The 106,134-nt window shown below is 49.8% G+C and overlaps 8 protein-coding genes and 1 long non-coding RNA gene across 16 annotated transcripts in view; 2 read left to right on the top strand and 7 right to left on the bottom strand.

The window, feature by feature from the left end:
- Positions 1-15,468: 15,468 nt before the first annotated feature.
- On the top strand, positions 15,469-17,907 carry SPSB2 (splA/ryanodine receptor domain and SOCS box containing 2). The gene is made up of 3 exons (XM_043561869.1): positions 15,469-15,601; positions 15,859-16,614; positions 17,509-17,907. The coding sequence occupies exons 2-3, from the start codon at positions 15,951-15,953 to the stop codon at positions 17,634-17,636; spliced, it is 792 nt and encodes a 263-aa protein (XP_043417804.1). The 5' UTR covers positions 15,469-15,601; positions 15,859-15,950; the 3' UTR covers positions 17,637-17,907.
- A 108-nt stretch (positions 17,908-18,015) lies between these two features.
- Positions 18,016-21,618, bottom strand: TPI1 (triosephosphate isomerase 1). Its single transcript, XM_043561864.1, is given in 8 exon segments — positions 18,016-18,623; positions 18,714-18,801; positions 19,260-19,345; positions 19,649-19,781; positions 19,856-19,940; positions 20,056-20,179; positions 21,379-21,465; positions 21,468-21,618. Coding segments are annotated over 8 exon segments (858 nt in total). The 5' UTR covers positions 21,604-21,618; the 3' UTR covers positions 18,016-18,504.
- Positions 21,619-22,370: 752 nt separating this feature from the next.
- USP5 (ubiquitin specific peptidase 5) lies at positions 22,371-35,537 on the bottom strand. 4 transcript variants are annotated; one of them, XM_043561855.1, is made up of 20 exons: positions 35,328-35,537; positions 32,441-32,566; positions 32,111-32,177; positions 31,783-31,916; positions 31,482-31,627; positions 31,057-31,241; positions 30,491-30,585; positions 29,634-29,827; positions 28,824-28,907; positions 28,476-28,563; positions 28,221-28,346; positions 27,564-27,717; positions 27,064-27,238; positions 26,351-26,439; positions 25,534-25,725; positions 24,861-25,004; positions 24,638-24,783; positions 24,264-24,417; positions 23,889-23,973; positions 22,371-23,024 (listed from the first exon to the last, which is right to left on the bottom strand). In XM_043561855.1, exons 1-20 carry the CDS (start codon positions 35,535-35,537, stop codon positions 22,931-22,933), a joined length of 2,688 nt encoding a protein of 895 aa, XP_043417790.1. In that variant the 3' UTR covers positions 22,371-22,930. The 4 variants fall into 4 exon arrangements, with proteins under 4 accessions (XP_043417790.1, XP_043417792.1, XP_043417791.1 ...); XM_043561857.1 differs by having other exon boundaries at positions 25,603-25,725; XM_043561856.1 differs by having other exon boundaries at positions 28,836-28,907.
- Positions 35,538-35,594: 57 nt separating this feature from the next.
- Positions 35,595-38,439, top strand: CDCA3 (cell division cycle associated 3). Of its 4 annotated transcripts, none has more exons than XM_043561867.1 (6): positions 35,595-35,706; positions 36,601-36,776; positions 37,030-37,159; positions 37,428-37,721; positions 37,844-37,947; positions 38,084-38,439. In XM_043561867.1, the coding sequence occupies exons 2-6, from the start codon at positions 36,657-36,659 to the stop codon at positions 38,240-38,242; spliced, it is 807 nt and encodes a 268-aa protein (XP_043417802.1). In that variant the 5' UTR covers positions 35,595-35,706; positions 36,601-36,656; the 3' UTR covers positions 38,243-38,439. The 4 variants fall into 4 exon arrangements, with proteins under 4 accessions (XP_043417802.1, XP_043417800.1, XP_043417803.1 ...); XM_043561865.1 differs by lacking the exon at positions 35,595-35,706 and adding an exon at positions 36,266-36,390; XM_043561866.1 differs by lacking the exon at positions 35,595-35,706 and adding an exon at positions 36,297-36,390 and having other exon boundaries at positions 36,481-36,776.
- A 1,251-nt stretch (positions 38,440-39,690) lies between these two features.
- On the bottom strand, positions 39,691-46,476 carry GNB3 (G protein subunit beta 3). 2 transcript variants are annotated; one of them, XM_043561863.1, is made up of 10 exons: positions 45,366-46,476; positions 45,039-45,125; positions 44,710-44,748; positions 43,380-43,486; positions 43,233-43,296; positions 42,947-43,109; positions 42,772-42,838; positions 42,478-42,679; positions 41,189-41,405; positions 39,691-40,309 (listed from the first exon to the last, which is right to left on the bottom strand). In XM_043561863.1, exons 2-10 carry the CDS (start codon positions 45,093-45,095, stop codon positions 40,203-40,205), a joined length of 1,023 nt encoding a protein of 340 aa, XP_043417798.1. In that variant the 5' UTR covers positions 45,096-45,125; positions 45,366-46,476; the 3' UTR covers positions 39,691-40,202. The 2 variants fall into 2 exon arrangements, with proteins under 2 accessions (XP_043417798.1, XP_043417797.1); XM_043561862.1 differs by having other exon boundaries at positions 44,710-45,125.
- A 105-nt stretch (positions 46,477-46,581) lies between these two features.
- On the bottom strand, positions 46,582-58,263 carry P3H3 (prolyl 3-hydroxylase 3). The gene is made up of 15 exons (XM_043561859.1): positions 57,393-58,263; positions 56,314-56,466; positions 55,792-55,993; positions 55,586-55,717; positions 54,963-55,099; positions 54,521-54,610; positions 52,573-52,625; positions 52,392-52,459; positions 52,156-52,280; positions 49,180-49,281; positions 48,684-48,834; positions 48,344-48,461; positions 48,186-48,261; positions 47,255-47,395; positions 46,582-47,115 (listed from the first exon to the last, which is right to left on the bottom strand). Exons 1-15 carry the CDS (start codon positions 57,882-57,884, stop codon positions 46,945-46,947), a joined length of 2,211 nt encoding a protein of 736 aa, XP_043417794.1. The 5' UTR covers positions 57,885-58,263; the 3' UTR covers positions 46,582-46,944.
- Positions 58,264-58,793: 530 nt separating this feature from the next.
- GPR162 (G protein-coupled receptor 162) lies at positions 58,794-64,800 on the bottom strand. Its single transcript, XM_043561860.1, has 5 exons — positions 64,670-64,800; positions 61,762-63,093; positions 60,872-61,061; positions 60,075-60,232; positions 58,794-59,560 (listed from the first exon to the last, which is right to left on the bottom strand). The coding sequence occupies exons 2-5, from the start codon at positions 62,626-62,628 to the stop codon at positions 59,009-59,011; spliced, it is 1,767 nt and encodes a 588-aa protein (XP_043417795.1). The 5' UTR covers positions 62,629-63,093; positions 64,670-64,800; the 3' UTR covers positions 58,794-59,008.
- Positions 64,801-65,772: 972 nt separating this feature from the next.
- Positions 65,773-72,326, bottom strand: CD4 (CD4 molecule). Its single transcript, XM_043564239.1, has 7 exons — positions 72,116-72,326; positions 71,409-71,711; positions 69,718-70,053; positions 68,785-68,985; positions 68,099-68,223; positions 67,698-67,765; positions 65,773-67,326 (listed from the first exon to the last, which is right to left on the bottom strand). Exons 1-7 carry the CDS (start codon positions 72,324-72,326, stop codon positions 67,296-67,298), a joined length of 1,275 nt encoding a protein of 424 aa, XP_043420174.1. The 3' UTR covers positions 65,773-67,295.
- A 30,649-nt stretch (positions 72,327-102,975) lies between these two features.
- LOC122472386 overlaps positions 102,976-106,134 on the bottom strand; it is a 7,226-nt gene continuing 4,067 nt past the window's right edge. Inside the window, exons 2-3 of the long non-coding RNA XR_006294420.1 lie at positions 103,613-103,716; positions 102,976-103,488 (exon numbers count right to left, since the gene is read on the bottom strand). This is a non-coding gene — a long non-coding RNA (uncharacterized LOC122472386). The remainder of the gene's footprint in view (positions 103,489-103,612; positions 103,717-106,134) is intronic.

Below are 106,134 nucleotides of genomic sequence, written 5' to 3'. Positions count from 1 at the left end.
TTCTGTCTCTAGACTTGCCTATTTTGCACATTTTATATAAATGAAATCCTATAACACGTGGGCCTTTGTGACTACCTTCTTTCACCTTAGCATCATGTTTTCAAGGTTCATATGTTGTAGCATGCATCAGTACTTTGTCCCTTTTGACACTTGAGCAATATTCCATTGTATGGTTTATACCACATTTTATTTTTTCATTCATCACTTGATGGATATTTGGGTTGTTTCCATTCTTTGGCTATTACGAATAATGCTACTAAGAACAGTCATGTACATATTTTTGTGTGGCCATATGTTTTCATTTCTCTTTTAATATCAATACAAAATTAATTAATATCAATACAAAAATAACACTTTTCGTATCAAAATACTGAATTCTATATTACAATGAATGGATTCCAAAGGAGGCCATTATTCTTTGCCACATGGAGATTTCATTCTAAAATACTTACAGTATCAACCTAGTCATTCATTTATTCAGCTACATATATCGAGTGCTTGCTATGTACTAAACATTTACTAAGAGCCTAATACAATCCCCCTAATAAAATATTATATGCGAATTCCCAGAAGGAAACAATTTTCATTTGAAAAAATCTATTACAAATACAACCTGACCTCAGACATTTCAACTTAGTTTATTGGCAATTTTTTCCTAACCAGTGGAACCGTAAGGAGTAGAATCGCCAGATCCTATGGTAACTCTAAGCTTTTAAGGAACTGCCAAACTGTTTTCCAAAATGGCTGCACTAGTTTACATTTCCGCCAGCAGCATATGAGAGTTCTAATTTTGACACATTGTGGCCAACATTTGTTATTATCTGTGGTTTTGATTATAGCCATCCTAGCAGATGTGAAGTAGTATTTTATTGTGGCTTTGATTTTCATTTCCCGGATGGTAAAGATGTTGAGCATTTTTTTAATGTGTTTTTTAGCCATCTGTATATCTTCTTTGGAGAACTGTCTATTCAGACTGTTTATTTTTTTTAACTGCGTTTTTGTCTTCTCATTATTGAGCTAACTAACAGAACTTTTATATTACTGGGAGCAACATTGTGCCCAGTTAAAAAATATGTCTCAGCCTCCACTGCTGACAGGTCAATGATATATTAGTGAAAGTCATCGGGTGAAACATCTAGAAAGCCCCTTTTTCCTCCTTCCTTTCCTCTTACTGTCTAAAACAGGACTGTGATGGCTGGAGTTGTAGCAACTACATGGGACCATCAGAGAACCCCAAGATTATAAGTCCCATGCTGAGATGCCAGAACAAATGTAGAGAGCAGCTTAAAAAACACAAAATCTCATGAAGCTGTTATACCAACCCTGAACTGCCTCTCCAGACTTATTTTATAAAAGAGAGAACCCACTAGGTCTGGGGGGAATCTATGTTGTAGCCAAATGCAATTCTTAACTGATTATAACGCAAACTTAGTACATTAAAATGACAGTCATTATTTCAGTTTCTGTGGATCAGGAATCTAAGAGTGGCTTAGTTGGTTTTCATCCAACTGTTAGCCGGGCCTACAGTCATTCTGAAGGCTTGACTGAAGCCAGAAGGTTTGCCTCCAAGAACGCTCACTGATATGGCTGTTGGCAAGATACTTCCTTGCCATATGGGCTTCTCCATAGGGCCGCCTGAGTGTCTTCACAATATGGCAGCTGCCTTCCTCCAGAGCAAGTGATCCAAGAGAGAAAGAGACCAAGATGGAAGCCACTGAGCCTTCTGTGACTTAGTCACCAAAGTCACATATGACCACTTCCAATTTATTCTATTCTTTATGAGCTAGTCGTTAAATCCAGCCCACCCAAGTGGAGGGGAATTAGGCTTCACCTGTTAAATGGAGAAGTATCACAGAATTTGTGGACATATTTTAAAACCATACACAGATATATTAACTTTGTTTTTTACATCCTGAAAATATTTTCCTGGGTGTCCTATCACTTGGTTTATAGAGTGTCATCTTACAGTAATTTGACATTTGTATGTAGTCTTTACTGTCCATCTCTTCAATAAGGCTTCTGAATTGTGTGTCTGCTTTAGAAAACCCTAGGGGCACCTGGGTGGCTCGGCTGGTTGAGCATCTCACTTCGGCTCAGGTCATGATCTCATAGCTCGTGAGTTCGAGCCCCGCTTTGGGCTCTGTGATGACAGCTCAGAGCCTGGAGCCTGCTTCAGATTCTGTGTCTCCGTCTCTCTCTGCCCCTAACCCATTTGCATTCTGTCTCGTCTCTCTCAAAAATAAACAAACATTAAAAAAATTAAAAAAAAAAGAAAACCCTTTCTCCACCCCAAGGTTATGAAAATATTCTCCTGATATTTACATTTTTAAGTCCTTAATTCATCTGCAATAATTTTTGTGTATAGTGTGAGGTAGGGATCTAACATTTTGCCAAAGGTGGAGCCAATTTTCTCAGCATCATTTGTTGAATAATCCCATCTTTACTGATTTGAAAACCATCTTTATCATATATATATATATATATATATGTGTGTGTGTGTGTGTGTGTGTGTGTGTGATGTTATATTGTGTATATAATGGGTATACATTATATTGTTTATATAGTGTGTATATATATACACATATGCATATGCATACATACATATATACGTATGTATATGCATGTATATGTGTATATATACATATATGTGTGTATATATACATATGTATATATGTATATACATATGTATATATGTATACACACACAATATATATTGTGTACAGTATATTGTTTCCAGACTGTTATTTTCCACTGATCTATATCTATCTCTTTCACTATTTCTGCTCTAGTACCACACTGTCATAACTATTGATATTTCTCTATATGTCATGTATCCTGCTACCTTATTAATTCTAATAAAATACCGTGTCTATTGAACAGAGAGAAGTGGAGGAATAATAAATTTTCAGATGTTAAGTTCTTAAAATAGAAAATACAGATTTTATATGTATATATATAAACTATACATAGTTTATCATACACCATATATATGTGTATGTGTGTGTGTGTGTGTGTGTGTGTGTGTGTATATGAGGGCCTGGAGCAAGGAGGTAGGATGAAGAGGAAAATTTAACAGTACTCAACAACTAATGGACACAGGGTAGGGAGAAGAGGACTACAGGGTTCCTGAGAAAATAGTATTGACATTGAAAGGAATACAGAGATCTGAATTTGGAGCTGTGGAATGTGATCAGTTTCTTTGGGACTTACTGAGATTGAAATGATAGTTGAACATCCACATGAAGATGTCCACAGGCCACTAAAGACAGAGCTAAAGCTGAGCTCAAAATTGGCTCATCTTTCCATTTCACTATGTCTTCCAGGACCCAGTCCACATACTGTCTTTTTTTTTTTTTTTAAGTTCATTTATTTATTTTTCGGCGGTGGGGGGGACAAGCAGGGGAGGGGCAGAGAGAGAGGGGGCAGATGATTTGAAGAGGGCTCTGTGCTGTTAGCAGAGATGTGGGGCTCAAACTCACGAGCAGGGAGATCATGACCTGAGCCGAAGTTGGACGCTTAACTGACTGAGCCACCGGGGGTGCCCCTGCAGTCCTGCCTTCTATGACTTAGTCTTCCCATAGTCATGTGATGGCTGCAGGTAGCAATCAAGGACCCGAGTGAAGCCATTCACATTCTGCCAGATTTCCTTACTGCTGCTTTCTCTTAAGAGTAAGGAACCCTCTTTTCCAGAAGCCCCCACTACCCCTGGATTTATTTTTATGTGAAATAACAAATGTCTTTATGAAATGTCCTTTAATACCATTTGGTCAGACTTTCTGTGACTCAGTGGAAAGCATCTTGATACACTTCTCCTTGCGAACTACTGACACAGAGAAGACTTTCTCTGTATCTGTACCAGTCATAGCTTAAAGTACTTCAGCAAAATAGTGTTGTGTGTGGGGTGTGTGTGTGTGTGTGTGTTTCACATTTTTCAGATTCAAATTATACTCTAGAGACTAAGTAACACCTATAGTTATGATGTGTGGTGTGTTGGTAAATGTCTAACAACAGCTGCTCCAGGGATAACAAAAAGCCTTAATTTTTAGCATTTGCCAATTTCTCTGGTGTAAACACTCCCACCATGGCTGACTTCACAAGGTAAATAACTTCAAGAGCATACACAACAGTAACATTGTTAGGGGCTGAATTTGCTCCCTCATCCATATTTTGAAGTCCTAACTCCCAGTACCTCTGAATGTGACTATGTTTGGAAATAGGCCCTGTAAAGTGATGGTGACATTAAAATGAGACCTTTATTGGGCGCCTGGGTGGCTCAGTCGGTTAAGCATCCAACTTTGGCTCAGGTCATGATCTCAGAGCCTGGAGCCTGCTTCGGATTCTGTGTCTCCCTCTCTCTCTTGGCCCTTCCCCTGCTCATGCTCTGTCTCTCTCTCTCAAAAATAAATTAATTAATTAATTAAAAAAATAAAAAATAAAATGAGACCTTTAGGGTGGGCCCAAATCCAATCTGAACGCTGTCGGTTTAAGAAGATGAAATTTGGGCACAGAGAAAAAGACTGTATGAGGACACGAGAAAGCACCTTTTCTGCAAGAAAGGCCTCAGAAGAAACCAAACCTACTGACACCTTGCTCTTGGATTTCTGGCTCCAAAGACTTGTACCTTTTAACCTTTTTAAAGAAAAATTCAATTTATTTAGGGGTGCCTGGATGGTTTCGTCGGTAGAGCATGCCACTCTTCATCTTGGGGCTGTGAGTTTGAGCCCTCCATTGGGTGTGGAGATTACTTAAAAACTAAAATCTCGGGGCGCCTGGGTGGCTCAGTCGGTTAAGCGGCCGACTTTGGCTCAGGTCATGACCTCGCAGTCCGAGAGTTCGAGCCCCGTGTCGGGCTCTGTGCTGACAGCTCAGAGCCCGGAGCCTGTTTCAAATTCTGTGTCTCCCTCTCTCTCTGACCCTCCCCTGTTCATGCTCTGTCTCTCCCTATCTCAAAAATAAATAAAACGTTAAAAAAAATTTTTTTTTAAAAACTAAAATCTCAAAAAAATAATAAAATAAAACATAATTTATTTAAATTTGTGTCTACGCACTTTTTAAAAACATAATGGCAGCCTTTACCAACTGGCTTAGCTTACGGAATTCATGGAAAAACCATCGGCTGTCACAAGCCCCTACAACCGAGTTTCGGCACACCAGCGCATATCCCGCTGAGTTCCAAATTTCTATTTCCAACCAAGAACTCTTTACTCAGTGCCAGGCTGACATAGCTAACCTCCTACTTCTCCATTTATGTAACTCACAGACATCTCCAACCAAACACATCCCCCGAACAAATCCTGTATCTTTCCCCCTACCTCTGCTTTTCTTCAGCGCTCCTTATATCACCATTCAGATGTTCAAAGCAGGAACCTCGGGGTCATCCTGGTCATTATTTTCACCTTCGGTGACACTTTTCCCCACTGGCCTCCCAGTGAACGTATCACAGAGTGTGCGATCCAGTCTACCTCCAAATGTATCTTGAATACATCTACTTCTCTCCAGCTGCTGTGACACCTCTCTGACCTTCACTTTTGGGCCCAAGCCACACTTGGACCACATAGCCCTCGCTTCAGTTCTTCCCACCACGAAGCCCCTTCCTCCGTCAGGGCTTTCACTTCTACTCTTTTCTTCTGTGTGGAACTTTTCACCAGCTCCTGCTCATCGTCCAGGCCTCAGAAAGGTCTTTCCTGATCTGGAATCCAAAGTAGGATCCCCTCTTACAGTTCCCTGCCTTTCCTGGATAGCAGTAAACACAGTTTGCCTTAATCATCAGGTTTGCGCCAGTCTAGATGTCATCAAGGACTTCTAAGTTGGCTTCTTCCAACTCCGGCAGACCTTGAGTTTCACTCTGCATCCTGCTGCCTGGCACAGTGCATGCCACATAAAAAGTGCTTAATAAATACTGGCTGAATCAGTTTTTTAAAAGTTGTTTTTGTCTTGGGGAGGGGCGGGAGGGGGTTTGAGAGAGAGAGAGAGCACGTGCATGCACATGCGCAAGTCGGGGAGGAGCAGAGAGAGAGGTAGAGAAATCCAAGCAGGCTCCATGCTGTCAGCACAGAGACTGATGGGGGCTCAATCTCACCAAATGGGAGATCAGGACCTGTGCTGAAATCAAGAGTCATACCCTTAACCCACTAAGCCACCCTGACTGAATGAATATTAAATGTGCTTTTAAAAAGTAATCAAGGACAGGGGCGCCTGGGTGGTTCAGTCTGGTAAGCATCCTACTTCAGCTCAGGTCACGATCTCACAGTTTGTGGGTTGGAGCCCCGTGTCAGGCTCTGTGCTGACAGCTCAGAGCCTGGAGCCTGCTTTGGATTCTGTGTCTCCCTCTCTCTCTGCCCCTCCCCTGCTCATGCTCTCTTTCTCTCTCTCTCAAAATAAGTACACATTAAAAACGTTTTTTTTTGTTTTTTGGGTTTTTTTTTTTAAAGTAATCAAGGACAGGGGCGCCTGGGTAGCTCAGTCGGGTAAGCATCCAACTTCAACTCAGGTCATGATCTCACAGTTTGTGGGTCCGAGCCCCACATTGGGCTCTGTGCTGACAGATTAGAGCCTGGTGCCTGCTTTGGATTCTGTCTCTCCCTCTCCGTCTGACCCTCTCCAACTCTCATTCTGTGTCTCTCTCTCTCTCAAAAATAAAATAAACATTAAAGAAAAGTAATCAAGGACACCCTTCCCTCAGTTTGGATTTGCACCTAGAGTTGAAACATCCTTTATCTCCTCAAGGCTTCCACTTTTGAGAATCAGTGAGGAGGAATGAACCAAGGACAAGCCTGGGAGACACCCAATTAGGATTCACTAGGAGGAGCACCGGGGTGGCTCAGTCGGTTAAGCGTCCAACTTCAGCTCAGGTCATGATCTCGTGGTTTGTGGGCCGGAGCCCTGCTTCGGGCTCTGTGCTGACAGCTCAGAGCCTGGAGCCTGCCTTGGATTCTGTGTCTCCCTCTTTCTCTGCCCCTTCCCACTTGCAGTCTGTCTCTCTCAAAAATAAATAAACATTAAAAAAGAAAAAGAAAAAAGGATTCACTGGAAGGAGTAGAGGCGCTGAAGGATATAAAGGTGGAAGGAAAATTAGAAAAAGTCAGTATTTTTTAAATTAGCACGCATAAACAAAAGGGTATATTTGGCAAGCAAGACATTTGATGACTGCCTAATCTTGGTGAGGTTTGCAGAGCTGAAGAGGTTGTGGTTATTATAATAGGTGTGCTCCTTTATACTAGTTTCTAACATAACCTGTGTGTCTCCTACTTCTGATCTCCCTCTTCCAAGGTGAACAAAAAGATTCTCTCCTGTGGAGGGCCCCTAGACGTTACTTACTACCCTGAAGGAAGAGAGATGGAGATGCAAAGGAAAATTTTTTGAGGGATGGAGGAAGTGGGCCCTTTACTTGTAAAGATGTAAGCCTCGAATTGGAAACTGGCAGAAGCACCGGTCCCTTCCACTCGCCTCTGGAGCCCTGGACTGGAGCCACCCCTCAGCGGCCGGCTTAAGAGGCCCTAGCCTTTCAAGCTTCAGGCCCTCGCTTCCGCCCTGGGGCCTTTGTTCCGGCGCAGAACGTTCCAGACGCTCCGGAAGGCGGGTGGCGGGGGCGGGAGCTGCAGTGCCGGGGCGGGCGCTAGCTTGAGGGCTCCTACCTCCGTCGGGGCAGGCTGGTGGGACGCGAGGAGCGCCCGGCAACGGGTCCGGCCGCTGGGGGGCGTGCGAGCCCTCGCTCTGGCGGCCCGCCCACGTGACCGCCCACGTGACCGCCGGCGGGCCGGGAGTCAGCGCCCCGCCCTCCGCCGCGGTTACGAAACGAGCGCCCGGGGCGGCAGCGGAGGGCAGGGCGGGGCGGGGCGTCTCGCCCCGGCTTACAGGTTTTCTGCGGTCGCCATTTCGTCGCCGCCCTGGTGTTTTGCGAGTGGCTTCCCGTTTTTAAATCCTTGACGCTGTCGTTTACCAGCCCTGTAGTCTTGGGCGGGTCGCTTAACCTCTCCGAGCCGCGGTTTCCGAATCTGTAAAAATTGGGGTATCTTCAGTGTGAGGACTTAATGAGATAGGATGGGGTTTTGATCATAGACGCACTTAACGCGAACTTCTTAAATAGGGGGCAGAAGGTTGCCCGCCACCGTTCCGCGCCAGTGTCAGATGGGAGACTAGGACATGTTCTCTTTGGCTCCAGTTCTCGGCCTCTCCGTGCCTGTATCTTAGGAGGCTGACTGCGACTCCAGTGTTTCGTTGTTAGAACTAGACTCCAGAACAGATGCCTCTTTTCCATATAACACGACCCATGTGAAGGCAATCCAACCATTTTACCAAGGGGTGGTTATGTCCACCTCCGAGCTGGCACATAAATAGAACCTCAAGAAATTCACTTGAGCGGTCAAGATTCAACAAATTTGTGAAGCCAGGTAGTAGGTCTTCAAGTTCTTGCGTAACTGCTATAGCGACACCAAAGTAAGTGTGATGAACCTTTAATGAAGACTCAAAGAGCACAAATTTATTCCTGGAAGAAAGGAACCAAATATATGAGCCTAACAATGGCAATACGTGGCAAAAACAAAAAACAAAAAAACACCAAAAAACAAAAACGGGGGGGGGGGGGGGCTCTTGGTCTCAAGGCCTAGTTCAACCTCCTGCCAGAGAAGAAGCTTCAGATGGAAGGATTTCAAAACCAGGCAAGGATGGCCTAACGTTCAGAAACCACTTCATCTTTTAAAACCAGCAAACCGTTAGTGAGGCTGTGTCTGTGTAGAACAGAGAGTAAAAGCCACCCAGAGCTACTAAAAACAATTGCTGGCCAAATGGCTATCTTTTAGAATATAAGGAGGTTGGTATCTTGGGGGTGGGGTGGGGGGATGCCCAACTGCTTTTATATTTCCAAACTGGAAACACAAGGCCCTGGATTGAAAATCATTAATGGCCTTGTGACCACCATTCTCCTCCTCTGTCATGGTGGCAGTGCAGCCCTTTCTTTAATAAAACCAGACGTGTTCTACAGGGATACAGATCCAGTGCCCTAAAACCCAAAGCAAAACCAAACAAGAAGCTTGTACTCCAGCAATCACATGCAAACCGCTAGGTGACCGCAGCACTTTCCACAGCTGGGATTTACAGTTCTACGTTCTACAAGCCAAGTAAGACCTCATAGAGGAAGACCTTGGCATATCATCTGATGTACCACACTCTTTATGAACGTGCTCCTAGAGTCATCGAAGACTACCTTTCCCAACATCACCGCTGTCCATCAGTTTGCTGACCTAAGCATGATTTTTCAGTCACATCCACGAGGCTGAGATTCCAGACTCTGACTCTCAGAGCCATGAATGCTGACCCTAATCTAAATGTGGTAAGGTTGGAAGAGTTGGACATTCTTCAGTCTTGCCGGTTACAACACTTCTATTGAACAGTCATGGCAACAATCAAGCTTAAAACAGGCCATGCGTGTTGGGAAGAATGTGTTTAGGATTTTAAGGGTTTTCTATTGACAGGGAAGTGAAACACACTGGAGTGCCTGGGTGACTCAGTCGGTTAAGTGTCTGACTCTTGATTTCCATTCAGGTCGTGATTGCACGGTTGTGGACCAAGCCCCACATCGAGCTGTAAACTGATCATGGAGCCTGCTTGGGATTCATTCTCTCTCTCTCTCTTTCTCTCTCTCTCTCTAAACATTTAAAATTTTAAAAGGGGCACCTGGGTGGCTCAACTGGTTAAGCATATGACTCTTGATTTCGGCTCAGGTCATGATCTCATGGTCATAGGTTCTAGCCCTGCATTGGACTCCCTGCTGACAGTGTGGAGCCTGCTTGGGATTCTCTCTCCCTCCCTCTCTGCCTTTCCCCTGCTTGCTCTCTCTGTCTCTCAAAATAAATGAACTTAAAAAAAAAAGTGAAACACATTGTTAAAATGGCCTAACAAGTGGGTCATGTTGGCTTTGTGAAAGAAATTGAAGGGGTGCCAGGGTGGCTCAGTCGGTTGAGTGGCCACCTTTGGCTCAGGTCATGATCTCTCAGTTCATGGGTTCAAGCCCTGCATCAGGCTCTGTGCTGACAGCTCAGAGCCTGGACTCTGCTTTGGATTCTGTGTCTCCCTCTCTCTCTGCTGCTCCCCCACTTGCACTCTGTCTCTCTCTCAAAAAATGAATAAACATTAAGAAAAAATTTTTATTTTTTATTTATTTTTTTATTTTTTTTAAAGATTTTTTTTTCAATGTTTATTTATTTTTGGGACAGAGAGAGACAGAGCATGAACGGGGGAGGGGCAGAGAGAGAGGGAGACACAGAATCGGAAACAGGCTCCAGGCTCTGAGCCATCAGCCCAGAGCCTGACGCGGGGCTCGAACTCAGGGACCGCGAGATCGTGACCTGGCTGAAGTCGGACGCTTAACCGACTGCGCCACCCAGGCGCCCCAAGAAAAAATTTTTAAAAGAAATTTAAGAACTTTTTTTATTAAAAATTTTTTTGAAGTTTATTTTGAGAGAGAGACAAACAGAGAGCACAGGGGAGGGGCAGAGAGAGAGGGAGAGAACCCCAAGGAGGCTCCACGCTAGAACCAGACACGGGGCTTGCACTCACAAACTGAGACAAGAGATCATGATCTGAGCTGAAATCAGGAGTCAGATGCTTAACCAACTGAGCCACCCAGTCATCGGTGAAGAACTTCTTGAGAGCCACTGAGAAACGCTAAGAAAAAGCTTGAGGAACTGATAAAATCATCCCAGAAGACAAAAATATGATGAACAGGAAGGGATGACCAGATCAAATCATAAGTAGATTGAAGTTGCTGCAAAAATGCTGAAATACCTGACTGATTTAATTTCTGAATAAAATCTCTATGGAGGGAAACTGGAAAATCACATGTGGTTAACATTATATTCCTTATAACTCAGCAATTCTGCATGTAAGTATGCACTCAACAAAACTGAGTGCCTAGGTCCACTAAAAACTTATACAATACTGTACATAGTAGCTTTATAATAGCTAACAACTGGAAACAAATGGCCATCGAAGGTAGAATAAATTGTGGTATGTCCATAAGATGGATTAATGTATAACAATGAAAATAATGAGTTACCATTTCATGCAACAAGGTAGATGACTCAGTCATCATGCTGAGAAAAATAAGTCAGACACAAAAGAATAGACTATACCATATATATAATATACGGTATCATATGAAATTGAACAGGCAAAACAAATCTATACTGATAGAGGTCAAATAAGAGTTACCTTTACAGGTGCAGTGTCAAGGAAAAGGCAAGAAGGAGCCTTCTGGGATGCTAGAAATGTTCTTGATCCTTTTGATGACAGTCATTCAGCATACATAAAAATTCATTGAATTTAAGATTACATATCTGGGGCATCTGGATGACTCAGTCAGTTAAGCTCAGGTCATGATCTCATGGTTCGTGAGTTCGAGCCCCTGCATCAGGCTCTGTGCTGACAGCTCAGAGCCTGGCACCTGCTTCAGATTCTGTGTCTCCCTCTCTCTCTGCCCCACCCCTGCTTGCACTCATCTCTCTCTGTCTCTCAAAAATGAATAAACTTTACCCAAGGGATACAGGAGTGCTGATGCATAGGGGCACTTGTACCCCAATGTTTATAGCAGCACTCTCAACAATAGCCAAATTATGGAAAGAGCCTAAATGTCCATCAACTGACGAATGGATAAAGAAATTGTGGTTTATATACACAATGGAATACTACATGGTGATGAGAAAGAATGAAATATGGCCTTTTGTAGCAACGTGGATGGAACTGGAGAGTGTTGTGCTAAGTGAAATAAGCCATACAGAGAAAGACAGATACCATATGTTTTCACTCTTATGTGGATCCTGAGAAACTTAACAGAAGTCCATGGGGGAGGGGAAGGGAAAAAAAAAAGAGGTTAGACAGGGAGAGAGCCAAAGCATAAGAGACTCTTAAAAACTGAGAACAAACTGAGGGTTGATGGGGGGTGGGAGGGAGGGGAGGGTGGGTGATGGGTATTGAGGAGGGCACCTTTTGGGATGAGCACTGGGTGTTGTATGGAAACCAATTTGACAATAAATTTCATATTAAAAAAAATGAATAAATGTTAAAAAAATTTTTAAGGGGCGCCTGGGTGGCGCAGTCGGTTAAGCGTCCGACTTCAGCCAGGTCACGATCTTGTGGTCCGTGAGTTCGAGCCCCGCGTCAGGCTCTGGGCTGATGGCTCAGAGCCTGGAGCCTGTTTCCGATTCTGTGTCTCCCTCTCTCTCTGCCCTTCCCCCGTTCATGCTCTGTCTCTCTCTGTCCCAAAAATAAATAAACGTTGAAAAAAATTTTTTTTTAAATTACATATGCTACATTTCAATAAAAAGTAAAGATAAAATGTAGCATTATGTAATATTTGAGCTATTATCAATACATTTGAGGGGGGCCTGGTGGCTCAGTTGGTTGAGCGACCCAGTCTTGATTTTGGCTCAGGTCATGATCCCAGGGCTGTGGGTTGAGCCCAACCTCAGGCTTGGTGCTGAGTGTGGAGCCTGCTTGAGATTTTTCTCTCTCCTTCTGTCCCTCTCCCCCACTTGTGCTCTCTCATTAAAACACACACACACACACACACACACACACCCCAAATGTTTGAGCAGTTCAAGATTCTGGGGTGACAACTGGTGAATACCATGTATTAAACAACGAGCAGCTGAGCAGGTGCACTTCTGAACCTGAACTAGACTCATCATGACCGAGGCTTGCTCTTTGTCCCCTAAGCCTTCAACCACGCAGTTATCACACAGCTCCTGCACTAACATTTATCATAGGCCATTATCCATGGTCATGATGTCATTATTTTTGTCATCACACTGGCAAGATTATCTAGGTTAGGTGGATGACAGGTATTCAGGATCACATCTTTCCTTTTAATATGTTTTCTTCTTTGTCTTCAATTAAAATTATACAATTTTATTCATACATCATTGTAGAATACTGCCACATACTGTGTTTTACACAAAACTAACATACACTGTATCTAATAGATGGGGTAGGTAAGGGATTTTCAAGGGTAATTTTGACGACGAGACATGATTGTCACCCTATCTCTCCCAACTCTCTATCCCCCCAAAATGTGAAGCTTGTAGCACAACAGCACCTGACCTACAGAAAATGCCAAGTCAGCCTCTTCAACCTAGACTCCCACCTCCCACATGTGCTCTCTCACCAAAGTTGCTAATGACCAAAAATTCTTGTGAGTGATCAAGCTTGCATTTTCTGCTCACTGTGTCCTCCTTAACCCTCTTCTCTCTCTACACACTGTCTCTGGGTCCCCTCACTGATTCTCCACAGTTCAGCCTCTGGCTGAAGGCTGCATCACCTCCCAAATTTATATCTCCCGCCCAGGCCTCTTACTACCCTTCAGACCTACAGTTTTCACATGTGTTCTGAATGGTTCTATCTGGTTGTGGCTCAGGTCGGGCACCTCAAAAACATGTCCTAAAGTGCATTCATCTTCCCCCCACCCCCCTGCCCCGTTCCAATTGCTTTTCTTTCTGCATTAGCGGTACCACTTTCTAACAGTCTTCCAGGCTACAAACCTCCCTTTCTTTCGCCTCAGAATTTATCAGCCACCAAATCTTGCAGTTTCATCAGTGTTTCTTGAATTATTTTCTTCATTTCTACTGCCTTATTTCAGGCTCTTGCCACTTGTCACCTGGGCTGCTGTAACCGGTCTCTTTGCTTCTCATCGTATTTCCCTTGACGCCTCCTCTACATTTGCTATGCCAGGGTGGTTTTTCTAATGATTTTTTTTTTTAAATAATCTCTACACCCCATGTGGAGCTTGACCCGAGCCCGAGATTAAGTGTCTCATAGTCTACTGACTGAGCGAGCCAGGCACTCCCAGGAGGGCTTTTCTAAAACGAGTATCTGACCATATTCCTCTCCTGCTTCCCTCCTATGTGTCTCCCCATTACTGGCCTGTCCAACAAGAGAACGTTTGCATTCTTTAGCTTGATCTACAAGGTCACTGTCATCCGGCACTGACTTTTCTAGGCTTGTCTCTCCTGCTTCCTTTCTAGTTGCAGGGACACCAAAGGCTTCCCATCTACTGCTTCTGGCTTTTTTCATGCTGACCCCTGTGTCTGGAGAATGTCTTCTCCATGCAGCACCCCAAACCTAGCCCCCATCCTGCAGAACCACCTCTCAAGCCAATTCCTAGTCATTCTTTAAGATTCAGCCCAGTGTTAACTTCCTCCAGGACACTTGCCTAACTGCTTGATCCTTGGTTAGGAGTTCCATCCTTTTGAGTCCCATAATACTTTCTTTGTATCTCCATAATTTCATCTACTACATGATAAACTGTTTTATAAATGTCCCTGTAACCTCCTTGGGATTCACTGCTGCATCTTCAGTGCTTAGCACAAATGATTAAATTTGAACCAGAAGCTCCTCTGAGTTTACATATATATAACCTCACTGAATCCTCACAATGTCCTTTGCAGTAGATACCAACAGTATCTCCAACTTACAGAGGAAGAAACAGGCACTGGGGAGGTTAAGTAATTTGCCCAAGGTCATGTGCATACTGGGTTTCAGGTATTCACCCCCAGTTAGCCTGGCTCCACATTTGGCATCTGTCATCACTATATTACATTGCCTTTCTATAGAGTGGACACTCAGTAAGTGTTAACAATAATAGTTATGCTTAGTGATTGCATGAATACGCACCAGGCTCTGTGCTAAGTGCTTTACCTGGACTATTTCAACTCCACAACGACCCTATGAGGTGACTACTATCATTATTCCCATTTTACATAAGAAAAAACAGGTTTAGAGAAGTTTGGCAACCTCCGCAAGGTCATAGAGCTAATGAGTGACATAGCTTCACTCACAACCAGTCTTAACCACTATGTTCCACCATTTGAGACCCAACAGCTCAGGAATGGATTGACATCCAAGATGAAGACTAGACCTAGGACACCTACCTCTGAAAACATAGTTCAAAGACTCAGGCATAAAACAGACTCCCTTACAAGTGGGGCAGAAAGCGACCGGCCCAGAAACAGTGACCCAGAATCAAAAGGACATAGAAATAGATGCCAGCACAACGAAAGCCCCTCCTTGACCCCATGCCCCTCATCTCTAGGGGCTCAGGAGTTGAGCGGCTCAAGCGGCTCAAAGGTCTTGACGATGGCGAACGCACTTCCTGGGATCCCAAAGCGGTGATCCCGTCAGAGTTCATTCTGAGCCTCGACAGCCTGGTGCAGACTCCGTGGCTGCCAAGGAGGGTTAACCACCCAGGAGGGTCTCCACGCGGGGCGGGACCTCGGGGCGGGCGCCAGAGGGTAACCGTCCGGGGATGGGTCCTGGGGGGGCGGGTCCTCGGGGCGGGGCGTGCCCTCCGCAGCAGCGACCCGAGTGGAGTGTAAACCTCCCGCGAGGAGCCCCGCAGGGGGGTGGCCCGGGGCGGGGCGCGACCTGGGGCGGCGACGAGAGGGTTAACCGCCCCGGAGGGCCCCGTGGGGGCGGGGCCTGGGGGCGGGGCGAGGCCGAGGGAGGTGCTGGAGGCGGAAGCGGCCGGCAGTCTGCGCCCTGCGCGGTTCGGCTATCTTCGGCGGGGTTCCTCCTGACGGCCTGTGACTCCCGGCCTGGAAAGCCAAGCGAGGTGCGGGGGCGGTGACGGGGCACGGGGTGGGCAGAGGCGATGACCCCTGGAGAGATCCAAAAGGGGTGAACCCGCGAGAGTCTCGGGAAACCGGGACAGATGGGCGAGGGCAGGGTGATGGGCCTAAGAGCTTTGGAAGGGGGTGGGGGGCGAAGAGGGAGTGGAGCGGTGGTGGGCAAACATGCATGAAAAGATGAGACGCCTGGGTGAGGGTTCCCCGCCAGGATCCCGCCCTTTACACCCTCTTCTCTCCCAAGTCCTCTCCAGGTCAATCCCGAGCCGGAGGATCAACTTTCAGAAGAGAGGCGCCCCAGCAAGATTCGGGGAGTCCTCCAAGCTCCTCACCTCCATGGGCCAGACGGCCCTGGCAGGGGGCGGCAGCAGCACCCCCACCCCACAGACCTTGTACCCTGACCTCTCCTGTCCCGAGGGCTTGGAGGAGCTGCTGTCTGCTCCCCCTCCTGACCTGGGAGCCCAACAGCGCCACGGCTGGAACCCCAAGGACTGCTCGGAGAACATCGAGGTCAAGGAAGGGGGGTTATGCTTCGAGCGGCGGCCCGTGGCCCAGAGTACTGATGGGGCCCGGGGTAAGAAGGGCTACTCGAGGGGCCTGCACGCCTGGGAGATCAGCTGGCCCCGGGAGCAGAGGGGTACCCACGCCGTGGTGGGCGTGGCCACGGCCCTGGCCCCGCTGCAGGTTGACCACTATGCGGCGCTGCTGGGCAGCAACAGCGAGTCGTGGGGCTGGGACATCGGGCGGGGGAAGCTGTACCATCAGAGCAAGGGGTTCGGGGCCCCCCAGTATCCAGCCAGACCTCAGGGTGAGCAGCTGGAGGTGCCGGAGAGGCTGCTGGTGGTTCTGGACATGGAGGAGGGAACTCTGGGCTACGCTATTGGGGGCACCTACCTGGGGCCAGCCTTCCGAGGACTGAAGGGCAGGACCCTCTATCCGGCAGTAAGCGCTGTCTGGGGCCAGTGCCAGGTCCGCATCAGCTACCTGGGCGGAAGGAGAGGTGAGGCCTGGGGCAGGTGTGGGGAGAGTGTTCTGTTACTGGTGGCTGTGGTTTGGGATGGAAGCTCATCACTTTACAAGAGCAGAGGGAATAGCTTGACCTGCCTCCAGTGTGGGGAATGGCTAAGGGTCTTCACACATGTTACCTAATTGTCCCAGCAGCAATAGAGGTGAAAGTGAGGCTTGGGAAAGCAACTTGCTAGTAAGTGGTGAGTCCTCAGAACAAAGGGAGGCGCTCCAGGGATTAGGGATTCACCGCAGATATCAGCTCCCGGAGCAAGAGGTGCACAGGATTAAATGGGTGCTGGGCGAGGTGTAGAAGAGAACTGGCAGTGCCAGACGCCCAGGGTGTGTACCAGATTCCCTGGGTTCTGATCTGTCTGCTACTTCCCTCCTCAAACCCCAGTAAGGGGCCTTTGGGGCCCTGGGCCCTGGAAGGAGAACACCCGAAGAGGCAGGGCCCTGGGAGGGGACTTCAGGGGAGGGGCCTCCTCTAGAAGGGGTTGGGGCCAGAGCTTGGGGCTGGTTGAACTGTTCTCTGCAAGTTGCAGAGTACTGCTCCTCCGGTCACCCATGGCCAGCTGTTGTAGAGTGGAGGAGGGAGGGCTCATCAGCCCCAGCTCCAAGGCTTTACGGAATCAAAACCTAGACCAGCTCCACCACTGTCAGAACTTGCCTGGCCTGTTGCTTGGAGGGCCTTAGCTAGAGCTTCACCCCCAGCTGCCCGGGATGTGTGAAGTCTGCAGAGCCTCCCAGCCCCGGGGGCCTTAGGTCTCCCTCTCAACCAAGACTCAGGGCAGGAAAGCGGAAGAGAACTTGGGCAGGACCCCGTAGTTTGAGGAGGTCGGGCCAGTGGCTGCACCCCTACTTACCTTCCCCTCCTTCTCTCTCCCAGCGGAGCCACACTCCCTTCTGCACCTGAGCCGCCTGTGTGTGCGCCACGCCCTGGGGGATACCCGGCTTGGCCAGGTATCTGCTCTGCCCTTGCCCCCTGCCATGAAGCGCTACCTGCTCTACCAGTGACCCCTGAGATACCACAGATTGTGCTGGGGCCTTAAAACCATCCCTCCCCTGGGGAGTGGGGAGGAGGCACCGCTGGCCTAGACCAGCTACTTAAAGCCAGGAGGTGGGGTGGGGGGAGGTGAGGCTGGGCCCCTCCCCCAACCCTAGCTCTGGGGAGCCCTACAGCCCTAGAGCCTTCCCGAGGGGCAGAAGGGGAGGCTATGGCGGCCTGGGCCTGGTGTGCAGGGCATTTTTTCAAGTAAAAACAGTAAGAGATGTGCTGTCGTAGAAACCTGTTTGTGTTTTTTTTTTGTTTTGTGCACAAGTGTCCTACGGCTGCCTCAGAAAGGAAAAAGCGGGGATGTGGGCAAGGACAGTGAAGAAGGACACACCACAAGGCTTAGTGCCAGGTGTTTATTTCCCCCACACGTGGGACTGCTCACATATACAACACACACAGGCGTTGGCACCATGGGAGAGAACAGCACCCCTAGCCTCTGAGGGGAGAACAGGACTTTCAGCCCTTGGCCTCATGGCGGGAGATGGGAGAGGAGGATGGCTTCTCTCTCCTGCCCTCACTGGGGACCGAGCGGGGACCCATGAGCAAATTCCACCCCTTCCACCTCTCAGCCAAGGAGGAGCCACCTTGGTGACCTGTTTAGTTCCAACCACTATAGTCAGTGGAGAAGGGATTGGCCTGGTCCCAACTATTACAGGGTAAGGTGTAAACAGTAAGGAAGAGGTATAGTTTGGCCACGAGGGGGGCAGGTGACACCATCAGAAGCATGTGCGGGGTGGGGATGTGTGTGGGGGGATAGGAGCACAGTCACTGGGCTTCTGAGCTACCTAGTCCCTGGCTTAGCAGGAAGAGGAGGGGAGACGGATGGGCTTATTGTTTGGCATTGATGATATCCACAAACTCAGGCTTGAGGGAAGCCCCGCCCACGAGGAAGCCATCCACATCAGGCTGGCTTGCCAGTTCCTTGCAGGTTGCCCCAGTCACAGAACCTGGGAACGGAGAAGAGAGAGGGAATTGTCAGGGATGGGATAGGAGGGCTGAGTCCACCCCCATCTCAGGCTGGAGCCAAACCCACTTACCTCCATAGATGATACGGGTGCTCTGAGCCACCGCGTCAGAGACATTGGACTTAAGCCATCCCCGGAGCTTTTCATGTACTTCCTGGGCCTAAAACAAGACGCCAGACTAAGTAAGCCTCTTTCTGCCTTTCACTCAAAGGCTAAAAGACCCTGGGCCCCACTGAAGAGAGGCAATGTGGTTTCGGGACAAGAACCCTGAGATCTGGGTCAGAACACCACAGCTCCAATTCCACCCAGGCCCTGGAATAGATGTCCTTGGACAAATCACTCTCCTTCTCTAGGCTTGGGGGGTGGGGGGGTGGGTGTCTTCATTATTATCATTATTATTTGGGGGAGATTTTATTTTTTAAAGTAATCTCTGTACCCAATGTGGGACTTGAACTCATGACCCCGAGATCAGAGAATCAGACGCACTACCGACTGGGCCAGGTAGATGCGTTGGGGGCTCCTGTCTTTAAAATGAGGGGTTGGCTCAGGTGATCTCTGTGGCAGTCTAGTCCTACTGAGGCAGGGTAAGATAAGGGCAGAGTTCCCGGGCTTGGTTACCTGTTGGGGTGTTGCAGTCTTGCCAGTACCAATGGCCCATACAGGCTCATAGGCCAGGACAACCTTGCTCCAGTCCTTGACATTATCTGTGGGACAGAGATCACAGATGGAAGGGTGAACGGGAAGGAGCTATCCAGCCCACAGCCCAGGGAATGATGAATGATGGTGGCCTAATGCCCCCTGGTGGCTGTTGGAGGAACACCAAGTGGCATCTATACCATCCAGGCAGGAACAGAAGTGGTATGGATGATGCAAGGGTTCTAACCTTCCTCCTTCCTTTCCTGTATCAGCATGGGATGGGGATCAAATTAGGCTGCAGGGCATCTCACCCCACCTTCTGTGCCTCCATAGCCCTGTCCAGGCTCAAAGGTCCCCTTCTACTGAGTTACCTGCGATGACCTTGGTTTGCTCGAAAACGACCTTCTCAGTGATGCCAGCTTCCCTCTCATCTAGCTTCTCCCCGATGCAAGCGATTACTCCAAGTCCCTCTGCCAGGGCGTGGGCCACTTTCTGTCCAATCAGCTGTTGAGTAACAGATTTGGTGAGACGCCCCTCTTGGAATAAGGAATCTCGTACCTCCTCTCCTGATTACTAACCTCGTCAGACTCCCCAAAGACATGCCTTCTCTCCGAGTGCCCCAGGACTACCCACGTGGCTCCACAGTCTTTGATCATGCCAGGGCTAAAGGAAGAGACAGAAAGCCATGCTTCAGCAGAGAGCCCACCCTTTGGCTTTCCCCTCAATGAGGAAAGTGAGGGCAGAGCCCCCACACACCCCTCTCCTGCCTGCATCTCACCTGATCTCCCCAGTAAAGGCTCCATTAGTTACTTTGTAGCAGTTCTGCGCAGCCACAGCAATCTTGGGATCTAGCTTCTGCCTGGCAAAGTCGATGTAGGCGGTGGGGGGTGCACAAACCACTTCTGGAGAGAAGACAGCACAAGGGGATGAAGTCATAAGGAAGCCATTCTCCAGACTCCCATCTTGGGTTTTGGAGTCCCCTCACCTGACTTCTTAGTTCTGCTTTCCACTCGTTTTCATCCCGGCAGGATAACCTTTGTCCACTTGCCAGCCCAAGCTGGGCCTGTACCCAACTCCTTGAGCCTTCCAGGTGTCCCTGGGAGGCCATGGCCCTTGCCCTGCCCTCTGCTCTTTAACAGCTGTGGTTCTGATTTCCCCAGGCTATTCTGGGCCTGGGCACCTCCTAGACTCAGCATTCTCTTGGAGCCAACCACGCCTCCCTTCTAAAATAGCCCATCCTTACCACCCCCAGGCAAGGATTTTTAGCAAAAGCAGAAGCAGCCAACTCCTGGGTTTGCACTGGGGTCTTTGGGGAATAAACCAGGGGCCGTTTTGATGAGGCCCGTGGTTCTGTGATTTAGGTGAGTGGGAGGGTAAAGACTCTGCCCGTGGGTGGCAGTGAGATGACTAGCTCAGAGAGGCCTTGTGCTTTCCCGTTTCCGGCCTGGAGAAAACTGTAGGATAGCTCCTCATTTCCAAACGGCCCATCTTGTTTGGCACCTGCTCAGCCCCTTCGTCGGAAGGCAGCAGTCATCCAGGCTGCCGAGGGCAAAGGATAGAGCGTGTAGTTCAGCAGGCCGCAGCCGCTAGTCTGGGGGACTCGGCCCGCCCAGCGAGGAGCGGGGAGGAGTCGTGGGCTACGTGCGGCAGCGCACGGAGCAGACGGTCGAGGGGGCAGGTAGCTGGAACCCTGCACGCAGGCTCAGCCTCCTCCCCCACACTCTATGGCTGTCACCAGCCTCCTGCGATCGTCCGCAGGGGCTCCGCTCCTATCCCCGGCTCCTGTCGGGTGCAGCCCAAGCCCGCGCCCCGGGGCCATCTTCCTCCCGGTGACCCAAGAAATCCTTTCCCGCCCCGCGGTCGGAGGGCACCATTAAATGTGGCCCCACCTTTCTTCCTCCGACACACCCCCGATATTGCGGCTGCAGGGTCGAAGTCCGGACCCCCCAATAGCCCTTATCCTCACCCCTGCATCCAGGTCCACGCGGACACCCGGCTAACCGAGCTCGGGAGAGAGCGCTGCCACGCCCGACCTTCCCCACACCCCGGCCCCGGCCCCGGCCCCGATCCCTACCCCGACCCCGACCCGGCGAGGGCTTACCGGTGTCGGCCGGCACCTTGGCCGCGTTCAGAGTGGTGATGAGTTCCCCCAGGTTTTTCTTCCGCCCATTCATCTTCCAGTTCCCCCGACGAAGAACTTCCTGGAGGGCGCCATGGCGCTGAAACTGACACACTGAAGGTCAGTATCACCGCGCAGCCGCTGCCACTGCCCGCTTATATAGAGGGCCGTGAGGCAGAACTCCGCCTTCTCCCCGCCCTCGGCCATGGTTAGCCCGGCCCCCAGTCTGGAAATCCTTCCCGCCGCCGCCCCCACCACCTCCCTCCCGCCGCCGGTGTTGCAATGTTCTGACGTTGCCCACGTTATTGTAGCAACGTTCCAGGGGCGTCCGGGGGCTCAGTGGCTTCAGCATCCATTGCGTGACTTTTGGGAGAAGGCGAGAACCTGCACTCAGAAGAGCCCCCGCTTCACGACTACAGTCGCCCAGAGGGCCAGAGGTGGCCTGAGATCACATTGCTCGCTGGACGGAGGGAGCTGTGAGGGGCACCTCTCCAACTCTGAGAAAAAGCCCTCCCTTCCCCTGTCAGAGGGGGGAAGGACCGCCCACATTGGCTAAAAAACTGGGCCGCTAAGAGGGAAGCAGTTCAGAACCCCCCCACCCCTCCTCCTCCGGGTGTCCCACTCCCTGCTCCAGCTGGCCAACCCAACACACCGCAGGGCCTAGCGGATCTGGGACACTTGGGAAATACCCACTTGGGCCCCCTCCCAGGGAGACTGCCGGAAGGAAAGCAGGGCTCTTCACCCCCCATCTTTGCTCTGACAGCCCCCACCCCTCCGCTGTCTTCTTTTGCCCCAGTGCTCACTTCACCTCGTCTCACACCCAATTTCCCAAGAGCTCTAGAACTAGTGAAAAGTTGAGAACTGCCAATGGAGGCGGCAAGGGGCAGGAGAGTGTGCGTGGGGTGGGGGTGGGGGGGAACCTGGCAGACCCACTCACCTGCTAATCTCCCTTAAGGTATCAAACAGGACACAACTTAGCCATTGTACTTTTATTCACATCGTGTATTTTGGCATTTTCCAGAGAAGGGCAGGGAAGAGACAGGGTGGGGGAAAGACAGGCGGGAGGACGAGGGGGATCCCCATTTCCCTCCCAGCCCTCCTTGCCTGACCACACAGGGAGCAAACACAAAGGGAGAGGGGAGGCACAGACGCCCCCTCCTGTGGAAGAGGCTGCACAAAGCTACACCCACGCGCACACACAAACAAGCCCCCCTCCACACCAGGGGCCGGCGGGATTACACAGAGAAGCAGAGCACTGTGGGTTCAAGGGGCGGGGGGGAAAGCAACAAAGTCTCCTCACTGACAGGTGGCCAGCCCCTCCCATCCCCTTCTTGCCCTATCCCCAAAGTCTCTGGAGTGTCCCCCGCTTTGCCTGGCCATTCTCCTATGGCCTCTAGCTTCTTCCCTGCTGCTGAGGACAAAAAGAAAAAAGGGAACAGAGCAGGGGTGGGGCTGAAGTCCATTCCTCAGCCCCTGTCCCGCATGCCAGATGGTCTGTCCCCTGTCCTCAGTGGTAAGGGGTCAGGGCAGGCTCTTAGCTGGCCACTCTCTGGTAGAAGTAGATGTAGCCCAGGTCCTTGGGCGGCTTCTCAGAGGCACACACTTTCTGGTCATTGTAGATCACCCATCTGGGGAAGCAGGGGAGGGAGGAGAAGGATGAACAGACAGGGCATCCACTCTGCATCAGCTTAGTCTCTGACATAGCCCCTGGTCTTGGTCCTGATGATTCTGGAGCACAGGTTCCCAACATTCTCAGCCTGGGCCCCCACAACCCACAGTCTAGCTGCTACCTGCCTGAAGCGGGCATCCCGTTCTCATTCCCTACTCCCAGCCTTCAAATCCTCCAGTATCTCTACAGCCACCCCCACCCAGTCCTGCCAGGCCCCCCGTCAGGTCCACAAACTTTTTCTGTAAAGGGCTGCACAGTAAATAGTTTAGGTTTTGGAGGCCATCCGGTCTCTGACACAATGACTCAACTCTCCTGTTGCAGCATGAAAACAGCCACAAATGATACATATGTGAGTTAAGTGCGGTTATGTTCATTAAAACTTTATTTCTGGGGCTCCTGGGTGGCTCAGTCGGTTAAGCGTCTGACTCTTGATTTCGGCTCGGGTCATGATCTCACAGTTCATGAGTTGGAGTCCCGTGTCCAGCTCTGCACTGACAGCACAGAGCCTGCCTGGGATTCTCTCTCTCTCTCCCTCTCTCTCTGCCCCTCCCCCCTGTTCATGCACTCTCTCTCTCTCTCTCAAAAATAAAACTTAAAAATAAAAATAAACCCTTTATTTACAAAAGCAGGTGGCCAGATGCAGCACTTGGGCCGTAGTTTGCCGATCCCTGCTGTCAAACATTCTAAAAATGTGTGGTGTATCTGTGCCCCCCACCCAGCAGGCCTTTGTCTTCTCCTGCAAATATCCTAAGGGCTCCAAGGATGCTCCCACTCATTCTCACCACCACTCCCCAGTTTGGAAGGTACACGGCCAGCCCCTCACCTGCCTTCCTTCTTGATGTGGCAGACATAGTGACCACACATGGTAGAGGTGCCCATGTGGCTGATGAAGGCAAAGAGCTGATACTCTAGAGAAGGGGGGTGCAGAGAAGACACTGAGAGGAATCCTCGAGCGACATCCAAAGGTACATCCAACAGCTCAAACTCAGGACGCAAGTTTCAGGGAAGGTGGGGCATGTACTGAGTCACAAGTCTGTCTCCGACTCCCAGAATCCCCCCTTCAGAAGCCATGTCAGCAGAAAGAAGCTTCTGCCCTCCCCCCCGCCCCCCACCCCCACCAGAGGCAGAGCTGCCTTGGAATGAGGATCTGGTAGCTGACTGGCTAGATACCACTGGCCTGTTTCCCAAGGACACTCACTTCCAGGGCCATCCCGGACTTTAGGTCCCACTGGTACAGACTCGGAGATGGAGTCAGCAGCCGAGCGGCCCTCCGAGATGTCCATGGCGGCTTCCGCATCCAGGTCATCAATGTGACTGAAGATCCAGTCCACAGCCCTTTCTAAACTATTGTTCTTGGAGAGGAGGGAAGCATTGCTCTTTCCAACAAGTTCGGGGTAAGAAAAGCACCAGTGAACGGCTCAGCTCCTTCACCACGGCCACCAAAGGGTGGTGCCTCAGCCCTGGCCGTACCACACCGGTTGCCCTCGGCCTTGTTGACAAAAGATGGAACCCCACCCGCACCCCCTTCTTCCCCACAGGCCCCCCAGTCCTCAGCCGGGAGACAGCCCATACCGTGGCCCGAAGAGCTTTCAGGGCCTGGTCCCGGGAGAAGCCCATGGAGACGATGGTGCTCACGCAGTCTTCCGGCGGGGGGTCAGCTGCCGCACTGGTGGAACCAGGCCCGCTGGAGCCAGGCAGGATGAGGGGGTTTGCGAAATCTGCGGGGGTTGAAGGGGTTGAAGTGTGTGGGGGAGGACGGTGGCCCTGTTCCGCCCTGCTACCCACCCCCGCCTACCTGGATCGTCCATGTGTGACATGACCCAGTTCATGGCAGCCTCAGCCCCACTGTTGCCTGTGTAGTAGACGGCTTTGCGGCAGGCGTCCATAGGGAAGCCCATCTCCACCAGCTGGATAATGACGGACTCGTCCAACATGGGTGCTGTTGGGGGCAGAAGCAAGGCCACGGTGACCCGACTCCTTGGGCCACGATCTGCTCCTCCTCCCTCCCACAGTGCAGTCCCCCGGCCCTCTCCCAACCACCACTCCCCCCCACAACCCCGTTCCATGCATTTTTCTTCCATGGGGTGGCACCTTACTCCAGAACCTAAATGACAGCATGACATAACGCGGGTCCAGCAGTACTGAAGATACAGAACTGAGGCTAAAGATCTCCCATGGAGATCTTGCCGTTTCTCACAGAATGGGCCCTGTTTCTGGAGTATGATGCCTCGCCCCTTCCCCAAGCAATGAGGTAACGAAGTAGAGAGGCAGTTAGCCAGTGCTGCTGCCGTCCACACAGATAATGTGGCTGGGAGCGCTCTACTCGGTCCTCACATCCATCAAAAGAGGGCAGGGGAAATTGGAAAGGGAGGACAGGAGAAAATACGAAGGACAGGGTCAAGGGGAGGCAGGCAGAGAAGACCCCCATCGGCAAAGGAGAGAGACAGGCAGGAAGAAGAGTCACTAACATGTCGGAGAGGAGAAGTGAGGGGAGCAGAAGGAGTCTTCGTCTTCGTTGCCATAGAAACCAAGGCTACCTTTGGGCTCATCCGGAGTGACCAGGGGTGGGGCAATGTCAGGCAGCTCCTCCTCTCCAGGCTGCAGCCCTGTACCCCTCAACTGGGAGATGTCTAGTTCCTCGGGCATCTCAATGGACACATCTGTAATTGGCATGGCAGGAAAAGGGTCACTTCAGCAGCTCCCTGGGGCCCTCCCTGAAAAAGCACTTTGGGAATCTCAAAGCCCTGCCCCATACCTTGGCCCTGCTCTGTTTAATAAGTTGCTGCTCAGAGCAGCACAAATCTTAGGGGTCCTGGTGTAATACAATGGTGGGCCTGGGAATCCGGAGACCTGGATTCTAGTCCTAGATCTACCACACATGAGCTATGGACAAGGATGGGGGCTTCCCACATGTACAACAGGAAGACTTCCTACCTCTGCAGGCTCAACTGATCTAAGGAAATGAAGTTCAATTAGCAGCTCTCCAAGTCGGCAGGGGCTGTAAGACTCATGAGAACTGTTTCAAGATTATCTAAATGACAACATCTTCCCAAGTGTAAACGTAAAACTACGAAAATCGCTTTGAGTTGGAAATCACTGCTATGACAATCAATGCTTTCACAGTTTTAGTCTACGCTTTTCAAACGTGCCTTATCTTGAAACATTTGGAGTAATGTTTTCCTCCTTCAGAGGAAAGTTGGAGAAACACTCGTTTATACACGTTAAGGTCCCTTCTTTTTCTAGCATTTTCTGCTTCACCTCCCTCATTCGTCCCAGCCACCATACCCAGTTTCTTGGGCACCCAGTCCAAGCCAAAGGTGAACTTCTTGATCTGGATGACCAGGTAGTCAGGGAAAGAGGCAAATCGTGTGGTCCTGGGGAAAAGAGAATGTCCTAGTACCCAAAGAATCCCAAAGTCCTCCTCTCCTGAAACCCCCACCCTGAGGTTCAGCCTCTCCCCGGTAGAAGCCCTGATCCCCAGAAGATACTCCACATTCTTATCTTGCCCTTGGCAGGCATCAGAGCATCTGCAGACAAGGAGCAGCAGAAGCCAGGGGCCTGTCAAAGGGTAGGGGATGGGGGTGGGAATGGCTGAAATCCCTTGGAACCAAAGCACTCCTTCAGATCCCAAGCTTATGCTCATGACACAATTAGGCCCAAACTAAGTCCATTTGCTAGAAGCCCAAATTCTGTCCACAACGGACACTACGTGCTCTCGCCCTGACTGAGTGGACAAAAGGTGCACTAAATTGTGACCCCATACCACAAGAGAAGAGGGAATCTCCGGCAGGGGCAGGACAAGGTAATATGGTCCATCGTCCGAGACTACTCCTGCCAGGGCCTCTTGATTCCCTCAGGGCCAGATTACCAGCCCCAACTGATGCTAGCCCTGAGAATCCAACCACAAAGGGACAGAAGGATGGGAGAGAGGCAGACAGAGTCTTTGGGATTACCCTGACTTTGGCCCGAAACCTTGGGCGCAGACCAACAAGACTTACTTGACGGCTACCGATTTGGCCTGCAGGGCGGTGCTCCAAAAGTCGTCCACCTGCTCAGGGGCCCCATAGGCCTCCAGGCAGGAGCTGAAGGGCACCTGAGCCCGAACCAGTTCTGGTAGTGGCAGCTTCTCCTCTTCGGCTTGCCGCTTCTTTTCCTCATACTCCAGAAGCTCCTCTGGGGACAGAATTGACAGGTGAACCCTTCAGACGGCACTGCCTCTTTCCCTCCTTAGCCCTGCCAGACTGGCTCTCTGTCCGTGACTACTTGGGCTCCTCCACTCTCCCCAAATCCACCTGACACACATCCACATACGATCTTGCCTCTCTTCCCCAGCACAGCTCTGACAAGCAAAGGTGATCCTACCTCCCCGAGATGCCCCAGCTTCGGCCCTCCGGCTGGGGGAGCAGGGCATACTGTGGGCTCCACTCCCATTAAGGGGCCCAAGCACTCCTACACCCTGGAGCCCCACTGCACCCAGGCCTCACTGAGGGCAACCTGCCTTTGTTAAGGGCCGCGTCCATGGGCACAGGCAGCTGCATGATGTAGTCCACTCGCTGGGTGTACTTCACCTTCTCTGTGGCCAGGCACTTGATCTTTTCCTCCACCAAGAAGCGGAACACTTCGTTAGGATTTTCAGAGCTCCGGCAATTCCTCTATGGGAAAGAGGCAGGGTGGGGAGGTCTGGGCAGCCAGGGAATGAGATGGGGGCCTGAAAGGGTCACTAGGGGCTCAGGGAGAGAGAGAGAGGAGCAGAAGGGAGTCTACCACTAGGAGGCTCTCGGGACTCAAGAGTAGAACCCTTCCCTAATTAGCTCCCCCTCTCCGACTCTGGCGTCTTCATGGCACTGGGAGACTGCGGTGGAACACGCTGGTATTTTTCTTTATAAGCAATAGGCATCTCCCTATCAGTTTCTTGGGTGCATCCTTCATCAGGCCGCAAGCCCATCCAGTGTAAGGATCACTGCTTGGCATTACCGTCCTCCCCAGGGGCAACTGCTACTCACAGGGAAGGCCCAGTGCATGCCCGCCGCCGGGTTCCAGGGGTGGGGCTCGTGGGGGCTGACGGGAAAGAATGAGCAGGAGGCAGAAGGGAGAGAACCACGGGCAGATGGAGGGAGCGTGGAGTGCCCTGCCTTGCTATCTTCCCGGCCCTTACCTCCACCATGTTGATGAGGTGAAGAAAGAACTCCTGGGCATCCTGCTGCCGGTTGGTGGAGAACTCGGGGTGACCCTTGCCAATGAGGGCCTTGAACATCCGAGGGGCAATGCCATCTTGAACTTCCTAGGCACAGCCAGGGCAGCGATTCAGCTGGGGCTCAAGTAGGCCACCAAGGGGCCTTCTTTAGACATCTCCCAGACCTCAGTTTCCCCATAATTCCAGAGCCTGAAAGGGATAGAGTCCCAGACTCACCTTTTGTTCTGGCACCTGCTCCCCATCGCCTGACTCCAGTGCTGGCTTGGAATATTCTCCCGAGAGAAGGCCATGGCCCAGTTTGGCCCTGCATTGACATCCAAGAGAACCACTTAAGCTTCAGTCAACTGCTGATCGTCTGACATCTATCTGTGCCTTTTCCTCCCCAACTCAACCCCGGCATATAGACCTCAGACAACTCTCTAGAATGTGAAAAACCTGAGATTCCCCAGGAACCCAACTCAGGGCAGACAGCATGGCCAGAGGCAAACGTCCTGAACTGCTGCCCACTCCAGGTGGTCATGGAGGAGAACGAAGGCATACAGGCTGCGAGGCTGTACACAGGACCTGGCTACATACACCTGGGTGCTGAAGTCCTGGGTAGGGTCCGTCGGGGCATTCTGGAAGATCTTCTCCAGCTTGTCCACATACCTAAGAGCCAAAAGAAGGATAATTGGAGGTGCTCTGGCATGGGTTCCAAGGAAAAGGGGACTATTATCCATTAGATCGGGGGAACAAGCAACCTTCAGAGTAGGGAGTCATGTGGTTAAAACACGGGAGTCCATTTCTTTCCAGCAACCTGCCCTTCCTCCCCTTCTCAACTATGCCAGCATGCAGTGTACCCTGATGCATTTTTTTCCCCCCAGCCTCCTCCCCAGGAGTGAGCCAGGGGAAGGGAGAAAGTTGCCTGGAACAGAACGTGTCACCACATTGCTAAGTTTTCACATGTGCATCAAGTCCTTCTCAATTAGAAAGCAGGCTCACTTATGCTCAGAATCTGCCGTTTTGGTACCTTAGTGTCCCAAGCCCTCCCCTCCCCCAAGTGCTACATGTCCATGTCAGGTACTCATCTGATGTCACTGGCCTCAAGTAAAGACCACCACCTCACCCTTGAGTAGTCAGGAAGCCAGGGAGAGCCCCAGGATTCGGTGTTCTGCTCCCAGTGGGGCTTGTGTGGCTGGGTGACAGTGGGGTGGTTCTAGAACTAATGGGAGAGCGCCAGCCACAGTATAACAGGAACAAAGACGGAGCTAGCACACAGAGGTACTGAGGGTGGCTGAAGGAGGAGTGTGCCTAGAGGCTGGCGTCCAGGAGGAGAGCTGCGGGGTCAGGGGTACAGGGCCAAGGGGCCAGTCATGGGGAGAGGGCGCCACTCACTTCCTCTGGAAGTCGGGGATGCTGAAGAGGACCTGGACCACGGAGTTGAGGTAGCAGCTGTTACCCAGGTTCCGGATGCCCGTGTAGCCAGGCCCAAACAGGGGCTTCAGTGGCACACTCGACTCCTGGATCAGCTCCCATTCGCCAATCCGCTGGTTCATATCTATCTCCAACTCAGTCATGGTCTTGTCCGTCTGCAAGGGAAGGGACGCTTCAGACAGGGCGAGACACTCAGCCCTGAATTTTTTACACTGATCCTTCACAGGGTCCGGGACGCTACCCTGCTGGAGCTCAGAATGTATTCAATTATGGCCTCTAACATGGGAGATGCACTAGCTATTTCCAGTCCAAGTTCCAGAAGGCCTTGCGCGATCGTCCCGGAGGCGGTTTAGTGGTCAGGCCTCTGCCTGGGGGAGAGGAAGAAATGAATGCGAGTCCTTCCACTTGAAGTGTTTTTTCCATTCCGAAGCTGCCCCTTCTCACCCTTCAGGTCTCTGCTCCAGGTCTTCCTGCCATAAGCTACTGCAGCACCCTCTCTGTCTCTTTCACAGCGCCCTTCGGTTTGTGTTCATTCACTCATGTGCCTGAGCATGTGATTAATATCTGCCTTTCCATCTAGAGTGTAAGTCCCTGAAAGGCCACACCTGTCTTATTCACGCAGTGACTAGCAGAGAGCAAGTACTCAGTAGTGGTCGATGAATGAATAATGGATTCTAGAAACCTTTTCAAAGGAAGCCCACATGTGTCGGGGACCGGGATAACCGTGGCAGCTCGCTCCAATGTGCTGCTTCAGCCTCAGGCGAGGCAGGGCCTGGTGGCCAGGGATGAGAAGAGTCTGAAGCTGCAAGGGGTCTCACCTTCTGCATCTTCAGCATGTCGATGCCGAAGTGGGACAGGTGCTCAGCCAGGTTGGGGTCCAGGACCATGTCATCCTCATCATAGGAGTACACATCTAGGGCAGGAGGCAGGGGTATCGTCAGAAGCGGTGGCTCTGGCCTGACCACCAGTCCCACTCCTTGCCCCGGGTTTGGGGTGGGGGGGGGGGGTGGAGCGCTGGTGGGACAGAAGGATGAGCCTGTAAGGGTAACCCTCTTGGCTCCCCTGACTATTGGTGAGGTCACAAGCCCTTCTGAGACTGGCGGTCAGGGAAGATGGGGTGAAAAGAGGCCAAGGGCTGGCGTTACTTGGGGGCCCACCCCCAGGATAAGGTGCTGGGGTCAGATGGTTTGGGAAGGATACTCACTACACAGATTATCTTGGTAACCTCTAAGGAGGGGGACTCGTATTTGGGGGGTTTAGCTGGAGCTCTAGTCTCGTCTGCAACATTCTCATTGTTTATCAAGAGGAGGTATTCCCGTGCTCCCCGACTTAACGGTTAAAGCCCACTCTAGCGTGGAGGCGGCTGGAGGAGGGGAGGGAGTACCGGCTCCATCAGGTGTGATGGTGCCCAGCTTGACGGCCAGCGGGTAGTTGGTCTCTCTGTAGTGTTCCACGGCGTGGTTGTTGCCCCCACTGCCATCGAAGTAGCGGCGGCCACAGAGAATGGAGCCGTCTGTCAGGTTGAGCCACAGGTTCTCTCTCATGTCACACTTGGAACACTTCCAGCCGCTAACCAGGGAGAAGAAAATATGCTGAACTATGGGGAGGGGGGTATATGGGATTGGCCTCTCCAGTGTGAGAGCTCTCTCTGCTCCTCTCCTCTGGACGGCCCCTGGCTGAGTTCATCTCCCTCAGCGCCCCCCGCCTTAGCCTGCTCCGGATGTTCTCTCCCACCAGATCCCCCAGGAGGGTGGCCTCTTTGCCCCTGCTCTGGGGGTGGTGCCCCAAGGTGGAGGGGCCAGGCCTCACCAGGGAGGGATTCGAGCAGGGTTGTCCAGCTGCTTGAGGTTGAAGGCATGCTTAGACACCTGCCGTACTTCCCCATCCCAGGCCTGCACCTCCTGCTTGCGGGAGGCCGAGTCGGCTGACAGTAGGGCCTCCACCGCACTGGTCACCTGGGGGAAGCAGAGGGTCAGAGACGGGATCCAACCCCCCGCCCTCTAGTCCCTCTAGCCCCTCAGTCTCCAGCTTTCTCAGTGCTTGCCCAAGACGTCACTGCTCTGGACCTGCCTGCCCCAGAGTCCCCAGCAGGGCAGGAAGGCATTCGTACCCGGTCTCTGACAATGTCAGGCAGTCCCCCCAACCCATCTCGGGCAATCTCCAGGTAATCCGGCAAAATAACAATCTTCACATCCTCATCATATTCATACTTCTCCTCGCTGAGGTCAAACCCGCCTTCAACACCTGGTGAGGCAGGGAAGAAGGGGGAGGGTAGGACAGCCACCACGGGTAAATGTCCCTCCTCCCAAACGGCATCTCGTTTTGTCCCCTCCAGAGCTCTAGGGCCACTGGTCACACCCATTCTTTGGGGGCCTTTCGAGTGCCTCTGAGGCCAGGAAAGACCAGCTCAGGAAGAACAGGGCTGAAATGGGGCTCACCAATAGCCAGCCGGGTGGGCTTCTTTCGGGGGGGGTCTCCAGTGCCTGTCGTGGTGTCCTCCTCTTTCTGCAACGAGGCAGGAAGGGCAGGATCAGCAGTGAGTGCCAGGGAAGGGACAAATGGGGAAGATGGACAGGACAGGGTGGGTTAATCTCAGAAGGGAGTGAAGCTAAATAAAACATGTGTGCTGAGTTTTAATGATACCAACAGAAACAGGCGAGAGGGGGAAATGCAGCCTCTGGGAGGTCAGAACAGAAGAGACAGATTCAAAATGAAGACCAGTGGGATGTGCCTGAAAGTCCCGGGCCTTGCCCCAGCTCCATGCCTACCGGGCGCCGGGTCCTCCGGAGGTGCAGGTAGACGCGCTGGCCCGTCTTGTTGAAATGTCTCTCCACATACTGTTTCCCAAAGCCCAGGAATGTGTTCATGCAGATGTAGAGGCCACCCTCAGACTCCTGCAGTGCAACAGGTAGGGGAGGAGACACAGGGAGGATGAAGCTGCTAGGTGGGGAAACCAAGACCTGGGGTCAGAAACTGGTTTCCACAAGAAAGGCTCTGTTCTCTACCACCATGTGGCTGTTGGCAAGTCATTTAGCCTTTTGGGACCTGGTACATGGCTAAGATTCTCCCCATTCTCCTATGACTTTGATACCAACCAACAAGGACACCAGGAGCTAAGCAACACCTGTCAGTCACCATTCCTCTTCCTTCTCGCTCCTTCTTTGGGCTTTGGAGCCTTCCAATCAATTGCAGAGAACTCCCTTTACGAGGCCAATGGGAATCAAATACCATGGACTTCCAGGGCCAGTGCTTACATTCAGAGGGAAAAAGGGTCCTTTCCCGGGAGAGGAAAGACCTGCATGTCAGACACTGAACCTACTCCCCACGCACGACAAACCCTGCCTAATCTCCAGGATTCAGAAAACTTTCCAGACTGGAGGAGCAAAGATTCTAGCACCTGAACAATACACCCAGCTCCTGAGCCTGCCAGAAAGACCAGACTTCTCCTTTACAACATCCTACTAGGTCGTCAAATCCTGGTCCATGCTGAGTCCTCTCCCTCCTCTCCTGCTAAAGCCTGGAGCCAGGCTAACAGTGCCTTGTCTGGGGCTCACTGTTATACCTGGACGTGGTTCGGCAGGGACACGAAGACCAGCATTCTCCAGCCACTGCCCTGCTGCCTCCCCTCTGACCAATAACTAAATCCTGCACTGAAGTCCATCAACTGCCAACCTCAAAGCCAATCCCTCTCTGGAATAATCTAGCAATACCTGCTGAGACAACTCAAACACATACAACGCAGGGAGAAAACAAGGAGAGAAGGGTCCACCCTAAATCACAGCTAAGGAGGGAGGATGAGCTTCTCGAACACTGAGCAAGTCTCCCAGTGTCTTTGTGAATAGTGATGGATAAGGTAGAGGAGGTAACTGGAGAAAACAACAGTCTTCCTTCAGATCCAAGCAACGACAGGCATCTTCTTCCTCGAATAAACGCCTCAGTGGCCTTGAAAAATTCTCTGCTGCGATATGAAAAATAGGGCACCGTCTAAGGCAGTTCTTGCTCCCATAGATTGCTCTGTACCACTCCCTAGAACAGTGTGGATTACAATGTTCATGGGCAAATGGAGCATTTTTCATTACAGGGGTCAAACAGGCTTTCTACCATGAATTGAATTTGAAGATAATCAAACATGCTGGAAGTTGGTCAGGAAAGCAACAAGGCCACATTGGAGATCTCTTGACTTGGGATAAAAGAAGCAAAGTATAATAAGCTTACAAAAACACCATTTGGATTATTCGAAGCAGTTACTAAGGAGAGGCGACAGGAGTGTGAAGAGGGAGCCACTGACTTCTACCATCTGTTGGTAATTAAGAGAAACCTTTCTCTCCTGCGAAAGTCAGGACCAAGCCATGCACTTGATGAACTAGATGGCATGCAGGAGCTCTGCAGTAACCAAACTCCTCTGCTGGAAATAAAAATGCTGGGTTTCCCCAAGCCTTAGGAGCCCTGGAGCTCTGCTCTGAGCAGTCAGTCCTCTTTTGGCTCTGCCAAAGCCAGACTCCAGAGAAGCAGCACATTGTCTGAGGCCCAGATCAAAGCCTAGCAAACCAAGCAAACCACGAATCACAGTGATGATCCTGAACTGGGCCTTAGATCATGCTGCTATACTCAGCACTGGCGATGCATTAATGAAGCCTTTCCACTCTGACTTGCAGTTTTCCCTGCCACGAGCTGGTCTGGCTGAACACCCTGGGCAGGGCCCAGCGACCGCTTGACGGGAGGGGTGGTAAGGGGGGCGGATCCCAACCAGGCTGCTGTTGCCTTCTCAGCTCAGGCTCTGGCCAGGCCAAAGGCTAGTCTCTGCTTGACGGTGACACAGGAAGGCAGAACTGCAGGAAGGGAGGTTCCGGGTGGAGCCTACAAAACGTGAAGCATGGTGTGGGTGGAGGCTTTGTCTAACTAGTCAAGAGTGGGAGCGGGATGGGAAAAGGGTCTTAGTATCCTCCACGAAAGACACCATCTCCCTGGGAATACTTTTAAAAGGGTTCCCTGTGCTCTCTGTGATGGGCGGGAAAAGGGGGGCTGCGGCCATAGTTCACCTCAAAGGAGAAACGACTAGAGCTTTCCTCCCTTCTTTCCTCTCCTCCCTACCACCAATGACCCACCTCCCCGCCCCCTGTCCACATTAACCATGGGTGGAGTCTAAGTCGGCCTTTCTCAGAACCGCCCTTCTTCATGGTCACTTCCAGACTACTAGGCGCCCAGGAACTGCAATCTCCACCCTCCAACCCAAACCCCGGCCCAGAACAGTGCAGGGTCGCCCCATCCCTCCCACACGAGACTACAAAACCCGGAGAGCCGCGCGCGGCAGGCAAGGCCAACTCCCAGGCTTTCCCAGGGGTCCACTTGGGGGATGTAGTCCAGCGAGCGGGATGCGCCTCTACCTTGGAACGGCAACGAGGGGAGTGAGCGACTACGATCCCCACAATGCTCCACGAGACGGGGAACGGGTGGGGCGGGCGCGGAGGCTTCCGGGAGCGGTAGTCACACGACAGCGCCAGCTAATTAAAAGCAACGGCAGGGAGGAGCGTGGGAGACTACAAGTCCCATGGTGCATCGCAGGGAGGCGGTAGCCCAAGCCTTGCAGGCCCCGGCAGAATGACCAGGGCGATGGAAGGAAGTCGTGCTCGCTGCGGGCGTGGGGAATGGGCTTACCGGTGTGTCGAAGGAGAAGGCGCACTCGTCTTTGTGGACCCGGTCTCCAGCCTTAGGAACCCGGATCGTCGGTAATACTGACAGCAGCGCCTCCTCACTCAGCTCCGCCATGACACCGGCAGCAGCTCCTCCACACACAGCGGCTCCCACCGTTCCCAGTCCCCCACCCCCTAGTCTGGCCGTCCAATGAGCTCTACTCGTTAGGTGCATGCGCTAAAAGGAGGACGCGCGAGAATGGCAGTTGGACGCAGCCTGCCTACTAGTGCTCCGCCCTCTGCCCTACTCTTGAGTAACGCCAATGAAAAGCGCTTCTAATGCAACCGATGGTCGGAAGAACCAATCCCACTCTTCCAGGGCAGAGCGCATGTAGAGCAGCGAGGTGGGTCCGGGAGTTTTTGGACGCTTGTACTCTGGGACCCCTACAGTCCTTTCGCGTGCCTTCTATCAGAGCAGAAACTGACGGTTGTTTAAACCAATCAATCCCAGAAACTTTCCTGGGTCTTGTCCAATCGGAAAATAGAAGGGCAGTTGTAGTCTTTTTATTTGAAAAGGGGCTGTCCAATGAGGCGGAGTTTGAGAGGGTTAGTGTCGAGTGATTGATAACTCCGTCGACCAATACGGATTACCATCTCGCCTCAGAAAAACCTTCATAACTACATCGCCAGCCAGATATGTACATAATAGCGTCATAATTCATGATTCTATTTTTTACATAAAATCATTTGGTTCCGAAGCTGGAGGTCTGAAAACCGAAGACTGGCACTCCTCAGAGTCTCACGATGGACAACTCGCAGCCGGTGGCGGAACAAAAGTCCCGTATTCAGGGAGGTGTCACCCTTGAGCAAGCCAGGCCGCTGCTCATTGGCCCCACTGTCCTCATGACAGACGTCTTCCGAGCCCAATGGCCTCCCCGTAGGAGGCGGGTCTCATATAGGGGGCCTATTGGCGTCTGCGTCGGCTCAACCAATAGAGTCAAGGCAGGGGGCGTGGCGGGAGGTTTGAAACTCGGCGTCGGGAGTTGAGGCTCGAGCTTCTGTGCATCCCAAAGAGGAATTGGGGCCCGGTAAGTGATTGGAATAAATTAATAAATTAGAGGGCCCAGCAGGCTCGCAAGGAGCTGGCTTGTCAGCTGCAACAGTCGTTGTTTCCACAGAGGCCTCTGGCCCAGCGGCGGGGAGGTTCCTGAGCTGGGAGCAGGGAAGATCGGGTGGTCTGGAGGCAAGAGATCGGACGCGGTCGCGGTAATGGCTGAGACCTGAGTCATTTCTCACAGGCGTCCCCTCCTCGCCCCGGGCCGGGCCCCGCCCCACCTTCTTTCTCCTGGTTGAGATGGGCTCAGCCAAGAGCTCCCCGGTCACTCCGGCGCGGCCTCCGCCGCACAACAAGCTTCTGGCTCGAGTGGCGGACCCCCGTTCACCTAGTGCCGGCATCTTGCGCACTCCCATCCAGGTACTCTGGGGCGGAGGGGCGGGGGCAGAGTCTGAATTCTTGGGCCTCTGCCTAACCTGATTCTGAGAAAGCCCTCACACCCTCCTCCTCCCTCTAATTTGACACCTTATTTTCCACTTTCTTAATCCGGTTGGGGTAGGCTGAATGCCTGAGGGCCCTGGCAATACCTGCCTGGAATATCAACCTGGGGCTAGAGACCTGGGAGGGAAGAAGAGTCGGGGTCCAGACTTGTTTTAGCTTTTGGTTCTGCCAGGTGGAGAGCTCTCCACAGCCAACCCTACCAGCAGGGGAGCAGTTGGAGTGTCCTAATGAGGCCCAAGACTCAGATCCCCGCTCTCCTACCCTTGGCATTGCACGGACACCTATGAAGACCAGCAGCGGAGGTAAATGGTGGGCCCAGGGAATTTTGGTAAGGCTGTCACCTAGCACCCTTGGGTTGGGCCAATGAAGCCATTTTCCCAGAGCTCCTGCTCAAAGGAGCCTCTTTTGATTGAGCCAATCTCACTCTTCTCTCAACATTTTCTCCCTCGATTTCTCTCTTCCCAATCAATCCCTCACCCACTAGAGCATGAGTCCTAAAGTTCCTATATGTATTCTTCTTGCTGAATGATTTGTATCATAGGGTCACTATCTCACTTGACTTCTGTTTAGAGCCCCCAAGCCCACTGGCGAAACAGCTGAATGAAGTCTTTGAGAAAGAAGCCTCCAAATTGAATCGTCCTCCAGAGCTTGTTCTGCCCCTAGAGGCAACTTCACCTTCCGAATTGAACTTGCCTCTGGGCACCCAGTTTTCCCTTGAGGACCGGATGCCACTCTGGAGCCAGACTGAGCTCCCCTCCAAGCAGGTGTCCTCCAAGGAGGAAGCAGGACAGCCCTCACAACCCCCCACGGCCAGCCAGGGCTCAGACAAGCCCTTAAGAGACCCTGAGACTCCCCGATCTTCAGGTACAGAACCTAAGGGCAAGGATAGGGAAGAGAAATTGGGATAATGTCCACGGATGAGTGTAGGAGGAATAAACTGTAAACCCCTAATTTGGGTTTTGGCTTTAACTCCTTACCCACCCTAGGTTCTAAGCACAATAGACGGAAAGGAAATGGCAAGGTACTAGGGAGATCTCCCCTCACCATCCTACAGGATGACAACTCCCCCGGAACTCTGACACCACGACAGGTAAAAGGAGAGAGGGTGAAAGCTGTTACTAGGAACCCCAGGATAGAGAGGTAGAGGGTGGGAGTCCTTTCTACCCAATCTTCCCTGTCCTGAACAACCCCCCTCCCTCCTCCAACTCACACACTGCTTTTGGCAGGGTAAGCGGCCTCCTCCCCTGAGTGAAAATGCTAGGGCACTAAAGGAAGGGGCCATTCTGGGAACTGGACGACTTCTGGAAACCGGAGGCCGAGTGTGGGAGCAGGGCCAGGACCAGGACAAGGAAAATCAGCACTTTCCAAACTTGGTGGAGAACTAGGCCGTGCGTGGCCCCAGCACCGGGTTCACCAGGGGCCTGGTGATGTTGTGTCCTCACAGCCCCTTCTTTCCCTGGGAGACTGGAAAGGCTCGTTGTCTTCCACTCCCCCTAAACTACCAACTCGGGGGACCGAGCACTTTCTTAGGCTTTATTTGTGTCTCGTGTGTTTCTTGTATATTAAAGAAAGTGATTTTAAATTATGCTTTTAAGTGTTATGCCTAAACCGTGTGCTGGGCTTCTGTATGTAGAAAAGCAGCCTGAGAAACTTGTGTTCCCTGTCCTCCAGGCCTCTTCTATACACTTCCCTTAAATCCTAGTGTTCCCCCGGGGCTCTGTCCTTGGCCTTTTCCTCTTGCTCTCTCTAGGTGTTCACTTCTAGGGATTTAGGTATCACTTTCTTATATTCTAGTAACTTCCAGATCTCTCTAACCCTGACCTTTATCCAAGTGCCCCAGGCACTTCACAGGTAGTTTGTCTACAGTTGAATTTGTAATCCGCCCTCCCTGCCCCTGCTGCCCCCAAAGCTATTCTTCATCCCCTGCTCTCTATCCCTGTAAATAACCGCGTTATCCACCCAGTTGCCCAAACCTGAACTTTGGCCATTATCTTGAATCCTTCCCTCTTAACATCCCATATCCTGGCACTTGGCACTCAATCCTGGTGATTCTGTATTCTTTAACCTCTTCCCCATCCTTTTCCCTGCCCCCTGTCCTATGGCTCTTGCATTTCTTGCCATCTACCTCCTGCCTTGTTTCTCTCCAGTCTCGACTCTCACCTTTTCATCAACCTACACCGCTGCTAGGGCAACCTTTCTTTTTCTTTTTTTTTTTTTTTCTTTTAGTTTTTTTTTTTTTAAGTGGTATTTATTTATTTTGAGAGACAGACAGAGCGTGAGCAGGGGAGGGGCAGAGGGAGGGAGAGAGGGAGAATCCCAAGCAGGCTCCTCGCTGTCAGCACAGAGCCTGATGTGGGCCTCAAACTCACGAAATGTGAGATCACGACCTGAGCTGAAATCAGGAGTCGACCACTTAACCGACTGAGCCACCCAGGCGCCTGAGGGGTGACCTTTCTGAGAAGCACGTGACCGTGAAACTACTCTGCTCAAAACTCTTCAGTTGTTCCCCATTGCCCTTAGGATAAAGTCTACACCCTAGCCTGGCATTCAGGGTCTTTTATAACCCCATTCCTTCTCAACATAACCTTCCTGTAGAGACGCACCATAGGCAGGTTGTAGTCAACTATTGTGTGTATGCTCCCCCAGCCACCTGGTGAGCACCTTCTCCACCTGACCTGTCTCAGGCCTTCTCTGTGAGGCTTGGGCTTCTGCCTCCACCCTACTCTGCCCACAAGCTGTCTGGTACCCAACCTTCATCCCTGCACCTATAATGCTTTATTACTTGAGTTAGACCTGCATCTTTTTGGAACAGAAGTGGGGCAGAAGTCAGACATCCCAGGCCTGTACACTTTATTGCAGGTGCTTTAGGAGAGAAATAAAGAAGGTAGAAAAGGGAGAGATCATGAAGGAGACAAGGGACAGGATCTTAGTGGTGCCAGAGCCATAGTCACAGGGCTGAGTGCTCTCTGCCACCCAGATCTGGATAAAGGTAGTGGCTCTGGGGGGGGAGGAATTCTAGGGCCTGGGGCCTCAGACTGGAAGCCTGTTAGGCTTGCCAAGGGCTGGGGAGGGCTCAGTTGTCCTTGCTTATTAAGGGAGAAGCTGCAGGACCGTGGAGAGGGGAGACCATGGGAGGAGATGGGGCAGTTCTTTGCCCCCGTGTCCCTGATAATGCCTCCCAAAGGCAGACTCCCCATTTTTCCCCACCGCCCTCAAGGGACAAAGCTGGGTGGGAATGGCAGCTACGGTATAGAAGAGAAAACTTAAAGAAACCTTAGAAAAAAATTGGGCAGGGGAGGGGCAGCTGTGTCTTCGTGGCCTTTTACCTCCCCTCCTCCAGCCTCCTTAGTTCCAGACTTTGAGGAAGCTGTCCCAGGAGCCAGTGGCCACAGCCATCCCGTCAGCTGTGACCCCCAGGCAGCTGACCCTGTTGTCGTGGCCAGAGAGGACGCCTGAGAAAGAGGGAGAGGAGTCAGCCTGCTTTGGCAGACAGTTCATGTGCACATGTAGGAATTCTAGGTTAGACTGGCCATGGACTCTGAGCCCCTGGTGGGGACTGAAAGAGGATTAGCCCTAAGGGGCAGGATATCTCTCAAGGCCAATGTCTGTGGAGGGTGGGCGGGGCGGGGTGCGGGGCGGGGAGGGACAGGAGAAGGCTGGCAGTGTCAGTGTGCTGTGAAAAAAGCCAGGGGCAACTTGATGGGCCCTAGAAAATGGGGAGGTAGCTCTTTAGTCTCATTACTCTGTTTCCAAATAAAGAGACTGAGGCCCAGAGAGAAGTGACTTGCCCGAGGGCCCTGAGAGCCTAAGGGACAGAATTCAGATTTGGATCCTGACCCTCTGGCCAGTGTTGTTTTCATTCAGCACGTGGCCTCTCCCAAGAGAAGAAGCCACCCCATCTGATTCAACTTCAGACCAGGGTGGTCCTAGATAAAGCCCCTAGGTTGGGGTCAGGGCCCTCAGGTCACTCTAGACCTCCCTGATGGGGCTTCTTGCAGTTTCCTGAGATTGCCCTTTCCTTCAGTGGATGCCCCTGAAACTGCAGAGGCCCTGGAAATCCAGAAGTGACTGGACATTCAAGGTCCACAGGTCTGGGGTGACACAGAAGCTCCTTTCACGGGAAGCAGCTATCTCATTAGGTGGTGGAGAAGGGCCACTAGAGAAGATGGCCCTAGATTGGGAGCCAAGGGGGACTAGATTCTAGGGATAGAGCTCAGAGTCATCCAGGAATTAGGGAACAGTGGTGAGAGGGTCCCAAGGAAGGGAGCTAGTAGGAAGGTCCTTCCAGCTGAGGTGGCAGAAGTGGGGGGGGGGGCGGGGGCGGCCCTTACCCACACGCTCGCCCTTCATGGAGTCCCAGATGTTGCAGTTGAAGTCATCATAGCCTGCGAAGAGCAGGCGGCCGCTGAGGGAGAAGGCCACGGATGTGATGCCACAGATGATGCTCTCGTGGGAGTAGGCAGTCAGCTCCTGATCTGCCCGCAGGTCAAACAGGCGGCAGGAGGCATCGTCTGAGCCTGTGCAGATGGCCTCTCCGTTGGGGAAGAACTGAGGGTACAGGTGGCAAGGGGGTCAGGACTCAGACCTGGGCAGCCCGCTACCTCTCCTGCTCTCTCCCTGGCTCCTGCCCTGGTGCCTCCAGAACAGCCTCTCTGCCTATCCGTCCCCCAGCGCTCTTCACCGCTGACATTTATCCCACGCCAGCCACATGCCAGCGGCTCCCCTACACCCTTCACCTGCCCCTCACTACAGCGCGGCAGGCAGGCTTTATTTCCACATTGCAGGCGACAGCCTGAGGCTGAGGGAGGGCGGGCAGCTTGCCCAGGGTCACATGGCTAGAAGGGCGGCGTCTGTCCCAGACTCCGGGCTCCAGGCTGGATCAGAGCGTGGAAGTACGGGGCCAAGTGCAAATGCATGACCTGAATCTCATCACGATGAAATGTCAGATAAACTCAAATGGATGGAAAGCCTAAAGAAAACTGGTTTGTACTCTTCAAAAATGTCAATGTCACGAAAGACAAAAGTAGAAAAAAGGTTCCAGTTTAAAGGTAACTGAAAAGATACGGCAAGGAAATGCAATACATGTCCCTGGACAGAAACAAAACAAAGCCAAACCGTTGCTATTATTTTTGAGATAAGTGGTGAAATTTGAATATAGACGATAGACTATATCGTGTCAATGTTAAATCTGATTTTAAGAATTATACTGTGGCTACAGAAGAAAATGGCCTTGTTTTTAGGAAACATGCACTGAAGTATTTAAGGGGTAAAGAGTCATGATAATCTGCAACTTGCTCTTAAAAGACCGAGGGGAAAAAACTAATAAAATGTATCTGTAGCCACATCTAGGTGTATGTGTCTGTCTGTCTTTCCATGCTTCCTTCCCTCCCTCCACGGAGAGAGAATGATAGAGCAAATGTGGTAAAGTGTTAGCAGTAAATCCCGGTGAAGGGTAGACAGAAACTTTTTTGGTTACTCTGGAAACTTTTCTGTAAGTTGAACTTATGCCAAAGAGGAAAGTTAAAAAAGAAAGGGGTAGGGAGCTTGGGCCGGGATGAAGGATGCATGTGCTGGGTGTGGTGAGGGGTTCCCGGGAGCTGGGGTGCAGAGCGGGGCTCACGCAGATGGCGTTGATGTCCGACTCATGGCCAGTGAATGTCTGCCGACAGGTTCCCTCTCGCACGTCCCAGAGCTTGGCGCTGGCGTCACAGGCCCCCGAAATGAAGAGTTTGAAGTCAGGAGAGACGGCCAGACTCATGCAGTCCCCTGTGTGTCCCACAAACACAGTCTTCTGCTGCCCAGTCTCGATGTCCCACAGAGCACTGCCGGAGGAGAGGAAGCTGTCACACTGTCACAGAAAGGCCAGGACAGAGCTGCGCCCCAAGCCCCGGCACCCACGGTGTTCTGTCCTCACCAAGTGGTGTCCCCGGAGCTGGTCACAATGTTGTTGTCGTCCAGAAAGCGGCAGCAAGACAGATAACCTGGGGGTGGTCAAGACAGCGCCCTGGCTGCAGGCCCACAGCACCCTGGTGCTGGGGCTTCCCTGGGCTTCTCGCAACAGGGACTGGAAGAGAGGGTCTCCCACTTACCTGTGTGAGCAGACAGCTCCCGGCTGACCTTGACATTGCCCTCACGGGATTTGAGGCTGTAGATGGAGCACATGTTGTCCAGCCCCCCACATGCCACAAAGTTCCCTGACGGGGCATAGGCACAGGTCATAACCCAGGAGGAGCGCAGGGGGATGGCATGCACCTGTGGGAGGGTGGGCAGAGGCAGGACCTGAGCAGAGCTCCCAGGTGGGGAGGGCAGGGGAGGGTAGGCACAACGAATGCCCCAAAGGAAGGACAGGGGGATGGAGGGGTGGGGGGCAGCTACCTTATTGGTGGTATAGGTGTCCCACACGATCAGCTTCCCGTCTTGCGAGGCACTTACGAGCAGCCTGGGCAGAGAGCACCCCATGTCACCCAAGCCTCTCCTTCCTGCCTCCCCGCCCCCGACCTCTGGGTGCCTCTCGAGTCTCACTTGGAGTCGGTAGCCCAGTGCATGGCATAGATCTTGGCCAGGTGTCCCCTTAACGTCCGCCTTGTCCGCATCTGGACTCTCCCCACGACCTCTAGGCCAGACACCAGCTGTGGAAAAGGGGGCACTAGAAATCAGGGTGAGTAGAACACCTACCTAGATGTCAGTGTCGCAACCACTGATCTGCACAAGTTTCTGTTCTGTGCCAGGCTCTGGGTCAGGCCTCCAGCCTTAGAGAAATAAGTCTCTGCCTTGGAGTGGCTTCAATTGATGTGGGAGAGACCATGCATGGCTAGCGGCACGTCACTAGGTGTTTGACAAGCACCTCTCCAGTGCGGGATGGGGGAGGAGGAGACAAGAGAGAATGATTTCTGTCATGTAAATAGTCCCACCTTGACCAGTTTCAAGCTGCCAGTGTGAAGTCACCACACACGGACTTGGGAAGAGACGCACACATTCGCGGTCCCAAGTCACTGGGAGCTGGGTCCCATACAACACCTGCAGCATGGTTATCTCTTTCCCTGGGCACCCAGGGCAGCCCCATGACCCTGAACGGCACCTCCTGAAATTTGTGGTCCTATGTCTCTTAAATTCTATCCAGCTTCTAGATTTAGGCTCAGGCTCAAGTCAGTGGCCTTGACCTGTCATTTACTTGCTTTGGTATCTTGGGCAAGTTACTCGCCCTCTCTGATCCTGTTTCCTCATCTGCAAAATGAGGTTTGTAGCATCAACTCATGGTGTCGTCATGAAAATTAAACGCAGTTACGTATCTAAGCAACTTAGCCCAGTGTTTGGCTCGCGGCAAGTGTTCAGTAAATGTTCCCTCTTACTATTAACATATTTAATCCAATATAAGGTGCCACCAACTCCAAGAAGCACCAGGCCTCTAGGTATCACTGAGAAAGAAAACATGTTGCCCATTATAAATGTAAGGCATCATCTATTTTTGGACGCATCTTGATCTCAGAGATGTCACAATGTGAAAAGATGTGCCCTTAGAATTGGTGAAGGACACGATTAGAAAACTAGTAACTGGTCTATAAGGGCTTTGTGATTTGCAAAGCACCGTCCCTCTCCTCATCCTCACCACCCTGTGAGAGCATGTGATCATTCTTGTGTTATGGGTGAGGACAGGGACATCATCTGCATTCTTAGCTTCCAGTAAGGGGCCGGCCCACAGCAGATCTCACTAAATGTTTGTTGAATGAATTAATCAATGTGGTTCCTCATTCTAGGGACACGCTGTACTAAAGCTTGGGCACCAGGGAGCTTCCCTCCCCTCCCCTGCCGTGCCCTCCGGCCCTGCCTTAGCGGGTAGGACAGGAGGTCTCACCTCTGCCAGAGTAATGTCAGCACAGGCTTTCCGGGCATCCTGGGGAGGGGCGGGTGGAGAAGCAGACATCAGGGGAGCATCAACACAAGGTGAGGGTAGTGGGTGCATGGGCCTCTGAGGTAGGTGGGCTTCGGGGCTCTAGGGTTTGGGGGACATCTCAAATTTGAGATCCACGTTCAGAAAGTCTCTGGCCACTTCCAGGTCAGGGTTCTCTAAGGTGTCACTCAAGAGTAAATCCAGCCCCCTTCCCCCCCACCCCCATCCACACTCCCTCGTGTCCCCGGTTCCATGTTTTCTGGGGTCCCCCTGTGGAAGGGCTCTGGGGTTACGGCAATCTGCTTCTTGAGCTGCTCCGCTTCCTGCCTCAGCTGCTCCATTTCCCCCATGGCTGACAGGTTGAGGGGTAGCTCCGGCTCCTGTCGGGAACAAGGGGTAAGCGTAGGGGGGGGTCCCCACCAGGCCACGTTTCTGTCCTCTCCCCCGCACCTGACTCAGGGGCTGGAACCCACTACAAGAAATAGACGACTGGGTGGCCTGCACCACTGCCCCACCAGCCCCTTCACGTTTGGAGCCCTGCACAGCCAAGCCCGGCCCTGCCCGAGCCCTCCCTGCAGCCCCCAGCCCCAGACAGCCGAGCCAGGCCAGCCCCCTCTTACTTGGACTCGGACTGGACCTCTCCCAGGTTTCCAGGCGCTTCCTCACTCCCTCAGCTGCGACGCCAACCCGTCACCTGCCCCGGCTCTGCTGCCAGAGGAGCTGGCCTGGCCTGGCCCCAACTCTGGGGGGGGCGATCAGGGGGAGCACTGACAGAGAAGGGTAGGGCAACGACAACGACGACGTCAGGCAAATGAAATCAGCTGGCAACGGTGTGCGGAGAGGGCAGGAAGGGAGGTGTGCGGCTTCCAGAGAGACTTGGGCCCAGCCTGGGGCGGTGGGTAGGTGGGAACAGGGATGTGGGGCTATAGAGAGGAGCAGCCCCTCACAAGCCCTGGAGGGAAGAGGGGCTGAGAGGTGCTTCCTGGGCCAGTCTCCCTGTAGGCAGAGATAAGAGCATCAGGCCCCATGGGATTAGAGCAAAGCTGTGAGGATTAAAGTTTGGGGTTTGGGAGGGGGGCAGAAGAGCAGAAGCGACCACAGCTCCAGCCCCCCCCACCCCCCACCCCGCCAGGCCCTTGCCCCCACCAACGCTGATGATCGTGGCAGTCAGGGCCTGCCTAGCAACCAGTCCAGGAGCCAGAATAGGAGGGTGAGAGGTGGCTCATCGTCAATGCCCAAGATTTTGACTCTTAGTTCAGAGTTGTGGGGAAGGGGGGTAAGAGGGTTACGGTGAATATGGGGAGGGTGCAGGCAGGAGCTGAGATTAGAAGGGACTGATCTGGATAATCCTTCTTCTCAACAAACCCCAACCAGCTGCCCCTGGGTCTGATCCTGGGGGGTGGGGAAAGGCACAGGGGATCCAGAGAGGAAGATGGACGGGCCTGTCCCTGCTTTGAGTGGACCAAGGGTGGGAAGCGGGGAGCAACCCCGACCCCGCTCCCATCTGGGGTTTGGCCCACTCCTTGCCCCCATGACTCACGGAGTCCTGCTGGGGCTGTGAAGGCTGGAACCAGAGGGATCAGGCTGCCCTATGTCTCGGTCAAGCTCAGAGAGGGAAGACGGGGCTTAGAGTTGGAGGCCCAAGGAGCAGCTGTCAGGGGTTTAGGTCCATTTGCATGCGGGGAGCAGGTGGCCGAGATTTCCCTGACAAATCACAGGCTTTGAGTGGCCCCGCCTCTGGGAGGCCCAAAGACACCTGTCTCCTCCCAGGCCAGCCACAGCCACTCCCCTCTGCAGACACCAGAGAAACTGTGATACACTCCATTGGGCCCTGGCTGAGGGACCTTCAGCTCTTTATTACAGGCTGGGACAGGGCACTGGGCTATCCTCCCTCTCATCCTCCACATTGGAAGCAGTCGGGTCCTATCCCTGCCATTTCTTTCCAAGGAGGCATAGTGTCCTCGGTCTGTCCTAGGGCTGGAGGTCCATCAGCCAGGCCTCGTGAGCTCTAGGCTCGTCTGTGCACTGTCCTCTGAGTCCAGGGCTGGACAGCCCTCGTGATCCCCAAGGGAGTAGGGGTGCAGGGACAGAGAGCTCGCTGTTCTGCTCTCATCACATGGGGGCTTCTCGTGGGTCCTGGCATCAAGGTGGCCCTTCACAAGTCAAGTGGCCACCTCCCCAAGGAGCTGGCTCAGTCCCTCACAGCTCCTCTCGGACCCGGGGTGGTTTCCCAACTCTGTCCTGGACCCGCTGAAGCCTGCGGCTGGGGGGTTCTGGGGAAGGGTCTCTGCTTGGCGTTTCTTCCTCTTCCTCCTCCTCCTCCTCTTCCTCCTCTGGCTCCTTCAGTAGCTCTTTGGCTTCTGTCCACTCCTAGGGAGTGGAGAGGAGAGTCTGGCCCAATCCCCTGCATCGCCTTGCCCCAAGGACCCTCCCTGGGGCATCTCAGCCCCTGCCCCTCATCCTTCACACACCAGGAGGGCCATCCCTTCCTGCTCCTGCTCCTCCTCACCTGCTCCCTGTGCTCAGGTGCCCAGGTGTGCCACAGTGCCAGGGCGCAGCGCCGTCCCCGCGTCACAGCCCACACACCGTGGGGATTCTCCCCACCAGAGCTGAAGGCCACGAGGCGTCCACAGCGAGGACGAACCTGAGCCTGGGGGGTGAGGGCAGGTTCAGCTCCAGGGATAGGTGCTCTCAGAGAACTTGGCCCCGACTGCCTAGAGCAGGATGGGGGCAGGGGCACAAAATGTTCAGCTCTCCTACCCATCACTTCCCATTCCTGAATTCAGGGCCTATCTTGGGGGAAATGAGAAATCAGCCTCAACCTGAGGAGCACAAGTGCCAGACCAAGGCTAGAGGAGTTGGGAGGTAAAGAAAAGGGGCCTCCATGGAGGGCCTCCTGCCAGTCCCTTCCCAACCCCTGCCCAACCCTTTGGACCCAGGGTGATGCAATCTGAGGGTGCGAATGCAGTACCAGACTCTGGGTACTGGGGATAAGGATCTTGGGGACATTTTTCCACCTCAAGGAGGCCTTGGATTATCAGTAGCTGGCATTAGTGGAGAAGAAGCTAAGTGGGTAAAATGGAGGAATAAATGATGAAAACTCACTGCCCCTCTCCTTCTGCCCAGTTCTAGCCCCTGGTTTATGCCTGGAATAGGGTTGGGGGTCCTGTGCTTTACCCACTCTACCTAAGGAGGTGAGGCAAACACTGAAGGCAGGGTGTGGAGGGGCCACTCGAGATCCCCTGAGGAGGGGTAATCAACCTCTAAGAGAGCCCCTGAACACAGACCAGTGGTGGAAAGGGCTGGGGAGGCCAGGAAAGGAAAGAGTTAAGGTGGCCCCAGGCCATTTCCCCGCATTTGCCTCTGGGAACCTTCTGTTTTGAATCCTGAGTCCACAGCTGGGCTCCCTGTGACACCCCCACACCCCCTACCCCGCTTACTGTGACCGTGAGGGCGTTAGGCTCTGTGAAGAACAGGTCCCCACCATGGAAGTCATCATTGAGGTAGAGGAGCCCACTGGAAAGGGAAGGAGACAGCAGGCAGTGAGACCCCCAACCCAGGCCCACCTGCCTGACCCCTGGGGGTGGGGGGCGCCCACCTGTAGTCACGATAGGTGTAGGCCGGGGGCTCCCTCCAGCACTCCCCAGTGTCGGGGTCCAGCACGCAATTGTCTGCGTGCACCGGGTGACTCAGGTCCATGCGCTGCTCTTGCTCTCCTGGGAAGCAAAGGGGCCTGGTGAACACCCCCGGGGCCTATCCACTGCCATCCACACCCACCCTGCCTGCGGCTTCAGGGGATCACTGCCGGGCCAAGCAGCCAGGCCCTCACCGGGGCAGGGGAGTCAGAAAACCCACAGAGTGCGGGGGCTGCTGAGGGTGTGCAGTGCCCAACAGGGGCTCGAGGTTGGGGAGGAACAGCTGGGGTCCCTGGCGATTACCTTCTATGGCACTCCGGCACACCAGGTGGGTGAAGGAAAGATGCAGGGGCCGCTCCGGGGAAAAGTAGGCCTGTGTCAACGTCCGGACGCGCTCGCTCACCTCCAGAAGCAGCTTAGCCCCCTGACTGCCCACGGCCCCGGCCCGGGCCAGCTGCAAGCGGAGAAAGGAAGGGCGGGAAAGGAGGGGACCATGGAAGGACAGCCCAGACCCAGCCCCTGCCCTACTTCCATTGCTCTCCACCCACGGGTTTGGAGTCTCAGCAACCGGCTCTGTCCATCAGCCCAAACTGCCCCTTCCATTGGCTCTGTGACCATAACCCAGGTCCCTACGTCTCAGAACGCCTACCCCACCCCCAACTCTAGGCAGAGGTCTCGGGTACTCTCGGTCTCCGGAGAGCCCTTCCACAGGAGAGGCCCAGGCCCAGGTTCCCAGCCTCCTGCGTACCCTCTTCTCCGGTTCTGGGCTTCAGACCAGGGCAGGGGGGCTTCCTCTCACCTGTGCAGCCTTGAGCACTGTGAGCCCCTCAAAGCGTTCGTGGGGGGTGTGAGGGGAGCGGCGGCCACGATAGCCAGACCTGGCTCCAGCCTCAGCGGCATCCTGTGGAGGGAGAGAGTCGGCTGTGGAGTCACACTCCCTGGGTCCCAGGCTATCTCCCACCTCACTGCCCACAGGGATACAAGACCTTCCTCCAATCCTCCCGCTTCCTGCAAGAAGCTAGAAGCCCCCAAGGTTCTCTGGTGGCCCCCCTCCCTGAGCTGCTGCCCTTCACGCAGAATGACTATCTTCATGTCTGTATTGTCACTCTCTGGTAAAGATATGGAATCCCACTCACCGGGGCTTCTACGCCCAGAACGCTGGAGAGCTTCCTACAGTGGGGAAGGGGCCTCTGAGAGGCTAAGGGCTGTTGGGGAAGCGGGGCAGGAAGGGCTTGAGCATTCACTCCTGATGAGCTAATAATACAGGAGTCTCTCCAGAAACAAGGCCCTAGCAGGAGGTTTGATAGTCAGGCAAGGTCCCAACCAGCTCAAGGTGGGGAGACAGCAGGTCTCTGACCTTTTCCCACCTGACACACTCTTGGAGAACGTGAGGACCCTTGATGCTGAGTCCCAATTACCCAACCACCTATGCGAGTCTCATTACCTGGGGGTCTCCCGGTATTTGGATGTCCTTTTCCTAACACCTATTCTTTTGGTTGCTTTTTGAAACCACTACCTGTAACCCTGCATATAAACTCCATGGTCACCCAAGCCATCTAACCTTCTCTCCTTGTATTTATTCATTCAACAAATTTGTACTGAGTGCTTACTATATGTCAGGCACTGTTCTAGGCACTGAGTACACAACTGTGAACATGAAAAGGTCCCTGCTCTCATGCAGTTCATATGTTGAGATAATAAATGAATAAACAAACCAGATCAATTCAGATGGTGACAAGTGGTATAAAGAAAAAAACGGAGGCATCTATGTGGCCCAGTCGGTTAAGCGTCAGCTTTGGCTCAGGTCACAATCTCATAGTTTGTGAGTTCAAGCCCTGTGTTGGGCTCTGTGCTGACAGCTCAGAGCCTGAAGCCTGCTTCCGATTCTGTGACTCTCTCTCTCTGCCCCTCCTCTGTGCATGCTCTGTCTCTCTCTCCCTCAAAAATAAAATAAACATTAAAAAATTAAAAAAAAAAAAAGAAAGAAAAGAAAATTAAAATGGGGTTTCAACCTTGAGAGTACCCAGGCAGTGGTTAGGGGACAGCTAATTGATGAGGTGACATCCAAATTGAAAGCAAATGGTATGGGGCGCCTGGGTGGCTCAGTCGGTTAAGCCTCCGACTTCAGCTCAGGTCACGATCTCGCGGTCTGTGAGTTCGAGCCCCGCGTCAGGCTCTGGGCTGATGGCTCAGAGCCTGGAGCCTGCTTCCGATTCTGTGTCTCCCTCTCTCTCTCTGCCCCTCCTCCATTCATGCTCTGTCTCTCTCTGTCTCAAAAATAAATAAACATTAAAAAAAAATTAAAAAAAAAAAAAAAGCAAATGGTATGAAGGAGCCACTTCAACATGTGAGAGAGAAAATGTTCCAGGCTGCAGAAATAGTAAGTGCAAAGGTCCTGAGGCCTGAATGAATACAGCGTGATGAAGGAACAGAAAGAAAGTCCGATACTTGGGAGTTATCCCTGACTCTATCCTTTAGTCCTGAACTTCTCTATCTTTGACTTTCTAAATATTTTCTCATCTGTCCCCTCGCTCCATTTCCTTGCAATGAAGATCTAACCTAAGGCAGTGGCATGCTTGCATCACCCCAGAAGCCTCTCCCCTTACTTTCCTCGCCCACTGCATTCTCCACAGTGCCACTAGAGGGATCTACCAATTCTGCAGGATGGTGACTCAGGACCCTGCTCAACCCCTCCTTAAATTCTCCAATAAGCTGTCCACCACCTACAAACTCCCTGGTAGGGTACAGGAGGCCCTTCGCCGTCTCTTCTGTACCTCCACCTTTGGGTTCTCTCCCCTGGACCTCTTCTGGATGATCCACAGCCTGATATAGCGATAATAGATAATAGATAGATAATAGATAATGGCTAACCCTAAGCACTTTTTATATTCTTCTAACACCTTTACCATGTACTACCTCACAACAACCCTAAAAGAACCACTGCCTTTATCCCTGTTTTACAGCTCAAGAAACTAGGCTCAGAGACATTAAAATACACCGCGTGAACTCACCCAGGTAATCACTGTCCCATGCTCTTAACTCCCGTGCTCTACTGCACTTGCCAGAGTACCCCCTGTCCTTCTCCCTTCCAGCCTGGCTTTCTTCCCCTTCTCTGCTTGTTAACTCATCCTTAAGACTGAGCTCAAATGCCAGCCCACCTCCCTCCGCCCAGTAAGCCTTCTGTGACTTTGCATTTTGGTGCTTCTGTTTGGATGGGTACATGTAGCAAACTTACCCCTTGCTCTAATTATGTGTCTCTGTGTCTGATTCTTTCTCTATGCAGTGAGGTCCTGAAGGCAGGTCCACGTTCATCTACCTCCCCCTGTAACCCAGTAGTTCTGAGTGCACAGCAGATACTCAGTGAGTGTGTGTGGAAGGCACACTGAGACTCAACCTGGTGAATATGGATCATTCAACCCAAACGAGCAGGGGATACAATGGATGGAAGAAGACGCCTGTGCGTCTGCTAAGCTATCAGCCAAGCCGATAATTAAACTCTCGGCTAATCAAGGAATCCTCGCCCGCACACTCACCCTTTTTTATCCCTTCATGGTTTTTGTTTTGTTCTTCCTATCCATTTCTAGCAAAATTCCTTTGTAAAGAGGGTCCACCCACCCCACCTCAGCTAAGAGGAAGGGAACTTGTCCACAGCGGCGAGGTAGTGGCAGGCGCAGGGCCCCTGGAGAACCAGAGATGGCAGAACAGGGGGCAGGCTGGGTGTGCTGAGCCTGAGGTCCCTAACTAGCCAACAGTGCCTACTCACAGGTCTTCTTACCTTGGCCAGCTGCAGCAGCAGCCCACACTCAGCTGGGGTGAGCAGCCCGTCCAACACGGCCCGTTCTGACCCATTCAGCTGTCTTGCATCCTGGGTCAGGGTGACTCCCTCCAGGAGGAGGACATCTGCAGGGGAAGGAACAGGACAGAGAGTGTTGAGCGCCACCTGGGGGCAGACCCAGCAGTAGCTGGCGGCCCCTGGGCCCTCTCCTGCTTCCTGCTCTCCCGGGAACTTACCCTTCCAGTGGGTCAAGGGCTTTGGCTGTGGCGGCTCATGGTCCCAAGGCCTCTTCTCTTGATCCTCTCTCAGGGGTGAGAGACATACTCAGTGGATGCACAGGCCAATCCAGACCTTCCAGGACCCCTCCCTCACCTTCCAGCTCAGGCCAGGCCACTCCCACCACAGGGCATCTCCTACCTGAGCTTTTCTCTAAGTGCCTCTGGGATGACAGCTGCTGGGGTCCAGGAATCCTGGGACAGTTAGGAAAAGCACCATCACCCACCACATCCAGCCTGAACCCCTGACATTAGACTCTGAACTTTCAGAGAGGAAGGTAGAGGTGAGAAAAGCCCCAGACTCATTGTCAGGAGCCCTGGGTGCTGGGCCAAACTCTGTAACAACAACAACTGCTTACATAGAACTATTTGTCAGGTGCTGTTCTAACAACTTTATACACAAAAGTGGACTACATGAAACTTTATTGTTTAATGTCCACAATAGTCTTATGAAACACCTTTTATTAAAAAAAAATTTTTTAACATTTATTCGTTTTTGAGAGAGCGAGCGAGAGACACAAAACGTGAACAGGGGAGGGGCAGAGAGAGAGGGAGACACAGAATCCGAAGCAGGCTCCAGGCTCTAAGCTGTCAGCAGAGCCCGACACAGGGCCGGAACTCACAAACCATGAGATCATGACCCAAGCCGAAGTCAGATGCTCAACCGACTGAGCCACCCAGGTGCTCCAATCTTAAGAAACACCTTGTCTTAATGTGCCCATTTTACAGTTGAAGACTCTAAGGAGTGTCTAGGTGGCTCAGCCAGTTAAGTGTCCCGGCTCCTCATTCCAGCTCAGGTCATGATCTCACGGTTCTTGAGTTTGAGCCCCACATTGGGCTCTGCACTGACAGTGTGGAGCCTGTTTGGGATTCTCTCTGCCCCTCCCCTGCTCATGGGCTCTCTTTCTCTCTCTCTCTCTGTCTCTCTGTCTCTCTCAAAATAAATAATAAAACTTAAAAAAAAAAAAAAAGACAGGGGCACCTGGGTGGCTCAGTCAGTTGAGTGTCCAACTTCAGCTCAGGCCACGATCTTGAGGTTCGTGGGTTTGAGCCCTGAGTCGGGCTCTGTGCTGACAGCTCAGAGCCTGGAGCTTGCTTCAGATTCTGTGTCTCCCTCTCTCTCTGCCCCTCCCCTGCTCATGCTCTGTGTCTGTCTCTCTGTCTCTCTCTCAAAAATAAACAAACATTAAAAAAAAAAAAAAAAGACTCTAAGACACAGAGAAGTAGAGTAACATGCCCAAGATCACACAGCTAGTCGGTGACAGAGTTGAGACTCAAACTAGCTTTAGAGGGGCACCTAGTGGCTCAGTCAGTAAAGCATGCGACTCTTGATCTTGGGGTCCTGAGGTCCAGCCCCATGTTGGGTGTGGAGCCTTCTTAAAATCCATCCATCCATCCATCCATCCATACATACTAAACTAGCTTTAGAGGCTATGCTTTGAACCAGAGGATCTCAAACAAGGAGATTCTGCCCCACAGGGGCATTTGGCAATGTCTGGAAACATTTTTGATGGTCATGACTCAGAAAGTGCTATTGACATCTATTGGGTAGAGGCCAAGGGAGCTGCTGAACATTCTACAATGCCTAGGAAAGCCCCCTTCTGCTCCCCTACAAAGAATTATCAAGTCAAAAAAGTCAATGGTGCCAAGAAGGTTGAGAAAACCTGCTTTATGCTATCATCCTAGCAATGAACAAAACTCTGCCCTTTCGTTTCCTCGTATGACTACAATAAAAAGAATAGTGACGAAAGCAGCAGCAACGGAACTTTCTCTAATTTCTAGCTAGTGCTATGGTTTCAAGAGTCCCATGAGACAGGTGTGATGTTCCCATTTTACAGGTAAGGAAATTGAGGCTGAGGCGAGTGAGGGTCCAGAGCTTGTTTATGGCAGAGAAGAGACCAACACCTAGGCCTGCATGACCCCAAAGCTGCCCTCTACTACAGGTACCTGCCTCTGTCCCTGAAAAACTGGGAATGCAGACTCCTCTCCAAGCCTCCCAGGGAGGGTGGGAAACAAATGGAGGGCATCACTGTTCTCCTCCTCCTGGGGGCACAATGAAGGGTAGGATGGAGAGAAAGGGAGATACTCACAGGATCCTTGAAGCTGGTCCCCAGGTGCTCCATGGCGTAGTAGAGCTGTCTCTTCTCCCCCAAGGATCGAAGGATGAATTGCCGGATGTCCTGAGGCAGGGTGGGCAGCAGGGAGAAGGGGGTGAGACAAGGAGAGTGGGGCAGGGAAGTTAAGGCAGGAGGATGGTGGGGGGAGGAGTGTGTGTGTGTGCGCGCATCTGTGTGCGTGCACAGGAGGACACATAAGGCAGGGGCAAGGAGTGGTGAAGTTCAGGGAAGGGGGATGGCTGGCACATGGACTCGGGAAGGAGAATTTGAAGTAGGGGGCAGGGAGTGGAGACAAGTCCGATGCGGATCTGGGGTTGCCTGTAGTGGACCAGATGGGGAGACAGAGTCCGGGTGACTCCGCAGGTATATTTGATTTCGGGTTACCTCACAGAGTAAGGATGGAGCAGGGGGTTACCTCTCTTGGCCCGAGGCCAGGTCTCGGCTCTCCCAGCTGGGCCTGATACTGGTTCAGAGCCTTCTTGGCAGCCTCATCTTCCGGGTAGAAGAGCAGGACACTCAGGACATTTTCCATAGCCTGGGACAGATTCCCCACTGGAGACAGAGCAAGAGGGTGGGGGCGGGGCCCAGAGACTGAGAAGGGCAGTGATCCCTGGGCAGAGGCAGAGAAGACGGGGAGACAGAGGCCGAGCCAGAGAAGGTGGTCTCCCAATGCCAAACAACTCCAGAGCCCCCATTCCCCCTGGCAGGCACACTCATCCATTGCTTCTTTCCAAAGCTTACTCAAACATACCTGAGCTGTACAGGCAGAGTTCAAAGGGGAGGAAGAGAGGAGAGATTAAAGGAAGGTGAGAAGCAGCAAGGGCAGAAGGAGCCCTGTGACCCATCTCCCGAGCTTTCCACCACGGCGCCAAAGGAGAGCAAATGAGAGTTCTCCTGAAGTGATGGTCCCCACGGAGCCCTGACCGACTAGAGATCCAGAGACAGATGGGAGGGATGCAGAGATGGGGCTCAGGATACCATCAGAGGCAAACCTTCACTTCCCCTGTTTCCAACCCCAGTCACCCTTCCCCAACTGACCCTGAGCATGGGCCTCGTGCAGCCGCCTCAGCTGGCTGGGAAGGAAGTCAGGGACAGGGAAGCTGCGGCCAGGACGTGTGGCTGTGTCCCCCACACAGCGCTGCCGGCACTGTAGGACCCGAATCCAGTGCCCTGCAGAGGACACAGGTGAACCATTCAGCTTGTGATGCCTCTCTCCGTGGCACCACGAACCCCCAGCTCCTTACCTGCAATGGTCTCATAGAGGCCCCCCTGGCCTCCAGTCCCTTCCTCCTCCTCTTCCTCCCTTTGCTGCTCCTCAGGCCCCTCGCAGCCAGCCCGGCAGCTCTCCACCTGGGCCAGGCTCTCCTGCAGGGCCTCCTCTAGCCGGGGCAGTGCCAGTCCTGCTTCCTGCCGCCCCAGAAGCTCCAGGCCATCGTCATAGGCTGCCTGTCGGGGAGGGGGGTGGGCGGTCACCCGAGATCCTGGGGGCAGGGTGCCAAACAAGATTGGGGGGTAGAAAGAAGGGACGGGGCGTTGGTCTCATTTGGGGCATGGACTCCAGACCCCACTTCACCTTGGGGAATATAGGGTGGGTCTCAGGATCGGAATGGTAGAACACGGGACTTGAGTGATCCTCAGGAAGAAAGCTAAGTCCCAGAGAGGGACTCTCCATCCAGGGTTACTGAGGACACGCATCTCCTGACACCTGAGCTACACAGGTCAGAGCCCAGTGACCCCCATGGACCCAGCCAGTCAAAGGGTCTCACCCAGTATGGGGGAGTCTCCAGGTCCCGGAAGCTCTGGGGCCGCACCCTAGACATACGTCTGTACTTGGCCATGTCCTCCCGCATCTGGAGGTGTGTTGGGTTTGCTACAAAGAAGGTGTGTGCTGCGGCGGCTGCCAGGTCCAGCTTCTTCAGCTGAGAAGTGGGAAGGATGAGGAAGTTAGTGCCCTCAGGTATTGGGGTCAGACCTCTCTCTCTGCCCCCTCACTGGCCTTCCCATTCCACACGCACAGCAGGAACTGCCCCGAGACCATCTGGAAGACTTGTCCATCTCTCAACCTCCAGACCCCCTAGAAACCAGTATCCTGGGGAAGTTCAGGAGTCCGGTTGCTAAGGAAAGAGGGGTTTCAAGACTTTGGAGCGGGTGCGATATGGGCAGAGGGACCTCAGGGCCTCAGTTTGGGAGATAAGGTGCAAGTGATGGCTAAGTGCGGTAGGGAAGTGGGGGAGACCTGAGCGGCCAGTAAAACCCGCAGGTCTCTAGGACCCTGAGCTGAGGTGTGTGGGACCAGCGCCCCCCTCTCCCCAGCCACGTAGGCATTAGCTACTGAACTAGTAGCTGCGGCCCGCCCCCCAGACGTCCGGCCTCACCGCTCCTCAGCTTTGCCCCTGCCAGGCAAAGGCTCACACTCAACGCACCGCCCCCCCCCCACCCCCCCGCCAATACTTCCAGTCCAACGGTGGGGTTTCCCCCCATCCCCTCCGCTTCGCTCCTAGGAAGAGGCTGCTATCACCCCACGTAGGTCTCAGGAAGACCTAACATTTCAGGCCCCTTCCCTCCGTCTCCGATCTATTTCCACCCTGTCTTAGGAACCCACCCAGCCCCGCTCCAACTTTGCTCCCACTCTCCCTTAGGCTGTCCCTCAGCGACCGCAACAGGTACTTGTGGTTTTCATGGGACCTGCTCAAAAGGAGAGGTCCGTTGACCGCCCTCCCCCCCCCCCCCCCAGCCCCACCCGGAGTCCCGGGCGCCGGCTTTCCGCCCTCTCCTGGCGAGCTCCAAGTAGCAGCGCAGCGCGGGTCGGGGCAGGACCCGGAAAGGGCCCGGGCGGCTCCCGCACCTGGTAGTAGGCCCTCTGCAGGTAGTTGTAGGGCTCCCGGCGGCGGAAGGCGTCCCGGAGCGCGCTCCCCACGCGGAGCCTCGCCGCGCCCCCGGGGCCCAGCCTCTGCACCCCGCACTGGGTCAGGCACTCGGCCCGTCGGAGCGCGGCGCGAAGCAGCAGCCGCTCCCAGGCCCCCTGCGCCGGGCCGGGCCCGGAGTCCGGGGCGTCGAGCAGCACGGCGGGGAGTGCGGCCCCCGGTTCGGCCGCACAGCGCGCCCCGCAGTCCCGCCGCGCGCGGCCCAGGGCCGCCTGGCTCCGCAGCGCCTCCCGCAGCAGCGCCACGGCCGGCGCCCAAGCCCCGGCCGCGTAGGCGCGCAGCCCGTCCGCGTAGAGCAAGTCCGGGGCCTGGGGGGGCGCACCCGGGGACAGCCGGGCCAGGCCTGGGGGCTCGGGGGACCCCGGCGGAGGCAGCAGCAGCAGTAGCAGCAGCAACCGGAGGAGCCGGAGCATGGTGCCGGAGGGGCCGGCCGGCTGGCGAAGCGGAATGCGGGAGCTCAGAAGGAGAGAGAGGATAGGGGGATGGGAGAGGGAGGGGAAAGGAAGGAGAGAGGGAGAGGAGGGAGGAGAGGAAGAGAGAAGGAATGAGCGGGGCCAAGGAGTGCTGATGGAGCCCAGATTCAACCCATATTGGCCACTATGAGAGCCAGAGAAGTCAGGAAGCCTGGCAGCGAGTGGAGAAAGCAGTCTTTAAGACGAAGGGTAGTGTGGGAGGCCGAGAAACAGGCGGGCCGTGAAGAGCAGATGGCAAAGGGCTGGAACTGGAGCGGGACCGGTGCTTTGGAAAACAGCATGGGGAGCCTCTTAGGACCCTCGACTCCAACCCTGAGGCCCACGGGGTGAATGTAGCTACCGCAGCTGTGTTCCCCTCCACTCTGTGCCCCGCCCACCCCCGCCCACACACTGTTGAGTCCAGGACGAGGAGTGTGGAAGCCTCCCATACACCTACCCACACACACTTTTGGAAAAAGACCTTTAAAATGCAACATGGGATGCAGGCCTGTGATACCAAGTCAGGCCCAAATCCTTTCCTGCCCAGAAAGTGAGGCCTTAGGTGGATCTGGGGGAAGGAGGAGAGCTGGAGCATGGCAGATGGAATCACACCCTGAAACCACCTTCCACCAATCTGAACAAAGATCCTTCACGCCCCAAACCAGCACACTCAAGTGTCCGCCCATGCCCAGCACAAGATGCTCTTATATGCCCGTCCCTGTGGATGTCTTCATGTTTGAGTTTGTCCTTCTCCGGGTGTATTTCTGTGCCTCTGTCCACAGCCCCTGCTCTATTTTGTCCTCGCTGAGCCATTCCACCACCCAGCCTCCAATCATATCCTTTACCACTCTAGTACAATGGACACCAAGGTTTCCATGGCAACACTTCAGGCTTTAATACAATTTGCTAAGGATGATGGAAGGTGAGTAGGACATCTCTGGTCATCGAGATAGGAGACAGCGGGGGCTCCGGGCCCCAGATCCAGCGCCCATCTCCCCGGAGTCTGGAGGCAGCTGCCCTAGGCTCAGAGCCAGAACAGGTGATACTCAGGGCCCCTCATCTGAGTCCTGCAGGCCCACTTGGGCTCACAGCGTCAGCTGGGGGAAAATGGGATTACCTGGGCCCCAGGATCCTCCCCAAGGTCTTGCACTCCCCTCACCTCCTGTCAGGGAGCAGCGTCTCCCTGCACTTAAGCCCAAAGGAAGTCCAGCGGCTCTGCTGTCAGGGGACCCAAGGGAAAGCCTGCGGGGTGAGAGGCCCAGGGGCCTGGGCCGGCGAGGAGAGGGTCCCGGCGAAGCAGTTGGAGAAGGCAGAGGTGTCTCATCAATGAAGGTGGTGATCTCTTCCCGGAAGAAGCCAGGACCCCGTGGGGGTCCCCCACCTGACCCTAACATCCCACCCTCCAGGAACTGGCGAAGGCTGGCCAGCCCCCCACCTTCAGCTTCCTCCTCATCCTCCTCATCCTCCAGCCTTTGTCTTCGTCCCAGGTACTCAGGAGGGCCCCCCAGGGCTCGGCTCTGGGCTGGGAGGACCCGGATGTCATCAGAGGATGACCACTTATGTAGGATGGAGCCTGGTGCCCGAGGTGTAGAGAAGATGTTGGTCTCATCATGGGACAGACGGCGGGACAGGGGGACCTGGGGAGAGGGGCAAGTAGACCCAGAGGGGCTATAGGGACAAAGGGGGTAAAGGCAGGAACCTAAGTGGGGACGCTGCAAGATGGCTTCACCCCCTTAAACTTTTGCAAAACATCCTCTGGGGGCTGCTGGGTGGCTCAGTCGGTTAAGCGTTAGACTCTTGATTTCAGCTCAGGTCTTGATCTCCGGGTTTGTGAGTTGGAGCCACGCATCCGGCTCTGCGCTGACAGTGTGCAGTCTACTTGGGATTTTGGGATTCTCTCTCTCCCTGTCTCTCTGCCCCTCCCCTGCTCTCTCTCAAAAATAAACTTAAAAAAAAAAAAATCCTGTGACGGGCAAACCTGGTTCTGAGAGGTCTAAAGGGAAGCCTCTCTTGCCACACTTTTCTTTCACCTACCCCTTAGGTGCCCTGCAGGCGAGGGCTAGGGAATGGGGAGTCAGGATGGCTCTCAGAGACTGGACACAAGAAGAACGGGGATACCCAGAATAGGAGGTTCATTCCCTAGTCCCATACCTGTAAGTAGTGGACCCTCTCAAGAGGGGGAAACAGCATGTGCCTTCCAGGCAACAGCTTCACCTGGGTGGGGTCCCTGCCCCCTGGTCCTGTGGCACCATTAGCATCAAAACGAACTTTGCACACTCGGCCATCTGCATAGTCATCACAGCCGCCATCTAGGAGAGAAAAGGGGCAGAGTGGTTACAGGCAGGGAATACCCACTCCCCTCCTCTCCCCCCCCCCTTAAAACTTCCTGCCCCCTTTTTAAGCTCTCCAGAGAATCCTTCTGTTCACACTAGTCTGTAAGCTCCAAGAGGAAAAGCAGGAGCGTCTAACATCTGTTGCATTCGGTGCTTAGTCCCTAGTGCTTCATACGTACAGACGTACAGACGTATTTATTGAAACAGTTACAAGCCCACCCCCAACAACTGTCCCTGTAGCTGGGGGTGTGTCTCAGGGAGGCTAACCTCCCCTTAATTCCACAGCCTTCCTTTATGGTTGTGTTAGGACTCTGGCCTGTTTCTCAGGCACTCTTCCTGGAGAGTGGAGGCAAAGCTGGGTAGTGTGGGCTTCCGGGGGGAACCGACGCCCAGTGGAGGGAGCTCCCAGTACAGAAGGAAGCCATGGGCGGGCGTACATCGGGTTGCGTGATTAGGAAAAAAGGGAGCCTGGAGTCAGCCCAAGGGTGGCGCGGGTTCCGTCCAGCAGGGGGCACTCAAGGGTAGCCCATCCCCACACGGAGAAGGGCTGGTAGAAATGGGCAGAAGAGGGAGTCCAAGCCCCCGGGAAAGCCAAAGCCCGGTCCCTCCTCTGACCGTCGTCGCCATCCTCCTCCGACATGATGGCCACGCACTGCTCCCACACAGTGCGCACGTCGGCACGGTAGCGCTCGCAGGACCAGATGAAGGAGGGCAGCAGCAGCGTCTGCGCCATGGAGCACCACAGCACAGCCAGCACCATCCACGGAGGAGCCGAGTCCGACTTAAGGGAGAAGAAGCTCACCACCTAGCGGGAGGATGGGGAATGGCGCGGGGTCACGACCCAGAGCTCAGAGGTCCCACTTGACCCCAGATCCAATATCCTAGTGCAGTGGGTGGACAAGAAGGAAAGGATGGCCCGGTTCACAGAGGATCGTGACAGAGGCAAAGTTGGAGGTGGAATGGGATGAACAGAGGGGAAGGGACTGATTCAGAGGAAGATCAGGGGCAAGGAGTGAAGATAAAGCCCCCGAGGGGTTGGGGGAGAAGCAGAGGTGGTAGAGAAAACTTGAACACAGAGAGAAATTCAGGAAGAGGGACTAGATGGGGATGCAAAAAGCTGGGGTGGTGGGGTGGGCTCTCTGGGGTTTCCACCCAGAGTGCTGAGAGGCCCTGTGGTAACCAGAGAGTGGCAGGGAATGGAGAATGGAGGTCCAGGGGCTGAAGCAGGGAGACACAAGGTACATGGTGGAGCTGGAAAATAGGTGGAGGCAGTAAAGGACGGATGACAGGGTTGAGCAGCAGCAACCGGGAAACAGATGACGAGGCTGGGGGTGACGGGAACCAGGAGACAGATGACAGAGGTGGGGGGCTCACAAATGTAGCAGGGGTGGGCAGAAAAGAGGAAGGTGGACGGCGGAGCTGCTGTATGGCTGATGACTTCGAGGTCAGGTGGTTGTGCTGGGGCCTGGATATTAGGGATAGCAGGTGGGGGACCCCAATCTCACCAAGATGGGCACCCCTGTGAGTGAGTCATAGAGAAAGACGATGGCGCTGACCAAGTTGGTGACCTGCAGGGATGTCTTGGCCGACTCAGAGCCGTCCAGCGAGGACCGCCGCTTGCCTCTGGCATCCTCCACCACAATGGCTGGCACCTCAAAAGCTGGCCGGGTACCCAAACCCCCTGGCCCACCCCCCTTGGCCCCACCCCCAACCCCCGCTCTCCGGGCCAGCCGAGCCCTCCGGGGCCGGGCCCACAACGTCTGGTAGAAGGTGATGGCCACACAGACCAGCCCCATGACAATGCCCCCAAGGAGCAAGAGGCTGAAGCAGACGCCAAAGCCCAGGCCAATCTTGGAGACTATGAACTGGCAGCCACGGGCGTAGTACCGCTCGCCATTGTTGTGCCAGCCGATGGAGGGCAGCGTGGAGAGGATGAAGCTGACCATCCAGATGCCCATGACAGCATGCAGCGCCTGCTTCTTGGCGTTGCTGAGGCGGTAGTTGACGGGCCAGCGCACCATCCACATGCGATGGTAGGAGAGCGAGGCGACTGTGAAGCAGGTGGCCAGGGCCAGTGTGTAGTAGGTGGACACAAAGACCTTGCAGATGCTCTCGTTCCAGTCATAGTCAGAAGAAGCCTGCCGCCGTAGCTGCACCACGGCGAAGGTGGTGAGGGGCACAGCCGCCATGAGTATGTGTGTGCCCGCCAGGAAGCAGAGCAGTAACTCCAGCGGCTTGTGCTTTTGCTGCTTGGCCGAGATGCTGAGGATGATCCAGGCATTGGCCAGCAGTGCCAGGAGCCCACAGGCCAGCCAGGACAATGCGTTTGAGCGCAGGGAGGCCTCCTCTGCCCCTGCCCCGCCCCGAGCCATCCTATCCTCGGTCCCCCCACCCCCCTTGAACTCCTGGGGGTGGGGGCTAGGTCTCACCCTGGAGCCCCACTCACACACACACCCATTATGCGTACAATCCTTGCCCTGTAGTGAAGCAGGCCACGGCTAGGCCTACCTTCCTGCTCAGCATTGCATGACCGACCCAGCTAAAGTCAGGTGTGGAGGGCAGGGGAGGAGACTGAGGGTCAGCAGAGGTGATCCTCAGCCTCCATACCGGGTGGGGCCCTTCCTGAAGTATCCCTGTAATTGAGGGGAAGGAGGAGGGGGAGGGGGAGGAGGAGCGGGAGGAGCAAGCTGACTGCTTTCCCAACTACGAGGCTGGCTGAGGAGCTCTGGTCCCCATGCCGGGACTTCCAGTTCTCTTCTTCCTCTGGTTCTTGACCAGCCTGGGATCTTCTGGGCACCCCAAGGGGTGTGGGGGTAAGGCTCAGCCACCTGGACAAACTGCAAGGGAGAAATGACATGTGGTGGGGGGGAGGGCAAAGGTAGGGCTTGGGCTGGTCTCCAGCTGACTTCCTGTGCCCCCTTCTCTGGAAAGTATACGCAAACAACCTATTACTAGGGGTCATAGGGTCATTCAGAACATCCTGCTGCCTTAAACCAGATGGCCAATCACATAGCCCATACAGGTAAGAGCCCTGCTTTCCAGACCTTCAGGGAAAGAAGATATTCTGATCTCCTGTCTCCTACCCTTTTTCAGCCCTTTTTCCTCCCTCTGTCATTCCCTGGTCCCTTCTTCTTATATCCTCTGCTCAGTAGTATTCAATCCCTATCTTCATGTCCCTGAATCTCTCTTCAGGGCTACTGATGGCAGATACATGACTTGTTTCTTCTTGAGGGTTCATGGTAAACTGAGATATGTGTGCTAATACAGCTCCTCCCCGATGCTCCAGCTCCTGGGCCCAGGGCTCTTGGTGCTCAGCCCCATTTCCCCCAAGCCTGCATGATCCCCCTCTAGCTCACTAGGGACCTGGGAAGATGGGAGAAAGGAAGCCAGGGACCGAGGGGGGGGGGGGGCTAGGGAACCCGAAGGCGGGGAAACCGCTGACATCAGAAGCATCCAGAAATGGAAAGATGGGGAACTAGGGGGAAGGAGGAGAGTTTGAGCAGAAGAGAAAGAAGGGGCAAAGTGATAGTATCTGAAAATAGAAGGAAAACCCCAGAGACCCTTCACAAGAAGACTTATGAGGGAAGAGGGGTTGCATGGAACGAGGGAGCAGGAAATAGGAAAAAGCCCAATGTTGAATAAGGTGCAGGATCCCACTGGTAGACCTCCACTCTTTCCTCCCATGCCCCAGCCTCAGTTTCCCTCTGATGGGAAGGAGGATAGTCCTGAATTTCCTGAAGATGAGCTTCAGTGAGCCCTTGGGAGGGGACTAAGAGGAAATCAGATGAAACCCTGAACAGAGTGGAGGCAAGAAGGATGAGCTAATGGCTTTGGGGGCAAATAGGGGTAAAAATGGGGCACAGAAGTGAGAGGGTCTACTTCCTGTGGAAGAATCTCAGATCCTAGTCCTCCCTGAGAGGTCCTAGTCCGCCCCCCACCTTTGTTCCCTCCGGAGCCCAGTATACCCTAGTTGCCATGGCAATGGCCAGCCAGAGGGAGGTGGAAGGAATTGGTCAGAAGCGCTCCCCCCCCCCCACTACTCTCCCCTACAGCCTGGCACCCCTTCCCACCTACCCTCACCCAGGCTCAGCGGGTGGGTTTAGGAAAAAAGAGATGGGGAGTCAGAGAGGGAGGGAGGGAGGAAGGATGTGAAGGACAGAGAGGAGGTGAAGGACAGAGAAAGATCAGAGGAAGGTGGGAGGGAGGATCTGGGGGACTCCACCGCTGTCAGGGGTCCCTCGCCCTTCGGGGTGAAGGGGTAAGGTCAGGCGACTCCTCCCTCCTGCCACCCACCGTGTTCTCCAGGGCAGTGACAGCAGGTGGCTGGGGAGGAGGGGCCGGCCGGAGGGGAGAGAAGGCGGCTGGGGGGAGGAGAGGAGGGGGCCGCGGGGGACAGGGCAGGGGTCGTCTTACCTCTGGCTGCGCCCGGCACTGCCATGGAGACCGCACTCCCGACGCGGCTCGCCCGGGCTCCCGCCGCCCGCCGGCTCCAGCTCGCCCGCCCTCCTCCTTCCCTCCCTCCTTCCCTCCGGGCCTCCCTCCCCCTCCTCGGTCCCAGCCTCCCGGGCTCGGTCCGCCGCTCACTCAGTCTCTGCCCCCCCAGATCTGTCCAAGCCCCCCTCGCCCGGAGGCATGCCGCCCGTGAGCCCCGGGTCCGGGTCCGGCAGGGAGGCGGCTCGGGGGGCGCGGGGGCGAGTGCGGGGCGGGGAACTGGACGGCGGTGACTTGGAGGGGGAGGGGCAAGGAAGGCGCCGGCAGGGAGGGGGCGAGGACGCTGGCGGGGAACCGGCTTCATTGGTGAGACGGTTCGTGTCCTGCCCCCACCCCACCCCGGTTTTCCGCACGAACACAGGCTCAGAGAGGCAGCTGGTGGTGTTCGGGGACTGAGGAGCTGGCTGTTCGGGCGGAGGAAGCGTGTGTCACTGTGTGTATCCGTGAGGGCTGCGCCCTGGGTGTAGCTCAGTGGGGTATGTGCTGGAGGCTGTGATGGAGCTGGGGCTGCTGGGGGCGGGGCTGGTGGACACAGGTCTAAAAGAATATATCCACCCCCCCACCTCCCCCCACACACATACCGCTTCCTTCTCCTGGAACACAAACTCACACTTCTGTTGGGGATGCACACCATTAGCATGCACACATTACACTTTCTCTTGGTCCTTTTTTCCCACCACGCACATGCATGTGTAGAGCATACACAACCCCTGCGGCCTCTCCCTCTCAGTACATCACACGCACAGGATTACAAGGTCTTGGCCTCCTGCACACACAAGGCCCTGTGGGGTGGGCAGGTGGGTGATGGGCCTCCAGAGAATTTTTCCCTGGCGGGGGGGGGGGGGGGGGGGGGGGGGGCGGAAACTTCATCTCCTTTCCCTGGAAGCCTGGCACCTCTCCTCTGGGTCTGTCTGATCCCAAAGATTGGGAGATCCAGGTAGGTCCCCAGAGACGAGTCTGTCTGTGGCTGTCTGTCTGTCTGTCTGTCTCTCTCACACACACACACATACACACAAAGAAGAACATCTTCTTTACAGTAAGTTTATTGTATTTTTCTGTCAGCTCAGGGAGGCAGGGGCAGGAGCAGGCAGGGATACGAAGCAAGCAGTGGGGAGCCTTGGTGTCAACTTGGTGTCCTCCCTGGAAGGGGCAAGCTGGAAAGAGAAGACAAGGGAAAGGGGGTAGGGACTGACACAGGTGGTGAGAAAGGGAAGGAAGGAAAGGCAGAGGAGGCTGAGGGTTCCTGAGAGAGATGGTTCAAGAAGAGGAGGAAAAATACTTGTAACCCCAATTTTCCTGCTTCCTGAATGGTTTGGAGGAAGGATGAAGGAAAGTGCAGGGCAGGGGGACTGAACCCTTCCACGAGGTCCTCTCAGAGTATTCTCTCTCCAGCCAGCTCCTCGCCCCTTCCCCCTGGCAAAGCTCACCTTCCAGAAGGTTCCGCAACAGGGTGAGTGGTAGGTCACTGGGCACTCTCTCCCATAGGGCCTGTGTTCCCAGCCTGTGCTCTGATTAGGAGAACTGCCAGCTTTTGTCCGCTGGTAACAGGATTCTGCCACCAGCAGGTGAGAGAGAGGGATTTTAGGCAGGGAGGCCCTCTTCTGTGTTTCTGAACTCTCTGAGGCAGACCCTGAGTGGGGTGGTGTGCTTTTATGAATCCAAAGGTGGGTACTGGGCATCAGTGACTAACCAGATGCAGAGATTTGCGTGGTGTTTGTGTCTGTGTTCAGGAAACAGCCACGGAACTAGGGGTTAAGAGACCTGTGCTAGTCCTGACTCTGGCACGTACTAGCTGTGTGACCTTGGGCAATCATCTGACCTCTCTGAGTTCCATTTCCGGTCTATAAGCTGGAGATGCTAATCTTGGTCCTGTCTGTACTGGCTCCGTAAGAGTTTCATAAGGTTTAAACAGACAAAGGATGTGAGACTGGCTCATAAACTGAGACATTCTGCTTGGGTGATGAAGGAATTGTGTCTGTGCACAAGGGTGGGCTATGTACATGGGTTTGTGTCCAGCGGTGCCTGTTTGTGCACAGGTCAGGATGTGAGTCCGTGCCCTGCCAAAACAGAGTGAGGAAGCGGGGAGAATGGAGCAGTGGACACTAGCAGTCAGGAGGCTTTTGATCCGGATGTGCCCTTGACTGGCTGTGTGATCTCGGGCTAGTGCCTGTCCCCTCTGGTCCCAAGGTCCTGTCCAATAAAATGGCAGCCCTATGCTTCATGCTTCAGATACCCACCCTTGCCCTCCATGCCAGGTACGGCTGGTCCCATGTGGTTCCCTGGGCCCAGGAGGCAATGGGGGAGGGAGCTGGGAAGAAATCATGGATCAGGGCTAGGCTTGATGCAAAGGAAATGGGGAGGAAATGGTGTAAGCCTCTGCAAGAGGAGAGCCAATGGCCAAGCATGGACAAAGAGAGCAGGAGACGGCCGGAAATGTTGGGGTCTGCTACATTCATCTGGTCCGCAGGCCCAGGAGCCCAGCAGGAAATGCAAGGGGAGACAGCTGGCGAGGCTGCACTGCAAGTGGGAAGCTCCCCGGTCCTGTGCCTCAAATGGGATTACATGTCTTCTGTAACCGGCTGGAAGAAAAAAGAAGAGCAAGTTTATTCCTCCCCAACTCCTTTGCCTCCTCGCAGCTCCGCTCCGTGTCTCCCATACTGCACTTTCCCTTCGTGCAGTGGTGGCCTCTGGGCCACAGCTGCAGGGCCATATCCAGAAATATCCCAGGCCCTCGGCCCCTTCTCCTCTGCCCTCCTCCTTCTTCCTGCTTCCTACCCCCGCCCCCCCCCCCCGCCCCTCAGCCATCCCCTTGTGCCCTTCTTTCCTCATCCATCACCTCCCTTTAACCCCCCTCCCCTTCCCCTGTATCCCTCCTCTCTTTCTTCTTTCCCACTCCTGCCCTCCTCTTCCCCTTCCCACTCTCCCCGGCCCCCTCAACCCATTTCCTTACTGGGAGCACTGGCAGGTTTTCTTCTCACTGAGGAGTCTCTTGATATGAGACATCCGCGCTGCCTGGCGCTGTCCAGGAAGAAGGAGAGGAGTCATGAGGGTCCCAGGCCTCCAGAAGGGAGGTGCCCCTTGGAGGCAGGAATGGGGAGAGCTGGGAGAGGAGAAGCAGTTACTGTGGCTGAGGCCATCTGTCCCAGAATTAACCCTTTGCTCTTTCCAGTCTCTCCCTCTGCATGGGATCTGGGACAGGGCCCAGTCGCCCGCGAGGGAACTCGGTGCGCGGGCGGAGAGAGCCAGAGCACGAGTGCGTCGCATATACAGGAGATCCTTGTTGCTGTAAAGGTCTCCGGTGCTCACATGCCCTGTGGGAAGTGAAAGGGGGTTCTGGGGAGGCTCACTCACCCTGCGGTGCCAGCACTTAACACAGCAGTAGACCCAGAGCCCAGTGAAAAGCACAAGGCCTAGGACCCCGCCCAGCACGATGGTCAAGAGATTTGTCCAGGTCCTGGTGAGCACAGGAGGCAAAACTGCAAGAGAGAAAGATGTGTTCAGCTCACTGCCCACTGCCAGGGGGCCGGGCATTCTGGAGGGCCCTAGGAAGGCCTCACCGCCCAGTTATGCTTGGGTCTCATCCTTGGGCTGGGAGAGCAGGATAGGGTTTGCAGGGCTCTCGTGACCCACCAGGGCTGAAGGGGAAAGGCTGGGGAAGGGGCCTTAAGGGTTGAAAACCATACAGGACACCCTGGGGACTAGAAGCAGCGGTTTCAGGCTGTATACAGTGCATGCGTGTGTGCGTGTGTCCATGTGTCCGTGTGTCAGGAAGGAAGCAGGGCGGGGACTCTTGGTCAGGTGGGCCCTATTCCGGGGCTGTAGAGCTTAGGGAAGTGGGAACTTGTGGGACTCCAGGTAAGAACCTCACCTTGCCTTCCGTCCTGGCCCCTGTGTGTCCAGGCAGCATGAGAATAACCCACCTGTCTCAGAGAGATTGGGGCGCTGGGACTCTGGGTGGTGTCCACCAACCCTGGGGAAGGCCCCACAGATGAAAGAGGGGCTTGGGGTTAGGCCATGGAACCTGGATCCTCACTCACCCTCGGCCTTGGATGCCAGCAAGACTTTGTCCTTGTGACTCAGTAGACATTGCCATGTTCCCACCTCGGCGTCCTCCACCCTTACCATCTTCTGCTGCTTTGAGACCTTGGCAGCCTGTCCTTCGAGTTTCAAGCTCAGCGTCAGCTCAGGGGAGGTGGGTCCCAGCACCTCACAGGTCAAATTTTTCCCAGACTGAGTCACTGCAGAGGGACAAGAGCCTGAGGCTGGGAGCCTGGACCTCTGAGTTCCTGTCCTGGCACCTCCTTGCTCTAAGGGGATTCGGTGCAACAATCAAAACACTTTACATGGCTACTCTTCCTTGAGCCTCTCAGAGCACATTTTCATGCGGTTGTATAAAGCAAACACAGCTTTTGAGGCCGAGGGTCTTGGATTTGGATCCCAACCCCACTGCTTGCTGTGTCCTGCAGTCACCTGACAACCAAGCCTCAGACAACAGTTAAATACACAATAAATTCACAGACACATGTAAAGCGCTGGAGTGGGTCTGGCGTGTACTAAGCAGCAAGTATTAGCCGTGATTATTTGTGGAGTTACGATGATGGGGGAGATAAGGAAGCAAAGAGCTCAGCGGGTAGCCTGACACTACCCTCATCACGATCACCCTAAGAGCAGATTTTGTTATCTTCATTAGAAGAAAGAGGCCCACAGAGGCAGGGAGCTCAGTCAGGATCATAGAGGGTTGGCTGAAGGCAGAATTAGAACCCTGGTTCTCAGCTCATGCCCTTTGGGGATTCTCAGCAGATCCCACCCCAGGCCGGCTCATGGAGGTCAAGGAAGGACATGGGGACTCCAGTCTCAGTTTGAAACCAGAAGACCCTGGATCAGCTCTGTCGGGCCACCGGGCCTGTCCTGCTGGGCCTCACCCCTCCACCTTCGGCCCCTCCCCTCTGCTGCTCGGCCTAACTCCTCACCTCTCATCACCACGAGTTTTACTTCCTGCTGCAACTGTCCCTTGTCAAGGACCAGGGTCAGGTTTCCAGAACCGGCATAACGAGACAAAACGTTGGGCAGGGTAAAGCGGAGCGGGAGTGAGTCCATCATCTGGAGTTTGGAGTACTGGTCAACCTCTTTCACAGATAGCTGCTTGTTCTTCAAGGTGAAGGAGATCCAGAGCAGGGAGGAGGGAGCCCCCTCTGCCTTCCACCTCAGCTTCCCCATCAGGTTTTCATCTTCGAAGTTGAGCGGGAAGGAAAACTCCACCTGCTCCCCTTCTTTCGCATAGACCGTGTTAGAGACCTTCCGGAAAGCTGGAGGTGGGAAGAGAGAGAAGCTGGGTCAGGAGATAGGAAGATGAGGGTGTATGGGGTAGGGAGGGCATGTGGTGGGGGCAGCAAAGAGATGGAAGGGGGCCGAGTGAGTTCAAACACTTAGGTTGCTATTTCTGGCCCTTAAATTCCCATCTACCTCTCCAAATCTCTCTAGTCTCTCCACCCCAGCAAATTCCCAAGGCAGCACCTCTGCCCCCTGGAAGCCCTCGTAGAACAGCCCAGCCACAGGGTCCGCTCTGTTCTCAGGATCCCTGGAGCACAGGGGATGTTTGGCATGTGCTACTTAGGTGTATAATTCATCAGCCTTCGTAAGATAAGAGCAAATGCCCGACTAGGGCTTACTATGTGCCATGCACTGTTCTAAGTGCATTACATGAATCAATTCTCGCTGTAACACTACAAGGGAGGTATTATCACAGTGAGCATCATCTCTGAAACCAAGGCACAGAGAGGTTCAGTAACTGGCCCAAGGTCCCCCGGTGAGGTCAGAGCCAGGACTTAAGTCAGTCTGTGCACTTAGCCACCACATTACACTCCCTTGTGTCACATAAGTACAGAGGGCAGGATCTGGGGTGGGACTTGCCTTCTGGGCTCTTGGTACCCGGCATCACCCAACCAGGGTGCCTGGCTCACGATTTAAATTTTTTTTTTAATGTTTATTCATTTTTGAGAAAGAGAGAAAGAGAGACATACATGAGTGGGAGGGCAGAGAGAGACAGAGACACAGAAACTGAAGCCGGCTTCAGGCTCCAAGCTGTCAGCACAGAGCCCAATGCCGGGGTTCATATGGGGGCGGGGGGGGGGGCAGATCTGAGATCATGACCTGAGCCAAAGACAGAGGCTTAACTGACTGAGCCACCCAGGTGTCCCCCACCTCCCCCGCCGGCTCACGATTTAAAGGAGCAATGTAGAATTTCATCAGGGCTGACTTGCTGGTGTTAAGGTCCCTAAGTAAGTGGATTTACAACTTAGTGGGACTGGGGAGCTGAGACAACAAAGAAAACAGATGCTCTTAACGTTGTTCCTCCTTTGGGGCCTCCTCCAGGGGATTTGGAGTCCCTCACATCCTTACATCCCCTGTCCCTTTCCTTCTTCCATGCCCACCGCCCTGAGGGGTGGCTATTCATCAGCCCCTTGAGGAAGAGAGGGTCCAGTGTATCCCTCAGGACATATTCAGCTCTGTGGGGGGGGGGAGGAGAGGGGGAGGAGGGGCTGGCCCTAGCCTCCCTCTGTTCCCCAGCAGCCCACCCAGGAGCAGAGCAGTGAGAGCGTGGGGAGGATCTGCCTGCCACTGAGGCAGAGGGGAGACGGCAGGGGAGAGGAGCCCCTCTTACCCAGCACCAAGATGTTTGTGTTGAACACCAGTGTCTTCTGGCTCTGGGAGACAGTGCATGTGCAGGTGCCACTCTCCTGCAACTCCAGCTGGGACAGTGAGAGGCTGTGGACCCCACTCTTGCTTTTATTCCCTGGACCTTTCCATTGCACCGAAGGGTTACTACCGGAGGGGCTCTCCAAGGTCAGGGTCAGGCTCTGCCCTTGCAGCAGGTGGATGCTGGTGCTGCTGGTGCTGGTGCTGCTGGTGCTGGTGCTGCTGCTGCTGCTGCTGCTGCTGCCACTGGGGTCCACCTTGGCAGTCACTGTGGAAAGGAGCAGGCCACCTGTGTCACATACACACTATCCCCAAGGGGAGGGAAGAAACCAGGAACCAAGAGTGTCTCTCCATCACCCCTGCTGACACCTGTGGGTCCATCCCCACCCCCACCCACTCAAGGCAGAGTTTCCTCCTTCTCCTCCTCTCCCTCCCTTTCTTCTGTTACCTCTCTCCCTCCTTCCTCTGCCCCCTGCCCCTTCCCCCCCACCCCAGGTTTCTTCCTCTCCCATTGCCTGACCCAAGGCCTGAGGAGGATTTGAGGAGATGTGGTGGCCGGTCTGACCCATCTCTAGACTGTTGAGGTACCACTAGCTCAGGTCCTGGTTTGGGGTCACTAATGGGAGTCAGGGAGGGAGGAAGCCTGGCTAGGTGGTATCCCCGTGTACTCACAGCCGAACACCAGCAGTTCCACCTCTCTTTTCTTGTCCTCCACTTCACAGGTGTAAATCCCTGAGTCTTCAATTTGAAGGCTCTTGATGACCAGAGGAAAGGATCCTTGGTCCCACAGGATTTTTTTGCATTCAGAGCGAGTTTTCAGCTTGGAGGAGCCTGGGAGCAGAAGCCGCGTGGAGGAGGTTGGGGTACCCTGAAGACACGACATCGCCGGAGAGGGCAATGCCCACAGCCTTTCTGATCTCAGTCGCTAACTTTCTGCAGAATCTGTCCCTAATCCGAAAACCCCAGACTGGAGAGGAGGTCCCATCAACATTCACTTAATTGGCCAGGACAATGTCTCACTAATCCAAAATAAAACGAAACCCTTATTTCAAGACCACCAACTCCTACATGCCAAGTACTTTCCACGCATCAGCATCATCACAAGTGATCTTCACAATGATTCCAAGAAGTAGGTACTGTTTGGCTTGTTTTGTAGATAAGGGGACAGAGGCTCAGACTCTTACTTTACACATTGCTGGCAGGAACATAAACCAGTACAATTTCTTCGGAGGGTAATTTATAACATCTACCCGAATTATAAATGCACATACAAAAATAACTGTCCACCAGGAAAGAATAGGTTAAGTAAATAATTCACCCATTCAGTGGAATGCTGTACAAGAAGGAAGCTCTTTCACGGTTAAGAAAGGAATAATAAATAGTTAAGACACGTCATTAACTAAATCGAGCAAGATATTGAACAGGCTACCATTTGTTTAAAAAGGAGGGAGAAATCTGTCTATCGATATCTATTTCTCTATCATCTGCCTTGTATAGGAAGAAATATTTCTAGAAATAAATGTAAGAAAATGGTAACCTTGGTTGCCCCTGGGGAAAAGAAGTGAATATCTGTGAGACAGGTGTGGGAGGAGGGCTTTACACTTTTCTACCTTTGTTGGTTTTTTTTTTTAAGTTTAATTATTTATTTTGAGAGAGAGAGAGAGCCAGGGAGGGGGGAAGAGAGAGAGAATCCCAAGCAGGCTCCATGCTGTCAGGGCAGAGCCCCGACTCGAGGCTCAATCTCATGAGCATGAGATCATGACCTGAGCCAAGATCAAGAGTTGGATGCTCAACCAACTGAGCCACCCAGGCACCCCACTGTTTTCTACCTTTTAAATTTGACTTCAACAAGTAGCAGAGACAGGATTAAAATCTGGGCCTGTTGGGTATACTATACAGTACTGTCTCTGGAAAGTTCCCCAGACAGGAACAAGTGGCCTCCTCCGGTCTCTTCTTTCAGTATCCAACAACCACCGCCATGAGGAAGTTCTTCTAAAGAGAAGAACTAATCACTTTCTGGGTGTGGCTCCAGAATTCCTGTAATGGACGGCTGTAAAGGCTAATCTTACATAGAAAATGCAGTTTTTACTTAGAATACATGTTTAGAGGGATGGGGCAAAGGTGGCTGAGAAAAAAAAAACAAAAAAAACCCTACCCTCAATGCCTTGGGCTCTACTTCTGTCTCCCTGAGCAGTCACGGGCCCTCTCCCTGTTTCTACCTGGTGTGCGAGACTGGGTGTCAGACTGGCCTCTTGGCCCCTTCCCCACTGCTCAGTCTTCTCCTCTTTGGGAGACCTTTCCGGTTGAGCTGTAATCCTGGGCTCTCCCTCAGCACTCCCCCAACCCCCTTGCCCTTGATGCTTTGGGAGTTCCTTACCTCTGGCTCTTTCCCTGGATCTGCACTTGGCTTAGTTCTCCAGGTGCTATGAAATCCTGCTCCATTCCATTCAGTTTACCAAGCTTCTTGGAGGAGTGCTCCCCTCTGGTTCTGCCCCCTTTTCCACCTTTTTTGTTCCCTCCTCCTATGTAAGCACCATTTCCTTTTCTTCCTTTTGGGCTCCTCTTCTGACATCTGCATTTAGGGGTTACCCCAGATCCTCTCCCCCATTCCTACAGATGTTCTAAATTCCAGGGCACCCCCTGTCAGCGCTGCGGCTGACTCCCAAATTGATATTCCCAGCCCCAACCTCTCTCCTCAGTTCTGGACCCACATTTCCAGTGACCCAAGGGATAACGTTATTTGAAAATCTTGCCATCACCCAAACTCACTTGGTTGAAAATGAAGTGTGTCACCCTTTCCCTAAAATAACGCTTCCTCCTTGCTCTCCTTTTCCTCTTCTGGGCCCTGTCATGGCCCTGTTACTTGTGCAGGATGTCACATACTTTGTTTTTTTGTTTTTTTGTTTGTCGTTTTTAATTTGAGAGAGACACAGAGCATGGGCAAGTAGGGAAGGAGGCAGAGGAGAAAGAGAATCTTAAGCAGGCTCCACACTCAGCATGGAGCCTGATGTGGGGCTCAATCTCATGACCATGAGATCATGACCTGAGCTGAAATCAAGAGTCTGACGCTCATGAGGCTCAACTGACTGAGCCACTCAGGTGCCACAGGACGTCACGTGCTTTGAAAAGGAGATCACAAGGTGGTGTGGAAGGTCTAAGAGTACGGGTGAGTCTGGAATACGTCGTGGAGAAGACCTGTGTTGCACCAAATCTTAAAAGAATAGGCAGCGGGCCAGAACGAAGATGAGGAATGAGCACATCCAGGGAGTGGAAATGCTCCAGGAAAGTGGTAGAGGCAACCACCTCAAAGCAGTGAGGAGAACCCCCGGGTGTCCAGGTTTCCAGCGGGGAAGCTGTGGGAAGTGGTGCCGAGGTGGTGGATGTCTGGCAGAGCCTCCTGGGCCTGGTCCAGTGGACTAGGGAGCGACAGGTAAAAGGCATTGCTTTGGAAGTCACTACTGAAGTGGGTGGAAGAAAACCAAAGTAGGAGGGACTGGGAGCAGAGAGAATTGCCAGGAAGCTTCCACTGTAATCCAGGTGGGAGTTCTGTGGCCTTGGCTAATGATGGTGCCATTCTCATGGGAACAAAGATTGTTAAATAACAAAAATTCAACCGAGTGAATTGTAGGGATCTTACTGGCTTCATAATCCAGCCATGCAGGGGGCAGCATCCCATCTAGCAAGTGGAAGGGAGCTCCCAAGAGCTACAGAAAAAGAAAGGTTTTTAAAGGTAGAAAGGAAGTGGAAAAAAAGGAAATTATTAGGGAAGAATCCATTGTTTTAGGCAAGACCGCCTTTCCTAAGGAAAGCAGAAGGGGTGCCTCAGTAAATATCCTGGTGTTGACAAGGAAATTCCCATGCTGACTGGTTAAAGGTTACATTTCTAGGGGGTTGAAACGGCAGTTAGGTTAGGTATTAAGTCTTGGTTTACTGACCAGGGGTCTTAACCTAAGTGACACCATTTTGGGCCTGTGGTTCTCACTTTAACAAGATGAAACAGAAAAACACTTTCAAAGGAAGGAATCACCATTGTGGGTGACTGATGGGAAACCAGAAATTGAAGAAGAGAAAAATAACCTCTGACTCTCTGGTTCAGAAATTGGGGAGGTCAGGAGAGTGAAACTGCCCTTGTCAGAGATCAGGAAGTTGGGAAGGGGAACAGTTCTGGAGGAAAATCAAATCCTAGGAACAGAACAAAAGCACTCACACAAAAGACAGGAATTTTTAGAAAGGAGCACCTTGTTTCAACCTCAGAGGCAATCAAAGAAATGCAAATGAAAACAACAGTGATATATTTTTCAACTGTCAAATTAGCAAAGAAAAAAAAGCATTAAATACTACTACTCAGTTCTGGCAACATGCAAAAAGCACACAGTTAACTGGACTTAGTGTAAACAGCTGGAACCTTTCTGGAAGCAATCTTACAGTATATGCCATCCATTATTAAAAGTTTATATCTTTAATCTCATTTCTAGAGCATTATCCTTAAAACAATAATTTAAAAATGCAAACTAGGGGCGCCTGGGTGGCTCGGTCAGTTGAGTATTGAACTCTTGATTTTGGTTCATGTCATGATCTCACAGTTGTGAGATCCAGCCCTGTGTTGGGCTCTGAGCTCGGTGTGGAGCCTACTTAAGATTCTCTCTCTCACCCTCTGCCCCGCCCCCCTCTCCCCCCCAAAATAAAACTTAAAAAATAAAATAAAATAGCAAACCAAAATGTAGACACAAAAAAATAGTGTCCTCAATAGGGTACAACATTAGACCAAAAGATAATGGCTGTATATTAGAGTATATTAATTTAATGGAATATTAGGTTAGCACCAAAATAACTAAAATAATTTATTTTTCTTTCTTCCTATTTAACCCATCCTCTCCACCCACTTCTGCTCTGGTAACCATCAGTTTATTCTCCATAATTAAGAGTCTGTTTCTTTTTTTTTTTTTAATTTTTTTTTCAACGTTTTTTATTTATTTTTGGGACAGAGAGAGACAGAGCATGAACGGGGGAGGGGCAGAGAGAGAGGGAGACACAGAATCAGAAACAGGCTCCAGGCTCTGAGCCATCAGCCCAGAGCCCGACGCGGGGCTTGAACTCACGGACCGTGAGATCATGACCTGGCTGAAGTCGGACGCTTAACCGACTGCGCCACCCAGGCGCCCCAAGAGTCTGTTTCTTGATTTCTCTCTCTCTCTCTCTCTCTCTCTCTCTCTCTCTCTCTCTTATTTTTTCCTTTTGCTTGTTTATTTTGTTTATTAATTCCACACATGAAGGAAATCATATGGCATTTGTCTTTCTCTGATTTATTTCACTTAGCATTATACTCTCTAGCTCCATCCATGTTGTTGCAAATGGTAAGATTTCATTCTTTTTTTATGGCTGAATAATATTCCATTGTATATACATACCACATCTTTATCCACTCGTCTGTTGATCTATGAATCACTTGGGCTGCTTCCATATCCTGCTATTGTAAATAATGCTGCTATAAGCATTGGGGTACATGTATCCCTTTGAATTAGTGTTCTTGTATTCTTTGGTTAAATACCTAGTAGTGCAATTACCAGATCGTAGGGTAGTTCTATTTTTAATTTTTTCAGGAACCTCCATATTGTTTTCCACAGTGGCTTCACTAGTTTGCATTCCCACCAACAGTGCAAGAGGGGTCCTTTTTCTCCACATCCTCGCCAACAGGAAACTGTTGTTTCTTGTGTTTTTGATGTTTGACTTAGCCATTCTGATGTGTGTGAAATGATATTGCATTGTAGTTTTGATTTGCACTGATTTGCATTTCCCTGATGATGACTGATACTGAGCATCTTTTTTTTTCTCCCTTTTTTTCTTCCCTCCCACTTCCACCTGGCTGCTAACAGAGTATCTTTTCATGTGTGTGTTGACTATATCTGTCTTCTTTGGAGAAATGTTTGTTCATGTCTCTTGCTCAATTTTCAACTGGGCTATTTGGTTTTTGGGTGTTGAGTGGTATATATGTATTCTTTATATATTTAGGATACTAACCATTTATGAGTATGTCATTTGCAAATATCTTCTCCCATTCAATAGATTGCTTTTTACTTTTATTGATTGTTTCCTTCACCATGCAGAAGCTTTTCATTTTGATGTAATCCCAATAGTTTATTTTTGCTTTTATTTCCCTTTCCTCAGGAGACATATTTAGAAAGAAGTTGCCACAGCTGATGTCAAAGAAATTACTGCCTATGTTCTCCTCTAGGATTTTTATGGTTTCAGGTCTCACATTTAGATTTTTTTTTTAAATTTTTAATGTTTATTTATTTTTGAGAGAGAGAGAGTGTGAGCAGGAGAGTGGCAGAGAGAGAGAGAGAGAGAGAGAGAGAGAGAGAGAGAAAGAATCTGAAGCAGCCTCCAGGCTCCAAGCTGTCAGCACAGAGCCCAACGGGCTCAGACTCATGAACGGTGTGATCATGACCTGAGCCGAAGTCAGATGTTTAACCAACTGAGCCACCTAGGCGCCCCAGTATTGAGTTTTGAGAGTTGTTTACATATTCTAGATACAAGTCCTTTGTTGAATAGGTAGTTTGCATATATTTTCTTACATTTTATAAGTTGTCTTTTCCTCTTCTTAATAGACTTTTGCAGAGCACAGATTTTAATTTTGATGAAGATCAATTTGTACATTTTTCCTTTTATAGATCATGCTTCTGGTATCAAGTTTAAGAACTCTTTGCCTAGTCTAGATCCTGAAAATTCTCTCATATATGTTATACTTTTATACTTCACATTGAAGTTCATAGTCCAATTTGAGTTAGGAGTTGTTGGGGTTTTTTTGTACTTTTTAAATGTTTATTTATTTTTGAGGGGGAGGAGGGGCAGAGAGAGAGACACACACACACAGAATCCAAAGCATCAGCGCAGAGCCCAATGCAGGGCTCAAGCTCACGAACCAAGAGATCATGCCCTGAGCCAAAGGCAGACCTTTAACTGACTGAGCCACCCAGCAGCCCCTTGAGTTAGTTTTTATTTATTTATTTTATTTTATTTTTTTAATTTGTTTTTTCTAACGTTTATTTATTTTTGAGACAGAGCATGAACGGGGGAGGGTCAGAGAGAGAGTGGGACACAGAATCTGAAACAGGCTCCAGGCTCTGAGCTGTCAGCACCGAGCCCGACGAGGGGCTTGAGCTCACAGACTGTGAGATCATGACCTGAGCCGAAGTCAGATGCTTAACCGACTGAGCCACCCAGGCGCCCCAAGAGTTAGTTTTTAAATAAGGTGTGAAACTTAGGTCAAGGGTTGTTGTTGCCAATGGTGGTATTGTTTTTACTTATGGATGTTCAATTATTCTAACACCATTTGTTGAAAAGGCTATCTTTCCTTCAATGAATTGCTTTTGCACCTTTGTAAAAAAAATTTTTTTGTTGTGCATATTTGTAAGGATCTATATCTGGGTTCTCTATTTTGTTCCATTGATCTATGTGTCTACCCCTCCCCCAATACCACACAATTTTCATTACTCTAGTTATATAATAAGTCTGAAAGCAGATAGACTGATTTTCCATACTTTATTCTCCTTTTTCAAAATTGCTTTAGCTCTTTGAGTTCCTTGGCTTTCCATATAAAGTTTTGAATAATCTTATTTACATCTACAAAAAATCTTGTTGGGACTTTGATAGGAATTGTGTTAAGCCTGTATATCAATTTGGGGAGAATTGACTTTCCAATGTTGAATCTTCTGATTATAAACATGGATGTCTCTCCACTTATTTAAATCTTTGACTTGTTTCATCAGTGTTGTTTAGTGCATGTCCTGTGCGTGTTTGTTACATTTACATAAGTATTTTTTGAGCATTTGTAAATGCCATAGTACTTTTAATTTCTGTATGCACACATTCATTGCTAGTATATAGGAAAATAATGGATTTTTGTATGCTTCGCTTATATTCTGTAACCTTACTAAACTCACATATTGGTTCTAAGAGGGTTTTTTTTTTTTAATATAGATTCCTTAGGATTTTCTACATAAATAATGACGTCATTTGCAAATAGGAACAGTTTTATTTCTTCTTTTTTAATCAGTATTTCTTTTATTTCCTTTTCTTGCCTTATTGTCCTGGCTAGGGATTGCAGTACTATGTTGAATATGGGTAGTAGAGCAGACATCTTTGCCCTATTTCTGATCTTAAGGGAAAGTATTCAGTCTGTCATTATTAAATAAAATGTTAGTTGTAAGATTTTTGTTTAGATGATTTTTTTTTCAACGTTTAATTATTTGTGGGACAGAGAGAGACAGAGCATGAACGGGGGAGGGGCAGAGAGAGAGGGAGACACAGAATCGGAAACAGGCTCCAGGCTCTGAGCCATCAGCCCAGAGCCTGACGCGGGCTCGAACTCACGGACCGCGAGATCGTGACCTGGCTGAAGTCGGACGCTTAACCGACTGCGCCACCCAGGCGCCCCTGTTTAGATGATTTTTAAATGTTCTCTCAATTTAGTATACTTTTATTTTTCTCTTGAGACTTCACTGTTGACCCACAAAAGCTGTTGTTTTCAAGTATTTGGCGATTTTCCTGTTACATTTCTGTTATGGATTTCTGGCTTGATTCCATGTGGTCAGAGAACACACTGCACAATTTCAATTCTTTTAAATTTGTTGAGGTGTATTTTATTGGCTCAAATATGGACCATCTTGGTATATGTTCTGTGGACCTTTGAAAAAGATATGCATTCTGCTGCTGTAGGGTGGAGTGTTCTAAAAATGTCAATGAGATCCTGTTGATTGATGATGTTGCTGAGTTCTTCTATACCCCTGCTGATTTTCTGTGGAGCTGTTTTGTCAGTTGTTGGGAGAAGGGTGCTGAAGACTCCAACTACCGATGTGGATTTGTCTATTTCTCCTTTTGGTTCTACCGGAATTCCTTCACATATTTTGCAGATCTGCTGTTTGGTGCATACCAATTTAGGATTATTATGTCTTCTTGAGGAATTGACATTGCCATTATTATATAATGTTCTGCATTGACTCTAATAGTTTTATTGATCTGACATTGACTTTATCCAATATTAATGTATTGATTCTTGCTTTCCTTTGCTTAATGCTTGCATGGCATACCCTTTCTCCATCCTGTTACAGTCAACTCGCCTGTGTCATTATTTTTTGAAGTGAGCTTTCTTCCTTTTTTTTTAATTTTAAAAAGAGAAAGAGAGTGTGAGTGGGGGAGAGGGGAAGAGGGAAAAAGAGGGACTGAATTGTGTTCCCCCCATTCACACTGAGCATGGAGCCTGACACAGGGCTTGATCCCACGACCCTGGGATCATGACCTGAGTCAAACCAAGAGTCGGACGCTCAACTGACTAAGTCATCCAAGTGCCCCTGATGTGAATTTCCTATAGACAACATATTGTTGGGTTTTGCTTTTTAATCTACTGTGTCAACCAGTCAACCTGTTTTTTGATTGATATATTTAGACCATTTACATTTAATGTAATTATTAAAAGTTAGGGCTTAAGTCTGCTTGTTCTGTTTTTTGTTTTCTTTTTCCTGTCTTCCTATGGGTTACTTAAACATCTTTTTTTTTTTAAAAGATTTATTTTTATTTAAGTAATCTCTACACGCAGCATGGGGCTTGAACTCTTGACCCCGAGATCAAGAGTCACATGCTCTTCTGACTTAGGCAGGCACCCCTTGAATGTCTTTCTGTAACACATTTTCTTAGAAAAGTTTTAGTTTTACAAAAATATTGTGAAAATGATAGACTTTCCATGTACTCTATACCTAATTTCTCCTATTATTGCCTTACATTAGTATAGAACATTTGTTATAATACATCAATATCAACACATTTTTATTAACTAGCCCATACTCTACTCAGATTTCCTTAGTTTTTATCTAATGTCCCCTTTTCACCCCAAGATCCCATCTAGGAGACCATATTACATTCAGTTATCATATCTCTTTTGGCTCTCCTTGGCTGTAACAGTTTCTCAGACTTTCCTTGTTTTGGATGATCTTGACATTTTTGAGGAGTACTGGTCAGTTATTTTATAAAAGGTCCCTCTATTGGGGGCATTTGTCCAATGTTTCTCTCTCTCTTTTTTTTAAGTTTATTTTGAGAGAGTGAGAGAGAGCAAGGGAGGAGCAGAGAGAGGGAGAGAGAGAATCCCAAGCAGGCTCTGCACTGTCAGCACAGAGCCCTATGTGAGAAACACAAACTGTGAGATCATGATCATAGCTGAAATCAAGAGTCAGATGCCCAACCGACTGAGCCTCCAATGTTTTTCTCTTAGTTAGACTGGGTTTATGGGTTTGGGGGAGGAAGATCACAGAGATAAAGTTCCATTTTCATTACATGTCAAGGATACATACCATCCGTGACTTACGACTGTCGATTTTGATCACCTGACTGAGGTAGCCTTCTTCAGGTTTCTGCACTGTAAAGTTATTCTTGCCCCCTTTTCCATACTATACTCTTTAAAAGTTAATAACTATGCACAACTCACACTTAAAGAGTGAGGAGTTAATGCTCCACATCCTTGAGAGCAGATTGTTTACATGAATTATTTAGAATTCTTCTACATGGGAGATTTGTCTCTTTCCCCCATTTATTTATTTATTCAATCAATTATTTTATCAGTATGGGCTCATAGGTATTTATTTTATACTTGGAGATGTAAAAATTTTATTTATTTATTTATTTTGAGAGAGAGAGAGAGAGAGAGAGTGAAGGAGAGGCAGAGAGAGGGGGAGTGAGAGAGGGAGAGAATCCCAAACAGTTTCTACAATGTTGTCACAGAGCCAGACGCAGGGCTCAAACTCATGAACTGTGAGATCATGACCTGAGCCAAAACCAAGAGTCAGATGCTTAATTGACTGAGCTACCCAGGAGCCCCTGGGATGTAAATATTTTTAAATATGTTTTAGAATCCATTTTAATTTATCTGTGGTAGTTTTGAGTGTATCTCTTTGTATACTTTTAGTGATTAATCTAGGTATTACATTATATGTATATATAACCTATCACTTAGTCTACTTGTGTTATAATTTTACCTTATGTCCCTTTACATCTTTTTAACATCCCCATTTATAATTAGTTGTCTTAAATATTTCTCCTACATACACTTAGAAACACATAGATAATGTTATAATTTTTGTTTCAAATGTCAAACATAACTTAGAAAACTCAAGAGGAAAAGGAAAGCCTAATATATTTATCCATATATTTGTTTACTTTGTTCTTTCTTCTTGATATTCTAAGATTCCTTCTTCATTATTTCCTTTCTGTTTAAAGAACTTCCTTGAGCCATTCTTTCACGGTAGGTCTGCTGGCAACAAATTCTTAGTTTTCTTTCATCTGAAAGCGTCCTGACTTCTTCGTTCCTGAAGGATGGTATAGAATTCTGGGTTTACTGTTCTCTTCTTTTAGTATTTGAATAATATCACATCACTTCCTGTAGACTTGCATGGTTTCTGATGAGAACTGTGTTGCCATTTAAACTGTTACCCTGTAGGTAAGGTAGTCAATCTTCTCTGGTTGTTTTGAAGACTTTTTTTCTTTTGTCTTTAGTTTTCACAAATTTCATTGTGATGCGTTTTGATATGGAATTCCTTTGGTTTATCCTGATTAAGGTTTGCTCAGCTTCTTGAATCAATAGGCTAACATCTTACCAAATTTATGGCATTTTAAGCCATTACTTTTTTTCAGCCATTATTTTTTAAGTATTTTTTCAGTTCCATTTTCTTTTTCCTCTCCTTCTGGGACTACATTAACACAAATACTAGATTTTTTGTCATAGTTCCACAGGTCCCTAGGCTTGGTTCTTTTTTTTTTTTTTTTTTTTTAGTCTATTTTCTGTCACTCAGATTGCACAATTTCTGTTATTCTGTTATTCTGTAGTTCCCTGATTCTTTCCTTTGTCCTTTTCATTTTTCTGTTGGATCTATCTGCTGATCTTTATACTTTGGTTATTATATTTTTCAGTTCAAAATTTCCATTTGTTCTTCTTTTATCTTTTATTTCTTTGCTGAGTCTTTCCATTTTGTTCATTTGTTTCAAGTATATTTGTAATTGCTTGCTGAAGGATTTTTTTTTTATTGTGACTGTTTTAAAATCTTTGCCAGATAATCCTAAAATTTTTGTCATCTCATTGTGTGGGCATGCATTGATTCTTTTTTTCATCCAGTTTGAGATATTACTGGTTCTTGGTATCATGAATGATTTTTTAAATAACTTTCTTTTTTTAAGTTGTTGGGTTTTTTTTTAATCTCTATACCCAACATGGGACTGGAACCTGTGACCCTCAGATCAAGAGTTACATTGCTCTCCAACTGAGCCAGCCAGGTGCCCCTGATGAATTTTTTATTGGAACCTAGGCATCTGAATGTTATATTATGAGAATTTGGATCTTTTTTAAACCTTCTATTTTAACTGGCTTTCTTTGACATCACTCTGACAAGGGAAGAGCATGGTGCCACCTTACTGCTGCCAGGTGGAGATAGAAATCTGGGTTCCCCTCTCATCCTCCATTGCCACTAGAGGGGGGTGCTCCTTATCACTGGACAGGGTAGAAGTTCCAGCTCCCACAAGGCGTCCATAAACCCTGTGTTAGTGCCTTTGTTATTGCTGGGTAATGATGAAAGCCCTGACTCTCCACTAAACCTCTTCTGACAACCACCCAGCAAGGAGGGGTGCCTCATGACTGTGAGTGGAGGTGGAAATCCAGGCTCCTTATGTGATCTTTACTGACACTGCAGGGGGGTTAGGACCCTTTCCACTGGCTGGTGCCTCATTACAACCTCAAGAGGGTGGAAGTTTAGGCTCTTCACTAAGCTTTTTCTGGCATGGGAAAGGGTGGGGCCCTTCTTCTGGTGTTTGACAGGAGTAGAGCAGTTATTGTCTATTACTTTGTCTTGCTAGTTTGCTCCTTTCCTGGTCCTTTGCTAGAGAGAGGAGGCTTTTGTTGATGCTTATTTTTGTCTGTGTCCATTGAGGCTTCTAGGTTGCTGGCTTCTTTAGCTCCAAGACTGGGATATACAAGGCAAAAGAAAATTCCCCACCATGTTGATCCTTGGGCCCCTGGGTCCCTACCAGTCTGCCCTCTTCTCTACCTGTTTCAGAGTCTTCTTATGTTAGCTCTATAGGTAATGTCCAGAGTTTCCTGTTGTACTTAGTGTATTTAGCAAAAAGTATGTTACTAGGGACTGAATTGTGTTCCCCCCAAACTCAGATGTTGTAGCTCTAATACTCAATGTGATATTATTTGGAGATGGGGTCTTTGAAAGGTAATTAGATTTAGATGAGGTCATGAAGATGGGGCCCTCATGATGGGATTTGTGCTAAGAGGAGACACCAGAGAGCTTGCTTCCTGTGTCTCTGCCATGTGAGGACACAGCAAGAAGCCACCCCCTGTAGGCCAGGAAGACAGTTCTCTCCAGAACCCAACTGTGTTGACGCCCTAATCTTGAACTTCCAGCCTACAGTACTGTGAAAACATAAATTTCCACTGTTTGATTACCTAGTTTATGGTATTTTGTTATGGCAGCCTAAGCAGACTAATACATATGTCTACTCTATTTTCCTCAAAGCCCTAATTTTTTTAATTACCTGAATAACTTTCCACCATTGTACCATAGTTCAATTCTTTCCTCATTAATGGATATTCGGGTTGAATTTTATTCTTTCATGTTATAAGCAATGCTTATGACAACATTCTTGTGCAGATATCATGAAATATTCACAATTTTATCTCTACCAAGTAAATTTTACAGAGTAGCTAGTACTTCATGTAAGAGTTTATAATTTTGTATTTACTAAACATTGGCAGATGACTTTAAAAATTTTTTAATGTTTATTTTTGAGAGAGAGAGAGAGACAGAGTGCAAGCAGAAAAGGGGCAGAGAGAGAAGGAAACACAGAATCTGAAGCAGGCTCCAGGTTTTGAGCTGTCAGCACAGAGCCTGACGTGGAGCTCAAACTCATGAACTGTGAGATCATGACCTAAGCTGAAGTCGGACGCTTAACCAACAGAGCCACCCAGGCGCCCTGGCATATTACTTTTAAAAAATAGTCTAGGGGCGCCTGGGTGGCTCGGCTGAGTGTCCAACTCTTGATTTTGGCTCAGGTCATAATCTCATGGTTCATGAGTTTGAGCCCCACATCAGGCTCTGCACTGATAGTGTGGAGCCTGCTTGGGGTTCTCTCTCTCTGCCCCTCCCTTGTTCATGCACACCTGAGTGCTCTCTCTCTCTCAAAATAAATAAACTTAAAAAAAAATAGTCTAATAATTGATTGTCCCATCATTATAAAATGTTATGAGGAAGTAGGTTAAAAGCTATATACAGCATGATATCATCTATTTAATAATATATATATATATCATATTTTCCACACTAAACAAAGCCCAGTAGGAAATAAATAAAAATGTTAACAGAGGATATCTCTCAATGGTGGAAGTATGCATGCACTTGATTTGTTTCCTATGTATTTACTTATTTATTGGCCTCTGAGGAAAAGGGAATCTTCATTATTTATTCTTTTTTGCATTTGCCAAATATTCTGTAATGAGCACATAATACTTTTTAAATCTGGAGGGGAAAAAAACCCAGCAACATCAATAAAACTTGGCTAAAGGAAGTAATATACTGGAAGGTGCAAATTAATATGTAGTCAAATCTTACAGCAGACACCATTTGAGAGAAAGTTGTATAACAGAAAGATATCTAAAGATCAAGCTGACCTGGCCCATCAATATTGCTTCTATTAATTTATCTTGCAAAGACATTTGCATATATGCCCAGAGATGCAAGGTTTGATTCACTGTTTGTGATAGCAGTAAACTGAAAACAGCCTAAATGTGCAACAGTACGGGATTAGTCAAATAAATCATGGTCTAATTATGAAAAAGAATTATGCAGTCCCTGAAAATAAATGAGGTAGAAATATAGACATATATATATATATATATAAACAAACACACATTTGAAAATAGAACAACCTTCAAAATATCTAATTTAAAAGAAAAAAAGCAAGGTTAGAAACACTATACAAATTCTTCTTTTGTTTTCCACTATATTATATCCCCGGCACCTAATGTAGAACATTACCTAACCCTTGTAGGCACTCAATATATACATACCCATATATACATACACATATATGATGAATTTATTATTTTATGTAAGAAAAGAAGGAACGGTATACATATATGCATAGATCATCTCTTGAAGGAAACACAGAAACTGGTTAAAAGCTGCCTCTGGGGAAGGGAACTGAGAAATTGAGGATCAGGAGTAGGAAGGAGATTTATTGTCACATATTAAAAATGAGACAATAAGCCCAAAATGGAGTCACTTATGCTAATCCCCACATCAGCAAACCAAGACTCTCCTAGGAATGTAATCTTTAATTAGTGAGTCTGGAGCTACCTGGTCAGCACTAGTGAAGAAGTCTGCCTGATACACACTCTCTGTCCCCCTTAGGAAGGTGACCTTGCCTGAAACAAGAGTTCTTTGCTGATAAACTTCCTTTTTTCTGCCCTCTCTCTGCCTTTAAAGCCTTTCATTTTCTATAGCTCCTTGCAGCTCCTATCTATTTGCTGGATAGGACGCTGCCCAATCCATGAATCATTGAATAAAGGCAATTAGATCCTCAAATTTACTCAGTTGAATTTTGTTTTTTCATAGATTTGGAAGCAGTGGTGGGATAGAAGGAAACTTCTGACAGCTTCAGGGACAATGAGAAACACAGGCTTGGTACTTGTGAACCCTTTTGAGTTCTCTGTATTTCTCACCATTTCCGAGAGCCGTGGGTGAGTCCCTCTCGGCTCTGAGCTCTGCTCTCTTTGCATCAGGCTCCTGATCTAATTAACTTCCCAGTCCGTTCCTCATTTGTCCAGAAACACTAGTTCCATGTTGGGAATTGCTGGTAATTTGGACCACAATTGACCATTTAATTGGAAACCCCAGCCCTTGATTCTACCTCTAGATTCCAAACTGGGAACTGCTGGCAATTTCGTCTGCAATTTCTCATTTACTTGGAATCCTTCCCTAGATTCCACTATGGCAACTGCTGTTTGGAATCAGCCCATGGTCCCCATTCTTTGGGGTTTTCTAGTACAATCCCTTCGCCAAACCCCAGTTTCACCTCAGGAGTTGGTGGTGGTGCACACAGGGCCTTGTCTTAGCCAGGCCACAGTAACACCTCTTGCTTAAGGCTGGTATGTTAAGATGCACCTGTTTGTTTTGTTTTGTGTAAAGGTTATTGCTAATGGAAATCCCAGAAGTAGCTGCAGAATTGATGAGCACGGGTTGAGCACCTAAAAGCTGTCAGAGGGGGCGCCTGGGTGGCTCGGTCGGTTGAGTGTCCAACTTCGGCTAAGGTCATGATTTCATGGCTCATGGGTTCAAGCCCGGCGTTGGGCTCTGTGCTGACAGCTCAAAGCCTGGAGCCTGCTTTATATTCTGGGTCTCCCTCTGTCTCTCTGCGTTCTCCCGCTCATGCTGTCTCTTAAAAATAAATAAACATTAGGGGCGCCTGGGTGGTGCAGTCGGTTAAGCGTCCGACTGCAGCCAGGTCACGATCTCACGGTCCGTGAGTTCGAGCCCCACGTCAGGCTCTGGGCTGATGGCTCGGAGCCTGTTTCCGATTCTGTGTCTCCCTCTCTCTCTGCCCCTCCCCCGTTCATGCTCTGTCTCTCTCTGTCCCAGAAATAAATAAAAACGTTGAAAAAAAAATTTTTCTAAATAAATAAATAAACAAACATTAAAAAAAATTTTTTTTAACTATAGTTACATGATCTTGGTAGACTAACTGGAATCATTGAACTGGTAAGGCTTTCTGTGATATAACACAAATCCAGGACTTTGTGTGGATCGTTGGCATTGCTTTCTTCTAAATGAACACCCTCTGTGAGTCTGGCTGTTCTCCCTGTTGGCTGGCACATTGTTGAACAGCCTACACAAAGAGCATGGCTGAAAACCATGGTAGTCTTCTAGCAACCTGGACATTTTACATCCATAAGATAGGAATTTGGGCTTTGAACTAGCTGTTGCTTTTTATGTATTTTTCTTTTCCTCTTCCCAGGCTGGATATAGTAAATCTCTAGCCAAAAGCATGTTGATATTTTTGCAAACCCAGCCGGTCCTGATCTCTAAGGTGACACTGCTAGCAGGCAGCACGTGATCAGGAGAATGGCATCAACTCTTACCAAGTGTTCTAGGAAGAGCTAATATCTGTTCTTCTCGAACTATGCAAAAAATACAAGAGGAAGGAAAACCTCCAAATTCTTCTGAGGCCAGTATCACCCTGAAACCAGATAAAGACACCACAGAAAAGAGAACTACAAGCCAATATCACTCATGAATATAAATGCAAAAATCCTCAACAAAATATCAGCAAACTGAATCCAACAAGACACTAAAAAAATCATACACCGCTATCAGATGGGATTTATTCCCAGGATGCAAGGGTGGCTTCAATATTTGTAAAACAGTTAACATCATACATCACATCAATAAGAAAAAGGATAAAAGCCATGTGATCATTTCAATAGATGCAGAAAAAGCATTTGACAAAGTACAACACCCATTCATGATAAAACACTTGTGCAAAGTAGGTCTTGAGGGAATATACCTCAACATAATAAAGGCCTATATGAAAAATTCACAACCAACATCCTACTCAATGGTGAAAAACTGAGACCTTTCCCCCTAAGATCAAGAACAAGACAAGGAGGATGTCCACTCTCACCACTTCAATTCAACATATTTGCTTAAATCACAGCAAATAGACAACATAAAGAAATGAAAGTCATCCAAATTGGTAAAGAAGAAGTAAAACTCTCACTATATGCAGATAACATGATACTGTATATAGAAAACCTTAAAGATTCCACCAAAAAGCTAGTAGAACTGATAAATGCAGGGGCGCCTGGGTGGCTCAGTCGGTTAAGCCTCCGACTTCAGCTCAGGTCACGATCTCACGGTCCGTGAGTTCGAGCCCCGCGTCGGGCTCTGGGCTGATGGCTCAGAGCCTGGGGCCTGCTTCCGATTCTGTGTCTCCCTCTCTCTCTGCCCCTCCCCCGTTCATGCTCTGTCTCTCTCTGTCTCAAAAATAAATAAACGTTAAAAAAAATTTAAAAAAAAGAACTGATAAATGCATTCAGTAAAGTTGTAGATACAAAAGCAATGTACAGAAATCTGTTGCATTCCCATACACTAATAATAAAGCAGCAGAAGGTGAAATTAAGAAAACAATCCCAGGGGCACCTGGGTGGCTCAGTTGGTTAAATGTTCGACTTTTGATTTTGGCTCGGGTCATGATCTCACAGTTCGTGGGATCGAGCCCCACGTCAGGCTGTGTGCTGACATCCCAGAGCCTGCTTGGGATTCTGTCTCTCCCTCTCTCTCAAGCCCTCCCCTACCCGATCTCTCACTCTTTCAAAATAAATATACACTAAAAAAAGTTTTTTTTTTTTTAAAGAAAGAAAACAATCCCATTTACAATGGCACCAAAACCAATAAAATATCATGGAATAAACTTAGCTAAAGAGGTGAAAGACCTGTACGTTGAAAGCTACAAAACACTGATGAAGGAAATTCAAGATGATGTAAAGAAATGGAAAAACATTCCACGCTCATGGGTTGGAAGAACAAATATTAAAATGTCGGCACCAGGCACCTAGCTGGCTCAGTTGGGAAAGCATGCAACTCTTGATCTTGGGGTCATGAGGTCAAGCCCCATGTTGGGTATGAAATATTCCATAAAAATAAATAAATAAATTTACAAAAAAAATTTTTTTAAATGTCTATACTACCCAAAACAATCTACATATTTAACACAATCCCTATCAAAATACCAACAGCATTTTTCACAGAACTAGAACAAACAATCTTAAAATTTCTATGAAACCACAAAAAACCTGGAATAGCCAAAGGAATCTTGAAAAAGAAAAACAAACTGTAGATATCACAATTCCAGATTTCAAGTTATATTACAAAGCAGTAGTAATTATAACAGTATGGTACTGGCATAAAAATAGACACATAGATCAATAGAATAGAACAGAAAACCCAGAAATAAACCCACAATTATATAGTCAATTAATCTTTGACAAAAGAGGAATGAATATCCAATGGGAAAAAGACAGTCTCTTCAATAAATGATGTTAGGAAAACTGAACAGCCACATGCAAAAAATGAAACTGGACCACTTTCTTTCACTATACACAAAAATAAACTCAAAATGGATTAAAGACCTAAATGGGAGACTTGAAACTATAAAAATCCTAGAAGAGAACACAGGCAGTAATCTCTCTGACATCAGCCATAGCAACATTTTTCTACATAATCTCCTGGCACAAGGGAAATAAAAGCAAAAATAAACTATTGAGACTACATCAAAATAAAAAGTTTCTGCACAGTGAAGGAAACAATTAACAAAACTAAAAGGCAACCTACGGAATGGGAGAAGATGTTTGCAAATGACATATCTGGTTATATTTGGTCATATATGGTCATATATGGTCATATTTGGTTAGCATCCAAAATATAGAAAGAACCTATATAACTTAACACACAAAAACTAAATAATCCAATTTAAAACTGGGGAGAAGCAGGGCACCTGGGTGGCTCAGTCAATTAAGTGTCCTACTCTTTATTTTTTTTTTTTAATTTTTGGAAGTTTATTTATTTATTTTGAGAGAGGGAGAGAGCACAGGGCAGGGGCATAGAGAGAGAGAGAAGAAAGGGAGAAAGAGAATCCCAAGCAGGCTCAGCACTGCCAGCATGGAGCCCAATGCGATGAATTCATGAACCGTGAGATCATGACCTGAGGCGAAACCAAAAGTCAGACACTTAACCGACTGAGCCACCCAGGCACCCCTAAGTGTCCGACTCTTGATCTCAGCTCAGGTCTTGGTCTCAGGGTCATGAGTTCAAGCCCTGCATTTGGCTCCATGCTGGACATGAAGCCTACTTTAAAATAAAAAATCAGGAGAAGATATGAACAGACATTTCTCTAAAGAAGAAGACATAGATGACCAGAAGACAAATGAAAAGATGCTCAACATCACTCATCATCAAGGAAATGCAAATCAATGTGTATCAAAGCTATCCAATGTGACATCACCTCACACCCTGATGGAGTGTGAATGGCTAAATCAAACATCAAAAACACAGGAAACAAGTGTTGGTGAGGATGTGGAGAAAAAGGACCCCTCTTACAAACTAGTGAAGTGGTGGGAGTGCAAACTGGTGAAGTCACTGGAAAACAGCATGGAGGTTCCTCAAAAAATTAAAAATAGAACTACCCTACTATCCAGAAATCGAACTACTAGGTTATTTAGTCCCAAAATAGAACACAGGGTGCCTGGCTGGCTCAGCTGGAAGAGCATGTGACTCTTGGCCTTGGGGTCATGAGTTTGAGCCTCATGTTGGGCATAGAGATTACTAAAAAAAAATAAATAAAACTTTAAAGAAATGCAGGAACACTAATTCAAAGGGATACATGCACCTCTATGTTTATTGCAGCATTATTTACAATAGCCAATCAATGGAAACAGCCCAAGTGTCCATCAACAGATGAATGGATAAAGGAGAAATGGTATGCATATAATGGAATATCATTCGGCCATAAAAAAAATAAGGGGGGATGAAATCTTGCCATGTGCAACAACATGGATGGAGCTAGAGAGTATTATGATGCTAAGTGCAATCAGTCAGTCAAAGACAAATACCATATGATTTCACTCATATGTGGAATTTAAGAAACAAAACAAACGAACAAAGGAAAAAAGAGGGAGAAAGAGAGAGAGAGAGAGAGAGAGAGAGAGAGAGAGAGAAGGAAACCAAGAAACAAGCTCTTAACTCTAGAGAAGAAACCAATGGCTACCAGCGGGGAGGTGTGTGGGGGGACAGGAGAAATAGGGGATGAGGATTAAAGAGCACACTTGTCATGATGGAAAAAAAAAGAGGTTTCAAAATTCCAAAACACCTTCATTAAAAGATTCGTTGCAAAAAGGCAAATGAGATCTCACAGTTCCTACGACTGAGCCCCGTGTTGGGGTCTGCACTGATAGCCTGGGATTCTCTCTCCCTTCCTCTCTCTCTGCCCCTCCCCCATTCATGCTCCCTCTTGCTCTCTCAAAATCAATAAATTAACTTAAAAAAAAAAGGCAAATGAAAAATTAAAGACACAAGAGGTTCCTAAAACAAAAGACTGTAAGACTGATGTAACCCTTGCTGCTCCCCTCTATCCTTCTTTATTTGAGTACTTAATGCCAGTAATCCCCCACCTGAATTGTCTTGCCCCTCTGAAGAGACTACAAGACTGTAAACAAAAGTCAGCCAAGGGGACACCTGGGTGGCCCAGTCAAGCCCCTAGCTCTTGATTTCGGTTCAGGTCATGATCTCATGGTTTGTGGAATCGCAAGCTGAGCCTCAGCCTGGAGTCTGGCTCCATGTTGACAGTGAGGAACCTGCTTGACATTCTCATGCCCGCCCCCCCCCCCAACCCCCGGTCTTGTGCTTGTGCCTTCTCTCTCTCTCTCTCTCTCTCTCTCCCTCTCAAAATAAATAAATAAAACATTAAGGGCACCTGGGTGGCTCAGTTGGTTAAGCTCAGGTCATGATCTCACAGTCCATGGGTTCTAGCCCACGTTGGGCTCTGTGCTGACAGCTCAGAGCCTGGAGCCTGCTTAGGGTTCTGTGTCTCCTTCTCTCTCTGTCCCTCCCCTGCTCATGCTCTGTCAACTCTCTGTCTCTCAAAAATAAATAAATAAACATTAAAAATATTAAATAAATAAATAAAACATTTTAAAGCTTTTTTTATAAGTTTATTTATTTATTTTGAGAGAGAGAGACAGAGGGCAAGCAGGGGAGGGGCCGAGTGAGAGAAAGACAGAATTTGAAGCAGGCTCCAGGCTCCAAGCTGTCAGCACAGAGCCCGACATGGGGCTCTAACCCACAAACCCTGAGATCATGACCTGAGCCGAAGTCAGCTCCTCAACCGACTGAGCCACCCAGGCGTCCCAATAAATAAAACATTTTTTAAAAAGTCTGCCAAATGAGTGATCTTAGAGACGCCCCCACACTATCCTCACAAGAGGCTCCTGTCTGGACCCCTCCCAGAGTTGATGAAACTCTATGGGACTTTTCTGGTAAACTGCTATGTTATTCCCTTCAACAGCCAAGGGAAAACTAAATTAAAACTAATGGAGAAATTCTGGTAGATACCAGAGCTACAGATGGGATCCTGGAAAAACTGGCAGAGTCAGCTAAAGATAAGGATTCCTACCAGGGTCAGCTGTTCTGTATCTGTGACTGTAGTACCAAGTAGAGACAGGAAAATAAAATATCTTTTGCACCCTCTTTGGGGCCACCTCTTGCGTCTAAGGGGTTGTTCAATACTGCCAAGAATATTTACTGTTTGTCCTAACTGAACACTGGTAAGATGTTTAAAAGGGTTCCTTTTAAGTTTCTCTCTCCTTTGCGCTAAAATGAAACTTTGTGCCCAGAGTGCGTGGGGGAACGACTTGAAGATAATGTAATTAGATGGCCACAGAGGCTTCTTGCTATCATTTAAGTTACAACCCAATTCCTTGGTGGAATTGAAAGCATCTGCCCTTACCTTCTCTAGAAATAGTTCAAATTCCACCTCTTTTACCCATCCCCAAACCTCCCCTATTTATCTCGAAAGGCTTGTAGGAACTGCAAAAACGTGGGGCCTTAGAAAACAAAAATTCTTCTTAGGGGAACTTGCCTTCTTTCCCTGTGCCTTTTCGATGTAAGTCTTGTACCTTATCTACAAACTTAAGGCAGGTAATTCTTATCTATAAAAGGGAGAGAAAGGTTATTTGGGACTTGGGCAAACGTCAAACTATTGTATTTGCCACTAATGTGAATAAAAAGCGTTAGCCATCTGACCAGGTGATCCTCACTTTTTCCAGCTGTTCTTTTACAAGCTAGTAAGTTTTGTATTATCATACCTGTCTCATGGTAGTAATTTTAAAATGAAAACTATGAGGTTTCTGTGTCTGTCTGTATGTTTACATCTGTCTGTATATATATACATGTTATATATAGATGTGTGGTATTTTCTACCTCCAGAGGGTATTATCAAAATTCATTTGTGGAGGAGCTCTATTTAATTGGGCTAAAGAAAATTAAGTGCCTTTATGAATTATATGTTCATAAAATTCTTAGGAATGTGATAAAAAATGAAAGCGAGTGTTTTTCAGGTTCACATGATCTGAGGGAATCTTTAGTAATTAAAAGCTAGTTTAAGGTTGTTGGTTTAATTAAAATAGGCATGTCTTTAGAATTATCAACATTAAGGGGCGCCTGGGTGGCTCAGTCAGTTAAGCAGCCAACTTCTGCTCAGGTCATGATCTCAAGGTTTGTGGGCTTGAGCCCCACGTCGGGCTCTGTGCTGACAGCTCAGAGCCTGGAGCCTGCTTCAGATTCTGTGTCTCCAGCTCTCTCTGCCCTTCCCCCACTCGCACTCTGTCTCTTAAAAATGAATAAAACATTTTTAAAAAATTAGAATTATCAACATTAAAAACAATGCAGACATACAGCTTTTATTCTACCTGAGTTTACTAGTCAAATAAGTTCATGTTATCTCTGTTGAAAAACTTGTCAGCGAGAAAAAATAACCTGGTATGATGAAATTTTTATAATTAACCTAAAAATAATTGTTGAGAACAAGTACATTAAATAGATGTGAGATAAAAGTTTTTAGGTGAATTTTTATAGTTTCCCCAAATCTTTTTAGTAACCTGAAACCTTAAAGTTTTACAAGTTAAATTAACTGATGGCTAGTCATTAAATGTCTATATCATTTCTAAATCAGAGAAGATACTGAAACATTAATTACTGAACATAGGTTTATTCACTTTTGGCTTCCTTTTTACAGAGGAACTACAGATATTTGCATGGATTAGTAAAACATGTTTTGTGCCACATTAAGAAATTTACTATGAGAAAGCATATGTTTCTAGAAATTAGAAACATTTACTAAGCCATAGAATGCTAATGTGAAGAACACAGTTGCTTACTTCAGTTTCTGCTAGAAACCAGGTTTCTAGGGGCTAAAACAGTCTAATATATGTAATTAAGACTACTTGAAATAATAAGGGAAACCTCTCCATGTGCAAGGAGAGTAGGATGTGTGTTTTTGGTAAAAGAAGGTACAGTAACAGGGCAGCTGGGTGACTCAGTTGGTTAAGTGCCCAATTCTTGATTTAGGCTCACATCACAAGCTCATGATTTATGAGATTGAGCCCCACCTCCGGCTCTGCGCCACCGGGCATGGACCCTGCTTAAGATTCTTTCTCCCCCCTCTCTACCCCTCCCCCATGTATGTGCTCACATGAGTTCTCTCTCCCTCTCTCTCTCTCTCTCTCTCTCAAAAAAAAAAAAAAAAAAGTATGGTAAAAGAAAAAAGGGAAATGCTTTTATTGTTGAGGGCAAAGAAAGTAATTTTGTCCTAAAATGAGGCTTCGGTTATTTAAATGTTATGTTTCACAGAAATGACCAGATTTCTTTGTCAATTCCATTATCATGAACTCTCATCAGATCTTTAACACTGAGCATTTTTTAAAAGTCTTCTGTCATTTACAGACGGTTTATGTTTTACTCAGATGCTTTTGCAGAAGTGTATCTACAAAAGTGCCTCATCAAGAAGATTCTTTGAGGGGGGCCTGGGTAGCTCGGTCGGTTAAGCATCCAGCTTCAGCTCAGGTCATGATCTCACAGTTTGTGAGTTCCAGACCTTCACTGGGCTCCCAGCTGTCAGTGTGAACCTACTTCCGATCTTTGCCCCCTCCCCCACCCGCGGGCGCGCGCTCTCTCTCTGAAAAATAAATAAACATTTTTAAAAAATTTATTGAAAGGACCCTGGCCAATACAGTTTCTGATAACTTTTAGATAAAAAAATGAAGTAGGTAAGAGTCTCCAGAATTAATGGAAAAAAACTGGATTCAAGCAAGAATTAATAACATGAGACTTAATGAGCTGAGGAGGATGATTATAATTTTTATGACTTCTTAATTGAAACATTGCTGGTTCTTTAATGTTTTATTTTTCCAGATTGAGGAAACTTTTTCACTTAAGTCATTTATGACCTATAGCAAGTTAGTAAAGTATGCCTTTGTAAACACAGATGAAACATTTACTTTCTCTCTCTACTCAATCCCACCAGGATTTGAAAACTCTTGAGTATTCTTTTTATGACAAAATAGTTATTTACATAAGTTTAATGAGAATATGTTCTCCCTTGTAACAGGACATAAATGGAAACATTGGTTATATTACCAAAGCTTTGACTGGAATGTTCTATTTAAGAGAGATGGGCATAGACTCAGATATGACCAGACAGCTTTGAAGAAATAAGGTTGACTTTAAGGAGCTAATAAAGCTTCTTGGAAAAATTGATCTGGTATCTTGTTTATAAGGTTCCAGCAAAACAGTCTTGAAAAAAAAAAAAAAAAAGCAGCTTATATGGTAAACTGCCATTCTTGCCACACTTATGTAAATAACCAGACCAACTTTAATGCAAACAAATATGTTTTACCATGATTATTATTTTTTTAATATATTTTTTCAACGTTTATTTATTTTTGAGACAGGGAGAGACAGCATGAACGGGGGAGGGTCAGAGAAAGAGGGAGACACAGAATCCGAAACAGGCTCCAGGCTCTGAGCTGTCAGCACATAGCCTGACTCGGGGCTTGAACTCACGGACCATGAGATCATGACCTGAGCCGAAGTCGGACGCTTAACCGACTGAGCCACCCAGGCACCCCTTACCGTGATTATTTTTGATAAAAATTGGGATAATCGTAGAGAGAAAAATGACGTTTGTACCTTCCGTCCATACTAGATTCTAATCCTGTTGTCTTTGAGGTTTTCTTATACACTGGACTGGGTCTTGAATTCTTCTCGTTTCCTCAACTATCTGGCTACAACTCTCCAAACTAACATTTCCAATTTGCTTTCCTCCTTTTGATTTGGAATCACGAAGAACAAAGACTGCCTTTGAATCTCCTTGGTTGGAGCTAGGAATCTCCTTCCTTACCTAGCTGGCAGCCAAACTTCAGGGACCTGGGCCTTGGGTACATGTTTTACAGCTGGAGAAGTCTCCTCCTGCCATTTGGCCCTCTGCACATCAAAATCTTTGAGCTGGAGACCTCAAAATCAAATTGTCTAAGAAGAGAAGTAGCTGACATTAAGGTAAGCTTCTTCCACCCAAGAAGCCGGATCAAGACTTCATACTTCAACTGAACACGAAACTCTTTATTCTTCTCTTTCTTTCCTTTACTCTGGCATTGGCTTGGAAAGGTAACACCATCATCTATATCTCGCAGGCTGTGTCTAAGTGGGGGTAACCCTTCAGACTGCTGGATTTGTCATGAAAATTTTTGATGTGTCCATGATGCTGGAAATGCCCTGGTCCATTTCCCTGTCTCTGGTTAACAATCCCAAACCTGGGAATCTTGCATCCAGGTTCTGTACAAAGAAAGGGACACAAAGCAAGGGTAATCAGAATGAAACCACCTGGGGCGCCTGGGTGGCGCAGTCGGTTAAGCGACCGACTTCAGCCAGGTCACGATCTCGCGGTCCGGGAGTTCGAGCCCCGCGTCGGGCTCTGGGCTGATGGCTCAGAGCCTGGAGCCTGTTTCCGATTCTGTGTCTCCCTCTCTCTCTGCCCCTCCCCTGTTCATGCTCTGTCTCTCTCTGTCGCAAAAATAAATAAACATTGAAAAAAAAAATTAAAAAAAAAAATAAATAAAAAAAAAAAAAAAAAAAAGAATGAAACCACCTGTGTGGTCTACAGAGCCTTAAATTTTACCGGTATCCACAGACTCAAACAGGAATTACCAGGAGGCATTTGTGACTCAATATTAGCGTGGTAGATGGATCAGTGTTTCCCCTGGCTAGTAGTAAATGCAAATGAGGCTACAATCAGGAACTTCTCACTAACCCTTGAAAGTATTGCAGAACCCAGTGTGAAAATAATAACAGCTGCCCAACAAAAATCTTTAGATTCTCTTGTCAAAGTTATTCTTGATAATAAGACAGATCTTCATTATCCTTTAGCTGAGCAAGGAGGTGTCTGTGCTGTGGCCAACTTCACTTGCTGTGCTTGGCTTAACACTTCTGGGGAAGTTGAAACTCAGGTACACAAGATCATTGAGCAAGCCACTTGGCTTTAAATGATCTCTTTTAATGGGTTCTTTTAATGCTGATTCTTTAATGGGGTCCTTCTTTGACTTATTTGATTTTTATTGGTTTGGGTCTTAGGGATCATGACTCCGAAGTACACTCCAAACATTGGGAATTATCCTACTTACAATAATCACAGAAGTTTCCCTGGTGCACTGTATCCTCTCAAAGGCTTGGAATACATGTTTGCAGCTGCTAACCACCAAACAAATGATCTCCCTGGGACTGGAACATCAGGAAAGTAACAAAAGGAACAACAAACTTAAAAGTCGGTGAACCTGAAGTTATAACCTGTGCATATCATGGAGATTCGGGAGAAAAGTCATGACCTGTGAGTACCAAAGAATCAGCAGAAACTTCAAGAACTTCAGAGTAGTAGCTGGGAGTGGCAGAAATGCCTTAGATTTTGATCACATCTCTCAGTTTAGCCAACAGTCGTGATTAAAAGAGGGGAACTGTTAAAAAAGAGCCAACAGGCCCAAAATGGAGTCACTTATGCTAACCCCCACATCAGCAAACCGAGACTTAAGACCTAACCTAATTACATTCAGCTTCTCCCAGGAATATAACCTTTAATGACTCAATCTGGAATTATCTGGTCAGCACTAGTGAGGAAATCTGCCTGATAGACCTCTTCCATGCACTTATGCAGGTGATCCTGCCTGAAACAATGCACTCTTTGCTAACAAGCTTCCTTTTCCAACCCATTTTCTGCCTTTAAAGACCTTTCCTTTCTACAGTTCTTTGGAGCTCCTTTCTATTTGCTGGATGGGATGCTGCCCAACTTATGAATCATTGAATAAAGCCAATTAGATCTTCAAATGTACTCAGCTGAATTTTGTTGTTAACACATTGTGTATCATTTGGATGGTTTTAAATGTTTACCATGTATCTGTATTACTTTTTTGAATCCTTTTACTTTGAAATTAATAAAAATAAATAAAGTCTCAGGTGATGGGCGTGGAGGAGGGCACTTGTTGGGATGATCACGGGGTGTTATATGGAAACCAATTTGACAATAAATTATATTTAAAAAATAAAAATAAAAAATACAGCCTCAGCTGAAAGTCTGCTTATTTCAAGAAATTTAGCAGAATACATTCTAGGACAAGAAAATCACTTGCTGGGTTTGTGGGAGTTGTTCTGAGCTCTGCCCAAGGATGAAAATTACATAATGGGCACCAGGATCCCACAGGCCAGGGAAGGACGCAGGTTAGTTTGATCACAGAGTTCTCTTTAAACAGGGACATGAGGGAGAGGACATGGGCAGGCAAAGGGCAGTTGACCCGCTTGGTGTGTCTTTAACAGAAAGAGATCAGGAATTGGGGGTTTTGTTAATTTTAGGGAATGGCTTTGGGTCACTAAAGATCCAGCCCAATGTTCCCCTTTTTCTTCATGTCCAAACATGAAGAGTGGACATGGGTGTCTGAACTGTCACTCTGGGAGCCCAGCAAGAATCTCCTTGGCAAAAATAGAGGACTTCCTCCCACTGGACAGAGAGGCAGGAAGAGGAGACATCTGTTTTCAACAAAGATGGTTTTCTATGCACTGTGGCTAATTCAGTTTGCACTGAGGATAACTTTCCACAGGAGAGCCTAGGCCTGAAGGTTGAAAAACCAAAGCTCTAGCCCCAGTTCTGCCTCTCATGGGGCACAAACTCGGGGCAGGGACTTCTTCCTGGGTCTCAGTTCCCTCACTAGCAAAATCAGAGTCTTGGACTGGAGCCATATTTCCCAGACTTCAATCATTCACATATCTTACACATGATTTTGTCCAAATCTGCCTGTCCTATTAATGTAACATCTTTAACTGCATTCACTTTTTTGGATTAAATGAATTTATTTTATTTATTTTCTTATTAAAAATTTTAAATGTTTATTTATTTTTGAGAGAGACAGGGTGTGAGTCGGGGAGGGGCTGAGAGAGAGGGAGACACAGAATCCGAAGCAGGCTCCAGGCTCTGAGCTGTCAGCACAGAGCCGGACATGGGGCTTGAACTCATGAACCGTGAGATCGTGACTTGACCTGAAACTGGATGCTTAACTGACTGGACCACCCAGGCACCCCTAAATAAATTTATTTTATTATTTTACTTTATTTTTTTAATTTTTTAATGTTTATTTTTGAGAGAGACAGAGCGTGAGCAGGGGAAGGGCAGAGAGAGAGGGAGGCACAGAATCCAAAGCTGGCTCCAGGCTCGGAGCCGTCAGCACAGAGCCCGACTCAGGGCTCAAACCCAAGAACTGTGAGATCATGACCTGAACCGAAGTCAAGGCGCTCAACTGATTGAGCCACCCAGGCACCCCTACATAAATTTATTTTAAAAGAAAAGTTTATATCACTATAATAAACAGAAAGTCAATACCATTTGATATAACCAGAAGGCAACTATTTAAAAAAAACTAAAAATAATAAAAACAACGTTATTATAATTATCACTTAAAGCTAACCCTTGAGCCCATCGATTAATTAATCTTAATAACAGAAAGAGAATGATAGACATCACATAGCTTCTGATGTGATTAAATTGGTAGTACAAAACACTACCTATGAGGTGATCTTATCAAAAAATTAAATATGAACTTGATCAAGTCTCTAGATTTAATCATCAATCTATAGGAGATTCAAGGGACAGAGGAACATGGTGTTAAATGACACCATGGGAATGTAGCCACCTCCTATTCAAACATGCAATACTCCGCAGGACAATTGCCTCGCTTCTTCAACCAATGAGTTGCAAGAGGCAAAAAAATCTGAGGGAGTAAATATATAAATTCAAAAGGATTTGAGGGACATATCAATCAAACACCATGCATACATTTTCATCTGGATTCTGATTCAAATAAACCAACTGTAAAAATAATATTATGAGGTAATTGGGAAAATTTGATCACAGACTGGATATTTGTCATCATTAAGAGATTATTTTTAATTTTTAATTAAAAGTAATGTGTGTATTTTAATTAAAAATAAAACTGTGGTTATGCTTTTTCATTGTTTTTTGGGGTTTTTCTGTGGATATGTTTTTAAAGAGTCATTACATTTTATGGGGCGCCTGGGTGGCTCAGTTGGTTAAGGGTCCAGCTTTGGCTCAGGTCATGATCTCACGGCTCATGAGTTCAAGCCCTGCTTCGGGGTCTGTGCTGACATCTCAGAGCCTGGAGCCTGCCTCAGATTCTGTGTGTCCCTCTCTCTCTGCCTCTCCCCTGCTCATGCTCTCTCTCTCTCTCTCTCAAAAATAAATGAACGTTTAAAAAAATGTAAAAAAAGAATCATTACATTTTAGAGATACATACTGAAGTATTTACAGATTAAATGACACCATGTTTGGTGTTAGCTATAAAATAACGTGGTGGGGCATTGGGGGTGTAGATGAACCATTAACTGACCATGAATTGATCATTGTTGAAGCAGAGTGTGCTATGTGGGGGTTCATTATATAATTATTCTACTTTTATAGATGCTAAATTTTTCATAATTAAAAAGATGCTCAAAATAAGCAAAAAGGGTCACCTAGCTGGCTCAGTCAGTGGGGCATGCAACTCTTGACTTGGGGTTGTGAGTTTGAGCCCCACACTGGGTGTAGAGATTACTTCAAAATAAAATCTCTATAAAAACCTAAAAATCATAAAAATAAGCAATGAAATACAAGCAATGATAAATCTAATAAACTTTAAAATAAAAAAAATATATATTTACAGGGGTGCCTGAGTGGCTCAGTTGGTTAAGTGTCTGACTCTTGGTTTTGACTCAGGTCATGATCTCACGGTTTGTGGGTTCAAGCCCTGCATTGGGCTCTGTGCTGACAATGTGGAGCCTGCTTGGGATTCTCTCTCTCTCCCTCTGTCTTTACCTCCCCCCTCCCTCCCCCCAAAAAAGAAAAATATGTATATTTATAAAAATACATTCCATGCCGGTGAGGTTTTTCTCATATGATGCTTCTCTTCAAACATGTTGAATTTAGAGGCCAAACATACAAGAAAGAAGAGTTATTTAAAGAAGAGTACAGGAGGGCAAACCTTAATGTGACAGTAAAACTCCTTTATTGCAAAACAGTTGCAAAATACTTCTTAAAAAGTATTGAGATCTTAATTCCTTTTACTTTAAAACGTAAAAAAAAAAATCCTTCTGTTGCTTTTTTTTTTATTTTTTTTTAACGTTTATTTATTTTTGAGACAGAGACAGAGCATGAACAGGGGAGGGGCAGAGAGAGAGGGAGACACAGAACCTGAAACAGGCTCCAGGCTCTGAGCTGTCAGCACAGAGCCTGACGCGGGGCTTGAACTCACAGACCGTGAGATCATGATCTGAGCCAAAGTCGGACGCTTAACCGACTGAGCCACCCAGGCGCCCCGCTTCTGTTGCTTTTAATGGAAGTAAACAACACATCATCATGGGTCTGTAACAATAATATCCATGAAATTCGAGGTTATTTTTCTAATATCCGTTAAAATAAGTCTGTTCATATTAAAATCCTGAAACGATAACAGACCACCAAAAGCCATTCCCTCGGCCACCTGCAGTTGGCCCAGGGAAGCTCTGGACTGAGAGAGAGTCCCTGAGTCTCTGTCAACCCCAACCCCCTGGGATCAGAGTTTACTAGGAGCAGGGCTCTGACACCAGGGATGTTCAGGCCATAGTGTTTTTCTCTCCCGATGAGGAGCTGGGCCATCCTACCTGTAAGGCAAAAGATGGGGTTCTGACTTTCCACAATCTTGACCTCGGAAGAAAGTTTCCAGGTAAAGGCCGTGTACTTCTTCTGGGATGCTTGGCAGGGCAGCTCTGCCGTGCCTCCTGCCTTCCCCAGCACCACTTCCTTTCCCTGAGGGACAGCTACTTCGAGCATCACTAGGCGGAAAAGGGGGAAGTCAGGCCTCAAGGCTGTTACTGCCCATCCTTCACCCCATCCCCCCACCTTTGCATTTCCCAATCAGCCCCTCCCCGCTCTGGGACCCCAAGTCTGAGCACTCACCCAACTGCAGCACCAGGAGCAGGTGCCTAAAAGCGGCTCCTTGATTCATTGTGGCCTTGCTGAGGCAGGCAGGGTCCCGGGCCTTCGTGCACAAAGGGCAGGGCCTGAGGGAGATAATAATTATCAGTCAACAGGTATTTGTTGGGCCTGAGGCACACAGAGGTGATATGCACTTGTATGGGTGATATGCACTCATACAGCCGAGCCAGGGACCTAGATGCCCATACTTGTAAACAGACGGCCACCAGTACACGCCACACGATGCTGTGCCCAGGCCGGGGGTGAGTTCTCTGCCAAGTGGAATCAGGAAAGAATTCACAGAGAAGGTGGCGAGTTGATGGGGGTGGAGACAGGGGGGACCAGGCCAGGTCATGAAGGTCCTTGAACACCATGCTGGGATGCTGGGCCGTGACCCTGGGGACTAGGGAGCCAGTAAAGGATTTTATGTCAAGAAGGACATGATTCGGGGCATCTGGGTGGCTCCGTTGGTTAAGCATCCAACTTCGGCTCAGGGCATGATCTCACAGCTTGTGGGTTCCAGCCCCACATCGGGCTCTGTGCTGACAGCTCAGAGCTTGGAGCCTGCTTCGGATTCTGTGACTCCCTCTCTGCCCCTTCCCCACTCATGCTCTGTCTCTCTGTCTCTCAAAAATAAATAAACATAAAAAAAAAAAAAAAAAAAAGTTGTTGGGGCATGTTGGTGGCTCAGTCAGTTAAGTGGCTAGCTTAGGCTCAGGTCATGATCTCAGGGCCCCGCATCGGGCTCTGTGCTGACAGCTCAGAGCCTGGAGCCTGCTTCAGAATCTGTGTCTCCCTCTCTCTCTGTCCTTCCTTGCTCATGCTCTGTCTCTCTCTCTCTCTCTCTCAAAAAAATAAACATTAAAAAAATTTTTAAGTTGTTATTAAAGAAATAATAAAGGATGATTCAATTTGCAGATTGTTTCAATTTGCAATTTCTCAGCTCCTCTAAGAAAGACGAGTTGGAGGAGGCTGAGCCCAGGAGGCAGGATTGCAACAATCCCGGTGAGAGAAGACAGGCCTAAACTCGGACAACTGAGAACTATGGAAATGTGGAAAAAAAAGATTGCCTTGAGGAGCACATCTGAGGGAAAATTCTCAGAACTTGGAGTCAGGTGCAGTGTGCAGGGTGAGGGAGAGAGGAAGCAGAGGATATCTCCCTGCTCACTGTCAGACCAACCCTGTAAGGCCTCCGAGAGAAAGCAGAAAAATGATATTTCAGCGTTGGTTTCTGGGAGCACCTGAGATGGTTAAGACCAGGGGAAGGGAGGCGGGAGGGGTGTAGACAGGCTCTGAATGGATTCTGAACAATAGGCAGCCCTAGGTTACAGCAACGACTCTCAAAGTTTGGTCCCGGTCAGCCGGTGCCAGGGTCACCTACCAACTTGTTAGAAATGCAAATTCTCAGGCCCCACCCCAGACCTGCTGGGTCAGAAACTGGGGGTGGGTCTAGCTGGCTGTGTTTTCACAAACCCCTGGGTGACTGGCACAGGCACAAGTTTGCAAACCATGAGTTAGATGGAAAGGAAAGGGGAGGGGCACCCCACCTGGCAGCAGGGGGGCAGGCAGGGGGGCAGGCTGCAGGGTTGTGCTCTGGGCTGGGGGTCTAGAGGGGGCTCAGGAAGGGAGGTGGTGGGACGAAGGAAGGGCTTGGAGGCCTGATCGAGAATCCTGACAGGTAGGCTAGAAGGTCAGGGCTTGGTTCTGCAGGTGATTGGGAGGAACGGCTGACTTTTGAGCAGAGACGTGACATGGTCTATGTGGAGCTTTAGGAAGGGGACCAGATGACATGGAGGGAGTGGAGACTGGAGGAAGATGATGTCTGGAAGGTGGGCAGGAACAGGGCTCGTATCTTTGAGCTCCCTCTCCAGACTGTAAGTGGGCGTCAGAAAGGTGGCTGCTTTGGGAGCAGTGTCAGCGCGAACCTGGTCCAGAGCTTGGCAAGATGAGATCCCGCACCCAGATGTGTTTTTCTCTCCCCGCTGTCCAGCCTTTGCTGTATGAGTGCTGCAGCTAGCTGCCCAGTCTGAACTCCCCACAGCACCCAGGTGACACCCTCGAGGGCACGTTCCCTCTTCCACCTCATGATGCCCTGATTCGGGTTCCCATCTCTCCCCCTCGACGCTTGATCTCTTCCAGATGATAGTCCAGCCAGCCCCCGGACTTGGGGCGGGACTTGGGATGTGTTTGGTTAACTTAAACTAACTTGAATTGCATGGAGGAGGGAAAATCATTGATTTCTTCTTTCTGTACTCAACATATTAATTCTGTTACTAAAGTGGGTCATTTAAGGGCGTGTACACACCCAACCCTGGCCTGGATGAAGCCAAATCATCCAACCCGTGCTACCTGTTCTTGTGCGCCACCCACCACCCCTCCCCCCCCCACCCCTGAGCCACTCTCCATCCTCTCTGCCCTGCCCTCTACAAGGAGGCTGACCTCTGCAGACTCTACTGCCCAGGCTCCCTTGTCTTCCTGCTACTAGTTGGGGTTGGCTAGTGGGA

This window comes from Prionailurus bengalensis, chromosome B4 (genome assembly GCF_016509475.1).
Source record: "Prionailurus bengalensis isolate Pbe53 chromosome B4, Fcat_Pben_1.1_paternal_pri, whole genome shotgun sequence".
In the NCBI taxonomy this organism is placed as follows: Eukaryota; Metazoa; Chordata; class Mammalia; order Carnivora; family Felidae; genus Prionailurus; species Prionailurus bengalensis.
The sequence above is the reverse complement of the archived record's forward strand: the minus strand, read 5'-3'. Positions and strand labels throughout refer to the sequence as shown.

Bases quoted from the DNA above. Each gene is read 5' to 3' on its own strand.
- CDCA3 (XM_043561867.1), top strand. From the start codon at position 36,657: ATGGGCTCAGCCAAGAGCTCCCCGGTCACTCCGGCGCGGCCTCCGCCG. The intron at 37,722-37,843 runs GTACAGAACCTA...TACCCACCCTAG, and splicing joins TGAGACTCCCCGATCTTCAG to GTTCTAAGCACAATAGACGG. The intron at 37,948-38,083 runs GTAAAAGGAGAG...TGCTTTTGGCAG, and splicing joins GAACTCTGACACCACGACAG to GGTAAGCGGCCTCCTCCCCT.
- GNB3 (XM_043561862.1), bottom strand. From the start codon at position 44,817: ATGCACCCACTACCCTCACCTTGTGTTGATGCTCCCCTGATGTCTGCT. The intron at 43,487-44,709 runs GTGAGACCTCCT...CCTTTTCCACAG, and splicing joins CTGACATTACTCTGGCAGAG to CTGGTGTCTGGCCTAGAGGT. The intron at 42,839-42,946 runs GTAAGTGGGAGA...GACCACCCCCAG, and splicing joins GGAGCTGTCTGCTCACACAG to GTTATCTGTCTTGCTGCCGC.
- CD4 (XM_043564239.1), bottom strand. From the start codon at position 72,326: ATGTCGTGTCTTCAGGGTACCCCAACCTCCTCCACGCGGCTTCTGCTC. The intron at 70,054-71,408 runs GTAAGAGGGGCT...TCCCACCTCCAG, and splicing joins CACAAACATCTTGGTGCTGG to CTTTCCGGAAGGTCTCTAAC. The intron at 67,766-68,098 runs GTGAGTGAGCCT...CTTCCTGGACAG, and splicing joins TTAAGTGCTGGCACCGCAGG to CGCCAGGCAGCGCGGATGTC.
- P3H3 (XM_043561859.1), bottom strand. From the start codon at position 57,884: ATGCTCCGGCTCCTCCGGTTGCTGCTGCTACTGCTGCTGCTGCCTCCG. The intron at 55,100-55,585 runs GTCAGTTGGGGA...CTCTGTCTCCAG, and splicing joins GCACGAGGCCCATGCTCAGG to TGGGGAATCTGTCCCAGGCT. The intron at 52,626-54,520 runs GTGAGTATCTCC...TAACTGTCCCAG, and splicing joins GGACCAGCTTCAAGGATCCT to GATTCCTGGACCCCAGCAGC.
- GPR162 (XM_043561860.1), bottom strand. From the start codon at position 62,628: ATGGCTCGGGGCGGGGCAGGGGCAGAGGAGGCCTCCCTGCGCTCAAAC. The intron at 61,062-61,761 runs GTGAGATTGGGG...TCCTCCCGCTAG, and splicing joins TCACAGGGGTGCCCATCTTG to GTGGTGAGCTTCTTCTCCCT. The intron at 59,561-60,074 runs GTATGGGACTAG...CCCTCTCCCCAG, and splicing joins AGAGGGTCCACTACTTACAG to GTCCCCCTGTCCCGCCGTCT.
- SPSB2 (XM_043561869.1), top strand. From the start codon at position 15,951: ATGGGCCAGACGGCCCTGGCAGGGGGCGGCAGCAGCACCCCCACCCCA. The intron at 16,615-17,508 runs GTGAGGCCTGGG...TCTCTCTCCCAG, and splicing joins CTACCTGGGCGGAAGGAGAG to CGGAGCCACACTCCCTTCTG.
- USP5 (XM_043561855.1), bottom strand. From the start codon at position 35,537: ATGCACCTAACGAGTAGAGCTCATTGGACGGCCAGACTAGGGGGTGGG. The intron at 28,564-28,823 runs GTCCTGTGTACA...ATGTCAATGCAG, and splicing joins ACCCAGGTGTATGTAGCCAG to GGCCAAACTGGGCCATGGCC. The intron at 26,440-27,063 runs GTAAGTCTTGTT...TCTTTTCCCCAG, and splicing joins GCCAAATCGGTAGCCGTCAA to GACCACACGATTTGCCTCTT.